Here is a 113877-nt window from a genome sequence, read left to right as displayed (position 1 = left end):
CACCTCTGAACATTACAAATATTCTCCTCAATTCAACCTGGAACCTCTCTCATACAATAATACAATACAAATGGTGTGTGTGTGTGTGTGTGTGTGTGTGTGTGTGTGTGTGTGTGTGTGTGTGTGTGTGTGTGTGTGTGTGTGTGTGTGTGTGTGTGTGTGTGTGTGTGTGTGTGTGTGTGTGTGTGTGTGTGTCTGTGTGTCTGTGTGTTCGTTGGAGCTATGTGCAACTCAAGGCATATGCTCGAACGGGAGCTGCCTGGACGCTGCAATCATGTTACGCGCACTATCCGTGCTGAGTGTGCTGACTTTTCGTACAATGTCCCACTGTCTGGCTTCCTGCATAAAGTCAAGTGCTCGGCGCAGTTGTCGGCGAAATGTCGCTCCTCTGTTTTCATTGAAACAGCTCCTTATATCCGTTAGCGCAGCTAGCTAGCACCGGATGCTAACAACAACAATGCACGTAAGGTCTCTCTCTCGCTCGCTCGGGCCACACATACACACTTCTCCCAGTCCTCCCGATGGCCAGTCGGTGCCTGCCGGTGAGCGTGGAAGTGTGGTCTGCCGCAAGTGGGCAGCAGGAGCGGGGCTGTCAGCATCAGCTTGTAGATGGTATTTTAAACTCGATGCGCTCTGAAAGTACGGGGCGGCCGAGGAAAAAAATACACATGCGTTAATCGCGTTAAAATAATTAGTGGCGTTAATTTTTTTAACGCGTTAACTTGACAGCCCTAATATGCATATAATAATATATGCATAATTGCATATAAACATTGTGAACACTTATTTTCAAGTGACTTTTTTACATTCATATGTTCACGATGGGGTTTGGAACTGCTTTTGAATGCTATTAGGCATTTTGTTATGGAAAATGTTGTGCATAATCAGTACTGTTTTAAGCTGTACTATGTCAACACATTTTAATATTTGAGTTTTTTTTAAATATGGGAGTTGTGTGTTCATATTTACCAACACCACAGACTATTCGTAATACTTTATTTTGGGATGTTATTATTTTTTGTAGATTTGTTGAGTACGTGTTTCCCCATATTTCGGAATAGTAGTAAAGGTAAGGGAGAAATAGACTGTTATAAAGAGTATATTTTCTTCAAGAATGTTCTTAGTATGATACAAAATACCTATTGTTTTTGACAGTTTAGTCTGTACATAATTTATATGGTGCTTCCAATTGAGTTTTTCGTCAACAAGCAGTCCTAAAAATGTACATACACAAACTTTTTCCATCTCGGTATTGCAAATCCGTATAATGCAGTCATTTATACTCTCAGACTTTGTATTGAATAACATGTCATTTTTTTTGGCCACATTAAGGGATAATGTATTAACTGCAAACCAGTTACATAGTATTTTTAATTCTGCATTCACAATTTTAACAAGATCGCCAAGATTATGATGGGAGCAGAGAATTCAAAGTTCAGGTTCAGCCTCAATATATTTGGGGAGAATTCAAATAAGCCGTCTTTATTTGCAGACAGCCGAGCCCCCTCCTGTGTTCGCTGAAGCATTATATGCTTACACATCCAATGTAGGATATAAACACGACTAAACTGCAATGATAGCAAAGCTGGGGCTTGTGTTTTTGGGGTAATAAAGTCCAAATCATCGTTGGGCTGTCAGCCAATGAGTGACGTCTGAGGAAGATGAAAAATGTAAATTAAACATTGTTGAGAAAATGCTGCATCTCTTGCATTTATTGACATAGAGGAGCCTTATTGTTTTCCTTTTTAATATCATTTTTTGTAATTTTCAATTGCTTGGTTTTCGTGAAATTAGCCTGTTTTCCTATTAAAGTGTAACAGATTGATGCATCTCCACAGATCATCTTAAAGGCTTCGGAATCCCCCCCATTGTAGTTAAAAAACTGTAAAAACTAGGGCCCCCAAACAGCATCTTGCATAGGGCCCCCAAAAAGCTAGAAACGGCCCTGCGTAGGCCTACCTAGAAAGATTAAAGTCTATAAAAATTAAATATAATAGTGGATTCCACCTGAATTAGACATAGACAGAGGAGAATTTGTTAGACATGAAATAACGAACTCACTGTAAGAAATATATATATATTATAAATGTTATTTGGGAGTAGTATGTATCATACAATGACTCTCATTTGATGGTTGTTTAAAGTAGAAAAACGCAAGCTATTGACCACAATTGTATTTTTAGGTTATGAATAAAACAAAAAGTAGTAAGTGATAAGCAGAAGGGTTTTTGAACGCTTGTCAGTCAGAAGGAATCTATTAATGTATGACAGGGGTGCTTATGCCCGCTTCGGTTTTCAATGTCCGCCATCACGTTAAAACAGAGGATTGGTGGCATTTTCAGTTCATTGCTTACTTCCACACGCCTTTTCCCCTCCTTGTCTCTTTCATCCATCCATCCATCTTCTCCCGCTTATCCGTGGTCGGGTCGCGGGGGTAGCAGTTCGAGCAGAGAGCCCCAAACTTTATTTTCCCTGGCGACATCAACCAGCTCTGACTGGGGGATCCCAAGGCGCTCCCAGGCCAGCAAAGAGATATAATCCCTCCACCTGGTCCTAGGTCTACCCCTTGGTCTCTTCCAGCTGGACGTGCCTGGAACACCTCCCTAGGGAGGCGCCCAGGTGGCATCCTAACTAGGTGCCCGAACCACCTCAACTGGCTCCTTTCGACGCAAAGGAGGAGCGGCTCAACTCCGAGTCCCTCCCTGATGACCGAACTTCTCACCTTATCCCTAAGGGAGACACCAGCCACCCTGCGGAGAAAACCCATCTCGGCCGCTTGTATCCGCGATCTCGTTCTTTGGGTCATGACCCATCCTTCATGACCATAGGTGAGGGTAGGAACGAAAATGGCCCGGTAGACAGAGAGCTTTGCCTTCTGGCTCAGCTCCCTTTTCGTCACAACGGTGCGGTAAAGCGACTGCAGTACCGCTCCCGCTGCTCCGATTCTCCGGCCCATCTCACGCTGCATTGTTCCCTCACTCGAGAACAAGACCCCGAGATACTTGAACTCCTTCACCTGGGGTAAGGACTCATTCCCTACTTGGAGTGGACAGTCCATCGGTTTCCTGCTGAGAACCATGGCCTCAGATTTGGAGGTGCTGATCCTCATCCCAGCCGCTTCACACTCGGTTGCGAACCGATCCAGTGAGTGCTGAAGGTCGCAGACCGATGAAGCCATTAGAACCACATCATCTGCAAAAAGCAGTGGTGCAATCCTTAGTCCACGGAACTGCAGACCCCCTCCCCCACGACTACGCCTCGAAATCCGATCCATGTATATTACAAACAGGATTGGTGACAAAGCGCAGCCCTGGCGGAGGCCAACCCTCACCGGAAATGGGTCCGACTTACTGCCGAGGACCCGGACACAGCTCTCGCTTTGGGAGTACAGAGATTAGATGGCCCTGAGTAGAGACCCCCTCACCCCATACTCCCGCAGCACCTCCCACAGTAACTCCCTGGGAACTCGGTCATACGCCTTCTCCAAGTCTACAAAACACATGTAGACCGGATAAGCGTACTCCCAGGCCCCCCCAGGATCCTTGCGAGAGTAAAAAGCTGATCCGTCGTTCCACGACCAGGACGGAATCCGCATTGTTCCTCCTCAATCTGAGGTTCGACAATCGGCCTGACCCTCCTTTCGAGTACCTTAAAGTAAACTTTCCCGGGGAGGCTGAGTAGTGTGATGCCTCTGTAATTGGCACACACCCTCTGATCCCCCTTTTTAAAAAGGGGAACCGCCACCCCGGTCTGCCACTCCTTCGGTATTGTTTCCGACTTCCACGCAACGTTGATGAGACGTGTCAACCATGACAGTCCCTCAACACCCAGAGCCTTCAGCATTTCCGGGCGGATCTCATCCACCCCCGGGGCTTTGCCACTGTGGAGTTGTCTCTTTCATGACTTTATTTAATGCATTAGAACGATTGCTATCGTAACTTTCCGTGTTTCTATAAGTCAAACTCACTGTTCATATTACGGAGTATATTTCCGGAACGGCCTTTCAAAATAAAAGCCACAGGCCGCTGTTCACCATTCACAATAAAACAGTAATTAGCTTAACAATATATTTAACTTATATTACTCGTTAAACATTGATTTTAATTCATTACAGTTTTCAAATACGGCGCGGATTGAATACAGTTATTTGTGTGTTCTGTTGCAACCTCACCATGCTTGTAACACAACTTAGATAAACAATTTGAAAATGAATAGAATAACCAAGTAGATAAAATGTTTTATCTATAGTGGTTAGGGAGAGTTTCCTTGTTTTGACTATTAACTTAGAACTGAATAATAAAGAATAGGCAGACTACTATCATTAGTTTGTTTTAACATTCACATGTTTCAGCATTCCTGACCTCAGCCGTTTTATTTTGTAACCCGTTGGGAGAGAGATTTAAATTGAGTTTTTCTCAGTAGCTGAATGTGATTACAGCAGCATTGGATAGTTGTGCACCACCTTTTGGGTTCTCTGAATCAGTGTGTTGGTGAAGAGTTGCTCACTGCAAACAGAAGAAGTGTGCAAAGAACGCATCTCTGAGGAAGATTGACATTTTGCTTGTGCCTCGTTGTTGCCAAGGCAACAGTGGTGTGAAGAGGTACTGCGGTTTGGGGGATTTCTGCTGTACAGAGGACAACGTGTGTCTGCCAAGTGATTCCTTCCCTCATCCCAATGCCAGGGAGAGTTTCCTTGAAGCCCACTGACCAGGGCCGGTCCTAGCTTTTTGGGGACCCTGCCACTGACTACAGCTGCATCACTGACTGTGCTCATTATGACAAGATCTTGAGACATGCTTGTCTCAGATGGTTCAGACTCTGAAGGAATGATGCAATGATTTTACAGCATAATTGTGCAAGAGTTTCCCAGGGGGGGTGTAGAAACCTTAATGCTTAGTGTTTAGATAAGAGGCTGCTTGTTTAAATGATGGTCTGGAATACTGAAAAGATTAAAGTTTAATATTCTTGGTTAGCAAACAAGACATCTGATTATTAGTCACACATAATAATCTTGACATAGAAACTAGCTATGTGTAAAACGTGTGGTTGTTATACCATTGTTATCATGAACAAAAGATAAATAAGGAAATAGTATCTGCTTAAAGATGAACGGATTTCATAGAGAGGATTAGTTATTGTGAATACTCCACAAGGTATCTACTAATGTATTTTAAAGAACCAAATTTAAAGAACTTGAATTGACTTGATAAATAAGTGAAGATAAGAAGATGTATTAACCATGAATTAATGAATTGGTAAATTAAAAATAGCGGTAAAGAGGAAAACTATTAAAGTGAAGTGAAAAATCATCCTAAAACACACTGATGGAAAAGGGAGGAGGCGTGATGGAAGTATGCACTAGACTTTAAGTAGTGGGTGTTTGGGAGTTAGGAGTACAGTGTAGATAGAACCATATTCTTCAATTTTCATCATATTTACAAATTATTCTTTTAGAGTTTTTATTCATGTGTGAATTTGGTAGTGTTTTAATTTGTTACAGTATTGATCAGTTCAAAGGGAGAGTTTTAGTAACATCTCTATAAGATCAGACAACTATTTATTTATATAGGTCATGTTGAAGAGAAAGCTAGTTCTAAACAAATATAGTATTTCAATTTGAGGTACTGGTTTCACATGCATTGTGCATTATATGCACAAGTTTCTGATCTATTAGACATTTTAATATAGATTAGGTGTTAATGAACTGCAGTAGTAGAACTATAAGGAAGTGAGTTTTGTACAAAGTTGCAGGAAATGTGGGAAACAGCTGTCCCAATGAAAAGTTAGAGATATCTGGAAAATTATAGTTGTAATCGTGAATTAATAAATGATGGCGCTCCATATATGACTGATTTTTGTAGACAAAGGATACTAGCCTAAGCTGAAATATCAAAGTCTCTGCAGCACGACACGTGGCCAAAAAGACTGAGACCAAATTACCTTTGACCCTGACTGACAGTGTAATTGAGAAGGCACTGTCAATGACTGACTCTGGGGTGAACCTGACCAAACTTGACTTTACAACCTGACAGTGTGAGTGTGAATGTGAGTGTATGTCTGCATGTGATCAGTGCAACTGCATGATTTAAAACAATGACTAATCAAGCATGCTTTTTGACTAACACATTATTCTGGGGCTCTGTGGGAAATGAGAGGTTTCCTAAAATGTGTGACCCGTTTCTAATCTACTTGATGATATTTCACTCCCACAGGCAGTGGCAGTTTGCAGAATGTGAAGCTCAAACTAAAACATGAAGATTCTGTTTCTTTTAGGACTGGGGGATGGAGAGAAACACTTCATTTCACTGAAGTGTTTACTGTGGAAAATGATGGATGTACATTTGGAATGATGTTTGGTATTTTCTTATAATCAATTATTACCTGAAGGTTTTCTTCCCATACAGGATTTTGTTACACATGATTTCATGTGTAAAAAAGGGGAGTGTAAACTCACAATCTACATTTTTCAATCTGACCATTGATTGACAGTTTTAGAATTGACCTGCTCCATATCTGGGGATAAGATACTGTTTGATGGATGTTGACATGTTTCTAATATTGATTGAGTTATAGCAGGTAACACAGATGCAGAATCAGTGGCCAAGGGGCTACTGTGAGAGATGTAATTCCAGAATGGAATACTGAAGAAGTTGACCTGTGATAATGAAACAATGTTGTAATATTTCAACAGGTATTAAAGTAACTGAGGTTTGAAATGTAGAAAGAACATATTACAGTTAAAGCTAAAACATAGTAATGTAATGAGACAGAATTTAATTTAGACAACATCATGTAACTAGCCTGGTAAAGAAGTAAAAGCCATAGACTTTATTGTTTAGGTCATTATGGGGATATACATTTCATCTAAATTCATAATAGAAAGACATTTGATGACAGTTTGTTGGAATTCTGTATTCATACGCAGTGGGGGGTCAAACAGCTGAGGGCCCCGGAGCCCTGAGCTTAGGCTTGAGGGATTTGTATCAGATTTCTCCACACAGGTTGGTGATGCCAAAAGGGGGACCTGAGGAGCAGAACGCCGACACAGCGGAGTTCGTCTGGCTGAAGGTCATCAGGACAAAGTGGCTCAACCCCAGGCTCTCCGGCCCGACCGAGTGACCCAGCGGATCTCTCATGCCGTCCGTCTAGGAGGAAAGGGGGACAGCTGGAGCCAGTGTGCGGCGGGGAAACCACCTGCTAGGACCAGGGGACGACATCAGGTCTCTCGTCAAGGAGGTCGACTCGGAAGCTGTCATCAGCGGACTGGAGGAGAAGGACCTCGAGGACATCCATGCAGCAGACGACTTGGAAGCTGCCATCAGCGGACCGGAGGAGGAGGATCGGGAGGACATCTCTACGGGCCGGAGAAGGAGGATCGGGAAGACATCTCTCTAGCAGGCAGCCCAGAAGCCGCCGTCAGCGGATCGGGGGGACAAAGACACGGCAAGCCAAGACGGCACAGGGGACTCCACTCTCCGCTGAAACAGGTTGATATAGCCGGTGTGGACTTTGTTCTAATATCCCATTTTTTGAGGAACTTTGTTCTAATATCCCATTTTTTGAGGAACTTTGTTCTAATATCCCATTTTTTGAGGAACTTTGTTTCAATATCCCATTTTTGAGGAACTTTGTTTAATAACTTTAAAGTAAACAGGTATTATCTTGAACTGTATTGAAGTGAACATGTATTATTTGGGACTGTTTTAAAGTAATCCTATATATATAAACCTTCTTACCTACACTCCATGAGCCAGACACCCTGACACACACACATACACCTCCTGTCTCCAGCACACACACATAAACTCCTTGACCCAGATATCACCAACACACACACACACACCTCCGCTCATCAGCACACACACACACACACACACACACACACACACACACACACACACACACACACACACACACACACACACACACACACACACACACACACACACACACACACACACACACACACACACACACACACACACACACACACACACACACACACACACACACACACACACACACACACACACACACACACACACACACACACATTCCCTCACTAGCACACACACATGTTCTTTTTCAAGGTTCTTTCTGGGGCCAATATAATCCCAAGCACCAATATATCTGTGTACAATGTTTGATTGTTTTAAAAGAATAGTTTGTGTGAAACCTTCCTTGGGAAATTAAAGGAGTGGAGTCCGGTGGAAGATAAGAAGTGACTCTCCGCCCCAAATATGTCCATATATACTGTTGTGTAGTCATGCAAAATGCTCCCTGTTTCTGACTGGCTGGTCCCGGTATCTGTATCGCACGGCAGTAGAGCGGGGAGCCCGGAGTGCTCTGTTTCAGGGCACTCTGTATTTCGTATTGTATTTTTTACTGTATTAAAATCAGATTATTGTTATAACTTTTATGCCGGTGTTTTGAACTCCTTCTTTTATTAAATCTGACCAGGCTCATCTAAAGGACGGCGCGGAGCAGAGGTGGGCTTTAAGCCACCACTACTGTGTTTGCTCCTACACTCTGCAGACCGTTTACATGCAGAAAAACCTTCATAACACAAGGGGACGGGTAATAACCAGAAAAGCATGACATGGGACCTTTAAGAGCTGTCATTTTATTTCCTACATTCACAAATCTTCACTTTTCAAATACATAAACATTAAACACTGAAGTAACTTGTTGAGAGTTCAAGATTTCCCTTATCAATATCTGAAGTCTATTTCTTTCAGTTTGCGTTTTTTGGATAACTTTGTTAAATTGGGATAATTGCTACTTCCCACTTGCAATAAAAGGTAAAGAGGAATCTGGTGAAATTACATGAGTGAAGACATATTACAACAATTAACAAAAATATCACATAATATTTAACAATGCATTTGGTGAAAGAAGGTAAACAGGATTGTTTTTACAATTTCAGATTTTGAAACTCCTGGTCTGTTGTGTTACTACAACCTTTAAAATTATAAATGAAACGAGTACAGAGAAAACGAAATGGTTCATTAAAATGTACATCAAGTCAAAGGCAAAGTCAACTTTATTGTCAATCTCAAAATATGTTTGTACACAGGAAGATCGAAATACTCTTTTCCAGGTATATAAAAAAACAACACATCGAAATGCAAGAACAATCAATATTTACAAAAACACAAAATAACCAATCCAATCAACAGGTTAACTGAAAATATAGTTCATAAACTGGTAAGTAATATCTACTTATCACATGCTTTTCAAACAGTGGACCTTATTATCCAATATATGAGTTCATATAATAGATTAGTGTTGGAAAAGTTACCACATAAATTGACTTAAGTACTATTAAGAGGTACTTGTACTTCACTTGAGTATTTTCATTTTATGCTATCATATATTTTATTCCACTAAAACTTGGGAGCAAATATTGTACTCTTTACTAATGTACATTTATTTGACAGTTACATATTTCTTTGCAGGTTAATATTGTTAAATAAGGTTAAAAATGTTAAATGAATTATAATGTACTATAATGGGAGACCTAAACTAAGATACTTCTAATACATTGGATTTGTATAGCACTTTTCCTAATGCTCAAAGACACTTTACATGAAATCTGAAACAGTACAAAGAGTATAAGTAATTAAAGTCAGCTTTACCAGTTAAAATATATAAGTGTCAGATTAATGGATCAATACCTGGAAGTGCTAAATGAGGAGGTTACGTGATATTTCATGATATATATCCACTGCATGACTTTATAGGTGCTGTTACGCCCGACTCATAGGCTGCAACAAAGATGGGAGACCACCAGACAAGTTAAGTGTAACAAAAAGCATATTTATTTACTACAACCAAAGGTCTTCAAAGAAACCTAATAAACACAGTCATCAGTAATGATTGCATGTCCGGGTGTGTGAAACTGTGCAGAAACAAAGACGCGGCCGAGAGGGCAGTATGGGTTGGTGTTGGCTTTTTATGTAGACGGCCCAGGAAGGTTTCTCATTTCTCTATTTCCCCTCCTCGACTCCTATCCTCGTGTCTTAGTCCCGCCCGCAGGAGATGCGAGCGGAGGAGTCGAGGAGGGGAAATTAGAGAAATGAGAAACCTTCCAGGTGTGGCTTATCAGGTTGATCACCTGAATGACAAACAAGAGCCAGCCAGCAGAACACAAAGGCAGAGACCCCTAGTGGAGTGGAGGGGGTCGTAACGGTGCCCAGTGGATTATGCTAGACTGAGGACTAGGGCTGGTGATGCATTGATACCATGAATGAATACAGATGTGTAGTAATGTAATTAATTGGAAGAGCTGGAGATTAATATATTGTTTTAAAAAAGTATAATATGTGCAGCCACTACAACAAAGAGCTTATATAATAACAGGGCATTGAGAGACACACAATTATAAAAAGTACATTATTCACTGCAACCTCAAAAGAGAGAAACTCAATGTAATTATGTGCATACATGTACAAAATATACAACATATAACCATGAAACTGTAATTCATTCATTGAAAAACAAAATCTGATTTGGTTACTTCTTCACTTTGACTCAAATAATAACATTTTAAATAATACAATCCAAAATGTTGAGCTTATTATTATGATGATACTATATTTCAGCCTGTGTCCTAACTAAGTCCTGCATGCCATGTTTTGTCTAAATTGGCATAACATGTAATATTACAATGATTCAACATTTAAAATTCTGTTTGCCTGATGTTTCACTGTTTAATGGTTTATACGATTATGTATTTTAAAACGTCACTTTTTAAAATGAAAGTGCACTTAGGTACATTATGGTCGCAGGTAGTAGCTGTTAACTGATTAGCATTCAGTTTGTTGTATACACAAAACGATTGTATTCATGATACACATATATATATATATATATAACCCACTCAAAGATAGAAAATCCTAATCTCTACTCTTTACCGTCGAGATTTAACAGCAATCACCTGGCAGTTTTTTCAATGCTTGATTTCTTGTGATTTCATTTTTTTATATATCAGAATTTTCCATGTCAGCAAAATGTTTTCTGTAAATTAAAATGTTCTCTTTTTTTCGACACCGCCGGCAACTGTCGTTTTTTTCACTCACTTTTTTATCACTTATTTGTACTGTTGTTTTTTGCACTTTTTTCGACAGCTCGACATCTTTTCATTGGTCCTCCTTGCTTTTAACGCTTAAGGGCTTCGCTCAGTAACGCCATGTTTTATCATCATACTGTTAGAAGTTGTGGGTAAATCCCTCGGGCAAAGTCTGCAAAAATGTTGACTTAGTAAATATCTGCATGAAGATGTGTCACAGCGAGTCACAGCACTGGACGACTTGAAAGTGCCCTCACAGGTTTTAGCAGGAAAACGCGCCTCAAAGTCAGGGGGTCTTGATATTGGGGCTTTGTTTCCAAATCTCACACAAAGACATTGACGACTTCTGCATGTCCATCCTTACCCTGAAGGCAGGGTGGAGCAGCTCGGTGAATGTGGTGTGGAAGGTGTGGATGTGGGTGACTTTGTCTGCAGAGATCCTGTAGAAGGACAGAGTGCCAGCAGGCCAGTCCAGGTACACCCCCACTGTGTTCGAGATGGGGACAGGGATCTGTTCTCTCTTGTTACTGTGCAGGATAGAGTAACCATCTTTTTCAGAGCAGCTCAGACTCCAGGAGTGGTCATTCCTTCCAAGGCAGCAGTACTCCCTGTCTCCTCTCCTTTTGATTCCTCTGTAAGTCACTCCTATATAAACATGTCCTGTCCATCCTACCTCAAAGTAACTGCGACCGTCCAGACCATCTGTACACAGAACCTGTTTCCAGTAGTCAAATCTCTCTGGATCATCAGGATATGGCTGCGTCTCTCTGCTCGCTGTCAACTTCCTGTTGTTGTCGGACAGAATGAGATTTTTGTTTGCCGTCTTTGGGTCCAGTGTCAGTTTACGGGCGTCTGATGGAGAGAATATTAGCATCGTTAATGTGAGCATTTCAGCATCTGAATGTTACCTTCTAGCTTGGATCACAGCTAGGCACGTGCATGACTGTAGATTCCAAGAGCCCTTTCAGGACTACCTCATTTGAACAGGATTTTAGACTTTTCAGTTCGGACCAGTGAAACCAGGTCCGGACCAAACAGCCCACAAAGTGAACCAGTGAATGGTAGGCTTTGGGCGCCATTGAAGATTTTCAATATTTTATCTCACAAGGAGGTTGCAGCAGTCCAGGCAGGACATGCGGATCTTTAAGCATTTGGGCTAGATCCTTATTTAGAAAGGGATGCATCCCTATGGTGTTGTTCAAGATACATTACAGCAAGGTTTTCTAAGAACAACAGTTTGTCATCCTGTGTTTCAACCTGTTCACTTTCTTTAATAAAAACACACTTACACTTCCTTAGACCCGGGTTTTCATTAACTGCTGTCCACCATGGTCCACCCTGGGGTGAAAACAAAGTCAGATCAGCACTTAATGACTTACTCTAAACTACTTTTTGAGCTACTTGAATAAACAAACTCAACCCATGTGTCCATACCTGAGAGATTCAAATCTTTCAGCAGAAAGAAGTTTCACTCCTTTGTTTCCTGGATTATTGAAGCTGACGTCCCAGCTCTCTCAGGACGGAGTTGGATCTCAGAGCAGAGGCCAGAGAAGAAAAGCCTTTCTTTGTTGATCAAACAGCCTGATAACCTGCACACACAATTAAGGGTTTTATTACAAGAATATAAAATGTGTTGAAGACCTTTTGTTAACAGGAGATTTTGTAAAGAACAAGGCCGTAAATCCAAGGCCATGCCAAGACCCCTTTCCCACTTACTCTGGTTGCATTATTTTTACACAGATTGTTGTGCACTGTAGTGCATATCAGACTTGGAGTACTCGAGTCCTGGACTCGGCCGATTTTCAGGACTGTAATGGATTTGAACCTTGCATTTTTGCGCATGAGGACTCGGACTCTAACTCGGACTCTAACTCGGACTCGCACATTGACGATCGGACTTGGACTCAAACAAGTTTTGTCTTAAAGTGGACCTATCATGATATTTGTAGGCAATAGCATAGGTCTCAGATATATACAAATATATTAAAAACATGTCTATGAAGTGTTTTGCTCAAAAATACCAAACAGATCACCCATTCTAGCCATGCCTCATATCCCTCTGTTTCACTTCCTGTTTCAAAAGTGCTGATTTGGGGTATAAAGCTTTAAAAAAAAAATGTGATAAAAAAAGGAGGGGGCTGAGCTTCATGGCGGACCCCGGGCAAGCTTACTGTCTAAACTAAATACTGCCGTGATGAAACGCCATATCATGGATTATCAAGGATTCTCTCTGAAAACAGTTTGGAGCTCAAAGGCTTTCTTTCTTGCCGGTTATACCACAAGGTTGAGTTCCTTTTTACTTCCTGCTTCTTCACACACATGCTCTCCAGTACAGGTTAGGCTGTAAGTACGTGTGCAGCGAAAAGTGTAGTGTGTGAAGAGACGAGAGAGGTGCAGTGGACGCATCCTACAACCCGGAAGTAAAACTGTGCATTGTTTCAAAGCAATGAGATTTCTCCATAGGATTTTAGAAAATAGCTCAAAATAAGATCTGTGGGAAACGTAACCTGTTAGATAAATGCACGTTTTGTTCAGCCGGATAATATCCACATGTCTACCCTACTTTTTATAATTTTCTAATCATAAATCTAATCGATTAGATTTATGATAGACTTTTGAAACTACAAGAAGATAAGGAGGACTTTTACAAAAAAGTAATAGAGATTTTTGTCCTGAAGGATTGGCAAATGGACTTCATCTTCAAGTCAAGACCGCAATTTTATTGAAAATGGGATCTTAGTAAGAGAGAACAATTCAATATTTAAATGATAACATTTAATTTTTGTGGGTATCCTTTTGTTGAACTGTCTGTTTAAAATTAATCGAAGCATCAGACTAAAGAGGCTTTTGAAAATAATATTATATTTTTGATTTAGGTCAAATATAATATTTGTAAACCTGAAGAGTCGGTGCCTCACTGCACGTCACTGCAGAAGCTTATGTATAGACATCTACGTTTTTTTTGTGCCCCACCACTTTTGTACATATAAAAACGCCACTGGACACACTACCCCGCATCGTGCTGTGTGCTTTTACAATAAGAGCAGGCAAAATGGCCCTTCTGTAAAGGATGATTGATGAAAAGACTGGGACAACGTCACATTTCATGAGCAAAGTTCTGTTACATTCTTTACTATCAGTATCTAGGCTCCTAAACCGTAGTTTGGATGCTCACCGGCAAGTTCTGACGCAGCTCGTCTTTTATTTATCACAGGCTTTTATTTTATCACGGAGAAAAGATGAACGGTCCGCTTCGGGTGCCGATGGAAACATCTGTTTATTGCTGGTTCTCCACAGTTAACAATAAACAGACACTGTAATACATCAAACTAAACTGGACACTTCTCTTTCTAAATACTTTGTCTATCTATTTGTATAGACCTTTCATACAACAATTGTTAAACAAATGAATGAATCCTGACCTGAGAGATTTCAGTTTACAGTGTGGATTCTGCAGTCCTTCACAGAGCAGCTTCGCTCCTGAATCCTGCAGGTCGTTGTTGCTCAGGTCCAGCTCTCTCAGACTGGAGGACTCAGAGCTCAGCACTGAAGACAGAGCTTTGCAGCTTTTCTCTGACAGATTACAGCAATTCAGCCCTGAAGAAGGATTGGGCCAACAAAAAACGTAAGATGTTTCTTTAATATTTCATATTCATTTTTTAGAATGGTTTAGATAATAAATAATGCTTCACAATAATTAAAGACTTAAATAGTAAGTAATAACACCCCAAAAAAATCCCCCTTGGAGCACCCTTCATTTTCAACCTACAGAGCTTTGGTGGAGGCTTTCACCACTGGGCATCAGCCTCAGAAGATCCTCCTCTGAATCTGAGTATGTCTTCAGGTCAACACCTCCAGATCGTTTTGTGAAGGACAATAGGATGAAGACCAAGCTGACCACTGAACAGGTGAACCACTTATCAGTGGACAGAGAAGTTGAATTCAGGCCTTTTCTGGATCTCATGAATTAGTTGAACTCTCGTTCAGTTCATTCAGGACAGTGGAAGAGATTGATGCTTTTCTCTGCAGAGAAATTATTTTCGATCTTCTTCTTGATGTATTTAACTGTCTCCTGGTTGGTCAGTGGGCGGCTTTTTGTCTGTGTCACCAGGCCTCGTAGAGTGTCTGATTGGTCTCCAATGAGGAGACCCATGAGGAAGCGGAGGAACAATGTCCAGGTGTCCGTTTGGACTCTGTAAGGCCTTGTCCACAGCCACTCTGATAGAAGTGTTCAGGTCTGACTCCGATCAATTTAGACCACAGTGAGGATCTTTGTTCTTCTGACAAACAGATTTGACACCAGAGTTGAAGAATGTCAGATGGACATGAAGAGCAGCCAGGGAAACTCCTGGACGCTTCAGATGGACGAAGCAGAACATCTTGTCCTGGTACATTCCTCTCTCCTCTTAAAGACCTCAGTGAACACTCCTGAGTACACTGAGGCTGCTCTGATATCGATTGTCACACTCCGTCAGGTCGGATTCATAGAAGATGATGTTGTTTTTATTCAGCTCCTGAAAGCCAGTTTCCCCAGAGACTCGACCGTCTTTCCTGGTCTCTGGGACTCCAGTGTGGATCTGTCTCAGCTCCTCATCATACTTGACTTTGTTCACTTTGGACTGAACCACCAGGAAGTGGATGTACAGCTCAGTGAGGGTCTTGGGCAGCTGTCCTCCCTCTCTGGTTTTCAACACATCCTGCAGAACTGAAGCAGAGATCCAGCAGAAGACTGGGATGTGGCACATGATGTGGAGGCTTCGTGAGGTCTTGATGTGGGAGATGATGGTGTCGGCCTTCTCCTTATCTTTAAATCTCTTCCTGAAGTAAACCTCCTTCTGTGGGTCAGTGAACCCTCGGACCTCTGTCACCATGTCCACACACTCAGGCAGGTGATTGGATTGGCCGCTGCAGGTCTTGTTGTTATCCAGAGGCGAGCAGAGGGAAGCAGCCCTTCCCCCTGATGAGGTTTTGTCAGCAGCACATCCATTGAGGTGGACTCTGTGACATCAGTCAGGATCTCAGTTTTGTGGAAGTCCAGAGGAAGTCGACATTCATCCAGACCGTCAAAGATCAAACAGGACTTGGGACTCTTCAAAGCCTCCAGACTCCTGCTTTTTCAATTCAGGAAAGAAGTAATGAACAAGATCCACCAAGCTGTACTTTCTTTCTTTCACCACATTCAGCTCTCTAAAGAGAAGGAAAATATGAACTGTATGTCCTGGTTGGCTTTGCCTTTCAGCCCAGTCCAGAGTGAACTTCTGTGTTAAGACTGTTTTCCCAATGCCAGCCCCACCCTTTGTTATCCACTGTTCTGATTGGTTTTATCTCTTCCAGGTGAGGCCTTAAAGACTTCTTCACATCTGATTGTTGTTTCTGGTGTGTCTGGTTTCCAGGATGCTTTCTCAATCTGTATGACCTCGTGGTCTTTATTGGCCTCTGCAGTCTCTCCCTCTGTGATGTACAGCTCTGTGTAGATCTGGTTCAGAACGGATGGATTTCCTGCTTTAGCAATCCCCTCAAACACAAATTCAAACTTCTTCTTCAGATTAGATTTGAGTTTAGGTTGGCCCATTGCAGCAAGAAATTCTACAAGACAAAAAAAAGGATTAGGGGCTGTACACTGGCCGTGTTTTACCCCTAGTTTCCACTGGGTCCGTCTGCGGCGTGTTACAGGCGCGTTGCGGCTGCGCCGCGGCGTCCGCAAGGATCGCGGGCCACTCTAGTCAATGGGTGCTATTCCACCAGACGCGCCGTGTTACGGCTCAGAAGCGTCCCAGAAGCGTCTCGCCGCTGGGCTCCGCTCGAAATAGGATTGAAGTCTATTTTTCGACGCGACGCAGCCGTAAGGTAATGTCGGGCAGGAAGTGGAACGGTGACAGCCATCCGGCCCACCCCCCAAAACCTGTTCCTTCTCCTCCCCCCATCCCTCCTCTGTAGTCTTTCCAGTAGGAGAATAAAGGCCAGCGTTCTCCTTCGGTTTACAGGCACTGTGTGTAAAATTATATAGAATAATTATGATGATGAATGCATTTTTTTTTACCGCTAAAATACAGCAACCCACCAAAAACCGCGCCGCAGCCGTAACACGCCGCAGACGGACCCAGTGGAAACTAGGGGTTAGGCTTGCATATTTTCATTATTGTCAACAAAGACACGGCTGGGAAATGAGGAAAGCAACGCCCCAGAGTTGAAAGTTAAACGTTGGGAAGGACTGCACTGCTTGTAATGTGAAAAGGAACAACCAATCACAGCCGAGAGATATCTTGACTTTTGTAAATATTGGTATGCCAGCCAATAGGCAGAAATTGTTTATTTTAGTGACATTACACTGACTTGAAGATCTGTCCAGTGTTTCACCTTTCTTCATTTTATAAGAACCACTGATCAAATTGTGACACGAACATTAATAATCTCTGCTCTTGTGTCTCTCAAGTGCTCGTGTCATGCACATACCCACACACACCAAGAGCAGAGCGAAGCGAAGCAAACTGCGTTTTCTAGGGAAAACAATGCTGTCCCATGGACAATATTTTAATAGAACTTTAAAAACCAACACCTGGAAGATAGGATGGCACTGTTCGCTGGTTATGGTCACTTAGCAACTAAAGGCGAAAGCTGCCTCAGCGCCCTTGAAAAGTCGACGCAAACAGTAGGCTCTTTTCTGCCCGCCCGCAGCTAGACAAACAGCCTTCGATGGTGTGTTAAGCCAGTATGTATAGATCTAATTGCAGATTTGAATATTGACAGTAAACTGTAGACGTGTGAATCTATGATTTTAACATTTATTTTAAACGTCTTACTGTTTCTCAGTGAGTCTGCCAGTTCCTCTTGCTTCATTGTTCTCAAGAAGTCCAGTGTGATCTTCAGAAATGCCTCCTCTCTTCTGCTCCTCCTCTGCTCTTCCTCTTCCCCATCAACCACTTCATTCAGGACTTACCTTGGCTCTCGAAGCATTCTGGCTTTATTAGTTCTCAAAACCTCCTGGAACTTCTTAAGCTCTTTCTTCAGATAAGCAAATATATTTTCCTCAAAGATGCTGCAATTCAATAAAATTGACATAGGTCCAAAAAATTCATTAATAATCATTTTTGTGTCACTGTTTGCAATTCACTTGCTAACACAAGAAAAACAAGCAAGGTCAATAAAAACGTACGTAGAGGTTCTGATCACTACTCTAGTGTCCTGCTCTGATTCTTGCACAAACATGTCGACGCCCGGCGATCCCCATCCCCACCCTGCCCCCCCGCCCAGAAAACCTTTTCCTCCCAGCGGTCCAAACCCCTGTCATTAGCCTGTGTGCTCATATTCAGATTGTTGCTAACTTGCGTTGGCAGCAGTTAACATTACCAGTAAATAGCTGATAGTTGAAGCGGAGTTTCTAGAGGACATCAGAGGAAACCCAAGGAAACATTTAATTCATTCAATATGATCCAATTTTACTAGGGCTGTCAGTCGATTAAAATAGTTAATCGCGATTAATCGCACATTTTTGATCCGTTCTAAATGTACCTTAGAGGAATATTTTTCAAGTTTTGAATACTCTTATCAACATATAAGTGGACAAATATGCTTTATACAAATGTTTATTATCATTTGAACAATGGCAAATATTCTCATGAATATTAAACACAACAACCTGTGTGTGTGTGTGTGTGTGTGTGTGTGTGTGTGTGTGTGTGTGTGTGTGTGTGTGTGTGTGTGTGTTGTGTGTGTGTGTGTGACTGGATCGTTGGAGCTATGTGCAACTCAAGGCATATGCTCGAACGGGAGCTGCCTGGACGCTGCAATCATGTTGCGCACTATCCGTGCTGACTTCTCGTACAATGTCCCACTGTCTGGCTTCCTGCATAAAGTCAAGTGCTCGGCGCAGTTGTTGGCGAAATGTCGCTCCCTCTGTTTTCAGTTAAACAGCTCCTTATATCCGTTAGCGCAGCTAGCTAGCACAGATGCTAACAACAACAATACACGTAAGGTCTCTCTTCTCGCTCGCTCGAGCCACACATACACACACCCTCCCGGTCCTCCCAACAGCCAGTCGGTGCCTGCCGGTGAGCGTGGAAGTGTGGTCTGTAGCAAGCGGGCGGCGGGGAGCGGGCTGTCAGCATCAGCTTGTAGATGGTATTTTAAACTCGATGCGCTCAAACTATGGGGCGGCCGAGGAAAAAAATACACGCGTTAATCGCGGGTGTAAAATAATTAGTGGCGTTAATTTTTTTTTGCGTTAACTTGACAGCCCTACATTTTACTAAAGTGAACTTAATGCCGATAATCTTACAATCTTTGCACAGGAGACGTCACGACTCGCACTTCAAGATTACATGCAACGTGGCAGGAACATGCGGTTTTGGCCGCAGAGTGGGACTGAGAGAGGCACCTTTCTCCCTATTACAAATCAGTGTAGCATCAACATAACTTTGTAGTTTCTCCAAACTGCATGATCTACTGCATGAATATAAGAACACTACCTCAAACAATTCAATATATTACATTAAAAGGCGAGCATGTTTACACACCATGAATATGGAGTCCAACTCTGTATGAACCTCTGAAGTTTCCTGTTGATCCCTGGGGAGAAAAAACTCATTAGTGTTTGATTTAAGTCAAACAAACACTGAAGAATGTAAGTGTTTGCAATACATGGAGAATTGACAAAAGACAGGCTAAGATGTTAGAAGCTCATTGCCTGAAGAAAGCAGGTGTTACAAGTTAGAACATGAACTAATCGTAGCCACCAGGTGTCAGACCGTAAGCAAGCATATATAGTGTTGTTGTATCCTTTCTAAGACAATATGAGCTCAAAAGGTCCGGTTAACTTACTGAGGAATTGAATGTTGCTGTTGGAAAGCTGTAGGGTAATCCATGGAGCGGTCGCTCTTCATGGACACACAGCTCGGTGTGCAGGAGAATCTCCCTGTTTTCGCTTCAGTCCTGAAAAAAGGTGATTTGATTAAAAGACAGGTAGAATTATCAGGAGCAGAGAGATGGTGTTACAACATTAACTAATCGTAGCCACCAGGTGTCAGACTGTATGCAAGCCCACATACAGTAGTTTTGTTGTATCTTTTCTAAGACTTTTTAAACTCAAAAGGTTCAGTTTACTTACTTGAAGGCTGTAGGGTAATCCATGGAGCAGGTCACTCCTCATGGACACACAGCTCGGTGCAGGAGAATTCTGCTCTTTTCTCCTCAGTCCTGAATGAAATAGAGAATTGACAAAAGGACAGACATAAGTATTAGGAGCTTGTAAAAGGTACATGGAAGAAGGTTTTACTCGTTTACAACATTAACTAATTGTAGTGACCAGGGGCCAGATTGTAGACACGAACATATAGTATTGTTGTATCTTTTCAAAGACAATATGAGCCTCAAAGGTCCGGTTAATTTACTTAGGAATTGCATCTTGCCGTTTGAAAGCCATAGGATAATCCATGGAGCGGTCGCTCTTCATGGGACCACACAGGCTTGATGAAGGAAAATCTACTCTTTTCTCCTCAGTCCTGAAGAAATGGAGAATTGACAAAAGACAGGCTAAGAAGTTAGTAACGTATTGCCTGAAGGAAGCAGGTGTCACAAGTTACAACATGGAACTAATTGTAGTGACCAGGTGGGCAGACTGTAGACAACACATATAGTATTGTTGTATATTTTCAAAGACAATATGAGCTCGAAAGGTCCGGTTAACTTACTTAGGAATTGAATGTTGCTGTTGGAAAGCTGTAGGGTAATCCATGGATGCGGTCACTCTTCATGGACACACAGCTCGGTGCAGGAGAATCTGCTCTTTTCTCCTCAGTCCTGAATGAATGGAGAATTGACAAAAGGACAGGCGAAAGTATTAGGAGCTTGTTAAAAGGTACATGGAAGGAAGGTTTTACTCGTTACAAACATTAACTAATTGTAGTGACCAGGGGCCAGATTGCAAGACAGGCATATATAGAATAGTTATATAGTAAGGGCCCGTGTCCACATGCCATATTTTTCTGAGTGCTGGTGAGTTTGTGACTTTTATTTCCGTCCTCCTTGCTCTGCAGCTGTCAGACTGAGCAGTGAAGCACTTTCATGCAAAGTGCAGCAAGATTATTCAGGTTGGTTGTAATGGTAAAAAAAACAATGTCTGACATTTGAAATTCCTTATAGGTAAATTTGAGCTCAGAAGGTTCTGTCAACTTACTTAGGACTTAAATCTGACTGATTGGAAAGCTGTGGGGTCCCCTGTGGACCGGTCACTCCTCATGGACACGGGGGATGGTTCAGGAGAATCAGCTCTTTCCTGCTCAGTCCTGAAAGAAATGGAGCGTTGAGAGAGAGGTGGAAGAATATGAAGCTCAATGACTGAAAAAAGATCAGTGTTATTTTTGGGTGATATAAATAAAATATCTTAAACGAACTTAAGGAAAAGCTGTCAACAAGGTTGTAGTGCACATAACACATAGCGTTGTCTTTAAAATAATGTTGAGGCTGCAAAATATTTATTTTATTGACGTGGTAAAACAATAAAACCATATAAAAATCCAACAGACGTTAATGGTGAACTTTGGTACACTTATCTGCTGGCCGAAGGTCATATCAAATATAAAGATAAAAAGTCACAAGGGCCTCCAAGGCCACATTTTATATTTCATAAGCAAACAAGAACAAAACCATTCCAGGTAAAGTGATCTTGATTATTGTAATCATGTGGGCGGGAAGAGAAACTGACACCATATTCTGCTGTAATGTATGCAAGTCACTTTTCTGAATCAGTCACATCTCAGAGATCTTCCTCTCACCTCTCATGTCCCTCAGACAGAGTGCTGCTGGAGGGCGGGACACCCCCCTCTTCATCCTCAGATTCACTCATGGTGCAAACAGGACTGAAACACACATCAAACATGTTGTGTTAGCAGGGAGTCATTACAAGAGTTATGATTAGGTTGGAATCAATCAGGACCTTCAATTCCCTTGAGAAAATAAAGACGTGTATAAAAACATATAATTAAATGCAAAGAAAGTATTCAGATCAGTTTCTACAATAGAAAACAAACAGATTTAAATACAAAATAAAAACCTTGCCTTCGCATTAAATTGTATTTATAAAACTATTCAGGTCGCTTTCTGAATACCTCAATAAGCCTATAAGCCTTAAGGGTTGTTGTCCTTCACCTGCATATTCTGTTATCAGAACTTTTTATGTGCTATTTGTAATAAATCAATAAAAACTAATCAGTTAAATAGTACCAAAAAATACAGATTAAAAATCCTGCCTAAAATATAAATTGTACTATTTCATTATTTGCGTGGGGCCACAAGTTGGCCAGAGGCCGCCCTGGGAGTGTGTGGTGTGTGGTGTGTGTGTGTGTGTGTGTGTGTGTGTGGTGTGTGTGTGTGTGTGTGTGTGTGTGTGTGTGTGTGTGTGTGTTGTGTGTGTGTGTGTGTGTGTGTGTGTGTGTGTGGTGTGTGTGTGTTGTGTGGTGTTGCATTGCATGCAGCAGCACCGTGTGTGTAAACTGCTCCGCGCTCTCGCACACAGACGGGGCAGAGAGATTGGAAAGATCGAAAATATACATCATATTTTGTAGTCTTATTGCATATCAGAACGGAGTTGGCGAAACTAAAACTGCAATATAATGTTTATGTAGCAATAATACAATAATACATATGACATATATTTTTCAAATGTCAGGAGTTTCCTGTAATTGGAAATAACACCTTACGTTAAGATCTCCTTATAAAACAAAATGTCCGACAAAGATAAACAACAACTTTTATAATAATATCACTAACTTAATTCAGCTGTGGTTGTGGTAACAATGTACCGCAACACAGAAAATCGCGACCAAACCGTCACATTAACGGTTTATAAAGCCGTAAAAAGTTTTCTAGAACAATGAGGGAAGTTTGTGCTAAGCTAACTGAGTCCTAGCTAGCATACACGGTTAAAGATATTTATAAACTAGATAGCATTCGAGGGTAAACGTTACAGCACGAGTAGTATTACATAATACATATTTATATGTAGTGAGACTGAATCAAAGGTTCAATAATATACGTTGTATATGTCGATGGGTTTTAATCCGCAGATTCAGCTTACCTTTAGTGCGCAGTTATTATTTGCCAAAGTGAAAGTGAAATTTAACATGACTAAAAACATAACAAGGAGGTGTGACACGTCAGTTTGGAGGTTGGTTGTATAGAAAACACACGGATTACAAGGAGTCAGGCATTAATAAAATGTGTTTCTGAAATCATTTTTTAATTAAAACCTCACTGTAAGAATATCAGTCTTCTTATGGACCATTCCGGCGGATATAATTGATTATCAGGCGGGGTATAAAAGTAACAAAAACAGGGGGTTATTTGACACGAGGAGATCTCAAAACTCTTTCCGCCTGGTCCCGCCCAGTACTGTGCTGTGATTGGCTCGTTGCGTCTATGCGCTGTTTTGATTGGATGCCTTTTTTTTACCAGTTTTGTGTGCAGATATAAGGACTTTGACACCATTCATTGTTGCTCTCGATATATTGTGTAACAGGTGACCAGGAGGGCTTCTTGAGTAAAATAAACAGAGTATTATAAGCAAACAACACATTCTTTACAATCTTCAATCGTAAATGAAGTATATAAAAGTGTATAAAAAGTTGTTTTTTACTAAATGTAAGAGATACCAGATAAATACACTTTTATAGCTTTTATGAGTTTTCCTGTCTTTCTATACATCTCTACTGAAAAAGTTGATATGTCTAGGTAATAATCCCTTGTAGCACAGGCTCCAAATATCTGCCTATAGAGAATGTTGTTTTTGTGTTGTGTTGTTGGTAAGGGATTTTATTTAACAGTTGGATAGTTATATATTATACAACATGATCATTATCCGCCCTTGTTATGTCCAGTTATGTGTATTTAGAGTGTATATAACTGACCTACTTTCTTTTATCTACAGGTGTAATTTCACAGTTTCACTTTTACTTGTGCCTGTGTGAAATATTCCAGTACTTTTCCATGATGTGTGAAGCCAGAAGAAGCTGTGTGGCTTAGGAATTCAGATGATAGACGAGACAGTTTTCTTTTCCAAAATAGAGAGCCTTCAGTAACATCAGTTCATATCATCAATCTATTCATTTGATTTAATATATGCTCACACTCACACTCCTCTCTACCATTGAAACTGTAACAACTTACAAGATATATGAAAAGCTTCCTGTTTTCAAGCATCATCCATCAAGTCCATCCATTCAGGTGTGTAAAGTGACTACAGATTTACTCAAGAAACTGTACTTCAGTACAATGTTGAGATAATTGTACTTTACTTGAGTATTTCCATGTTATATACTGTGTACTTTTCCTCCACTCCATGTATTTAATACCTTTAGTACTTCACAGATGTGGATGAATGATGTGAAATATAATCAACATTGTACTTTAACTTGAAGAACCATTTTGAAATGCAGGACTTTTACTGTAACAGAGTATTGCTACACTCTGGTACTTCTAGTTTGACTCAAGTACAAGATCTGAGTACTTCTACTTTTACTCAAGTACAATACCCGAGGTACTGATACTTTAACTCAAGTACAGCTATGAGTACTTTCTACTTTGACTCAAGTTACAAGACCCGAGTACTTCTACTTTGACTCAAGAACAAGATCTGAGTACTTCTACTTTACTCAAGTACAAGATCTGAGTACTTCTACTTTTACTCCAAGTACAAGTTCTGAGTACTTCTACTTTTACTCAAGTACAAGTTCTGAGTACTTCTACTTTTACTCAAGTACAAGCTCTGAGTACTTCTACTTTTGACTCAAGAACAAGATCTGAGTACTTCTACTTTTACTCAAGTACAAGTTCTGAGTACTTCTCCCTTTCCTGCAGTTATAGAAGTGTTAAAAAGCGCCACTAAGAAAAACTTGATACGAACAACAAAATGTTGCTTAAATAAATAATGTTTTAAAAACTGATTCAAATAAGTCGGTTTTATTTTAAACCCTTAAATTTATGGTTGATCTCTTATTTCCCCTGTTTTTTCTGTCCACTCTATTGAGTAGGATTAAAACAAAATGTTAGAAACCAATGCACGTGTTGTCGCTTTGTATGAAAGCATCAGCTGAGTTTATGAAACGTAATGTAAGGATTCAATAAGAGCCAGAAAGGGGTTTTATGAATGTCGTAATGTTCACCACACATAGGCACCAGAGGGTTATCAGACTGAGGTTACTTTATTGTTGCTAGTAGTTAAAATAAAAATATACGTAAGTTATGAATGTGAAAAAGTGACATTTTAACCGTGTTTGTACAATGATTAAAACTATTACAATAAAAAGAGTCCATGCTGGTTAATGAGAGGTTTCCCCGCTTACATATGTTCATGGTGACCTGGATGAACTGCCAGAGAGACATGATGAGAGGTTTCCCCGCTTCATATGTTCATGGTGACCTGGATGAACTGCAGAGAGACATGATGAGAGGTTTCCCCGCTTCATATGTTCATGGTGACCTGGATGAACTGCAGAGAGAGACATCCTTAATATCCAATACAACATTCACAGGAAACAGGCGGAGAAATACTTCATTCATCCCTCGGGGGAAAATACATTTTGTATCAGTTGTTTCATTTTGGAATAGTATAGAATACAAAATAATAAAATAAAATAGAATAAAGTAAAATAAAAAGAAATTAAATGTCATTATATGAACAAAAAAATAAATAATGAATATAAACATTGAAAAGTTAAAGTAAAATTGACAAAGAAAATATTTAATAAGATACATAAAATAATAACAAATGAAATGGTTGTCATACCTCGTCAAACTGAAACTCGGCTCTGCCCGTTCGGGTTGTGTCTCTCCTCTGGAACTGATCTGAAAAACACATTAGAGCACATTTTAATGAACTTCCTCATTACTCTCTCTGTTGACGATGAGCATTGTGTCTCCACACCCAGATAAAGGCCGTCTCAGGAAGAGAACTGCAGAGAAATGCTGCACATTTACTCCAAAAAATGAGATTCATCAAAAAAAATTGCTGAATTTTTAGTTTTTTCCACTTTTCCACATCTCTTTATTTATTGTCAACAAGCAAATCCAACAGATGATACCAAATTGAACTTGATTTATCAACTAAGGAAAACAAGTATAAATAAACTGAGGCACTATTACGCTTTTTTGGGGTTTTGGCGCTTTTCTTTGTCTTTTGCGGCCACTACACGGCCTCGCTCGGCCTAGCTCGGTATGGCTACCGAGCTAGGCGTTAGGAACAGGCTCACTTTATGACGCATTACCATTAACAGTTTAGGAAACGGGGCAGTAACTATAGTAACGCAGTGTAGGCAGGAGCCGTGACGTATCTTCAATGAGAAACCACAGAAAACCAACATCAGCCGTTAGCTCTTAGTAGCCACCGTTACAGTCGCTGGTTTATTTATGTCTGTATAGGCCGTTGCTGTGAGTGTGGACGGTCGGAGCATATAACGTTAGCTTAGCCGATCTCCATTCAGAAAACACGCATTTTAAAAGATTTTTCGCCTGCCGTCTGTCTGCAGACTTGTCAAAGCATTAATTCATGGTTTTTACTAACCGGTATCAGTATTTTGTTACTTCGGCATCATTTTGAAACGTGTATTACAATTAAAATCACGGTCAAATATGTTCATTTTGTTGAAGTTGTAGCCCCCTTGCCAGCGATTCTCTCTCTAGTTTAGCATACTCAGCCCGACTCAGCCTGGTTGTTGGGCCGGAAAGAACCTCAATTTTATGCGGCCAGAAAAACTGTGAAATAGTACCCGCTAGCCGGAACTACGCCAAGTCGAAACGCAACCAAAAACGGGCCGGGCAAGGCACGTTTAAAGCGAGCTCCGCGCTGTAGTGGAAATGCGCCATTAATGCGCTTATACAATTAATGTATTATTTAGGCGACAGGACTCTTTAAAAGTAGAGACACTACATACTGATATACACCTGAACATCAGCAGGAGAGGACTCTTTAAAGTAGAGACACTACATACTGATATACACCTGAACATCAGCAGGAGAGGACTCTTTAAAGTAGAGACACTACATACTGATATACACCTGAACATCAGCAGGAGAGGACTCTTTAAAGTAGAGACACTACATACTGATATACACCTGAACATCAGCAGGAGAGGACTCTTTAAGTAGAGACACTACATACTGATATACACCTGAACATCAGCAGGAGAGGACTCTTTAAAGTAGAGACACTACATACTGATATACACCTGAACATCAGCAGGAGAGGACTCTTTAAAGTAGAGACACTACATACTGATATACACCTGAACATCAGCAGGAGAGGACTCTTTAAAGTAGAGACACTACATACTGATATACACCTGAACATCAGCAGGAGAGGACTCTTTAAAGTAGAGACACTACATACTGATATACACCTGAACATCAGCAGGAGAGGACTCTTTAAAGTAGACACTACATACTGATATACACCTGAACATCAGCAGGAGAGGACTCTTTAAAGTAGAGACACTACATACTGATATACACCTGAACATCAGCAGGGAGGACTCTTTAAAGTAGAGACACTACATACTGATCTACACTACACTGAACATCAGCAGGAGAGGACTCTTTAAAGTAGAGACACTACATACTGATATACACCTGAACACTAGCAGGAGAGGACTCTTTAAAGTAGAGACACTACATACTGATATACACCTGAACATCAGCAGGAGAGGACTCTTTAAAGTAGAGACACTACATACTGATATACACCTGAACATCAGCAGGAGAGGACTCTTTAAAGTAGAGACACTACATACTGATATACACCTGAACATCAGCAGGAGGAGGACTCTTTAAAGTAGAGACACTACATACTGATATACACACTGAACATCAGCAGGAGAGGACTCTTTAAAGTAGAGACACTACATACTGATATACACCTGAACATCAGCAGGAGAGGACTCTTTAAAGTAGAGACACTACATACTGATATACACCTGAACATCAGCAGGAGAGGACTCTTTAAAGTAGAGACACTACATACTGATATACACCTGAACATCAGCAGGAGAGGACTCTTTAAAGTAGAGACACTACATACTGATATACACCTGAACATCAGCAGGAGAGGACTCTTTAAAGTAGAGAAACATATACTGATATACACCTGCATATCAGCAGGAGAGGACTCTTTAAAGTAGAGACACTACATACTGATATACACCTGAACATCAGCAGGAGAGGACTCTTTAAAGTAGAGACACTACATACTGATATACACCTGAACATCAGCAGGAGAGGACTCTTTAAAGTAGAGAACTACATACTGATATACACCTGCATCAGCAGGAGAGGACTCTTTAAAGTAGAGACACCAAATACTGATTACACCTGACCATCAGCAGGAGAGGACTCTTTAAAGTAGAGACACTACATACTGATATACACCTGAACATCAGCAGGAGAGGACTCTTTAAAGTAGAGACACTACATACTGATATACACCTGAACATCAGCAGGAGAGGACTCTTTAAAGTAGAGACAACTACATACTGATATACACCTGCATCAGCAGGAGAGGACTCTTTAAAGTAGAGACACTACATGATATACACCTGCATCAGCAGGAGAGGACTCTTTAAAGTAGAGACACTACATACTGATATACACCTGAACATCAGCAGGAGAGGACTCTTTTAAAGTAGAGACACTACATACTGATATACACCTGAACATCAGCAGAGAGGACTCTTTAAAGTAGAGACACTACATACTGATATACACCTGAACATCAGCAGGAGAGGACTCTTTAAAGTAGAGACACTACATACTGATATACACCTGAACATCAGCAGGAGAGGACTCTTTAAAGTAGAGGCACTACATACTGATATACACCTGAACATCAGCAGGAGAGGACTCTTTAAAGTAGACACTACATACTGATATACACCTGAACATCAGCAGGAGAGGACTCTTTAAAGTAGAGACACTACATACTGATATACACCTGAACATCAGCAGAGAGGACTCTTTAAAGTAGAGACACTACATACTGATATACACTGAACATCAGCAGGAGAGGACTCTTTAAAGTAGAGACACTACATACTGATATACACCTGAACATCAGCAGGAGAGGACTCTTTAAAGTAGACACTACAGACTGATATACACCTGAACATCAGCAGGAGAGGACTCTTTAAAGTAGAGACACTACATACTGATATACACCTGAACATCAGCAGGAGAGGACTCTTTAAAGTAGAGACACTACAGACTGATACACCAGAACAGCGATGTGCAGTCAGGGGAGGCAGAGCCTTACCTGTCATACTCCAATGTAACGGAAAAACAACTAAAGAAAAACTAAATAGTAATAATAAAATGTCTCCACTGATCTGTGTTGTAAGTGTGATTTCTGTTTGATTCCAATCGCTTTTTATAGTCAAAATCATTTTTCCAGAGCTCTGCTACAACTACGGGTAGCGATGAGAAGTGAGGACGAGCTCTGCCTCTCGTAAGCCCACAGTAACTGGCTGGAGCGCGGGCACTAATTTAACGCGGGCACTTATTTTGTGAGCGCGCTCCAGTCAGTTACTGTGTGGTGAGGTGAGGCACAGATGAGCTCTGCCTCACCTCAGAATGCGTCATCTCACAGAAACTGGCTGAAAAGCGGGCCCTAAGCGCATGCTGCACCATCTCACTGTATGTCACCAATGTAATGTTTGTAGATCCCTTTATTACATTATCCTCGCTATCCAGTCTCTAAATAACTTATTTCACGTATATATGATATTTAGGCTCGCTGGTCTCATCATACAACGGCAATGAAAAAAGCACCTGGAGAGGCAGCCATAACTCTGCCGCACTGCAGGGGGCGCAAGTGAGCCCACAGGTCCTTGTTGCTACTGTTATTCTACGCAGAGACGGTAGACCGAACAACAAGCTAGACTTTTGAAACTAGAGAAGATAAGGAGGACTTTTACAAAGAAGTAATAGAGATTGTTTCCGAAGGAAGCATGGACTTCATCTTCAAGTCAAGGTAAGAGCACCATTGTAATGAACATGGGATCTTACTAAGAAAGAACAATCCAATATTTAGATGTTGGGTATCCTTTTGTTGAACGGTCTGTTTTAAAATGAATCGAAGCATCAGACTAAAAAAGCTTTTGAAAATAACCGAACATTCGATTAAGGTCAAAATATAATATTTGTAAATCTGACTCTGAAAGAGTCAGTGCCTCACCAGCCATGAACCTCACCGCACGTCACTGCCTGAACATCAGCAGGCGAGGACTCTTTAAAGTAGAGACTACATACTGTATACACCTGAACATCAGCAGGAGAGGACTCTTTAAAGAGACACTACATACTGATATACACCTGAACATCAGCAGGAGAGGACTCTTTAAAGTAGAGACACTACATACTGATATACACCTGAACATCAGCAGGAGAGAACTCTTTAAAGTAGAGACACTACATACAATTAATTGATCATTTAGGCTCCAGAACCGCAGACCTCTGATTGGTGGACGCTCACACTGCCTGCTGGGGATCAGTAGTAATGTTTGGTATTTTATTAGAAAGCTATCTGCTCAGACTCACCGGTCAGCGCACGGAGTTTGATGCAGCAGCTCATGAAGTCGTCGAACCCGATTCTTCCCTGCCCGCTGTAGCGGTTCATGATGATGCTCATCGCCTGAGGGCTCAGATTATAACCTGCACGGGAACATCATAGAGGACATTCATCTCATATTCATTTCAACCTAATACAAATTCACTTTAACATAAAAAATTATAATTAGTTTGCACATTTCCGCACAATGCAAAAAGGTCCCCTATAAACTGTGTTCTTCATCAATATATCACAGGTCTCAGATATATCCAGAGCCTGTCTCTGATTGGCTGAAACACCAAACAGGTCATTGCAGCATTACCCATAACCCCTCTGTTTCAGCCCTGTTTCCAAAGTGCTGATTCTCTGTCTGTTACTTTAGATGAAAACAAGGAGCCCCTCCCCACGCCCCTCTGAGAGACATTTGGTTACAAAGAACTCAATGGAGCTCTAGGAGATTCAGGTGATAAGGGGGGGGGGGTTACCTTGGTTGCTGATTGGCTAATGGTTACACAAGACAAACACATCGTTATGACCAAAATCTGATCAGCTCATTTTCAGACAAGTTTTTATAGAAATGGATCAAAAAGAAGAAGAATCTTTGTTCCTGAAACTTTCAGAGTCTCTTTCCACTGAGGGGACACATGTTGATGTAGAAGAGACATGAAGAAGAGGGGACACATGTTGATGTAGAAGAGACATGAAGAAGAGGGGACACATGTTGATGTAGAAGAGACATGAAGAAGAGGGGACACATGTTGATGTAGAAGAGACATGAAGAAGAGGGGACACATGTTGATGTAGAAGAGACATGAAGAAGAGGGACACATGTTGATGTAGAAGAGACATGAGAAGAGGGGACACATGTTGATGTAGAAGAGACATGAAGAAGAGGGGACACATGTTGATGTAGAAGAGACATGAAGAAGAGGGGACACATGTTGATGTAGAAGAGACATGAAAGAGGGGACACATGTTGATGTAGAAGAGACATGAAGAAGAGGGGACACATGTTGATGTAGAAGAGACATGAAGAAGAGGGGACACATGTTGATGTAGAAGAGACATGAAGAGAGGGGACACAGTTGATGTAGAAGAGACATGAAGAAGAGGGGACACATGTTGATGTAGAAGAGACATGAAGAAGAGGGGACACATGTTGATGTAGAAGAGACATGAGAAGAGGGGACACATGTTGATGTAGAAGAGACATGAAGAGAGGGGACACATGTTGATGTAGAAGAGACATGAAGAAGAGGGGACACATGTTGATGTAGAAGAGACATGAAGAAGAGGGACACATGTTGATGTAGAAGAGACATGGAAGAGGGGACACATGTTGATGTAGAAGAGACATGAAGAAGAGGGGACACATGTTGATGTAGAAGAGACATGAAGAAGAGGGGACACATGTTGATGTAGAAGAGACATGAAGAAGAGGGGACACATGTTGATGTAGAAGAGACATGAAGAAGAGGGGACACATGTTGATGTAGAAGAGACATGAAGAAGAGGGGACACATGTTGATGTAGAAGAGACATGAAGAAGAGGGGACACATGTTGATGTAGAGAGACATGAAGAAGAGGGGACACATGTTGATGTAGAAGAGACATGAAGAAGAGGGGACACATGTTGATGTAGAAGAGACATGAAGAAGAGGGGACACATGTTGATGTAGAAGAGACATGAAGAAGAGGGGACACATGTTGATGTAGAGAGACATGAAGAAGGGGGACACATGTTGATGTAGAAGAGACATGAGAAGAGGGGACACATGTTGATGTAGAAGAGACATGAGAAGAGGGGACACATGTTGATGTAGAAGAGACATGGAGAAGAGGGGACACATGTTGATGTAGAAGAGACATGAAGAAGAGGGGACACATGTTGATGTAGAAGAGACATGAAGAAGAGGGGACACATGTTGATGTAGAAGAGACATGAGAAGAGGGGACACATGTTGATGTAAAGAGACATGAAGAAGAGGGGACACATGTTGATGTAGAAGAGACATGAGAAGAGGGGACACATGTTGATGTAGAAGAGACATGAGAAGAGGGGACACATGTTGATGTAGAAGAGACATGAAGAAGAGGGGACACATGTTGATGTAGAAGAGACATGAAGAAGAGGGGACACATGTTGATGTAGAAGAGACATGAAGAGAGGGGACACATGTTGATGTAGAAGAGACATGAAGAAGAGGGGACACATGTTGATGTAGAAGAGACATGAAGAAGAGGGGACACATGTTGATGTAGAAGAGACATGAAGAAGAGGAGACACATGTTGATGTAGAAGAGACATGAAGAAGAGGGGACACATGTTGATGTAGAAGAGACATGAGAAGAGGGGACACATGTTGATGTAGAAGAGACATGAAGAAGAGGGGACACATGTTGATGTAGAAGAGACATGAAGAGAGGGGACACATGTTGATGTAGAAGAGACATGAAGAAGAGGGGACACATGTTGATGTAGAAGAGACATGAAGAAGAGGGGACACATGTTGATGTAGAAGAGACATGAAGAAGAGGGACACATGTTGATGTAGAAGAGACATGAAGAAGAGGGGACACATGTTGATGTAGAAGAGACATGGAGAAGAGGGGACACATGTTGATGTAGAAGAGACATGAAGAAGAGGGGACACATGTTGATGTAGAAGAGACATGAAGAAGAGGGGACACATGTTGATGTAGAAGAGACATGAAGAAGAGGGGACACATGTTGATGTAGAAGAGACATGAAGAAGAGGGGACACATGTTGATGTAGAAGAGACATGAAGAAGAGGGACACATGTTGATGTAGAAGAGACATGAAGAAGAGGGACACATGTTGATGTAGAAGAGACATGAAGAAGAGGGACACATGTTGATGTAGAAGAGACATGAAGAAGAGGGGACACATGTTGATGTAGAAGAGACATGAAGAAGAGGGGACACATGTTGATGTAGAAGAGACATGAAGAAGAGGGGACACATGTTGATGTAGAAGAGACATGAAGAAGAGGGGACACATGTTGATGAGAAGAGACATGAAGAAGAGGGGACACATGTTGATGTAGAAGAGACATGAAGAAGAGGGGACACATGTTGATGTAGAAGAGACATGAAGAAGAGGGACACATGTTGATGTAGAAGAGACATGAAGAAGAGGGGACACATGTTGATGTAGAAGAGACATGAAGAAGAGGGGACACATGTTGATGTAGAAGAGACATGAAGAAGAGGGGACACATGTTGATGTAGAAGAGACATGAAGAAGAGGGGACACATGTTGATGTAGAAGAGACATGAAGAAGAGGGGACACATGTTGATGTAGAAGAGACATGAAGAAGAGGGGACACATGTTGATGTAGAAGAGACATGAAGAAGAGGGGAACACATGTTGATGTAGAAGAGACATGAAGAAGAGGGGACACATGTTGATGTAGAAGACATGAAGAAGAGGGGACACATGTTGATGTAGAAGAGACATGAAGAAGAGGGGACACATGTTGATGTAGAAGAGACATGAAGAAGAGGGGACACATGTTGATGTAGAAGAGACATGAAGAAGAGGGACACATGTTGATGTAGAAGAGACATGAGAAGAGGGGACACATGTTGATGTAGAAGAGACATGAAGAAGAGGGGACACATGTTGATGTAGAAGAGACATGAAGAAGAGGGGACACATGTTGATGTAGAAGAGACATGAAGAAGAGGGGACACATGTTGATGTAGAAGAGACATGAAGAAGAGGGGACACACGTTGATGTAGAAGAACATGAAGAAGAGGGGACACATGTTGATGTAGAAGAGACATGAAGAAGAGGGGACACATGTTGATGTAGAAGAGACATGAAGAAGAGGGGACACATGTTGATGTAGAAGAGACATGAAGAAGAGGGACACATGTGATGTAGAAGAGACATGAAGAAGAGGGGACACATGTTGATGTAGAAGAGACATGAAAAGAGGGACACATGTTGATGTAGAAGAGACATGAAGAAGAGGGGACACATGTTGATGAGAAGAGACATGAAGAAGAGGGACACATGTGATGTAGAAGAGACATGAAGAAGAGGGGACACATGTTGATGTAGAAGAGACATGAGAAGAGGGGACACGTGTTGATGTCGAAGAGACATGAAGAAGAGGGGACACATGTTGATGTAGAAGAGACATGAAAAGAGGGACACATGTTGATGTAGAAGAGACATGAAGAAGAGGGGACACATGTTGATGTAGAAGAGACATGAAGAAGAGGGGACACATGTTGATGTAAAGAGACATGAAGAAGAGGGACACATGTTGATGTAGAAGAGACATGAAGAAGAGGGGACACATGTTGATGTAGAAGAGACATGAAGAAGAGGGGACACATGTTGATGTAGAAGAGACATGAAGAAGAGGGGACACATGTTGATGTAGAAGAGACATGAAGAAGAGGGGACACATGTTGATGTAGAAGAGACATGAATAAGAGGGGACACATGGTGATGAAGAGACATGACGAAGAGGGGACATATGTTGATGTAGAAGAGACGTGTGCACATTATACACCAGAGCAAATTCCTTTAACGTCAATAATTCTGATTCTGATCCGAGACACTGTAAGCCCAGACGTCTCTGTACGTGTGGGTTTCTGAATCTTGATTATCTCACCAACTCTTGCACCGATCTGCTTCCTGTTTAGTGTGGGTGTTGCTAAGGACAACGGGCAGGTTAATGCCAAACGTGAAGTTATTCGGATCAGAGGTTCTTTGGGGAAACTAAGAAAACTCAGTCTGCCTGGCCGGACTTTGGTTAGCGCCTGTGTTAAACTGTAAATGTGCAAATCAACATGCAATAAGGAAACAGCTACGTTTGCAGCATTTCTGGCTTATTTCGTTAATCGTTACACAACATTTCCTGATCCTGGCAGTTTAAAAGCGTTTTGCAAACTAATTAAAAGATCTGATATATCTAAATATCAAAAGCTCACTTGTTCTATCGGCAGAGACACTCATTACAAGTGGAAACATATTGTTGTTATTTTCTTTAACTTGATTTTGGTGCAGCATTTCTTCCAGTGTCTTAGGAGCAGAGAAGGGAAGTAGTGGAGTACAAATACTTTGTTACTGTACTTAAGTACATTCTTCTGGCATCAGTACTTTACTCCACTACTTATTTTTACTTTCTACTTCTTACATGTTGAACCCAAATACCTGTACTTTCTACTTCTTACATGTTGAACCCAAATACCTGTACTTTCTACTTCTTACATGTTGAACACAAATACCTGTACTTTCTACTTCTTACATGTTGAACACAATACCTGTACTTTCTACTTCTTACATGTTGAAACCCAATACCTGTACTTTCTACTTCTTACATGTTGAACACAAATACCTGTACTTTCTACTTCTTACATGTTGAACCCCAAATACCTGTCTTTCTACTTCTTACATGTTGAACCAAATACCTGTACTTTCTACTTCTTACATGTTGAACACAAATACCTGTACTTTCTACTTCTCATGTTGAACCCAAATACCTGTATTTTCTACTTCTTACATGTTGAACCCAAATACCTGACTTTCTACTTCTTACATGTTGAACCCAAATACCTGTACTTTCTACTTCTTACATGTTGAACCAAATACCTGTACTTTCTACTTCTTACATGTTGAACCAATACCTGTACTTTCTACTTCTTACATGTTGAACACAAATACCTGTACTTTCTACTTCTTACATGTTGAACTCAAATACCTGTACTTTCTACTTCTCATGTTGAACTCAAATACCTACTTTCTACTTCTTACATGTTGAACTCAAATACCTGTACTTTCTACTTCTCACATGTTGAACACAAATACCTGTACTTTCTACTTCTTACATGTTGAACACAAATACCTGTACTTTCTACTTCTTACATGTTGAACTCAAATACCTGTACTTTCTACTTCTTACATGTTGAACCAAATACCTGTACTTCTACTTCTTACATGTTGAACTCAAATACCTGTACTTTCTACTTCTTACATGTTGAACACAAATACCTGTACTTTCTACTTCTTACATGTTGAACACAAATACCTGTACTTTCTACTTCTTACATGTTGAACTCAAATACCTGTACTTTCTACTTCTTACATGTTGAACACAAATACCTGTACTTTCTACTTCTTACATGTTGAACTCAAATACCTGTACTTTCTACTTCTTACATGTTGAACACAAATACCTGTACTTTCTACTTCTTACATGTTGAACCCAAATACCTGTACTTTCTACTTCTTACATGTTGAACTCAAATACCTGTACTTTCTACTTCTCTCATGTTGAACACAATACCTGTACTTTCTACTTCTTACATGTTGAACTCAAATACCTGTACTTTCTACTTCTTACATGTTGAACTCAAATACCTGTACTTTCTACTTCTTACATGTTGAACTCAAATACCTGTACTTTCTACTTCTACATGTTGAACCCAAATACCTGTACTTTCTACTTCTTACATGTTGAGCACAAATACCTGTACTTTCTACTTCTTCTTACATGTTGAACAAATACCTGTACTTTCTACTTCTTACATGTTGAACCCAAATACCTGTACTTTCTACTTCTTACATGTTGAACTCAAATACCTGTACTTTCTACTTCTTACATGTTGAACACAAATACCTGTACTTTCTACTTTACATGTTGAACACAAATACCTGTACTTTCTACTTCTTACATGTTGAACTCAAATACCTGTACTTTCTACTTCTACTTACATGTTGAACACAAATACCTGTACTTTCTACTTCTTACATGTTGAAACCCAAATACCTGTACTTTCTACTTCTACATGTTGCACCAAATACCTGTACTTTCTACTTTCTTACATGTTGAACTCAAATACCTGTACTTTCTACTTCTTACATGTTGAACACAAATACCTGTACTTTCTACTTCTTACATGTTGAACTCAAATACCTGTACTTTCTACTTCTTACATGTTGAACACAAATACCTGTACTTTCTACTTCTTACATGTTGAACACAAATACCTGTACTTTCTACTTCTACATGTTGAACCCAAATACCTGTACTTTCTACTTCTTACATGTTGAACCAAATACCTGTACTTTCTACTTCTTACATGTTGAACACAAATACCTGTACTTTCTACTTCTTACATGTTGAACAAAATACCTGTACTTTCTACTTCTTACATGTTGAACTCAAATACCTGTACTTTCTACTTCTCACATGTTGAACACAATACCTGTACTTTCTACTTCTTACATGTTGAACTCAAATACCTGTACTTTCTACTTCTTACATGTTGAACTCAAATACCTGTACTTTCTACTTCTTACATGTTGAACACAAATACCTGTACTTTCTACTTCTACATGTTGAACTCAATACCTGTACTTTCTACTTCTTACATGTTGAACTCAAATACCTGTACTTTCTACTTCTCATGTTGAACACAAATACCTGTACTTTCTACTTCTACATGTTGAACTCAAATACCTGTACTTTCTACTTCTTACATGTTGAACTCAAATACCTGTACTTTCTACTTCTTACATGTTGAACTCAAATACTGTACTTTCTACTTCTTACATCTTGAACCAAATACCTGTACTTTCTACTTCTTACATGTTGAACTCAAATACCTGTACTTTTTCTACTTCTTACATTTTGAACACTAATACCTGTACTTTCTACTTTCTTACATGTTGAACCAAATACCTGTACTTTCTACTTCTTACATGTTGAACTCAAATACCTGTACTTTCTCTTTTACTTCTACATGTTGAACTCAAATACCTGTACTTTCTACTTCTTACATGTTGAACTCAAATACCTGTACTTTCTACTTCTTACATCTTGAACACCAAATACCTGTACTTTCTACTTCTTACATGTTGAAACAAATACCTGTACTTTCTACTTCTTACATGTTGAACCAAATACCTGTACTTTCTACTTCTTACATGTTGAACCTCAAATACCTGTACTTTCTACTTCTTACATGTTGAACCAAATACCTGTACTTCTACTTCTCACATGTTGAACACAAATACCTGTACTTTCTACTTCTTACATGTTGAACCAAATACCTGTACTTTCTACTTCTTACATGTTGAACCAAATACCTGTACTTTCTACTTCTTACATGTAACCAAATACCTGTACTTTCTACTTCTTACATGTTGAACCAAATACCTGTACTTTCTACTTCTTACATGTTGAACCCAAATACCTGTACTTTCTACTTCTTACATGTTGAACCCAAATACCTGTACTTTCTACTTCTTACATGTTGAACCCAAATACCTGTACTTTCTACTTCTTACATGTTGAACACAAATACCTGTACTTTCTACTTCTTACATGTTGAACAAATACTGTACTTTCTACTTCTTACATGTTGAACACAAATACCTGTACTTTCTACTTCTTACATGTTGAACACAAATACCTGTACTTTCTACTTCTTACATGTTGAACAAAACCTGTACTTTCTACTTCTTACATGTTGAACTCAAATACCTGTACTTTCTACTTCTTACATGTTGAACACAAATACCTGTACTTCTACTTCTTACATGTTGAACCAATACCTGTACTTTCTACTTCTTACATGTTGAACTCAAATACCTGTACTTTACTTCTTACATGTTGAACAAATACCTGTACTTTCTACTTCTTACATGTTGAACAAAATACCTGTACTTTCTACTTCTTACATGTTGAACTCAAATACCTGTACTTTTCTACTTCTTACATGTTGAACTCAAATACCTGTACTTTAACTTCTTACATGTTGAACACAATACCTCTACTTTCTACTTCTTACATGTTGAACTCAAATACCTGTACTTTCTACTTCTTACATGTTGAACTCAAATACCTGTACTTTCTTCTACTTATTTCATGTTGAACTCAACACCTGTACTTTCTACTTCTTACATGTTGAACACAAATACCTGTACTTTCTACTTCTTACATGTTGAACACAAATACCTGTACCTACTTTCTACTTCTTACATGTTGAACTCAAATACCTGTACTTTCTACTTCTTACATGTTGAACACAATACCTGTACTTTCTACTTCTCATGTTAACTCAAATACCTGTACTTTCTACTTCTTACATGTTGAACTCAAATACCTGTACTTTCTACTTCTTACATGTTGAACTCAAATACCTGTACTTTCTACTTCTTACATGTTGAACACAAATACCTGTACTTCTACTTCTACTACATGTTGAACCCAAATACCTGTACTTTCTACTTCTTACATGTTGAACCAAATACCTGTACTTTCTACTTCTTACATTTTGAACACAAATACCTGTACTTTCTACTTCTTACATGTTGAACTCAAATACTGTACTTTCTACTTTCTCATGTTGAACACAAATACCTGTACTTTCTACTTCTTACATGTTGAACTCCTAAACCTGTACTTTCTACTTCTTACATGTTGAACTCACAAATACCTGTACTTTCTACTTCTTACATGTTGAACCAAATACCTGTACTTTCTACTTCTTACATGTTGAACCCAAATACCTGTACTTTCTACTTCTTACATGTTGAAGTCAAATACCTGTACTTTCTACTTCTTACATGTTGAACTCAAATACCTGTACTTTCTACTTCTTACATGTTGAACTCAATACCTGTACTTTCTACTTCTTACATGTTGAACACAAATACCTGTACTTTCTACTTCTTACATGTTGAACTCAAATACCTGTACTTTCTACTTCTTACATGTTGAACACAAATACCTGTACTTTCTACTTCTTACATGTTGAACCCAATACCTGTACTTTCTACTTCTCACATGTTGAACTCAAATACCTGTACTTTCTACTTCTTACATGTTGACACAAATACCTGTACTTTCTACTTCTTACATGTTGAACCAAATACCTGTACTTTCTACTTCTTACATGTTGAACAAATACCTGTACTTTCTACTTCTCACATGTTGAACTCAAATACCTGTACTTTCTACTTCTTCACATGTTGAACTCAAACCTGTACTTTCTACTTCTTACATGTTGAACACAAATACCTGTACTTTCTACTTCTTACATGTTGAACTCAAATACCTGTACTTTCTACTTCTCATGTTGAACTCAAATACCTGTACTTTCTACTTCTTACATGTTGAACTCAAATACCTGTACTTTCTACTTCTTACATGTTGAACCAAATACCTGTACTTTCTACTTCTTACATGTTGAACCCAAAAACCTGTACTTTCTACTTCTCACATGTTGAACTCAAATACCTGTACTTTCTACTTCTTACATGTTGAACTCAAATACCTGTACTTTCTACTTCTTACATGTTGAACTCAAATACCTGTACTTTCTACTTCTCTCATTTCCCAACAGCTGGTTCCTTTAGTCTGAATGTGTGTTTGATGCGTGATCATTATTCTTTAGAGTCATTGCGTGCCTATTGATTTGAACACGATCCGTGTATCCATCATTTCCTGGTCTTCTCTAAAGAAGAGGGACCAATGGAAACGTTGTCATGTTGCCGTTGTTCAGCATGGAAACATTCATTAGCTAACAATGACATTATTGTTCTATTAATATAAAGGGAGGTCAGGTACTCTTTAAAGCAGCTGCTAGTTATGGGTACTTTTTACTGAAGTACATTTCAAAGCCTCTTTACTTTGACTTGAGTGAAGAAGTTTAGTCAGTACTTCTACTTTCACCAGAGTATTTTTAAAACACGAGTATCTGTGCTTCTACTTGAGTAAAGGGTGTGTGTACTTCTACTTGAGTAAAGGGTGTGTGTACTTCTACTTGAGTAAAGGGTGTGTGTAGGGGGGGTTGTGTGAGTTTACCCATGGCGCTGAAGGCCTGCTGCAGCTCGTGTCCCTCCACCGTCCCGCTGCGGTCGCGGTCGTATGAGGCGAACGTGTTCTTCCAGCCGTTCACCGACTGCCACAGCTCCTTGAACTCAGAAAAGCCCATACTGTTGGACATGTCCCTCTGAGGAGACTGTCAAGGACACATCACGTACTCTTACTGGTGTGTTTTTACCATGCATTTTACTCAAAAAGATCGCTTTATCATCAGGACAAACGTCTGAAACCAGAAGATAGATCACTGTGTAGCCACAGTACGACTCAATAACAGATAATGCACAATATATACACTCAACTCCCTAGTCAACTATTACAGGTCGTCTAGTATTTCTGTTTTCACAGTTGGGGAAATATGCAACACGTGCACCAAATACTGAATCAAAAACGAGGTAATGGGGACGTTTATAGTCAGTTAAACTTAGAAGTGGATTTATTCCCATTATGCATGCACTGCATTGTGGGATAACGCTGTCCATTTGCTCAGAAATACAGCACATGTAATATGCAGATTCACACACGTGAGAGGTATGAAAGCTTGCATATGAAACACTGGAGATAAATATAATCTGTAAATGTAGCGTCTCTTTGAGTACCATGAAAAGCACTCTATAAGTAATTAAGTCATATTATTATAAATATCGCATTACTTTGTTTTCTTTCCACAGTGTTAAATCGATTGCCGTCGGGATGTAAAGATTTATTTGAATGAATATACAAATGATTTGAAAAGACATTCCTGACTAGCTTTTATGTTGTCCCTTTACTTGTGAAGCGTGAACAGCTAGATCAAAACCACATGTGTTTTCAAGTTTATTTCCGCTGTGAGTCTCAGTTTCCTGTTCCTGCTCCATAGAGGTGAGGAGGGGGAGGGGGGGGGGGGGGGTCTTCATGCTACAGATCAAATATTTTAGACAAAAGCTTCCAGCCTGCAGCATGTTGTGTTTGGCTCTTTGCTGTTTCTAACATAACAATGCAAAAAGACCAAGCCCATTTTCCCACACCAACATTTAAAAAAACCAAGCCCGCCGGACTCTGAGGAAAATATTCGTTGTGTCCAAACGGCGGTACAACAACCTCCATATCAGTCCGTGACATCACTGGGCCCAGAAAGACTTTCCCCATTGACTAACATGGAGAAAGAGCCGTCTGTAAATCAGAGGATACTTTTTTAACTAAATAAACTACCCAGTAAGAACTATCTTTTAGCCCTTATTGGAATCATTCGGTCCTTAAAGTTGTAAAATGCACTAAAAGCCGAATCTAGATTTATTTTCTCTCTCCATTCATTCTACTGAGCCGAGAGTGGGAGCTCAGGGGGCGGGGCTTAAGGGGCGCATGCTCTGTGAGCTACATAAGGGCACTTCTGCTCTGACAGCCAGGCATGATGGGTAATCCGTGACGTTTCGCTCTCTCAAAAGTTGGGCCATTTTTGTCCTCATGCGCCAATAGAGAGGCGAAGTCCCTCCCTTTCCTCCATGGGACCTTATTTCAGAAAAACTATGTATTGAAGTCAATGGAGAGAGAAAGATTATCTTTCTCTCCCGTTTGAATTGTGCCACGAATTACACATATGATGTTTGTCAATTTAAAAGATCATTTTGCAAGTCAAGAAAATTAAAATGTGTCGTAACACTTTTTTTGTGTGAAAGCGAATTAACTACATCTCCCGTCTCGCACCCAGACGGCCGTCACGTTGAACATTTCACTTCTTCCTTTCAGAATGAGGCGGAAAGTATTAAAAGAGGTGAAAATCACTCCAAGTCTGGGCGTGTTGAGAGCTGCAAATACACACAAGGGGAGTTAGTCGGTTCCGTGAGAGCCAGCATGCGGGACCGGCTTTACAAGGTTTCTGTGAGTAACACGAGTGTAATGTGTAACGTTAATGACATCACTTACTCTGGGATTTGTAGTCTTTCTAGTGGCGTATTTTCTTATATTTCAAGCAGTTTTACGAAAAACTGTGACTTTTTTGACATGGAGATGATATTGTGAGATTGACAAACATCATATGTGTAATTCCTCTCTCCATTGACTTCAATACATACTTTTTCTGAAATAAGGTCCCATGGAGCGGAAGCAGAAGGGCGGGACTTCGCCTCCCACGCTGTATCCCAGTTCTTATTAAACATCCATGGGGAAACCTTCAGTAAATACTCTACATTTCTCTACTTCCTGTTTATTTCCCACAGCCCTGAAAGATGCAGGCATTAAGCCACTGTTTTAAACAATCTGAACGTGGAATTATCAACCAAAACAAGCTAATTTTAAAACCTCCACATCTTAAGTTAACTAAATGAACCACCAGACTCAGAGACAGTTTTCATCCCACAGGCCATGAGACTTAAACCCCTGCACGTTTGAAACAACATGCACAACATTCATCTGGCTGCTACTTAGTATTATTTATGTAATATATCATATTCCAATTACTTGTATGACTCTTATTGCACTATTTCACTATTCTTCTGTTTTATTTACTTGCACAATTGTTTCTATTTTTATTGTGTTGCCTGTGACCTAAGATTTTCATTGACATATCTACACTGTAGCTATGTAAGAATGACGCCTCATCACTAAGACTTGCTACCCTGTTGTTCAAATGTTACAGAGTGAGCATGCAAGCGCAATACCAGATCAATCTCAGCAGCTCCATGGATAGTAAACCAAATGGATTGCATGATGGGCTTTTTCCTATTGAGGGAAAGTGTGTGGTGTGAGAAAGGCCTGAGGAAGGATACATCCAGCATGGTGATCATCAGTCTGCACGTCTCCAGGGAGAAGGCTGCAGAAAGAAAAGTCAGAACTCAGAATGTAAAAATATGATCCAAAATGCAGTGGGGAAAGTGCATCGATGCCCAACACTGAGACAATGTAAAAGGGTTAGCTTAGTAGGCAGCGAGAACTTTGATAAGATCACTTTTCAAACATGACATCTCTCCATAAGGATCATTTCAAAGATAAAGAGATTGTATATTTAGGTATAAAAGAAAAAGAAACGCATTCATTCATTTAACTCTGCCTTTAAAATATTAGTCTTAATTGAAAGAAAACACACTATGCCATTAAAGTGCAATTGTCTGAAAACAGAAACATATATTAATGTCAGTGACAGATGTCGGCTCTGTTGTGATTGGTCAACCGCTTAGAGATGTCCCGCCCCTTAGCCTATCAGGTGCAATGTGTTGAAGCGCCAGCCAATAGGAGCGCGAGTGTTCCAAACTGAATGTTTTATAATGCTCATGCCTTCAAACCTTTTATTAATTGAATTTACAGATCGTTGTAAAAACCATAGCCACGATATTCTATTATATAAAACATGATAAGATTTTCAGCCACAGAGAAGAGCCCTAACGTTCAGGAAGGTGGATTCGTCTTTTATGTTAATATACTGTTCTTAAAATAGTTCTGTGTTTTTAATTCTTGTTTTACTTTCATGTACGCGCCACGACACCAAGTCAAATTCCTCGTACGTGTCAACCTACCTGCTGATAAACCTGTTTCTGATTGATGCCTTCAATGCCACATGTGGGCAACTGTAAACAAGCATTATGATGAAATGTCCCGCATGGATATAATCATTATTAAAGAATAGATGTTCTTACGTTTGTAGGAGCCAGCGATGCCGGACTGTGTGAGGCAGCGCTGCAGCTCGTCTGCTGAGATCTGTCCATCCTGTCGCAGATTCATAAGGAAAAGAAATACAGAGAATAACAATCCACAGAGATAAGAGAAACAACAATGATTGCTATTCTTTCACACATACGGGTATTGGGCCGAGGGCGACACCGTACTTCCGGTATCCGCCGTTTTACGCGAGGTGCAAGCAGGCCAAGGGTTTAGCCGTACACCGTCTAGGTGTTGCTAAGCTTCCTGTACTCATAGTCTATTGCCTTAATCAATATCTAGTCAACTCTAAAATACCACATATATGCAATGGCATGATAATATTATTGTGACAAGTGGGGTATTCACCTGGTGTTTCCAGAAGATAGACGTAGATGCATACATCTGCAGGCAGTCTGTAAGGGCAATCCGACAACCCACACAGCTCTAGTTTACGCTGGTAACGATCTAGAGCACACCCCTCAAGTCCAGAGATGTAATCCGAAGACATGCAGCGATTTCTTCGGTCGTTAATTCAGAAAAAAAAACTAGTGCGCTCTGCCTGGTTACGTTAGCTAGCTGTTTATATTAGCACCTCCAGGATATTTGCACCTCCATGAAAATGGCGTATTTATATATATATATATATATGGCGCGTGTTGCATTGTGGGTAGCTCGTGACGTCACTGTGTGAAAGAATGATACCAATAATGTTCAGAGGCACTGTGGGGGGGGGGGGGGGGGTTACCTGTCCAGCTACAGCTGTGAAGTATCCGTAGATTGGATCCTGCTGGCAGAGACGAAGACACAGAGAGAAGAAAGTGTTGGGGATCAGGAAGCACTTCATTGGTTTCTTATTATCTCATTAGCTCTGAAGTGGACACCCTGAAGGCACATTATAGCATACAGACCTCCATGTTTCTCTCCTTTTAAGCTGAATAAAGTCTTTGAAAAGCGTCTTGAATCAGCTGGAACAAGCATCGTCACACAGAGGAATAAACGGGCCAGTTTTTCTTTCAAAAAAAAGTTTGAAAATGACATGAATTGTTTCTGGGTTTTACGTGAACAGCATATTGGGGAATACGTTAATAATGTCCAAAAAGGAATGTATATACTTGTAGAGTTTGGTATTAGTGCTTTTACTGAAGAAAGGGATCTTGTTCCACGGGGGGTTAACGAGAAACTTTTCGAGACTCACAATGCCTCAAAGAAAGAGTGCTTGAACATCTGACTGTTGAATAAGCAACTTTAAATGAGGAAACAACGTGCAGGAAGTTCATCGTTCTTCTGTAATCATGATTTTAAATCTTTCCTGTTGACTCATTTGCCAGTTTGTGCAGCCTTATATGTATATTATATATATAACCATATTCAATGATTTCATATTTACTGCTTATCCTTTGAATAATGTTAATAATCTCGAGGTTTAGACATAGTAAAACTTAGACTTCAGTAAAAGTACTCAGGTCTTGTACTTGAGTAAAAGTAGAAGTACTCAGGTCTTGTACTTGAGTAAAAGTAGAAGTACTCAGGTCTTGTGCTTGAGTAAAAGTAGAAGTACTCAGATCTTGTGCTTGAGTAAAAGTAGAAGTACTCAGATCTTGTACTTGAGTAAAAGTAGAAGTACTCAGATCTTGTATTTGAGAAAAGTAGAAGTACTCAGATCTTGTACTTGAGTAAAAGTAGAAGTACTCAGATCTTGTACTTGAGTAAAAGTAGAAGTACTCAGGTCTTGTTACTTGAGTAAAGTAGAAGTACTCAGATCTTGTACTTGAGTAAAAGTAGAAGTACTCAGATCTTGTATTTGAGTAAAAGTAGAAGTACTCAGATCTTGTACTTGAGTAAAAGTAGAAGTACTCAGATCTTGTACTTGAGTAAAAGTAGAAGTACTCAAAGGTCTTGTACTTGAGTAAAAGTAGAAGTACTCAGGTCTTGTACTTGAGCACAAGTAGAAGTACTCAGGTCTTGTACTTGAGTAAAAGTAGAAGTACTCAGGTCTTGTACTTGAGTAAAAGTAGAAGTACTCAGATCTTGTACTTGAGTAAAAGTAGAAGTACTCAGATCTTGTATTTGAGTAAAAGTAGAAGTACTCAGATCTTGTACTTGAGTAAAAGTAGAAGTACTCAGATCTTGTACTTGAGTAAAAGTAGAAGTACTCAGGTCTTGTACTTGAGTAAAAGTAGAAGTACTCAGGTCTTGTACTTGAGCACAAGTAGAAGTACTCAGGTCTTGTACTTGAGTAAAAGTAGAAGTACTCAGGTCTTGTACTTGAGTAAAAGTAGAAGTACTCAGATCTTGTACTTGAGTAAAAGTAGAAGTACTCAGATCTTGTATTGAGTAAAAGTAGAAGTACTCAGATCTTGTACTTGAGTAAAAGTAGAAGTACTCAGATCTTGTACTTGAGTAAAAGTAGAAGTACTCAGGTCTTGTACTTGAGTAAAAGTAGAAGTACTCAGGTCTTGTACTTGAGCACAAGTAGAAGTACTCAGGTCTTGTACTTGAGTAAAAGTAGAAGTACTCAGGTCTTGTACTTGAGTAAAAGTAGAAGTACTCCGGTCTTGTACTTGAGTAAAAGTAGAAGTACTCAGGTCTTGTACTTGAGTAAAAGTAGAAGTACTCAGGTCTTGTACTTGAGTAAAAGTAGAAGTACTACGGTCTTGTACTTGAGTAAAAGTAAAATAAAATACATATTAATTTTAATAATAGGAATTTTGTTTTTGATTGCATGACTTTTAGTGATAAAGGAGCAATTTTTTAAACATGGAAGCAATTAAAGAGCACTTAATGTAGTATTTTAATATCCTTGTAGTATATAAAATAATAATAATAATATAAATGTAAACAAATATTTGATTGCATGACTTTTAGTAGTATTTCTTCCACCATTGCGAACATGTGGAAGCAATTAAAAAAACGCCTTTTATTTTAAGTGTAGGCTACTCAACAGCATATTCTATATACACTATATATATATATATGTATGCACTTTCCCCCCACCGTTAACTGATACCAGGTATAACCTTTAAACAGGTGGAGCATCATCAACAGATTTAATGTCAGATAAACCGGTATAATCAGTCAACTCGAGCCACTTCCGGGCTGTCCCGGACAGCGGGCACATATTCTGCTTTAATCCCGATAACACATCACATTGTAACGCTTTCTCACCGCCATGCCTCCGGGGGCTGCTCCGTATCCTTGGAAAGCCATACTTCAATATGGAGTAAAAAAACAGATAACAGGAAAAAAACAGTGAGAAAATGCTCGGTTTCTCCTCCTTCACTTCAGAGGGTGTGTCTGCAGAAACACACACACCCAAAAAACTGAGAGTATTCCGAAGAGGCGTGGAGCATTAAAAGCGTGGTTTTTCAGCAAATATATGGCGTAAACCGATAAGTAATCCAACCGGGCGAGGTGAGACAGAAAGAATGTGAAGATGTTTGGTGATTAAATGTCCTCATCGCTGGAAGCCGATTGGCTGTGGATGACCATGTGACCTCTGGACGACCAATCAGAGCACAGTGCTGGCTACAAAAGCGTTTTACAACAATGAAAACACTGATCAGCAGTATGCAGACACAATAGGCTATTCAGATACTTTAGTTCAATACAAGTACTATTGCCACATTGGACTTTGATTAAAGGAGATGTCTTATATTACAAATGTTAGATCTGTAAAGTATGTGTTGACAGTTCTGCTGTGTAAGTGGCCGTGTCATACCTGACCTTTGCTTCACCTACCTCTAGGTGCATTCACTAGTGATGGCGAGATGAAGCCTTATGAAGCTTTGAAGCTTTCCAGCCAATTGGTTCGCAAAAGGGTTCATCTCATGAGGCTTCATCATGGGCTTCATTTGAACACAAACCCCCTGTTGGTCAAAGTGTGTACAACAGGCAGATTGGACATCTCAACAGTGTGCTCTCTCATACCGAGTTCCCAATGAGTAAAGCCTTAGAATAACTCTAAACAACCAACATTAAATCATATCTTCATGTTAACAATATTGTTTTTATTCCAGTTGAATGATTGTGATTGAAAAGCCTAAGGAGGCTGGTAAACATTGCAAAGAGGGATTTGTATTCCTTAATAATATTCATAAACATAACCATGTTGTAGCCGGAGAAAGGCTAAACCATATCAAAGAATACATTTATTAACTACATTATCTCATTTAGCTGTAGCTTTTATAAACAACAAAAAGTACGTATTGTTCAGTCGTTGAACCAGAGACCCTGCGGTCGTGAGTCAACTGCTTTCCAGCTGAGCCACAGCACACACACTACAGCTCTCTGAAAACACTGGAACATATGTAGTCCTGTATTTATGATGTTTTATTCCTACATTTTATTTATGCTTGTATCTATTTATACGTTATGACATGTTCCGACCTCTATATAAGTGAGGGTCTGAGCTCTCTTGATTCCATCGTGTCACCGGGCCCGGGTACAGGAAGGGTAACATCGTTCTTATTATACATCCATGCGTTGTGAAAATAGTTGTCCTCCGTGGAAGTGCAGCACACGAAGGCCCTGCCGATGTGTCCATCATCATCGAGGGAAGTGAGGTTCTTGATGACTGCAGATGTGTGTCAAAGGCTTGCCTTGTGCTCACGGGCTTCATATATGCAATGAACTTAAGTTATCCACCGAAGATGGACAACATCAGGAGGATACGTCCCCAGCTGACACAGAAAGCGACGCAGGTTCTGGTCCAGGCTCTCGTCATCTCACGCCTAGACTACTGCAACTCCCTCCTGGCTGGTCTACCTGCATGTGCCATCCGACCTCTGCAGGTCATCCAGAATGCAGCGGCTCGTCTGGTCTTCAACCTTCCTATTCTCCCACACCACTCCCGCTCCTTCCGCTCCCTTCACTGGCTTCCGGTAACTGCTAGAATCCACTTCAAGACACTGGTACTTGCTTACCATGCTGCGAATGGATCTGGCCCTTCCTAGCATCCAGGACATGGTTAAAACCGTACACCCCAGCGCGTGCACTACGCTCTGCATCAGCCCAAACAGCTCGCTGCACCCGCACTGCGAGGGGGACCCAAGTTCCCATCGGCAAAAAACACGTGGGTTTGCTATCCTGGCTCCAAGATGGTGGAATGAGCTCCCCATTGACATCAGGACAGCAGAAACTTACACACCTTCCAGACTGAAAACTCATCTCGTTCGACTCCACTTCGAGCGATAGAACTATATAACAAAGCACTTTATATACCAATAAAGGACTGGCTTACCTAAAGCCAGTTGAGTAGCACTTGAAATGTTTGGCTCTATGAAACCTGATGTACTTAATATGATTCTGGTTTTCTTCAAGTTTGTATTTTGTTGGTGGAACGCACTTATTGTAAGTCCGCTTTGGATAAAAGCGTCAGCTAAATGTAATGTAATGTAATGAAGATGAAATACACTTTTGAAGTATTTCAGAAGCTCTTTCTTGAGCTGAATGTCCTGAAGATGTCTCCAAAAGTCCATGCATTGTGCAACAAACTTGTAGCCTAAGTGTATACAAAGGTGTTTCTTCAACTTGCAGTTCAGAGGAAATACTTGGTAGTTATGGTGTCTATAGCAACAGTGACCTTTTTCATATGTTTTGCCTGAGCCCACTTTGTACAACTACATGTTTTGTATATTGTTAAGATAAATGTTTCAAAACCTTGACTGAGGGGGGTTCTTGACACGGCACTTTTAGTTGCCCCTGGAAGCAGTTTCATTTGTTGTGCTTTGAGTATTTGCAGCTCAATGCGGCACATGTCAAATTGGTGAAGATTTTTTTCTTCATTTGATTGTGTTTTGTATGTTTTCTTGAGTGACACTGTAGCAACTACATATTGTGTAATTATTCTCTATAACACTAAAAGCAAGGGACGTCAGGGGATGAGTGATTGCACTTAGTTTCTTGTGCTGAATATGATGAGGGCCACATGTGATTTTTTATTTTAAGTCAGATTCTACCAGTGTTTCAAAACATAAAGTTGTTGTTTTAAAGAGTACATTGTTTCATGTTTTGTATGCCCATATTTAAACAGGGTAGTGCTGTTAAAGGTAGAATACATATTATGTAAAATATTACTTGTATATTTAAGTAAAAAATACAATGCAATAGTGAGTACAATTAAATAGAAGAAGAAATATTAGTAAATATTACTTATATATTTAAGTAAAAAATACTATGCAATAGTGAGTACAATTAAATAAGAAAAATAAATATTATGTAAATATACTTATATATTTAAGTAAAAAATACTATGCAATAGTGAGGACAATTAAATAGAAGAAGAAATATTATGTAAATATTACGTATATATTTAAGTAAAAAATACTATGCAATAGTGAGTACAATTAAATAGAAGAAGAAATATTATGTAAATATTACTTATATATTTAAGTAAAAAATACTATTCAATAGTGAGTACAATTAAATAAGAAAAACTGAAAGCACAGTAAAGTGTACTTGTGTACCTGTTGTTAGAGACACTTCTGAACTCTAAGTAGAATTTACTTGAATTGTAGGTTGTTAAATTTACTTAGAATTTCTGCGTGGAATATTGTTTACCGAGGTTTTTCTAAGTAAATGTCACACTTTTTTTCAGTGTTCTTTGTTGTTTCAGGCATGTGAAACTAGATAGAACATTCTGAACTTTTTTTTGTTCACACATTCTAGATGGTGCAATATACAAGCGCAAAAGTTCCAGCTAGCGTGCAGAGAAAGCGCTTGTGGTTTTTGACACCTTGAGACAGGGGCGGACTGGGACTACAAATCAGCCCGGGACTCTCGACCGCCCACCGCAAGTACCGCTAGTAAATTGTCAACGGGGGGGGGGGGGGGGGGGTAGACAATTTACTAGCGGTAGACATTAAGGGTAAATAATGTCTATCTCCGGGCCGGTGGACTTGTATTGTCACTGGCCCCACCATTGTAACCACTGGCCCGGAACATTCGTCCAAAAGAGAATCGACTAATAATGAAGAAAATTAACACATTTGTTGCAATAGTCATTTATGCTCTAACTACATTACTACTTGTACTACAACATTTTAATCATCAGTTCTTCCTCATTTTCCTCAATTGTTCATATTTGGTTTATTAAAATAATGATATTATGAGTAGCCTATTATTATTTGTATAATGCACTTTCTGCCTTCCTGTCATTCGGAGTTAGACATGTAATGGCTATGTAATTGATTTGATTAGAACCTTCTTTATCCTAAACTGCTGGGACATTTCGCCAATACCTTTATTGTCTACTCTTCACTCACTTGTCAGCATAGGTCGGCATTGATGTACAGAGCCGACAGAAGACCTTGTTTATATTGGCATCATATTGAGAGGTGCAGTGACGCGTCCTAAAACCAGGAAGTAAGCTGCTGGTACCCTCGACAGAAAGCAATGGGATTTCTCCACAGGGTTTTGGAAAATAGCTGGAAATAAGGTCTGTGGAAAACAAACCGGTTTGATAAATGCACGTTTTGTTCATCCGGATAATCTCCGCATGTCTCCTACTTTTATAATTTTCGAATCATAAATCTAATCGATAGATTATAAAAGGGGTTTTAGGATGCGTCACTGCACCACTGAGAAGCCACGCCATCGATCAAGCTGAAACTTTTCTCTCCCTCTTCTTCTCATACTCCTGTCACTCTCCTTTAACTCCCTCCGTGACTTTCTTTTTTTGGAAGATAGTTTTTGCCCGGCGCTATGGCCGGCTACCGCTGGTATTAAAAACAGTTTGGCGAATGGTTAGGGTGGCGCGATAGTCCTGGTAGTGAAGGAGCGCGCTCCCGCTCACGGGAGCCTGCTCGCGCTGCGCTCCGTAGCAAACAGCTGTTTGCTTTTCACCCAACAACGACAACCGACTCACGGAAGGCTATGTTGTAGCGTTGATAAACGAAACAATTTAACTAAATTGCTAGTCAAAAATACCAATACCACAGGACAATTTTAATTTTAAAGCAATATTTTTAGTGGTCCGAGCGGGCAAGTGGAAAGTAGCCTACGTTATGCTGGCCCGGGGTGTCTAAATAGTGCTTCCGGGCCAGCGGGCCATTTAATGTCGAGCGCTGCCGGTTACAGGCCGGCCCACATCGTCCGACCGGCCCACTTCAGTACCGGCACATCGGGATTCGTCCCGAACGTCCCGATGGCCAGTCCGCCCCTGCCTTGAGAGCGCTTACAGCGGGTATGAAGACAATGAGGCACAGGATGCAGGCGACCTGCGTACAGATTCAAATCAACTTCCTGGGCCAGCGAATCAAGCTGTCCTTATTTGTCTCTGTTAATAAATGAAGTCTCTGTTAATGAATTAAAATATAAAGTTTGCATATTGAAATGTTTAAAGAAAATAACTTGATTCTGAAACATGACATTGACAATGTGTTCTGCTTTCATGGAAAATGTTCATATTCCATCTCTTTAAAATTACATATCATTACTATAAGTTTAATTTTTAAACCTCACATTTGTTAATGTTCAATAATTAGAAGTTGAACCGTTGTGACCTCGTTCTGACTCAAAGAGAGAAAAGGGGATGACATGATGAAGAGAGGGAGGAGGAAGAAGATTATAAAGAAGAATGGAGAAGAAGAAACGAGAGGTCTTGAGAGAGCTTGAGAGGTCTTGAGAGAGCTTGAGAGGTCTTGAGAGAGCTTGAGAAGTCTTGAGAGGTCTTGAGAGAGCTTGAGAGAGCTTGAGAGAGCTTGGAGGCTTCTTGGAGGAAGTTTTCGGAGGCCCAAGCCCTGGGCCCTGGGCTTGAGGACTTGAAACCTGTTGTTGTGCTAATGGGGATCCTAATAAAGACATTGCTATTGTATTTTGACTTGTTGTCTTTATTATTTTTTAAGGATTCTTTTTAATCCTCAATTTTTGTTGAAACCTTAATAAATCCGGTTTGTACTTTGTATACTTCGACCCAAAACTCCTGGTCTCTCTCTCGTGGTATCTGAAGGTATCTGCTTGGTCTTAGAGTGAGGTAAGAACAACCTTCCTTGAAAAAGGGTGACATTCGTTGATCATTTGGATTTAAAATGGTTTAAGGGGAATATGACATTATGCTCTGCTGATGTGGTAATGACACTGCTGTGATATTGACTGGCTGTGTTTGAAATTACATTTGCCTTGTTTTGATTGATATATTCGGGGATCAAGAGAGGGTGGGGTTAGGGACTGTGAGTTCTGAAGCTGCCCTAATTACCAGGGAGTCTCCCATTAACAGGGTTTCTCCTCCAGGGGCAGTTTAGATACTGCTCTGGGGTTCTACCAGCCCACCAACCCCTACTACACCACACACACCGTTTTGCTATCCTAAAGCGGTCGGACATCCGGGGCCGAAGTGCCTAAAATAGGGATACGACGGGCAGCGTGGTGTTAGAGGCCACGTTGTAAACTCCCCCCTAAGCAGATTATGTTGATCTTGCGTGTAGATTCTGGGGGGTTTTGAAGTCCTAAAAAGATTGGACGGCCGTTCACCGGAGCCTTATCAGCACCGGAGTTCGGTATCGGAGACGGCCTAGGTATTAACAATTTAGTTGTATCGAAGTTAGATTCCTTTTCAATGTAATCAGGAAACGGTTGTAAAGTATGAAAAATTAATCCCAGGCTGTGACTGTTTCAAATTATTATTTGTTATGTACCTAATTTAATAATGTAAAAGCAGGATTTTAGAAGACAGTTCTTATTAAATGTCCTGTTTCCTCAATGGAAGCTGACCGACCAATCAGAGCACAGCGCTGGCTACAAAAGCGTTTTACAACAATGTAAAAACACAACAAAAAACTATTTAGGGTTAGGGGTAGGGTTAGGGTAATGTTGTGAATCGAGTGGCCCATGGTGGTGGTGGGGTTATGGTATGGGCAGGCGTATGTTATGGACGACGAACACAGGCCACTCGATTCACAACATTACCCTAACCTAACGGTAAGGTATCTAATTACTTATTTATCTAGTATTCCATAGAGATGGTCAAACTGAAGTGGAGACATGGCAGAAATCCTACAATGAAGCGGGCAGTGAAGTGTTCACCGTGAGAGAGCGAGGGTGAGGGAGTTTACAGATGGAAAGACACAGAAAGACAGAAGCACAATAACAAGTATATTTAGGTGTTTTTTGTAAATAGCGACGGTGTCAAGAGGAAGTAAAGGTGTGTCCCCTACTAACTGCCATGAGAAAACTCAAAATCTATTTTCCAAAATCCTGCACTAGGTGCTCTTAAAAGCATATTTAAAAACGGGGACATTTCCGGGGACAGATTGAACAGGTGTTGTGTCAAATGATGCACCCCCGTCGTGAAATGCACCCCCCCAAAAAGATGCTTCTATTAATCCCACCCTCAAGCACTTTGGAGGGTATAGTTGTAGGACTAGTACCAATAAATGGAGCATGTTTCATGTATGTGACACGTGTATTGTGAGAGATAGCAAGCGGTGCATATCGTGGCAACCAGGCTGTTCATAAAAAGCACCCCCAAAATAAAAATGTTTCTATTAATCCCACCCTCAAGCACTTGATGTCAAAATAAACAATACATTGTAAAGCACAAGCACAAGTATACAGACAGGACGTCACAATGAAATAAAAACATATATTAAATACAAAATGAACTGAAAAATAAGTGAGGAATGAATGCAAAATCCAGGATTCGACAACCCAACCATCAAAAAGACAACATAGCGGACGATACGTTCAAATGCGCGTTCCCGTGACGAGGGGCATCATTTGACACAACACCGAGGATTGGGCACCAAAGCCAGGCAGGCCTTTGGTTTGATCACCATAGCTATATGAGGCCGGACTCGGAGCGCTTTCCTTTTTGGTAAATTCTGCCATGTTCATATATATAAATAAAAACACACATGACATCATAAGCAGAGAGAATGTGTCCAATCAGCTTGTTGCTCTGCCTGTGACTCGTTCAGAAGCTCCCGCTGCGTCCAGAGAGTAAACACCATCTGTGCCTCTGAGTTTGGAGTCAGAGGAAATACTGAAGACTCATTTGAAGTCCTCTTGAATATGTCCGGGCTGAATCCTGACTTCTGGGAGTTGTTGCCTCGACCTCCTCTCTGTGTCCTTCCTCCACACTCAACCATGATGAACCACCATGAAGATGAGGAAGAGGAGGGAGAGGAGGAAGATCATCCTGCTGTTTGCTGCTACACTACAGGTAAGGCAAGTTTATTTATACTGCACCTTTCAACACAAGGCAATTCAAAGTGCTTTAAGACATTAAGAGCATTAAGAAACAAGTTATGAATATCATTTAAAAGCAAAGATATAAGGTAGGTAAAACAAACGTTAAAATATTCACTTTTTGCAGTTACAGTGTTTGTTGAGTCCAGACCCTTAACATCTTTACTAAGACAGGAATGATTTTAACATGAAGAATTATTATTATTTTACAATTAGGCCGATTTTCGGTCAATTGACAGACAGGTGCATCGGTGATACTTACAGATTTGTATCATTTACTCAGTGCTAAAGTCCTATTGAGACTGCCTTAGACCCTCTGCATTGAGTGGGATAATCTCATCTCATTTAATTTGAATCCTTCTGAGAGATGTGTGGTTGTTTCTGATCCTGTTCGTGTGTGTGATGACTGTGTGTTCGTCGTTCTTAAAAAAAGAGATATCCTGATTTTTATTTGATCAGAATCAGAAAACCTTTATTCGTTCCACAGAGGGGAAATGTACATTGTTACAGCAGAAAGAGCCGAAGACAGCTTAATGTTAACTAGAAGCATGCATACAAAAAATATTAACAAATTACAATTTCCAAAATACACATCCTGTAACACAGGGGTGCCAAACTCAAGGCCCGTGGGCCAAACTCAAGGCCCATGGGCCAAACTCAAGGCCCGTGGGCCAAACTCAAGGCCCATGGGCCAAACTCAAGGCCCGTGACTTCATTTCCTGTGGTCCCACAAGAGCTTGCAAAGAATATAATGTGTTTATACGGGTACAGGCCGATTTACAGAAGCACGTTGCCCATAAACTACATGTCCCACAATGCATCTGAAATTTGACTTTTTTCTCAGAATTTGACTTTGCCCTAAACTTCTGCTTTCAGACGTAGTTAATTATGAAGCTACTTCCCTATCCGATAATAATCCAATGCAGAAGCAATCATGTAATATTTTACATTATTTTATATATATTAAATATTTATATATGTATATTTATATAGTCTTAAAGTCACAACCGGCCCTTTGAGTGCAGCCATAATGCTGATGGCACGCGAGGAAATTGAGTTTGACCCCCCTGCTGTAACAGATCTGAAGATTTAGCAGCCATATATATTACACAGTTATTAATGACATATATATATATATATATATATATATATATATATATATATATATATATATATTGCACATATTGCACATCGTTGGTATTTAACAACAAGGGGTGTTATAAGATTGGTTATTAAAACCTTGTTGATCCTGCTGCTGCGTACATGTCTGTGCATGACCCCCCCCCCGCTCTGTGTGCATCAGGGCCAGTTTACTCAGATGGTGCAGACCCAGCAGGAGCAGGAAACAGACGCTCAGACATCTGAGTGCACCTCCACCTGCAGCCCTGCTTCAGCCAGCCATGCATGTTTGATGTGGGAAGGAAATGCTTTTTATAGTAAATGATGCCTTTCTACATTTTGAAGATATAAAACAAATGCATGTTGATAGTGAGTCCAGCAATGACTCCACACTCCAAAGAGGAGAATAGCTGCTGCTACTTTCACATGTTCACTTAATCACTCTTAATTAGTAACTACCAACTAAACCTGTAAAATAATTATAGTAAATTCAAAAGTGCCATATTTACCATGAAATTGAAGTATTGGGGTAAAGGAAAGAAAGAAAATGCAAAGTACAAGTACCTCAAAGTTGTACTTAAGTAAGAACTTTAGTGAATGTACTTAATATCCAGTATTTAATTTCACCGCACAGCATTCATTCATTCTATTTATATATGTAACTTCTCCTGCATTACTTGCACATCAGTCTTGGAACATTTTCTTTCTGTTTCTTCTTGCACTATTTATATAGTTTTGTATTCGTTTGATGTCTCGTATATATTTATGTTGCATTGTTGGAGGAGCGTGTGACTTAAGTGTGTCATGTGCATATCTACACTACTTTGAATATGACAGTAAAGCCTTTTGAACCTATCTCCCCCTTAACTCGTCCCCTGTGTCTGCAGGATGTGATGGGATCCTCCGTCAGAGAGGTGAAGCTCGTTGCTCTGCAGCTCCTCCTTCCTCCCTGCCGTCGTGGAGAGGGGGGGGACAGCAGCTTCTCCCTGGTGGGGGGGGGGACCAGCAGCTTCTCCCTGGGGGTCAGCAGAGGGGGGGGGTCCGGGGATGGAGACCCAGGGGTGTGTGTGTGTTTATGGGCAGAGGGACCCAGAAAGTCTACACTGGCCTGGATCTTCACACGTCTACTACGGAGGTGAGTTTTTACCTGACGCATAACTTTAAAGGGGACCTATCATGCAAAATGCACTTTGTGATGTCTTCTTCTGCTCCTCAATTCTGGTCCTCACCTACAAAGCACTTCTTCTGCTCCTCAATTCTGGTCCTCACCTACAAAGCACTCCACCATCTGGCCCCCCCTTATCTCACAAACCTTCTCACTCCTTATCAACCCCCACGGTCCCTCAGATCCACCGCAGCCGGACTCCTATCCATTCCCACATCCACACTCTGCAGCTTTGGGGACAGAGCCTTCTCAGTGGCAGCTCCTAGGCTCTGGAATCCCCTCCCCCAAGATCTCCGTGACTCTGAGTCCCTCACAGTCTTTCAGTCCCGCCTCAAAACACATCTTTTCAACTCTGTCTACCCATAAGCCCCCCCCCCTCTCAATCAACTTCCTCTTGACTGCCTTTTTATTTTTTACTTACTTGTGTGCCTGTCCTTGTTTGTCTACCCTCCCTCATACTGTAAAGCGTCTTTGAGTTGTGAAAAGCACTATATAAATAAAATGCATTATTATTATTATTCTATACATCACAATGTGTCCCCGGTGTGTCAGGGAACTCACAATGCGTCACAAATAAATCTCTCTCTTTTCCTCCGTACCCAAATCTCTAAAAACGGAGCTGATCCAGATTTACGGCCGATATGACGTAATATCTGAAATGTGGGCGGGCTTTACACCCACGGACCAATCAGAAACAATGAGACGTGTTTTGGAAGTAATATGGTCTTTGTTTACATTAGCAAGCATCGCTAACACTCAGAGCTAACCTGTACCGGAGAGAGTTTTCTCTTTTGTTAAACCTACTGACCCAGAATCTGCTCTTTAGCAACAGCTGAAAGGGATTTGAGGCTAGAATGGATGGTCTGTTTGGTATTTTGAGCAAAACACTTCATTGACATATTTTTTATTTATCTGAGACCTATAATATATGCCTAAAAATAATATAATAGGAGACCTTTAAATTCATATTTTAATAAAAATAAAGTGCAGCTACTGCACACTTTTGTAATGTGTATGTGTTTTGCAGTAGATTTATATTCTTTTTCTGCATATTTTATATTGTTTACTCTATAGATAATCTATTGATCGTTTTTTACTATTGATATATTAACCTTTTGTTTATTTTTTACTTTATTCTATGTTTCATGTGTAATGCCTGTTAATATACAGTGTTCTAAAGTAATTTACTCAAGTACTCCACTTTAGTAACAAGGTACTTGAACTCTACTTGAGTAGTTATAATACCGGCCCCTTTGTGTAATTTCTCAAGTGGCTCGTTGGTCTAGGGGTATGATTCTCGCTTCGGGTGCGGGAGGTCCCGGGTTCAAATCCCGGACGAGCCCTTACTTTGAAAATCTCTACTTCATTAAAACACATATTTCTACGAATACGTCTGTGTTACCTAAACTGCCGAAGTGTCGCGAAAAGTCACGCAACACCCAAACTGACGGGGATGTGTACATTTAATATGTACTTCTGATCTACTCTGAAGTACACAAGTGTCCAAGCTTGATTAGTTATTATAGTATTCTGATTTATAAACCAACACTTTTAAACGAGACAGAAATGATTACTTTTAGTTCTACTAATTATTTCGAGAACTCAACTAAAGTTAGTTCAAAGTGAGATTTATGATTAATTAAAAAGACAGAATTCTATGATTAAAAAAACACTTGAGAAATATGTAGCCTATTGTTTCTCACTATTTACTCAAGTGAAGAGACAAAAGTATAAGCATTAAAATATACTTAAAGTACCAAAAGTAAAAAAGTACTTATTCTGCACAAGCGCCACAAAGCAACCAAAGTTATTTCACTAGAGTAAAAAGTACAATTTGTCCCTCTGAAACGTAGTGGAAGTAAATTACAAGTACACCAAAATTGTACTTAAAAACAGTACTTGAATTAATGTACTTAGTTAAATGTTACCACTAATTGACAGCAGTACTGTGTTGTGCTTCCTGCAGTGAGGAGGATGGTGGTTGGAGTGCAGGTGGTGGAGGAGGTCGCTGTTGAAGACACAATCGAAGTGATGTAAGTATTATTCATATATGTATTAAGTTATGCTAATCGGACCACTAAGGCAGTTGTTTTCATAACACATGTACCATCAATTCAATCACAGCTGATTTATATACAGCCCAATATCACAAAACATGTTGGTCTCAGTGGGCTTTACAGATTAACAAACAGATGAAGAAAAAAAAGATAAATACAATTACAGACAATTAATGGAAAGGCAAGATATAACGTGACATACAAATAACATGAGGTGAAATACAACAGAAAGACAATAAAAATACAATGAAAACATTAATAAAATACCCTCAAATGTAGAAATCAGGAGGGCAGACATGGGTAATCTAAAACCAGATGTAATGATAGGCTTTGGTAAAAAGGACTGCACTTATAAATCTCTCTATCAGGTCTCTTCGACCCCTCAAAGCTCTTCACATACTACGAGTCATTCACCCATTCACACCTCATGCATGCAGAGCAGCACCACTTGCTCACACACACACTTCCTCCATCCCCAAATAGTATTCATATCCAATAGGAAGCTCCTGATTTAACGTAGTCCCCTTTAACATGTCCTTTCATCTGCACACACACACACTCACACACACACACACACACACACACACACACACACACACACACACACACACACACATCACACACACACACACACACACACACACACACACACACACACACACACACACACACACACACACACACCGTTGGCCATCGGGAGCAACTCAGGGTTCAGTGTCTTGCCCAAGGACACATCGACATGTTGACTGCAGCACTGTTTCCCTCTCTGATCAAAACAGGAAGCTGGTTCCAGAGAAAGGGAACTAGATCAAAACAGACACAATGCAAAGAGCAACTCTAGCAGGAAGCGCTCATCACAGTAACTGAACATATTGTAACATTCTTGGGGTTTCGGTGCATGTTTGGTTGAAAAAGATGTTTTCTCCCCTCAGAACGGAGGACGTATACACGGATGATCTGCTGGACCCCGAGCTGCTGCAGGACGCCCCGCTCTACCCCACATGAAGCCCACATGGATCAGAATCCCTTTATTTGTCCTGCAACGGGACATTTACATTATTACAATAGAGAGTATAGACTTACATGTGCCTCAGTGTGCACACTTTATTCATAATAAGGGAACTCAATAAGTAAATGGAGGACATCATAAATACAAATTGGCTCATCTATACTCTCCCCAATGTGTCAAATTTGTTGACTGTTTTTTACAACAGTCGATATTAGGTTATCTTATGTATGATTTCATTTTTAATAGAAAAATATAATGTAGCCTAATATGATATGATGTAATAAAATTATCAAACATTGAGTGAACTTTCATTAATTCAAGTTAAAGGTGACATGTCATGCTTTTCCGGTGATTCCCCGTCCCCTTGTGTGTTATGAAGGTTTGTATGCATGTAAACGGTGTGCAGAGTCAAACCCCTCAAAGTGACGTAGGGATACCCAGTAGCCGCGCCCAGAGCTATCCCGCACTCTCTGCCAGCCGAACATATACTGTTGGAAGCTCAGGTTCAGTTCAAAACTGTATCCAGTCATGCCAACGAGGGTCTGTTTCCTGTCTTGTGAGGGGAAATCTTCAATGTGCTTTACCGAGGGCAGAACCACGACGAAGTCAGTGGTTGACATTTCTTGTTAACACTGTTCCCTCAGATGTTCGAGCCGGTATTGTACTGTGTGCGCGGCATTTCACGGACCAAAGCTTCGCAAACATCATAGGTGGAGTTTGACATTTGCGCTTGGGGGGGCAAACCTTTTTTACTGACGTCAGTACACAGTCCCAACTATTGCGTGGGGTGCTACGGATACAGAAGCAATACAACCAGTGTTCACCGCACTGAGTATGACTTTTCCACATACGAACACAACTCGTCCCGTTTTGCACGCCTCATGCCCGCCGTACACACACACTCATATGGAAGGGTCGGTCTCTCCCCCCAACAACAGTGCATTGCATCTGTAAAACTTATAACTGTGCACATCTTATACTTATTTGATAACTACTATATCCCTTGGTTACTTGAACACGCTACAATATTATTAACCAGTGTCCAACTTAGTGCAGAAGTAGACGCCTTAAACGTCCCAGAAATTGGACGTTTTAAAAATCGCCGCATATCTTATTGTAATACAATAGCTGAATCACTTGTATGTAAAAAAAAAAAAAGCGAGGGAACTTGTGTCCTTAACCTCACACGTCACACACACACACATCACACCGCCTATGGCAAACATTGCAGCGATTCATGCCGGATATGCACAGCGTAGGACACTGAAGGACGATGCTGTTCCCACTTTGTTTGGACCAGCGGGAGATGCGGGTACACAACCTGTAAGTACGCATTGTTGTTTGTGTATTTATGATGTTTAAAACAAACAAGGTATCTACCACGACTGTTTAAATGGGTAAACGTGTTTGGGGCTGCTCATTGACACAAAGGTAGGGTAGAATGGAGAAACCTGCTCGAGTGCGCTAGAATTTTAAAGTACGCTGCCGAAATCTGCCCCTTCCTTCAGACTTCCTTACAGAGCCCCTCCTCCAACACACACGGACCAATGACCTCATGACCAATGAGGGCACGAGAGAAGTTTGTGCCCAGATGGAAGGCTGACAGGCAGGTAGGCCATCCAGTTACTTTAGCCGGCTCAGATGATTGGTCGTGCTTTTTACAGAACTACGGCTTCCACTGATGACATTTATTATGTATTTATTGTCAAAGGCAGCATTTAATATATTAATTGCTGCTATCGGGATGTTCCTCCTCCTCCTCCTCCTCCTCCTCCTCCTCCCCCTCCTCCTCCCCCTCCTCCTCCTCCTCCTCCTCCTCCTCCTCCTCCTCCTCCTCCTCCTCCTCCTCCTCCTCCTCCTCCTCCTCCTCCTCCTCCTCCTCCTCCTCCTCCTCCTCCTCCTCCTCCTCCTCCTCCTCCTCCTCCTCCTCCTCCTCCTCCTCCTCCTCCTCCTCCTCCTCCTCCTCCTCCTCCTCCTCCTCCTCCTCCTCCTCCTCCTCCTCCTCCTCCTCCTCCTCCTCCTCCTCCTCCTCCTCCTCCTCAGGACCAGAGAGAAGAAGAGAAGAAGAAGAGGCCTCACGCAGATCGCTATGTGAAGCTCCTCTCTTTCCAGAGGATTGACAAACTGAAGGACATGAACCTGATTCAGAACGTCTGGATATGATGATTGTAGAGCAGGGGCAGTGGCGGCGGGTCATTAGGGGCAGGTGGGGCACAGCCCCACCTAGTGTCAGAAGAAAGTATTACAAATAATGATTACAAAAAAAATACAAAAAAATAAATAAAAAAACATATAAAATATATTTTAAGGTCATGTTTAATAATCTGATTCGTCTGTACATTTCTGTTTTAGTCTGTGTTCTTCTAATTAGTGTCTAGAGTGCCGTTTTGAGCTGTTTAGAGCCATGTGGGACAAAACCCGATTCTGCCCCTCCCTCCCACAGTCTACGTGAACGGTGATTGTAAAAACTACACTGCGCATGCTCAGAGTATTTTTCTATTTAATGTGTGTGGCAAAAAAATAATGACCGTAGGGGCATAGTGCTCCCATCCCCACCATACGTCATCTCACATAATTCAGAATTGATTGGCTGTAAGTACTCACGTGTGCAGTGCTGCGAAACGTCACGTGTAGTTTGAAGAGGAGACGAGAGAGCAGCATATAGCTAACATCACCAGCGATTAAAAGAAGTAAAAAACTGAAAGAAAATGAATGAAGTTGACCATTTACTGGAGCACACATTTGAGACACTTAGTCTCGGAGAGAAACTGGAGGTAAAGCGCCTCGGTGCCCACCATCCACCGGATTTCCAAATGGTCCAGACTGCGGGCAAAGTTAAACGTGGGTTTAACGCTGAGTGGTTTGCTAAAAAGAAATGGCTAACGGCGAGCATCCAGAAGAATTCCCTCTTTTGCTTTCCTTGCCTGCTTTTTGGTGAAGATCAAGGTACTTGGTCGAGGACAGGTTACAAGGACTTCAAGCATCTTTCGGAGAGGACAATGAAGCATGAGAGCAGCAACAGTCATTTGGAAAATGCCGTAAAATTGGGATTACTTGGAAGGGTGAATGTTGCAGCTCAGATTGACAGCGCCTACAGACGCGGCATTGATTCTCATAATAGGAAGGTGGAAGAAAACAGGTACGTGCTTGGTCGGATCATCACCTGTATTAAACTGTGTGGGAAATGTGAGACAGCACTGCGGGGCCACAACGAGTCGGCGGACTCTCTGAATCCAGGGATATTCAGGTCAATTTTCGAGACAATGTGTGAGGGCGATTCCAGGCTTCAACGGCACTACGAAGCTCAGCTTGTTTTCAAAGGGACATCAAGCACCATACAGAATGAACTCTTGGACTGCATGTATGATGTGTACAGGGAGGAAATAGCCAAGCAAGTGGACAACACATCATTTGTTGCCGTTCAGGCCGACGAGACAACCGATGTCTCCTGTAAATCGCAAATGGTGATTGTGCTGCGATACATTATGCCTGACCTCACAGTTACAAAGCGTTTTTTGGAGTTTGTGGAAGTAAAGGACAAAACTGGTGTAGGTCTCTCTAACAGCATCAAGGCTGTTCTGGAACCCCTGAAGCTGAAAGAAAAGCTAATCGCTCAGACCTATGACGGGGCGGCCGTCATGAGCGGTAACGTGCGCGGGGTACAGACGGTGATGAAGGAGACGTACCCAAACGCTCAGTTTGTTCACTGCTACGCCCACCAACTGAACCTGACCCTGCAGCAACTGTGTTCAGCAAGGATGAGCATCCTGAAGGTGTTTTTTCTCCGGTGCTCCAAAACGTGTTGCAGCTCTTGCAGAGGCAACACAGAGACGCATCCCACGGCCACCGGCTGTGAGATGGAACTTTAAAAGCAGAACTGTGAACGCGGTTTGGGAGACCCGAGATGCACTACTTCAGTGTATGAAGCATATACGCGCACAACCAGGATGGGATGCGGTCACCATAAGTGAGGCATACGGCCTGTCAAAGAAACTGCGGGACCGAGCATTTATGCAGCTCCTGGAGTTTTTTTCGTTGCTTATGCCAGAAGTGGATGTTCTATACAACACTCTGTAAAAACGAAACATCGATGCACCTGGGATCAACAGCGCGCTCTGCCGTTTCAAGGAAAATGTTCAGAAAATGAGGCAGAAAACTGATGCATTGGCCGCCACTGCTCATGATGGAACAGACGAGCCAGGCCGACGAGTCAGCAGCACAGCGCCGGTGATGAAGGAGGCTTGTGACACAGTCATCTCACAGGTGGAACAGAGGTTCTCACAGAGTGACCATTTGATCGCTGCAAAGCTTGTTGACAGCTCATTCTTCCCACAGCATGTCCTGTCATTTCCTACACCTGAGCTTGACTGCGCCGTGAAACTGTGGCCTGCGTTGGGAAACCAGGAGAAGTTGAAGTCTGAGCTGACCACGCTCTACCGCCACAGTGAGCTTCACACTGGAAACACTGCCCTGTCTCTGTTGAAATCCATTCACGAGAACAACTTGGAGGAAACGTTTGCTGAGACTGTTATTTTGGTCAAAAATAATAGTGACAACTCCGATGACGACATCCGAGTCAGAGAGGAACTTTTCCACCCTCAAAAGGATAAAGACTTTCACTCGCAACACCATGGGACAGCCGCGACTTAACGCATTGGCCATGCTTTCAATTGAAAGCCAGTTGATCCAGCAACTACAGGACTTCATCCCCAAAGTGATAGACACATTCTGTCAGAGGAAGGACCGCCGTGCCGCTTTTCTTTTCAAGTGAGCCTTCAGCTTTGGTAAGTTCATTTATGTCATATATTTTGTTGATCTTCTGTGTTTTGCCTCTGCTGGATCGATTGATATTGTGACCTCGATGATGAGTGTCTGTGTTTTCCTTATATTTACAGTCTATGGTGTTTTAATGCTAAAGCATTACGGTTGTTGTTATTGTTAAGAATTACTTTGTGATGGTGACCTTTACTCCATGTATGAAGGTGCATTACTATGACATCCCCACGCTGTGTACGTAAATGTATGCGCTCACAGTGTTGCTCCTGTGGTCTTCAGTATGTAATTTGACACTCCCCCTCTCTCTCTCCTCCCCCCCTCTCTCTGTCCCCCCTCTCTCTCTCCTCCCTCTCTCTGTCCCCCCCCTCTCTCTCTCTCTCTCTCCCCCGACCTCTTTCTGCCCCCCCAGTTTTGTACACCTAGAAACGCCACTGAGCAGGGGTGGAACCTTTTTCCTCTCAAGGGCCGTTTCAATTTTTTCAACATCCTCCAAGGGCCGTACAAATTATTGAACTCAACATCTGCTTAAAAATACTAAAATCACCGCCCATTCATTTCGCCTTTCTTTCATGCTCTGCAAAGAAAAAGCAACTTCTTGATCCAGATATCTCACCATGACTCGCATATGCATGCACGTGCACGGTTGTGGCATGGCCACCAAAACAGAAAGATATGGACACATGATGTGTGCAAATGTATTTAGTATCCTATCCATGTGGACATTATTTAAGTGGGGGGGGAACCTAACCTCCTCTAGGGGGGTCCGGGGGGCATGCGGAAGTTAAAAGCATCAATCTGGTGCACTTTGAGAGCAACATTAGGAGATCTATGGATACATCTCTCAACATCAAAATAAAAATCTGCTTACAGTTCTGTTTCATATGGATATGAAGCAGAACTGTAAGCAGATTTTATTTTTATTTAAAAAAAAACGGTATTCTTGTTTATTAATAACAACTTTTTTTACAGTCATATAGTATTTTATACCTGTTTACTTTATTCTCTTATTTTTTTATAACTATTATGATCATATAAAGATGTGCCTTCACCTCACTGATTGAAGAAAAAGCTTCTTATATTCGTTAGCATAGCGAGCTAACCTGATGCTAATAACAACAAAGTTATTGACAGTATGATCAGTATGACAGATGAACAGATCGCCACTGGGCTTTCAACTAAAGACACAGCCACGCAGAAACTGCGTCATGTGTACGGCTCCTTATGCGCAGCGCCACATTCTATCTATATGGCGCTGCTTATCGGTACCGCCATTTTTGGAAGTGACGGAGTAGCGTTCTGGTGCTCTCCGTCAGAACTGCACCCGTCAGACGAGACATATCCCACGTGATGACACGTTAGGCTCGTGTTGTGTTCAAGGACCCTGACCTTGCCCAGGAAAAATAGGCACTCCCTTGTTTAATTTTTTTGCAGTCTAGATTTCTTACATTTTTGCGTGTGTTTATAAATTACCTCGCGGGCCGTACCAAATGGTCTCGCGGGTCGTATGCGGCCCGGGGGCCGGAGGTTCCCCACCCCTGTTGTAGAGGCTAAGCCAACGCTTTAAGCCTCCGCTTGGTGGGTGTAATTGACGCACACAAGTTTGCTGCCGAATAAAGGTCAGAAACAAAGTTTCCAGTTTGAAACAGTCCATTTATTTCCATTTGACTGGTTTCCATTTACTTGCTTCTTTCCATATTCACCACGATATTACCGTTTACACAATACCTTTGCTTTGCTTGTAATCCCGTGTTTGTGTGTTCTCCGTGTGTGGTCAAAGACTGTATGGGCCTTCCAGCGGCCTTTTCAGGGCGTTTTAGTAGAGCCAAATAGGTCAACCTGTGCGCATGAGGGCACCGTGTGTGTGCGTCTGTATTTCTCACTATCCCTCCCTTGGGCCAGTGATACCACACCCTATTGTAGATCAGGCCGGGGTTAGGACTCCGTTCTTCTCACGTAACGCACAAATCTAATCTTAAATAAGTCAATGTAAGATATGCAAATGGTACTCTGGAATCATCTGATGCTGGGAAATAATTTAGTGATTAATCTAGCAGTACATTTAACTAGATGTCATGCCTGGTCTGTTCAGAGAAAAGATATACATGTTGAACACCACTGTCTCAAAGTGACTGAAGTGAGTAATAGCATCTGTGCGAAAACATTTGATTGAACTGAGCAAGTGAATACATCCAACCCATCATAGGTCATGTTAGGCAGGTAGGTCATGTTTAACAGTGTATTTATTGACGAGAGGAAAGCATAGGTTCAGGTTCAGTCAAACAACTTTATTTACTTGACATTAATAAAACAGCATGGATCAATAAAGCGGACTGTCTGCCTTTCTAATACTCCTCTCCTTCCTCATCATCATCTCCCTGACTATCAGCTCCAACCTCCTCGTAATCTTTCTCCAGAGCGGCCATGTCCTCTCTGGCCTCAGAGAACTCTCCCTCCTCCATACCCTCACCCACATACCAGTGCACAAAGGCACGCTTAGCGTACATCAGATCAAACTTGTGGTCCAGCCGAGCCCAGGCCTCTGCAATAGCAGTGGTGTTGCTCAGCATGCACAAAGCCCTCTGCACCTTGGCCAGGTCTCCACCAGGAACCACAGTGGGCGGCTGGTAGTTGATGCCCACCTTGAAACCAGTGGGGCACCAGTCCACAAACTGGATGGAGCGCTTGGTTTTGATGTTGGCAATGGCAGCGTTCACGTCTTTGGGAACGACGTCACCACGGTACAAAAGGCAGCAGGCCATGTACTTACCGTGGCGTGGGTCGCATTTCACAAACTGATTGGCTGGCTCGAAGCAGGAGTTAGTGATTTCTGCCACCGAGAGCTGCTCGTGGTAAGCTTTCTCTGCAGAGATAACAGGGGCATAGGTGGCCAGAGGGAAGTGGATACGGGGGTAGGGCACCAAGTTGGTCTGGAACTCTGTCAGATCAACATTGAGGGCCCCATCAAAGCGAAGGGAGGCAGTGATGGAGGACACAATCTGACTCATTAACCTGTTCAGGTTGTTGTAAGAGGGACGCTCGATATCGAGGTTTCTACGGCAGATATCAAAAATAGCCTCATTATCAACCATGAAGGCACAGTCAGAGTGCTCCAGGGTGGTGTGTGTGGTCAGGATGGCGTTGTAGGGCTCCACCACAGCGGTGGACACCTGGGGAGCCGGGTAGACGGAGAACTCCAGCTTGGACTTCTTGCCGTAGTCGACGGACAGACGCTCCATCAGCAGGGAGGTGAAGCCAGAGCCGGTGCCCCCTCCGAAGCTGTGGAACACCAGGAAACCCTGAAGACCGGTGCACTGGTCGGACTGAAAGAAAAAGAGACAATCAAATAATAAATGTATTTATATAATACAAAGACAGCAGTGCCACGGGTTCACAGCTAATGATAACAAAGCGTATCAGTGCACAGCATGTAAACATATAGATGAAAACAGATCAGAGGGGGCCATACCATGGAGGGCTTTGAATGCGATCAGGAGGCTCTTAAACTGAGTTGTGCAGGGCGGAGGAAGCCGATGCAAGTGGGCCAGAATCGGGGAAATATGCTCACTTTCAAAGAGTGATACCAGATTGTTATGTTTTGTGTTTAAAACACTGTACGCTCTACATTTTAAAACATATACATCACATATTTATTATGATACTTTTGCAATACTTCTTTGTGCCATTCACCACAATATGATTGCATACGCTTTGCATGTGAAACCCTACTTAGCAATAAACTGATTTAATGCTCTTCAGCAAAACTGACTTCTGTTCTAAATGTACTGACCAGCTTTCGGATTCTGTCCATCACTAGGTCGATAACCTCCTTGCCGATGGTGTAGTGTCCTCGGGCGTAGTTGTTGGCAGCATCCTCCTTGCCAGTGATCAGCTGCTCAGGGTGGAACAGCTGGCGGTAAGTCCCAGTGCGCACCTCATCTAAGGGCAACGAGCATTAGATTGTTGAAGCTTTTGAATGACAGAGGGGGGAAAGGCATTTATGATACTTTTATCATTTAGAATTTACCGATGACAGTGGGCTCCAGGTCAACAAACACAGCTCTGGGGACGTGCTTTCCAGTTCCAGTCTCCATGAAGAAGGTGTTGAAGGAATCGTCGCCTCCTCCTCCTCCTCCTCCTCCTCCTCCTCCTCCTCCTCCTCCTCCTCCTCCTGAGGTGTTCTGGTCATCAGGCTTCCTGCCGTCCGGCTGGATCCCATGTTCCAGGCAGTAAAGCTCCCAGCATGAATTGCCAATCTGCACACCAGCCTGACCAACGTGGATTGAGAGGCACTCACGCTGTCAAAGGAAAAAAAGGTTGTTAAGAAACATCATAAAAGGAAGCCTAGTTGATTCTTGTGCAAAAACAGTGTACCTTACATTCTAGTGGCATATCACCACATGTGGGAGGACGGCTCTAGAGAAAAAGACTATTTTAATAAGAACCAAACATCATATCATGATTTAAGTCACCTGAACAGAACGACAGTTATAGTTAAAAACATAAAGAGGCTAAATACTGTTTATATGTCTAATACCGAAAGCACAATGACGCAGTTGTTGGAAGTAGTGATGGGAATTCCGGCTCTTCTTGGTGAGCCGGATCATTTGGCTCGGCTCACCAAGAAGAGCCGGCTCTTTCGGCTCCCAAACAGCTCTTCAGTTTACCACATAATACCTTTTAATTCAATCAAATGTAGCCCTGTTTTGACCAATGAATGATTTATATGTGTGTACACATATATCACTTAAATTATTCAATACATTCTTTGATCTCTTGCTTATCTTTCTTACAGTGCAGACGCTTTTCTGCTTGCTCTTGCCTCTGCTTACTTTTTATGCTGATTTTCCTATTCTTATTCTCTGAAAACTTCGAGCAGCGGCTCCTGGACATTAACTTATCACTGGGACAGTTCATCTTCGTAAATAGACGGAGGGTTTCAGCCATATTTCAACATTTTTACGACGACGTCAGTCTTACAATAGCGTGGCCTAGCAACAGCTAAAGCCTGGTAGGCTACTGCTATTTAGCTTAAGCTAGTTGGTAGCAAAATGCCTCCGTTCTCTACAGATGACTTCCAGAAACTTATACAGAAGATGGCTGTGTTGGAAATGAAAATGCAACGGTTGGAAGTTAACGTGGAAGTGAATGGACTATGTCGTGGGAATGACACAACTTTACCAGTGTTGCTAAGTAATGGAGAAGGGTATGCTAACTCACAGCTAGTTAGCAGCTACAAGGATTCCAAGGAACAGGAGAGCTGTGTACCGGGTAATAAATCTACAAGTGATAGTCCTCCCTGGAACTCTCTGGGTGCAAAGCCTAAGAGTAAATCACTTCCATGGGATTTGGGAGGACGGATAACAGGCAGAGCCCAGAGCTCCGAAATCTGTGATGCGACCGGCTGGCCTGCATTGTTATCACCCAGGAAGAGCGCCTCTTCAACCCCTATTCATACTAGGAAACAGCCGTGGACAGCTGCTAAAGGGAGAATTACAAACAATCCTCCTAAACCACCAAGTGTGCCAATCCAGAACAGATACGCTCCGCTGACCGAGAACCGGAGATCTGATGACCTGGATAACCTGTCCTCTTCACGCAGCAGGGTAAGGACCAATAGCTACTCTAAAAGTAAAAGGCTAGAGGGAAAGCTAACGACTGGGCCTGAAACTCTGATTGTGGGTGACTCTGCTGTAAGAGATGTAAAAGGTCTGTGTAATAAGAACAACACCAAAGTACTCTGTTTTCCCAAGGATGTGGTCTCTGACTTGGCTGAGAAGATCCTGCATATTGGGGCTGAACATCCGACTGTGAAGAATGTGGTACTGCACATTGGAACAAATGATGTTGTGAAACAACAGTCAGAAGTGCTGAAAGAAGACTTTAAATGTTTGTTGGAAACTGCCAGCTCTCTAAATGCAGAGGTGTTCATCAGTGGCCCTCTACCGCCAGTCAGAAGAGGAGTGGAGAGATTCAGCAGATTGTTTGCACTGAACACGTGGCTTTCAACGGCCTGTACTGACCATTCTGTTCATTTTATTGACAATTTTAACTTTTTCTGGGATCGCAGACATCTTTTCAAGGCAAATGGAGTTTGCCTGAACAAGTCAGGAGTGAAATTGTTTATCTCTAACATATTCAACTGCCTGCGTCATCAATCTGTTCCCTCTGCCAAGGACAAGCGGCAGGAGGAATCAAAACACGAGAAAGACACAACACATCACGCAGAAAACCCTGAAGAATTATCACTGCACCCGCCTGAGGAATGTTCTGATTATGGGAGACATATGAGACACATGGAGGAGTCTCCACTGCCCCCCCCCCCTGTCAACGCCTTTGAGGATACTCCGTTCACCCTTTCACCCCTCGCCCACCCTCCTGGAGATCGATGAACACACAAAGGAGATACAGAGGGTTGGCACCGATTCCTTCCTGGAGTTCAAAGACCAAACGAAGGCGATACGCAGGGCTGGCACCATGTCCTTTACCCCCGCTCCTCAACGACGCCCACCAAAATCACCGCGGAGACGCGCACCATCTCCCCCGTCCTCATCACCGCGCCTACGTCAACCACCTCCCCCCCCTGGCAGCATGTCCTCTACCCCCGCACCATCTAGCCCGTCTCCATCACCGTGCCTACGTCGACCACCTCCCCTCCCTTCGAGGGGGCTTCTGCAGTCTCCGAAGCCTGATAAGGATGTGTGTGTACAAAACACAACAAACTCTTACTGATATGTGATGGGTCCAGGCTCAAGGGCGTATGGCACTCTCAACTCTTTCAAGGACATGTCGGGGCCCTGCCTGCCAGTAGCTTTGCCGATATCTGTGTTGATAGGTAATAGATTAAGAGCGGTGAATCATAGAAACAGGAAGCGCTCAAACGTTTGTGTGAGTGTATCTAATTTAGCAGTGATTGCATGTCAGCCACAGCTTGTTACAAAAAACATGACTGATAGTGTGTTTAACAAACTTAAACTAGCTTTATTAAATGTCAGGTCTTTAGCAGGAAAAACATTTTTAATCAATGATTTTATCACTGAGCACAATCTCGATTTTATGTTTTTAACAGAAACTTGGATTGAACAAAATAACAGTGCAGCTGTTCTTATCGAATCAACCCCTCCCAACTTCAGTTTTATGAGTCAGGAAAGAATGCATAAGAAAGGGGGTGGAGTAGCTATTCTGTTCAATGATGCCCTTCAATGCAGGAAGACATCTTATGGAAACTTTGATTCTTTTGAATATGTGGCCCTCCGGCTGAAATGCTCCTCTCGAGCTCTGTTCCTAAATATCTATAGACCACCCAATACTGTGCAAGCTTTTTTGATGACTTTACTGAAACTGCTGTCTATAGTGTGTATTGACTTTGACCGTCTAGTCATTGTTGGTGATTTTAACATCCATGTTGACAACCCCCAGGACAGAGGGGCTAAAGAACTGTTTTGTGTTCTTGATAGCTATGGACTGACTCAGCATGTGACGGAGCCCACGCACAATAAGGGGCACACTCTGGACTTAATTATCTCAAAGGGTCTGAATATCTCTAAGGTTGTGGTGACTGATGTTGCACTCTCTGACCATTCCTGTGTTTTCTTTGAGGGCTCTATTTCTGTTCACAAAAATGTTCAAAAAGAGGTAACCACAAAGCGATATTTAACTGAAAACACTAGGGAAATGTTTACTCAGAATTTCTCTTCCACACTTGCCCCTGCCAACATCTCAGTAAATGAGCTAGTAGATCATTTTAATTCAAAAATTAAAAATGTTATAGATTCCATTGCTCCAACTAAGGTAAAGGAAGTGTCTGGCAAGAAAATATCTCCATGGAGAAAGGCCATGACCGTGAAAACAGAAAAAAGAGAATGTCGAAAAGCTGAACGCAGGTGGCGAAAAACAAATCTCCAGGTTCACTTTGAAATCTATAAAGAGAGACTTGGCCTCTATAATTTGGAATTGAAAAACGCACGACAATCGTTCTTCTCTGACATCATTACCAAAAACAAAAACAACGCACGTGCCTTGTTTGCTACCGTCGACAGACTAACTAACCCCCCAGTGTCAGTAGCCTCTGAATTTCTATCCACCAGGGCGTGCAATGATTTTGCCTCCTTTTTCACTGACAAAATTCAGAAAATCAGACAAGCAGTCAGTGCCTCTGCATCAGGAACAGTAAATGTGTTGTCCCTATCTCCACTTAACATCAATTCAGACATCATGACACAATTCCATCAGATTAATGATAAAAACCTAGAGGACATTATTCAACTTCTGAAATCCTCCTCCTGCTGCCTTGATATTATTCCAACAGGATTTTTCAAAGATGTTTTGCCTTGCATGGCCTCAGATCTACTTCATATAGTAAACAAATCTCTTCACTCAGGTATTTTTCCACAGGCCCTGAAAACTGCAGTCATTAAACCGCTCTTAAAAAAGAATAATCTAGATGCTTCAGTAATGAACAATTACAGGCCCATATCAAACCTCCCATTTCTAGGTAAAATCATTGAAAAAGTTGTTTTTCAACAGTTGAGTAATTTCTTGCATTTAAATGACTGTTTTGATGTGTTCCAGTCAGGCTTTCGTCCAAACCACAGCACTGAGACTGCTCTTGTAAAGGTCTTTAATGACATCCACTTAAACACAGACAGTGGCAGAACTTCAGTGTTAGTATTATTAGATCTCAGTGCTGCGTTTGACACTGTTGACCACAGCATATTACTAGACCGACTGGAGAACTGGGTGGGACTTTCGGAAACAGTTCTGAATTGGTTTGAATCCTACTTAAAGGACAGAAACAACTTTGTTTCTATAGGTAAATACACATCTGAGTTGACAAATATGACATGTGGGGTTCCTCAAGGCTCCATCTTGGGGCCTCTTCTCTTTAACATCTACATGCTACCACTGGCTCAGATAATGAAGAACAACAAAATAAGTTACCATAGCTATGCAGATGACACACAAATTTACGTAACAATTTCACCAGGAGACTATGCTCCAATTCAAACACTGAGTAAGTGCATTGAACAAATCAATGACTGGATGTGTCAGAACTTTCTCCAATTAAACAAAGATAAAACTGAGGTAATGGTTTTTGGAGCCAAGGCAGAACGTATAAAGTTAGCGCTGAGCTTCAGTGTGCAATGTTCAAAACAACAGATAAAGCCAGAAATCTAGGTGTAGTCATGGACTCTGACCTGAGTTTCAACAGTCACATTAAAACTGTTACTAAATCAGCCTACTATCACCTAAAGAATATATCTAGGATTAAAAGACTAATGTCACAGCAGGATTTGGAAAAACTTGTCCATGCTTTTATCTTCAGTAGACTGGACTACTGCAATGGTGTCTTCACAGGTCTCACTAAAAAATCTATTAGGAAGCTGCAGCTAATTCAGAACGCTGCTGCTCGAGTCCTCACTAACACTAAGAAAGTGGATCACATCACTCCTGTTCTGAAGTCTTTACACTGGCTTCCTGTGTGTCAAAGAATAGATTTCAAAATACTGCTGCTGGTTTATAAAGCACTGAATGGTTTAGGCCCAAAATACATTTCTGACCTCCTGCTAAATTATGAACCATCCAGATCTCTCAGGTCTTCAGGGACTGGTCAGCTTTCTGTCCCCAGAGTCAGAACTAAACATGGAGAAGCAGCGTTCAGTTATTATGCTCCAAATATCTGGAACAAACTCCCAGAAACCTGCAGGTCCGCTGCAACTCTGACTACTTTTAAATCCAGGCTGAAGACTTTTCTTTTTGTCGCTGCTTTTAATTGAACTATTCATATCTTAGACTGCACTGTAACTTTTATCCATGTACTTTTTTCTTTTAATGTTTAATTGACAGCACTGTAACTTGTATCCATGTATTTTTTCTTTTAATGTTTATTTTATTAGCTTTTCTTTTTAATGACTGATTTTAAATGCCATTTTCTTAATCTCTTTCATTTTTTGTAAAGCACTTTGAATTGCCTTGTGTTGAAAAGTGCTATATAAATAAACTTGCCTTGCCTTGCCCTTGCCTTTGTACTGAAGTATTCAAAAGTAAAAATGACATGTTTAATATAAATGATTTGCTGTGGCCAAATGTTTTCATTGCATTTACAGACCTGTGTAACTCTCTGATACCACCCAATGAATGCACTGACTTGCTTGTAGAACCACGCTACACAAAACAGATAGCAACACCTATAAAACTATTTTAAAAAAGGGGGCTACTGTATCGACATTTTAAAATTATATTTAAAGAAAAGGCCCTGACAAAACAGCAGGGCTCTATTTCAGTAACTATTAGCTATAGAAAAAAAGACAGCAACAGCTGACATAACATCTTTGCTGAGCCTAAGGATAATCATAAATAAATAACATAGTGAAAATAAATATATTGCAATGCTCAAAACAGCAGCATCCAACCGTCTCTAATCCTTGGATATTACATGTCACTGCATGCATGCACGGAGCCAGCGCGGAGATCATCATCATCATTCTGTCTTGTATTACTTAAAGTGGACCTATCATGCTATATTTGAACAATATATTGTAGGGCCATATCTATATAAAGTATATATATGATTCTGTGAGCTGCAGCAGACCACGCCCCCCTGCAGGAGAGGGCAGTGTGCTCTGAGATCAGCTGCTGGGCTCTCAGAAGAGGGGGAGAAAAAGTGATCTCCCTCCTCCGTGTTTTATTCTTATAGAAGTAAGAAGAGAAGTAATGGGGCAGAAACCCTCCTTTTTATGCAGCGGTCCAGACATAGACATCAAACGGCGACACATATTCAGTGTGCAGTTACTTTGGCATCAGGGCAGGGATATCTAGATACTTTCCAAGGTTTGACATAATGAATTGTGCTACTTTTAAAGCAAGAAAAGATGTTTTCAAAACTGTAATCAAAAAGCTCCTCAAAAACACTCTCGAAGCAGTTCCTGCCGTTGCTACGTTAGTTCAAACAGTAACAACGGACTATTTTTCTTAGCGAGAGCATGTCAATTTAAATACAACTATTTTTTAAATCAATAAAATAATTTTCTAAATCCATAAAAGCATTTAAATTAATATTGGGAGTCATGTCGTTAATTTGTTGAGAATGTGGCAATGTAATAAGCGGGATAATGTACACATTGCATAATGTGCCTTCATGCCGATCTAGATCCCTCAGCAAAAAGAAAAAAAACCCCGGCTCGTTCGCGGGCGCGAGCCGGCTCCCGTCGTTCAATTAAAAGAGCCGCATTTACATTTTCTGCAACCCCTTTAGGAGACTAGTGGCGTGGCAGGCCAGAACGTAAACACATAATAATTATTATCTAATTCGACCTAAATAAAGTAAAAATTGGAACCATGTCTCTCATCTCTCTAATGTGAAGACATTAGAGAAAACACGTGGGTTTGCTATCCTGGCTCCAAGATGGTGGAATGAGCTCCCCATTGACATGAGGGCAGCAGAAAGCTTACACATCTTCCGACTCAGACTCAAAACTCATCTCTTTCGACTCCACTTCGAGCAATACAATTACTAACAAAGCACTTATATACTAATAAAGGACTGGCTTACCTAAAGCCAGTTGAGTAGCACTTGAAATGTTTTGGCTCTATGAAACCTGATGTACTTATATGATTCAGTTTTCTTTTAGTTTGTATCTTGTTGGTCGAATGCACTTATTGTAAGTCGCTTTGGATAAAAGCGTCAGCTAAATGCAATGTAATGTAAAGACACTAAACCGAGGTCGACAAAAATCCGTCGCAGGAAAAATAACTAGCGAGATTTGGGGAGACAGAGCGTCCATTTTATTTAAATATCTGCAGCCAGTAATCATTTCAAACGTACGTTTGAAAAACGTCCTGGTTCACTGAAATTTGGAAACAAATGTGTTATCTGTGTTAATATCATGTTTTAAATATGAAACCATTAAACCCGGCCACTAATGAGACAGGAAGTATATTTCCAACAATTCGCGCCTATTGTAAATGAGTCACTTCAACATCTTGACTGTGCCGTCGAGTTACACTTAATTTACCAACACCAGTTAAAACGACTTATTAATGACGAAGCTTGATTTACCAGCTTATACCGCAACATCTTAGTTTCACTATCAAAATAATGCGTCGAGAGTAAGCGCTTAAAAAACTTTAAGCTGGTTACATTTTCGCATGATGACACACGTTCAGAGCGCTGCCTTTGGTTAAATACACATCCTCTAAGTGGAGAAAAACTGTACTCACCATTTTTCTGAAGATGTGAAGATAAAGAAGAGGAAAAGGCAAAGTTATCTCTCACAACAGAGCTTTTATGAGTCCAGGCCTCCAGGGTAAGAAGTAACAGGTGTATTTCTTCTAGGCGGGGCTATTTATATATCTTACGCGGCACAATTGCTGCGGAATCTGATTGGATGAAAACACAAGTGGGTCCACTTCTGATTGGTTGAATTCTTTTTTTAAAGAAACTTTATTGAGCACATGGAAAACAAGAATACTGGCTAACACAATTCCTGTTCAAAGCGGAATCACCCCACCTAAGAACGTCAGTCCCATGGATGTACTGGGAAAACGTGGTTATTGCTGAACATTAATAAATAGACGTAGTAGAATAATACAACACATGCATATTACTAAACAAGAACGTTTAGCAAATAAGATAATATTCCGACTTTTGACGTTCATATTTGAATTACGATAAATATAAATATATATTTAAGTCATTTTCAAACATATCTTTGTCTGATATGAGTAATATTGTCATTCTTTATTGTTAAATATCATTCATTGTATCAACTGCAGGAAATAGTAAGCCCTCCTTATATTCTTTATAACTGACTCTGACAATAGCTTGTTTGTTTTAAATTATGCCATTTTTTCTCTTTTGTATCTTTATGCGTAGTTATAAAGAACTTAACTATTTATTTCAATGTAAGATTTTGTATTAAATCTCAATTGGTATTATGCATTATGCAATTTGTGTTGCTGCACTGCAGGTCCAGAGGGCACCACTGCACTACTTCATCACAACATTGCATATTTACCTTTGCCCTCTTGCTCCATAAAGTATTGTGGGTCAGAATATCCATATACATATGCTGGCTTCCATACTGCAATATGCAGGAGTAGGGCATACTTGTAGGTTTTGCTTAATGACTTAATCTGTTTCTGGCATACCAAATAGTTGTAAGGGAGCCCACAGTAATCTCATTGTTCTGCATTGTATTCTGTCCAGTTTTTTTTGTAGTACTTTTAACTGCTGCTTAATAAACCATGTAATCATAATCCATCCTCATCAAAGCCCGGTATATGTGTAATGTGTTTTTGAAAGCTTACCATTCAAAACAAACGAAAACCCTTACAAAATAAAGCACATTTAATGTCAATATTATATATATATATATATACTGTATATATATAATATAATTTCTCCTGTACATCAACCAACCAATATATTTAAATAGGATTATTCGATCCATGGACTTGGTTTGTGGTGATAACCCCTGGCAATGACCTTATATTTCATTTTAGTGACCAGCACATATTATGATTTTCCTCTACTGACATTTTGAATCCACAACTCTATATTGATGATTGCTTTCTGTTTACATTTGAATACACAGGGGCAATCCATCATCTGCGTTTACACATACATGTTCCTGTTTTATTTTAATCAAAAAGTAGTTTTGGAGCATGTTCAGGGCAAGCAGCACTACGTCACATCCTGCCCAAAAGGACGGCCCCGCCCACTGAAGAGTGACAACAAAGCATCAGCGCATCATGTCTAAACGCTGATATGCACTTAGAAAAAGAGGACAGTAAAAGAGACTAGAGAATGCAATTCCTGAAGAAATTGCTAGTGGGAATGCTTTATGCTGAAAAGCTGACGCTGAATTGCTATGCTGAAATGTAATGTGTAAGAAGAAAGTGAAGAATTTAGATTGAAATGATACATGAACACTGGGGGCTTGAATGTGTGATGAGAGAAGAAAAGAAAGTAAAAAGGCCTGGAAAAGCAGCAGAATATTTGAACTGCAAACTTTTGAACTAACTTGGTGGGAATGATCTGTCGCCATGGCAACGACATGTGATGACACCCCATAATACACTTAGACGTGTTGATGGCTGCATCGTTACCAAACCTGTGAAGTTTTGGGCCATTTCGAGCATTTGAACTGAAGTTGTGAGAAAACCGTGTTTCATATTGAGCATTGTGTTGCCAAGGCAACGGCATTTGAAGAAATCTCAATACTGTGAAATAGATGTCTTCACGGCTGGACTGTTAGCACACATGTGAAGTTTGAGCACAATTTTCATAGGAGTTATAGCAATATCGTGTTTTAAGGCGAGGGATGCGTTGCCATGGCAACAGCTTTTGAGGAAAACTCACTAATGGCACATAGACATGTTGAAGGCTGGACCATTAACCATTATCTGAAGTCTGCTGCTCTGAGCATGTCAATTGACCTAACCCTAATTGTCAAAAAGCCAAAAAAAATGTATGACCGTTTTATTGTTGAAATGAAAATATGAGATGAAACATAATGTGATATAATATATAAAATCATAATAAAAAATAATAACATATAACACAATATAATATAATAATATAATACATTGAATTTATATATTTTAATATATATATATATATATATAGAAAAAACAATTTTAATATAGTATTTGTCATATTTTTTGTCACATTTGTTTGTCTTGACAAATAGTTTATAAAAGTTAAATGATTTGATCCTTTCTTAAAAGAAAAAGCGTATTCTTCCTTCTGTGTCTCTGTATGCAACATTTACATAAAAAGCTAATTCTTCATTTGTGTAAACCCGATTGGTAATAACATAAATAGTGGTATAAAAAATATAATACAACATATTATCATTATATAATTTATAAAAATATAGTAAATATATAATTATATATATCCCAAAGGTCATAATAATGCTATCTCCTGAGCTTGCACTCTTTTTTTTAAATCTATGGTCACTGCAGCTGCGAATGTGACATTAAAACCTTTGAACCTTTGAAACGTGAACTAACAAGAAAAGGACTTCATGTACCAGCATGCATCGCTTCTCTCTTCCCTCCAACGCCCCGCCCGGAACTCGTCATATTGTCACGCAGAACATGGCTGCCGCGAGTGAGGCAAAAACAAAACACCGATGATTTTGGGGCTAATTCTCATCTATTTGGACTAAAAACCTCAACATGTCGGAGTCTGTAGAAACCACAACTATGGAGGAGCGACAGGAGCGGCTGCGGGAGCTGACGGAGTTCACAGAGAACTGTAAAGACAAACTGAACCATATATTAGAGAGGCTGGGATGGTCGCTGGACTACAAACAGGTACAATATGCTATAGCTAGTGTAATGAAGATACGGGAAGTAACTAAGTACATGTACCCAAGAACTGTACTTAAGTACCATTTTGAGTCACTTGTATTTCCATGTTATGCTACTTTCTACTTCTACTCCTCTACAGTTCAGAGGTACATGGTGTACTTTTACTCCACTACATGTATTTAATCCCTTTAGTTACTTCACAGATGTGGATGAATGATGTGAAATATAATCAAGTGTTAAATCAGACTTTAGTTCCACCTGGAGTAAATCCACCAGCTACCCTGCAGTATACAAAGTACTTCAGACTAGCTGCACCTTCACCAGCTTTGAGAACACTTTCATGATCAATCATTATAAAACATATCATATATATTATTCTGAAATGGACCAATCTGCACAACGACTACTTTTACTGTCGCTACTCTCACTATATTTGATGAGAATACTTTTCTACTTTCACTTGAGGAACATTTTGAATGTAGGACTTTTACTGTAACAGAGTATTCCTACACTCTGGTACTTCTACTTCTACTCAAGTACAAGATCTGAGTACTTCTACTTTGACTCAAGAACAAGATCTGAGTACTTCTACTTTGACTCAAGAACAAGATCTGAGTACTTCTACTTTGACTCAAGTACAAGATCTGAGTACTTCTACTTTTACTCAAGTACACGATCTGAGTACTTCTACTTTGACTCAAGTACAGGATCTGAGTACTTCTACTTTTACTCGAGTACAAGATCTGAGTACTTCTACTTTGACTCAAGTACAGGATCTGAGTACTTCTACTTTTACTCAAGTACAAGATCTGAGTACTTCTACTTTGACTCAAGTACAAGATCTGAGTACTTCTACTTTGACTCAAGAACAAGATCTGAGTACTTCTACTTTTACTCAAGTACAGGATCTGAGTACTTCTACTTTGACTCAAGAACAAGATCTGAGTATTTCTACTTTTACTCAAGTACAAGATCTGAGTACTTTTACTTTTACTCAAGTACAAGATCTGAGTACTTTTACTCTTACTCAAGTACAAGATCTGAGTACTTTTACTTGAGTATAATATCTGAGTACCCCCCCCCCCCCCCTCAAGTACAAGATCTGAGTACTTTCCCCACCTCTGGTGAAACGTCTGAAACACAGAGCAAGGGGTGTGTAAGTGTGTCTTCTGAAAGTCAATTTAAGTTGAATTAGTTTCATTATGTTGGTGTCCTCTCAGGAGCTGATGGAGCAGTGCCCGTACGACTCCCACCACAGAGTCCCAGCGAGGAGCCTGGAGAAACACAAAGCCTCCTGCAGCCTCCGGAAGATGGGCTACTCCGCAGAGGAAGAGGTAACGTGTGTGTGTGTGTGTGTGTGTGTGTGTGTGTGTGTGTGTGTGTGTGTGTGTGTGTGTGTGTGTGTGTGTGTGTGTGTGTGTGTGTGTGTGTGTGTGTGTGTGTGTGTGTGTGTGTGTGTGTGTGTGTGTGTGTGTGTGTGTGTGTGTGTGTGTGTGTGTGTGTGATGTGTGTGTGTGTGTGTGTGTGTGTGTGTGTGTGTGTGTGTGTGTGTGTGTGTGTGTGTGTGTGTGTGTGTGTGTGTGTGTGTGTGTGTGTGTGTGTGTGTGTTGTGTGTGTGTGTGTGTGTGTGTGTGTGTGTGTGTGTGTGTGTGTGTGTGTGTGTGTGTGTGTGTGTGTGTGTGTGTGTGTGTGTGTGTGTGTGTGTGTGTGTGTGTGTGTGTGTGTGTGTGACGAGCTTGGCTCTAGATAGTTATGTTGCCTGAGTACCTGTAGTATCATCAATCATATTCTTTATCTGCCACACACACACAGCAATTTCCCAGAGAACATAATTCAAGATTCAAAGGCTTTATTGTCATATATAGCAATACAATCTTCAATAAAAATACATAAAACAATAAAACACAAAAACAGTAAAAGTTGTGCAAGAAGAAGCTGAGTGGAATAGAGTAGAATACTATAGTGCAGATTATAGGGATGTAACGATACAAAAAATGGTCGAGACGGTACGATATTTATCGCGATATTGAAAAATAAAGAAAAAAAAAGTGATTTTTTTTTTCTTTATTAAATAATAAATCTGATTTGTACAGCATTTTAGTAGATAGTATTATTTTAAAGTGTCAACAATATAGTAATCAGACCCTGCAATAGAATAAATCAAGTTTTACTTTAGTTTTTCAAGTAACTCAACTCTAACTCACTCACTCACACATCAAGGTGATCTTTTAGGAATATGAGCATGTCCACATTTCCAGGTAGAAGCTGGGATGTTTGGGCGTTTACAAAATCCCCTGCTGTGGAAACAACTCTCTTGCTTGGTACTGATGTTGCTGGGACAGAGAGGTATGCTTTGGCCATGGGTGACAGCAGTGGGTCAAACTGTGCATTGTCTCTCCACCACTTCAAAAACAATACAGTTTGAAGGTGAGGCTTATTGACAGGGCGAGATATAAATATACTGTTGGTACTTGTCCATGTCTCTAGGTGTGTACATGTAGCCCTGTAAATACCATGTCCTTTTGTGTTATCTGTTGTTGTATGTTCATGTTGTAACCTACTTGCTGCCATGCTGGACAGGTCTCCCTTGAAAAAGAGATTGATGATCTCAATGGGACCATCTGGTTCAATACAGGTTTAAAACAAAATTAATAATGGCGGTAGATTTTGTCAGTCTCACGACGGTATTGAGACATTTATTTACCGCGATATTCGATATATCGTTACATCCCTAGCAGATTATGTTGCGAGATCAATGTGCAAGTAAAAGTGAGTATAAACTATATACAGATCTCAATAAATTAGAATACCGTGGAAAAGTTAATTTATTGCATTAATTCAATTCAAAAAGTGAAACTCATATACTTTATGGATCATTACACAAAGTGAAATATTTCAAGGCTTTATTTGTTTTAATCTTGATGATTACGGCTTACAGCTAAAGAAAACGCCCAAATCAGTATCTCAGAAAATCAGACCAATAAAAAAGACTTTGTGTAATGAATCCATATAATATGAGTTTCACTTTTTGAATTGAATTAATTCACTTTTCCACGATATTCTATTTTTTTTAGATGCACCTGTACATGTCAAAATAAATCAAATACAATAAGCTAAATGTAGCAGAGAATGTTGTAAGCGGCCGAGTGAAAGCAGGAGTCGATACACACGTCAATAGAATAAGATAAACATATGTTCAGCTGTTAATCTGAAGGAGAGCAATAAAAGGTTCTCTCTTGCAGGCGGAGATGTTGGACCCTTCTGTGTGTTATGAGAACTCCACGGTCAGAAGCTTCACCATGGGTGAGTCTTTACCTGTGTGTGTGTTTACTTATTGTTAGGAAACATTTCAGTTTCTCAAAAGTGAAGATTTGATGCTTTTATTTTGAAATATTTTAGGATTTTATTTTGAAATATTTTAAGATTTTATTTTGAAATATTTTAGGATTTTATTTTGAAAGATTTTATGTGATTTCTTTCTTTATTTTAATTGCTATTAATAAGAGTGTTTTACGAATAAAAAAGGCAAGAAAACAAGTCTGAACGTCTGCAATCTGAGGCCTTGAGACTGCTAAACTCCTGAGCTTGCACTATTTTTTAATTTTTTATACGTGTTCTATATATTTATATTGCATTGTTTGAGGGACCTTTGATCCCACTTTTTCATTGCACAACTTCACTGAGGCTGTGTGTATGACATTCAAACCTTTGAACCATTCGTTAATGAACCACTTACCTCCACCATGCTCTTTTAAGACACATGTATCTGAGGTTCAGGTAAAGGAGCAATGTGATGTTAAATCATGTGTATTTAAAGATGGAGGTTGAATATATAACACAAAAAACTGACTTCTCACTTCTCATGATGTCATGTCCTCCATGCAGACAAATCTTCCCAGCAGCAGGTGATCCTGCAGGCCAGGTCTGCTGCTCCGCTCATGAGGATGGAAGGAGTCTTCTGGCAAGGTGTGAGAGTTATTTAAAACCGTCAGCATAGATAACATCGAGTAATAATACCAGGAAGCTTTATAAAGTTACACACTCGACGAACCACAAGATGTCGCCAGAGGATTATCTGAGAACTAGTTACTCAGCTGTTCGGTTCCTTTAACCACCTTTATAAAATAAGACATTATTTACAACCTACAACTTCCTCCATCCCCAAATAGTATTCATATCCAATAGGAAGCTCCTGATTTAACGTAGTCCCCTTTAACATGTCCTTTCATCTGCACACACACACACACACACACACACACACACACACACACACACACACACACACACACACACACACACACACACACACACACACACACACACACACACACACACACACACACACACACACACACACACACACACACACACACACACACACACACACACACACACTTTTCCTTTCCTGTGTTGGGGAAAGTCTTCTTACATTTAGATTTGTCAGTAAGCATTATTGTACTTAGTTTTGTGTACAAAATATGTACTTGTAACAGAGTATTCCTACACTCTGGTACTTCTACTTTTACTCAAGAACAAGATCTGAGTACTTCTACTTTTACTCAAGTACAATACCTGAGTACTTCTACTTTTACTCAAGTACAAGATCTGAGTACTTCTACTTTTACTTGAGTATAATATCTGAGTACCCCCCCCCCCCCCCCCACAGGTCAGTACTCCGGGCAGCCTGTGGACGTTCCTCAGAATCACAAGCGTGCGGTGTGCGACCTCACGGTGGCCGACAGGCTGGCTCTGTACGATCACGTGGTGCTGAGCCAGCAGAAGGAAGACGCCTCCAACAACGAGGACCTCTACGTAGACCTGGTGTCCAAACTCCAGAAGGGTAGGACTCCATGTCTCTTCTACATCAACATGTGTCCTCTCTTCTCCATGTCTCTTCTACATCAACATGTGTCCCCTCTTCTTCATGTCTCTTCTACATCAACATGTGTCCCCTCTTCTTCATGTCTCTTCTACATCACCATGTGTCCCCTCTTCTTCATGTCTCTTCTACATCAACATGTGTCCCCTCTTCTTCATGTCTCTTCTACATCAACACGTGTCCCCTCTTCTCCATGTCTCTTCTACATCAACATGTGTCCCCTCTTCTTCATGTCTCTTCTACATCAACATGTGTCCCCTCTTCTTCATGTCTCTCTACATCAACATGTGTCCCCTCTTCTTCATGTCTCTTCTACATCAACATGTGTCCCCTCTTCTCCATGTCTCTTTCTACATCAACATGTGTCCCCTCTTCTTCATGTCTCTCCTACATCAACATGTGTCCCCTCTTCTTCATGGTCTCTTCTACATCAACATGTGTCCCCTCTTCTTCATGTCTCTCTACATCAACATGTGTCCCCTCTTCTTCATGTCTCTTCTACATAACATGTGTCCCCTCTCTGTATGTCTCCTCTACATTCAACATGTGTCCCCTCTTCTTCATGTCTCCTCTACATCAACATGTGTCCCCTCTTCTTCATGTCTCCTTCTACATCAACATGTGTCCCCTCTTCTTCATGTCTCTTCTACATCAACATGTGTCCCCTCTTCTTCATGTCTCTTCTACATCAACATGTGTCCCCTCTTCTTCATGTCTCTTCTACATCAACATGTGTCCCCTCTTCTTCATGTCTCTTCTACAATCAACATGTGTCCCCTCTTCTTCATGTCTCTTCTACATCAACATGTGTCCCCCTCTTCTTCATGTCTCTTCTACATCAACACTGTGTCCCCTCTTCTTCATGTCTCTTCTACATCAACACGTGTCCCCTCTTCTTCATGTCTCTTTCTACATCAACACTGTGTCCCCTCTTCTTCATGTCTCTTCTACATCAACATGTGTCCCCTCTTCTTCATGTCTCTTCTACATCAACATGTGTCCCCTCTTCTTCATGACTCTTCTACATCAACATGTGTCCCTCTCTTCTGTCTCTTCTAATCAACATGTGTCCCTCTTCTTCATGACTCTTCTACATCAACATGTGTCCCCTCTTCTTCATGTCTCTCTACATCAACATGTGTCCCCTCTTCTTCATGTCTCTTCTACATCAACATGTGTCCCCTCTTCTTCATGTCTCTTCTACATCAACATGTGTCCCCTCTTCTTCATGTCTCTTCTACATCAACATGTGTCCCCTCTTCTTCATGTCTCTTCTACATCAACATGTGTCCCCTCTTCTTCATGACTCTTCTACATCAACATGTGTCCCCTCTTCTTCATGTCTCTTCTACATCAACATGTGTCCCCTCTTCTTCATGTCTCTCTACATCAACATGTGTCCCCTCTTCTTCATGTCTCTTCTACATCAACATGTGTCCCCTCTTCTTCATGTCTCTTCTACATCAACGTGTGTCCCCTCTTCTTCATGTCTCTACATCAACATGTGTCCCCTCTTCTTCATGTCTCTTCTACATCAACATGTGTCCCCTCTTCTTCATGTCTCTTCTACATCAACATGTGTCCCCTCTTCTACATGTCTCTTCTACATCAACATGTGTCCCCTCTTCTTCATGTCTCTTCTTCATCAACATGTGTCCCCTCTTCTTCATGTCTCTTCTACATCACCATGTGTCCCCTCTTCTTCATGTCTCTTCTACATCAACATGTGTCCCCTCTTCTTCATGTCTCTTCTACATCAACATGTGTCCCCTCTTCTTCATGTCTCTTCTACATCAACATGTGTCCCCTCTTCTCCATGTCTCTTCTACATCAACATGTGTCCCCTCTTCTTCATGTGTCCTCTACATCAACATGTGTCCCCTCTTCTCCATGTCTCTTCTACATCAACATGTGTCCCCTCTTCTTCATGTCTCTTCTACATCAACATGTGTCCCCTCTTCTTCATGTCTCTTCTACATCAACATGTGTCCCCTCTTCTCCATGTCTCTTCTACATCAACATGTGTCCCTCTTCTTCATGTGTCCTCTACATCAACATGTGTCCCCTCTTCTCCATGTCTCTTCTACATCAACATGTGTCCCCTCTTCTTCATGTCTCTTCTACATCAACATGTGTCCCCTCTTCTTCATGTCTCTTCTACATCACCATGTGTCCCCTCTTCTCCATGTCTCTCTACATCAACATGTGTCCCCTCTTCTTCATGTCTCTTCTACATCAACATGTGTCCCCTCTTCTCCATGTCTCTTCTACATCAACATGTGTCCCCTCTTCTTCATGTCTCTTCTACATCAACATGTGTCCCCTCTTCTTCATGTCTCTTCTACATCAACATGTGTCCCCTCTTCTTCATGTCTCTCTACATCAACATGTGTCCCCTCTTCTTCATGTCTCTTCTACATCAACATGTGTCCCCTCTTCTTCATGTCTCTTCTACATCAACATGTGTCCCCTCTTCTTCATGTCTCTTCTACATCAACATGTGTCCCCTCTTCTTCATGTCTCTCTACATCAACATGTGTCCCCTCTTCTTCATGTCTCTTCTACATCAACATGTGTCCCCTCTTCTTCATGTCTCTTCTACATCAACACGTGTCCCCTCTTCTTCATGTCTCTTCTACATCAACATGTGTCCCCCTCTTCTTCATGTCTCTTTCTACATCACCATGTGTCCCCTCTTCTTCATGTCTCTTCTACATCAAACATGTGTCCCCTCTTCTTCATGTCTCTTCTACATCAACATGTGTCCCCCCCTTCTTCATGTCTCTTCTACATCAACATGTGTCCCCTCTTCTTCATGACTCTTCTACATCAACATGTGTCCCCTCTTCTTCATGTCTCTTCTACATCAACATGTGTCCCCTCTTCTTCATGTCTCTCTACATCAACATGTGTCCCCTCTTCTTCATGTCTCTTCTACATCAACGTGTGTCCCCTCTTCTTCATGTCTCTTCTACATCAACGTGTGTCCCCTCTTCTTCATGTCTCTACATCAACATGTGTCCCCTCTTCTTCATGTCTCTTCTACATCAACATGTGTCCCCTCTTCTTCATGTCTCTTCTACATCAACATGTGTCCCCTCTTCTACATGTCTCTTCTACATCAACATGTGTCCCCTCTTCTTCATGTCTCTTCTTCATCAACATGTGTCCCCCTCTTCTTCATGTCTCTTCTACATCACCATGTGTCCCCTCTTCTTCATGTCTCTTCTACATCAACATGTGTCCCCTCTTCTTCATGTCTCTTCTACATCAACATGTGTCCCCTCTTCTTCATGTCTCTTCTACATCAACATGTGTCCCCTCTTCTTCATGTCTCTTCTACATCAACATGTGTCCCCTCTTCTTCATGTCTCTTCTACATCAACATGTGTCCCCCTCTTCTTCATGTCTCTTCTACATCAACATGTGTCCCCTCTTCTTCATGTCTCTTCTACATCAACATGTGTCCCCTCTTCTTCATGTCTCTTCTACATCAACATGTGTCCCCTCTTCTTCATGTGTCTTCTACATCAACATGTGTCCCCTCTTCTTCGTGTCTCTTCTACATCAACATGTGTCCCTCTTCTTCGTGTCTCTTCTACATCAACATGTGTCCCCTCTTCTTCGTGTCTCTTCTACATCAACATGTGTCCCCTCTTCTTCGTGTCTCTTCTACATCAACATGTGTCCCCTCTTCTTCGTGTCTCTTCTACATCAACATGTGTCCCCTCTTCTTCATGTCTCTTCTACATCAACATGTGTCCCCTCTTCTTCATGTCTCTTCTACATCAACATGTGTCCCCTCTTCTTCATGTCTCTTCTACATCAACATGTGTCCCCTCTTCTCCATGTCTCTTCTACATCAACATGTGTCCCCTCTTCTCCATGTCTCTTCTACATCAACATGTGTCCCCTCTTCTCCATGTCTCTTCTACATCAACATGTGTCCCCTCTTCTTCACTGTCTCTTCTACATCAACATGTGTCCCCCTCTTCTTCACGTCTCTTCTACATCAACATGTGTCCCCTCTTCTTCATGTCTCTCCTACATCAACATGTGTCCCCTCTTCTTCATGTCTCTTCTACATCAACATGTGTCCCCCTCTTCTTCATGTCTCTTCTACATCAACATGTGTCCCCCTCTTCTTCATGTCTCTTCTACATCAACATGTGTCCCCTCTTCTTCATGTCTCTTCTACATCAACATGTGTCCCCTCTTCTTCATGTCTCTTCTACATCAACATGTGTCCCCTCTTCTTCATGTCTCTTCTACATCAACATGTGTCCCCTCTTCTTCATGTCTCTTCTACATCAACATGTGTCCCCTCTTCTTCATGTCTCTTCTACATCAACATGTGTCCCCTCTTCTTCATGTCTCTTCTACATCAACATGTGTCCCCTCTTCTTCATGTCTCTTCTACATCAACATGTGTCCCCTCTTCTTCATGTCTCTTCTACATCAACATGTGTCCCCCTCTTCTCCATGTCTCTTCTACATCAACATGTGTCCCCTCTTCTCCATGTCTCTTCTACATCAACATGTGTCCCCTCTTCTTCATGTCTCTTCTATATCAACATGTGTCCCCTCTTCTTCATGTCTCTTCTACATCAACATGTGTCCCCTCTTCTTCATGTCTCTTCTATATCAACATGTGTCCCCTCTTCTTCGTGTCTCTCCTACATCAACATGTGTCCCCTCTTCTTCGTGTCTCTTCTATATCAACATGTGTCCCCTCTTCTTCGTGTCTCTTCTACATCAACATGTGTCCCCTCTTCTTCATGTCTCTTCTACATCAACATGTGTCCCCTCTTCTTCATGTCTCTTCTACATCAACATGTGTCCCCTCTTCTTCATGTCTCTTCTACATCAACATGTGTCCCCTCTTCTTCATGTCTCTTCTACATCAACATGTGTCCCCTCTTCTTCATGTCTCTCTTCTACATCAACATGTGTCCCCTCTTCTTCATGTCTCTTCTACATCAACATGTGTCCCCTCTTCTTCATGTCTCTTCTACATCAACATGTGTCCCTTCTTCTTCATGTCTCTTCTACATCAACATGTGTCCCCTCTTCTTCATGTCAATCCTACATCAACATGTGTCCCCTCTTCTTCATGTCTCTTCTACATCAACATGTGTCCCCTCTTCTTCATGTCTCTTCTACATCACCATGTGTCCCCTCTTCTTCATGTCTCTTCTACATCAACATGTGTCCCCTCTTCTTCATGTCTCTTCTACATCAACATGTGTCCCCTCTTCTTCATGTCTCTTCTACATCAACATGTGTCCCCTCTTCTTCATGTCTCTTCTACATCAACATGTGTCCCCTCTTCTTCATGTCTCTTCTACATCAACATGTGTCCCCTCTTCTTCATGTCTCTTCTTCATCAACATGTGTCCCCTCTTCTTCATGTCTCTTCTACATCAACATGTGTCCCCTCTTCTTCATGTCCTCTTCTTCATCAACATGTGTCCCCTCTTCTTCATGTCTCTTCTTCATCAACATGTGTCCCCTCTTCTTCATGTCTCTTCTACATCAACATGTGTCCCCTCTTCTTCATGTCTCTTCTACATCAACATGTGTCCCCTCTGTGGAAAGAGACTCTGAAAGTTTCAGGAACAAAGATTTTCTCTCTTTTTGATCCATTTCTATAAAAACCTGTCTGAAAATGAGCTGATCAGATGTTTGTTACTTTATGATGTCATAACGATTTGTTGTCTTGTGTAACCATTAGCCAATCAGCAACCAAGGTAACCCCCCCCCCCCCCCCCCCCCCCCTTATCACCTGAATCTCCTCCTAGAGCTCCATTGAGTTCTTTGTAACCAAATGTCTCTCAGAGGGGCGTGGGGAGGGGCTCCTTGTTTCCATCTGAAGTCACAGACAGAGAATCAGCGCTTTGGAAACAGGGCTGAAACAGAGGGGGTTGTCCTCTGAGCGGGCTCTTCCAGTAAAACATGCGTCTGTGTTTAGATGACGATCAGAATGAACCAAAGACTCACCTGGAGCTGATGGCAGAGATGAGAGACTACAAGAGGCGGCGTCAGTCTTACCGAGCCAAGAACGTCCACATCACCAAGAAGTCCTACACCGAGGTACGAGCACCGCCACAAAGTTTACCCATAATCCCTCCTGTCTGTCGTCTCACATTTCCAGGTGCCTGTGGGCCGGTACTTGTGTGTCTCTGATGTCTGAAAGGCGTTGTTTTTGGCTAAAATTGATTCAAATCCACCTTTTGTTCACAGTAATTCTACAGCTTGAAAGCAACACATGGCCAGACCTTCTGAGGAAGTTGAGAGCGTAAAGTGTTTTGTCGAGTAAGAAGATGTAACACCTGCCATGCCACTTCTTTCTGCAGATGTGAGCGTCCTTAACAACGGTCAATAAGTTCTTGACAGCGGTCTGTACTACTTGTAAGGGAAACTTCTGTGTAGCAATGCAGTGGGAGTCACCGACTCAGGAAGGAGATATGGTAGAGCAGGAGCTTTGATGTCAAACACTGGAGGTTGATTTGGAGTTTCGGCCGGAGAGTTCACATCACAAGTCACAGCAGTCACGGTCTGACTGCACGGGTGGGTTGCCACGTCAATTCTGGAGCGCCTCTCTCTCGTTAGCCCATTTAACTGGTTTCACAGAGTCATCAACATGTTTTGATAAGATAGCTTAAACAGTTGGGCACACTGAGTCACTTGCGTCCGTCACTTATGGCCTCGAAGATGTCATACCTTGGAGTCCATAAGCAACAGAGAAGGAAGTGTCCCAGTGCACCCACAACAACAGACCATCTGTGACCTAGTGTTGCCCGGTCACAGAATGGGATCAATAACATTATGGCTGAAGCAGCCTATGTCCTTAAAGGAGATAAACAGACGTCAGGGTTGGTCCTGTACGTCATATCTAGGAGTCTAGGACAATTATTTCCCTAACACTACTGGATTAACAACGTGTCACGTGTTCTGAATTGACCAATCAGAATCGAGTATTTAACTAAACCATGTATCATAGACAAATCTACAGTTCGTTTGCATTTATTATTTATTACATTAAAGAAACCTGTTTACCTCTAATAATAAACAAAGAAGGAGAATACAAAGAAATACACACAGGCCTACTTTAAAATCAATCCTCACAGCACTTGGAGAGTCCTCTAAACGTTTGAAGAAAATGAATATAATTAAAATGGGTCCGCTTTGAAATAAATAAAACGTATAGCTGCACCTTAAAAAGAGTTAGGTGATTGAATTATGACTGCAGATCGTCAGCTGTCTTCCTCTTCCATGCAGAATTAAACCCTCTGTGTTCCTCCGATACTTTCTTTTCTTTGATGTATCCATAGTTCGCTCATCGAGTCGGGGGTCAGGTTATCCGTTGCAGGATGTGACGCATATCTTAGTTGACCTAATTAAACCGTTTAGTTGTGTATTTATGTGTCACAGTATCACCTCAAAATACAAGATACGGAACATTTTCAACTGTGCCACAAAATATAAATAGTCCTACTAATACTTATTTTTGTCTAAGCTCAAGGGAGCCAGAGCCGCGGGTTGCCGACCCCTGCTCTACATGAAGAGTTAGAAACGTATTGATAACGGCTGTGTTTCCCCCGCAGGTGATCAGAGAGGTGATCAGCGTCCACTCACAGGAGCTCACCAGACAGTGGAGAGAAGAGGAAGGCGAGTCGGCCAGATCTGAACCCGCCTCCCACAGGTACAACAAGAACTCTCTCCTGTTACGATGTTAGATAAAATAGAATATCTATCCGAGAAGCCGAAGAGCTAACGGATATTATCACACGGCTAATGTGGAGTCCTCTTCTTCTTTACTGGCTTGTAAGGCGCTTTGAGCACCAGGGAAAGCGCTTTAATGCATTATTATTATTAAACACTTCAGAGCAGTTCTGCAGTGTTCAAGGACTTGTTGGTGGAAACTGTGAACAGACTTGGACAGTCAGTTAGCAGCGGTTTGTTATCGAGTATTAATAACCTCTGAAGTGTCCGAATTGACCAATCAGATTCGAGTATTCAACTGAGCCGTGTTACTCGATAACACACCGCTGCTAAGCAAAATAATGACTGTTGCTGATGAGGATCGATGGAGAGAAGGAAAGAGGTTAAAGACAGAGCGTTGGACGTCAGATTAATCTGCAGAAGAAGACAGACGGGAAGTAAACACTTAAGGGAACAGTAGAAGAAGACAGACAGGAAGTAAACACTTAAGGGAACAGTAGAAGAAGACAGACAGGAAGTAAACACTTAAGGGAACATTAGAAGACAGACAGGAAGTAAACACTTAAGGGAACAGTAGTAGAAGAAGACAGACAGAAAATAAACACTTAAGGGAACAGTAGAAGAAGACAGACAGGAAGTAAACACTTAAGGGAACAGTAGAAGACAGACAGGAAGTAAACACTTAAGGGAACAGTAGAAGAAGACAGACAGGAAGTAAACACTTAAGGGACCATTAGAAGACAGACAGGAAGTAAACACTTAAGGGAACAGTAGAAGAAGACAGACAGGAAGTAAACACTTAAGGGAACAGTAGTAGAAGACAGACAGGAAGTAAACACTTAAGGGAACAGTAGAAGACAGACAGACAGGAAGTAAACACTTAAGGGACCATTAGAAGACAGACAGGAAGTAAACACTTAAGGGAACAGTAGAAGAAGACAGACAGGAAGTAAACACTTAAGGGAACAGTAGTAGAAGACAGACAGGAAGTAAACACTTAAGGGAACAGTAGTAGAAGACAGACAGGAAGTAAACACGTATGGGAACATTAGAAGAAGACAGACAGGAAGTAAACACTTAAGGGAACAGTAGTAGAAGACAGACAGGAAGTAAACACTTAAGGGAACAGTAGTAGAAGACAGACAGGAAGTAAACACTTAAGGGAACAGTAGTAGAAGACAGACAGGAAGTAAACACTTAAGGGAACAGTAGTAGAAGAAGACAGACAGGAAGTAAACACTTAAGGGAACATTAGAAGACAGACAGGAAGTAAACACTTAAGGGAACAGTAGAAGAAGACAGACAGGAAGTAAACACTTAAGGGACAGTAGTAGAAGACAGACAGGAAGTATAAACACTGTATGGGAACATTAGAAGAAGACAGACAGGAAGTAAACACTTAAGGGAACAGTAGTAGAAGACAGACAGGAAGTAAACACTTAATGGGAACAGTAGTAGAAGACAGACAGGGAAACGTACCAACACTTTAAGGGACCAGTAGTAGAAGACAGACAGGAAGTAACAATCTTAAGGGAACAGTAGTAGAAGACAGACAGGAAGTAAACAACTTAAGGGAACAGTAGTAGAAGAAGACAGACAGGAAGTAAAACACTTAAGGTGAACATTAGAAGACAAGACAGGAAGTAAAAACTTAAGGAGAACAGTAGTAGGAAGAAGACAGACATGAAGTTAACACGTAAGGGATAACATTAGAAGACAGACAGGGAAGTAAACACTTAAGGGAACAGTAGAAGAAGACAGGACAGGAAGTACAGACAACTTAAAGGGAGAACAGTATGAAAGAAGACAGGACATGGTAGTACAGTAACATACTTAAGGGACCAGTAGTAGAAGAAGACAGGACAGGCATAGGAAACACTTAAGGGAACAGTAGTAGAAGAAGACAGACAGGAAGTAAACACTTAAGGGAACAGTAGTAGTAGAAGAAGACAGACAGGAAGTAAACACTTAAGGGAACATTAGAAGAAGACAGACAGGAAGTAAACACTAAGAGGAACATAATATGGGCTCTGTAGTGTTTAAGGACTGTTTAATCGAAAAGAAACTGAACAGACTTGGACAGTCACAGAAAACATAAATCAGAGCTGACGTTCATTTTAAATGAAGTTATTGTCGATGCGCCAAAGAACGGAGTTATTTATCTCAGCGAAAGGAAAACGATAATTTTCAAGTCAACAAAATAATAGTCAAGTGGGTAGTTTGTTTACTACGAGGTCGTGTTATAAGCGGGGATAACATGCTGCCCATTGATATGGTTAATCTATTTGGAGAATGGTAACTGTTTGTGGATGTGCTTTTATTGTATTTTAGTTAAATGTGTTAATTTGCAAATGTAAGGCAAGGCAAGGCAAGGCAAGGCAAGTTTATTTATATAGCACTTTTCAACACAAGGCAATTCAAAGTGCTTTACAAAAAATGAAAGAGATTAAGAAAATGGCAGTCATTAAAAAGAAAAGCTAATAAAATAAACATTAAAAGAAAAAATACATGGATACAAGTTACAGTGCTGTCAATTAACATTAAAAGAAAAAAGTACATGGATAAAAGTTACAGTGCAGTCTAAGATATGAATAGTTCAATTAAAAGCAGCGACAAAAAGAAAAGTCTTCAGCCTGGATTTAAAAGTAGTCAGAGTTGCAGCGGACCTGCAGGTTTCTGGGAGTTTGTTCCAGATATTTGGAGCATAATAACTGAACGCTGCTTTACCATGTTTAGTTCTGACTCTGGGGACAGAAAGCTGACCAGTCCCTGAAGACCTGAGAGATCTGGATGGTTCATAATTTAGCAGGAGGTCAGAAATGTATTTTGGGCCTAAACCATTCAGTGCTTTATAAACCAGCAGCAGTATTTAGAAATCTATTCTGTGACACACAGGAAGCCAGTGTAAAGACTTCAGAACAGGAGTGATGTGATCCACTTTCTTAGTGTTAGTGAGGACTCGAGCAGCAGCGTTCTGAATTGTAATGATATTCTTGGTCTGCACTTCAAACTGATTTCTAGTATCTAAACACTATTTTGTAATCTGCCATATGTCTAATGTTGGGGAATGTTCGGTTGCGTTTGTGTAATGTGATACATGTAAAAAATCTATAAATATTCCTTTTCCCTCTTTGTCTGCCAGGCGTCGGCCGGATGAAAAACGTTCGGCTTCATCGGAGTCTCGGCTCAGCAGACGCCATCGCAGCCGAGAGCGAAGCCACGACAGAGAGAGCAAGAAGAAGAGGAAGAAGAGGGAGAGGTGAGGAAGGATCAATATAACTTCAGTTTTTCAAGGTTTAGTTCCTTTTGATTTAATGCTGCATGTTTGACAAAAGTATGGCAACGTATCAGGGCCATTGCAGGTATTTCAAAAAAGAATTAGAGCGCCGATAGTAATGTATGAAAATCACATTGATGTACAATAGTAGAGACTAAGGCCCCGTCCACACAGAGACGAAAACAAACCTTAGTCGATTTCAAAAAAGTCTTCCGTCCAAACGAGAACGCTCGACCCGCTGGAGACGCTGTAGTGCATATGCCGGGCCTGTAAGTGGCGCTGTACTTCCGCCACAAAATACACCATATTATTACCATATAGCGAAGAAGACCGATGGCGATTATTATTATTATTATTATTATTATTATTATATGTTATGATATTATTATTGTTGCTGATGGTTGTGGTCGAGGAGCTGTAGATTTTGCACTAAAATCTGTATCATGGTCAGTAGCGTCACGAACGCAACCCTCTGATCCGCCATTGTTGTTGTTGTTGTTGGCGAAGCACATGAGCAAAGACGCGGGTGAGCAGGAGAGGTGGGGAGAGGCGGGGCTATGGCGTCATTGGTTCAGGAAATGATCGTATAGGGCGTACACACGGAGCCGCAAGCGTTTCGTCTCCAGACTTACCCACTTTGGGAGCCGTTATCAAAGTGTATCCCGAAGCCGCGTGTGGACGAACCGCCAATACGATAGAGAACGTTAGCGGATTCAACTGATGTCGTCTCCGTGTGAACGGGGCCTCAGCTGTAACTGAGGTTCCTTTCAATGTACAAAATGTATTTTCTATGTGTCTTCAATACAAATGTTTTTTAAATCAATCCCTATCAAAGGTCCCTATCGAGTTTAACAACAGTTGAATGATTACAGGAAATTAATCAACATTATTTAGCCACACATTTATTAAAGAGGCCTGGGGGGAGGTTTCTGTAAAGGAACCATATCGCTTTACTCTACAAGGCTTGATCACCATAATCAGAAAAACATTGGGTACCACCTGACAATAAGACTACCCTTATAAAGGGTTTACGAATAGTTTGTAATTAATTTATTAGTTAGGTTGTGAACACTTTATAAATCCTTAATAAGCTTTTATAAGGCATGAGATAAACAGGGCGACTGTGACCGGTGGCTTGCCAAATAGTGAGCCCACATTTATCTGTACTGCTAATCCTTATATTGGCTACCTACCTTCGTCTCCTTCATCAGCCAGCATCCTTGGGCCGTTTCTCAATTGCGAGGATGCTGGCTTGGTAGTCGTGTACTTCCAAGTCACTTCCTTCAGAAACGAAGCCAGTATGCTTTCAAGCCACGTCTTCGGAAAAAGAAGAAGAATGGAACAGGCTAACAAGTGTGCCACTCTCTCTAACGTTTTCAACATAAACTGTACCGAAAATAAATACCTCACGATGTCTATCTAATTATGAACTTGCTTTACTTTCACGGAACACATTTTTGGTGATAACAAAGTAACATATTTACCAACACATGTTCTACGCCACTACATACTTGCATTTAAATGTGTGCTGTGTCGGTTCAGCCATTCTCCGCAAGGGTTTTTGAAATTGGTCCGTGCGCAAAGCATTGTGGGGATTTTAAGGACGCGAAGTCTACCCATGTGCAGCCTCGAAATTTCCCCCAAACCAAGGACGCGGCCTCGTGGAATTCCAAGTATGCTGGAGATTGGAACAGTCCTTCGGCGGCACTCGATGACGTAGCATCCTTGAAATATTGGCTTGGAAGCCAGTTTCCTCGAGGTTGAGAAACGGCCTTGGTATCTGTTGTTCACTTGAGTTGATTCTCGCTGAGTAGCCAATATAAGGCTTAGTCATCTTGCCAAATAGTGAGCCTGTGTTGATGTATGCAAACTATGTTAGAACTGGTTTATAAATGGTTCTTAATGATTAATAAAGTGTTTACAACCTAATTAATAACCTAATTATAAACCCTTTATCAATCCTTTGGGTAGTCTTATTGTAAAGTGGTACCAAACATTCACTATTTCTCGCACATTTGCCCCGATAATATTACCCCCCCTTTCCTCGATCCATAAATCGTCTCTAATACCCTGTGTGACATAGAGCAGTGGTTCCCAACCTTTTTTCCCAAGAGCCCCCCCAAATGACTCCTGTTGTAAGTTGCGCCCCCCCCCCCCACACACACACAAACTAGATGAATGTGAAGTATTTTGTTAAAGGAGGATGAAAGCATAATTAAGGAGCACTATTGGAGTGACTTTGATGGTTATTGGACTTAGGATTAATTCATTTGGATTCCCGCTGTATGAAGAAATGAAAGGACGGCGCAAGTGGAAACACAAAGGGATTAAACTGTTTAAAACACATGCTCAAAGTAAGCCGGATTTTGCCGATGTGTTTATGTGGATTCAAAAGTCGTAAATAATCTACAAAATGGAGGAGACCGATCTGATCGGAGCAACTGTGACAAATAATCCAACTGAAACCGGCATGGACAATGACTATGTTTTAAAATGGGCTTATCCAGAAAAGCCCGGTTTGGACACTTTACGGGCAGAAGAAACATTTCTATTAAAGAAAGAATTATACATTTCGGTCTTTTTATGCCTTTAGCTACTAACTTGAATTGTTATTCAAATTAATTAATCAATTATTTTTAATATTTGATTGTAATGTAGAGACAAGGCTTTTAGTGACAATCATGTATTGCTTTAAAATTATATGTAAAAAAAACCACAAAAAATCAAGGCTAAATATGATATTTGGCCTCAAATCATCTGAGGCCTGGCGCCCCCCCTACGATATTTGGCGCCCCCCCAGGTTGAGAACCACTGACATAGATGATTAAACGATTTCTTTGTATTTCCCTGAGAGCAGATATTTAAAAACACATACGGCAACAGTCATTGATCTGTAAACGCGGCTTTTCTTTCTGAAGTGAAAACAGCTTCTCTTAATCTTTTTCATGTCTCGTTCCCAAAGGGATTCCCGCTCCCCCGACGGCCACCACCACGACCGAAAGAAGAAGAAAAAGAAGAAGAAAGACGAGAAGGAGAAGTGATAGTGCAGGGTCAGGAGTCAAAGGTCAACGTAGCGTACAGGTCGAACAGGTCGCGTGGTTTAAAGAGGCCCTATTCTGCATTTCCAGGTTCATATCAGTATGTAGCGTCTCTACTGGGACATGTTTAAATGCTTTAATGTTCAAAAAGCTCTTTTCACCCTCCGTCTGAAACCAGAGCCCAGTCTGCTCTGATTGGTCAGCTGGCCGGCTCTGTACTTCAGAAGTAAACAAGAGACCAATTGAGTGTTGCAGAAACAAGTCCTTACACCCTAAATTAACTTTTTACTACTTCCTGTTCCCTCGTCTCGAACCAATGTTTGTTTGAACGTGTTTTTGTTCAGATCCCTGGAAATAAGGTCTGTGGGTAACACACCTGAAGAGATTTCACTTTGTTCTACGACATTAAATACCCCACTCATGAAAGTCAGCAGCTTCTATGTGTGATCAAATAACAAGGGACTGAAAGTCACTAGAAAACTTAATTTTGTCGACATGAGTCCGCCTTTAGTTTGTTTATAGCCTAACGTTAGCTTTGTACTTCTGGCCGTTGCATCTAGGCTTCTGAAAGCACAAAGTACCGCCCATGTGAGGACGTTATCCTGCTGAGTATATACGCTGTTAAGTATCATGAATGTGTGTTAACCACAGAGCTTATGTTCCAATGTGGAAACCCATTGATTTTGGTCGAGGAACCCCTTTGTGATGCTACCTTTAGGGTCAGCATACAAAGTCATCGGGGGGGGGACGGGACACATAGATTTACATGCAGAGAAATGTATATACCACACTACAGGGAAGAGAAACCCCCCAAAAAAGAAGAAAATGCGGCCCCTTTAACTTTTGAAATTCAATACGAGGATTTTGGGAATAATAAAGTTTTCGGGACATCAACGTTTTGAGCTTTTTATCCGCTAACAAACAGAATCCATCTTGTTTTAATACTTGCTCCTCAATTCCAGTGTTCACAGAGTTATTACATGAACACCAACAGGCCCCGCCCTCCTCTCTTTTGATTGGATGAGAGTACCACTGCAGACGAGAGGAATTTAGGACTTGGGTGTCATAGCTGACACACGTCTAACCCGGGGTCAAAGGTCACGCTTCGTTTGTGCTTCGAGCGTTGACTCAAGGTTTCACCGAGGAGAGTCTTTGAATCAGAAATTTGGGTTTCAGAGGTTTTGAAAATATGAATGTTTTAATAATACATGATGTTTGATTCCTTTATGGTATGCTGAAGTTCCTCGCTATTCTCTTCTGTACAGTTTGTGAACGTATGTGAGTTTTGTTTTTCAGTTTTCACGTGCAGTCCTCTCAAAAATTAGCTCGGTAACTGATGGTTATTTTTATAATTTATTTTTTGGGAGAAATCATCAAAGATATTCTGTTTACAGGTTTGTTATGAACAGTAAAAGCTGCAGATGTTATCATTTTAGGAGTTTGAACCATCAAATGTTATTCGTTTAAGCTTCAAAAATCACTTTAAAGTTATTCAAAAAAGCTCCTATTTAAATGTGTGTCTATCTATCGATGTGTTTAAGCGTCTTCAAATAACAAGCTGGTTGCATTATCATGATTCTAAATGGGTTTCTGATGTGTAGAAATTGCAACCAGTGAGAAAAGGCAAAGGAATCGATGTACTAATACTAAGTAAGAGTACTGCATTGAGAATGATATGTTGCAGTATACAAGTCTTGGCATCAAGTTATACTTAAATGACCAAAAGTGGAAGCACTAGTTGTCCCTCAGACCCATTTCAGAACGGTATATATGGAGTTACTGGATGAGAGGTGGAAGAAGTACTCGGCTTATAGTCTTTTAATAACGCCAATATTTTCATTTTCAGTCTTTATTTCGAACAGATTAAAAAATAACAAATGTGAAAAACAGAATACCGTATTGTTATAATAAAGTATTTATCCACATTCATGGTCATATTTGTAATAAATCATATGTGTCCGAAAGGGAGGAAGCAAATGCTTATTAATTCCCACCCCTTACTTGATCAATGATTGTCCTTTAAATCATTATGCAAGTTATTCCTACATACATTTATACAAACATATACAATCATTTCTCATCTTCAATCATCTTCTTCATTCTCATAGTTTTCCCAAAAAGTGTTTCTGTGCATCCTTTTAAACTGAATGATGCTTTGTTTGAACTCCTGCAACTCATACTTCTCAGAGTTGTTCTGACCTCGAGTTTCAAATGTAGATTTCCTCTCAGATTATACCCTCTGTCTACGAACAATGTTTTTAATTTCCTATAGAACTATTTCCAATAGAACACGTACCAAATGGCGTGGTGAGAGTTCTTGAAGTAAAGATGGAATAATTAGATAACAGAGATCTTGTGTTTCGCTGGGGAAACTTATGTTGAACTATATTTGACCAGAATCAGGAATTTGTAGCAACAAAAGCCAGAAATGCTCAGATTCTGTTTCCTGATGTCAGTGGAGGTGTTCCTCTAAAACAGGGGGGGCAAACTCAGTTTCATCGCGGGCCACATCAGCGTTATGGTTGCACTCAAAGGGCCGGTGTAATTTACATAAATATGAATATGTAAATATATAATGCATATTAAATAATGTATTATATTACATTGTTGGCCCCGCATTGGGTTATTATCAGATCTGGTAATATCCTCCTAAATACGTCTGAAAGAAGAAGTCTAGGGCAAATCATTGAAAGTAAATATTCAACAATTACACCAATTGTATTGATAATAATAATAATAATTCATTTATTTTATATAGGCGCCTTTCAAGGCTCTCAAGGTCGCCGTACAACACATAAAAAACAAGATACACAATACCTAACACCCGCATAAGAAACATAAACAAGACAATGCAACAAATCAAATCAATAAAACAGAGGATGTGTGAAGGATCATGATCAGGGTGGATATGCGAGTGTGAAGAGATATGTTTTGAGGCGTGATTTGAAAATGGAGAGAGAGTCAGTGTTGCGGATGTATTGTATATTATATTCTTTGCGGGCCACATAAAATTAGGTCGCGGGCCGGATTTGGCCCCCGGGCCTTGGGTTTGACACCCCTGCTCTAAAATAAGATGTTTTTAAGAGACTTTGACTTCAAACGATGCCTTAGTAACAAGACTTAACTTATTAGGTTTCATATCAAGTGTAACGACGTATTCCGACTAGAAAATAGACAGATATACTTGGCAAGGTTTGACATGTTTGCTGTGGGCTCACTGCAAACAATGCTGCTCCAAAAACAAGGTAAACAATAATGAAAACAAGCTGTTCTCACTTGACATAAGTGCAAAAGTCGAAGTGGAAATGTGCTTGGTAAGATGTCTTGAAATAAGAAGATAGATAAATCAGATCTTGTAATTATCAGAACTCATTTTGAACCATATGTTACCAGAATCAGGACATGTTACATTATGAGCCGCCAACGCTCAAAAGGTCTTCTGATGCGAGCTGGTGATTGAGAGATACAACTCAAAATACGATGTTTTGGCTTAACAAGTTGATGCATTGTCTAAAAACAAGACCTGTATCTCACTGCAGTGTCACTTTGAAGTGATTGTGTCTCATATCAGAGACGAATTCTGACTTGATATCAGACACACATACTGGGCAAGACTTAGGTTGTGAGCAAAGGATGTTGTCTCTTGTTCTCCCGTCCTGCTCTCTCCCTGCGCTCCTGGATTGTGCCTCAGGTATTTCTCACCCCGTTGAGACGCAGAGATGGAGGACGAGGAGGGTCCCGTCAGAGCCTGGGAACCCGAGGGCTCCTGAGACAGAGCGACGACTCTGAGGAGAGCTCATCTGGGGAACGCTAAGCCACCTCTTTTTCTGTCCTCGTCTGAATCCTGGAAGCCTGCGGAGGATCTGCTCATTCTGCTGCACCATGGGGCCCTCCAGCAACCAGGTGAGGCTGCGGGCGGAGAAGGACTCTCATCGTGTACTTGAGTGGAAGTAGAAGGACTCTCATCGTGTAGCAACAGGAGAAGGACTCTCATCGTGTAGCAACAGGAGAAGGACTCTCATTGTGTAGCAACAGGAGAAGGACTCTCATCGTGTACTTGAGTGGAAGTAGAAGTACTCAGATCTTGTACTTGAGTAAAAGTAGAAGTACTCAGATCTTGTACTTGAGTAAAAGCAGAAGTACTCAGATCTTGTACTTGAGTAAAAGTAGAAGTACTCAGATCTGTATTCTTGAGTAAAAGAGCAGAAGTAGCTCAGATACTTGTACTTGAGTAAAAAGTAGAAGTACTCAGTCTTGTTCTTGAGTAAAAGTAGAAGTAGCTCAGATCTTGTACTTGAGTGAAAGTAGAAGTACTCAGATCTTGTACTTGAGTGAAAGTAGAAGTACTCAGATCTTGTACTTGAGTAAAAGTAGAAGTACTCAGATCTTGTTCTTGAGTAAAAGTAGAAGTACTCAGATCTTGTACTTAGTAAAAGTAGAAGTACTTCTACTTTGACTCAAGTACAAGGTCTAAGTACTCAGATCTTGTACTTGAGTAAAAGTAGAAGTACTCAGATCTTGTTCTTGAGTAAAAGTAGAAATACTCAAATCTTGTACTTGAGTAAAAGTAGAAGTACTCTGATCTTGTACTCGAGTAAAAGAAGAAGTACTCAGATCTTGTAGTAAAAGTAGAAGTACTCAGATCATGTACTTGAGTAAAAGTAGAAGTACTCAGATCTTGTACTTGAGTAAAAGTAGAAGTACTCAGATCTTGTACTTGAGTCAAAGTAGAAGTACTCAGATCTTGTACTTGAGTAAAAGTAGAAGTACTCAGATCTTATTCTTGAGTAAAAGTAGAAGTACCAGAGTGTAGGAATACTCTGTTTCAGTAAAAGTGCTGCATTCAAAATGTTACTCAAGTGAAAGTAGAAAAGTATTCTCATCAAAATATAGTGAAAGTATTGACAGTAAAAGTAGTCGTTGTGCAGATTGGTCCATTTCAGAATAATATATATGATATGTTTTATAATGATTGATCATGAAAGTGTTCTCAAAGCTGGTGGAGAGGACAACGTGTTTACAAATATCAGCGGTTTGCTTTTGGGAAGATGAAGGTGATTAAACGCCCTGAGTGAAATCAGGAGAGGAAACGTCAAAAAGGGTGAAAAGAATAAAAATTGTAAGTAAAATGAAATAAATTGAACTTAGAAGTGGAAACACGACATTAATTGGGATTGAAATGCAACACCTTGTGCAGAAAGATGATAACCATGTCATCGTGTAGATAAATCCGTCTCCTCCCGTTATGCTGAAAGTCTTCCTCTCCACGTACATCTTTATTCAGAAAGCTATTATGTTGACCAAATGAAAGAAAGCGAACAAAGAAGAAAGTTTCAGGATGAATTTGACTCTTATCTTTTCAACAGTTCTTATCCGTGTGGTGGATTCCTCCATCAGTGTGATATCAGCCGGAGACATGTTGAGGCTCAGAGTCTCGCTTTAGCTGCTCTCTGAGCTGGACATGTTTCTGAGTGTCCCCAGGCTGTCAGCTGGTCCTCAGTGTGGACATACCAGCTGTTATTGTTGTCTAATAATATGAGTTCTTTATTTAGATGTTATTTGATGGCTCTCTTCTCCAGCTCTCTTTTCTTTACTTGTGTTTTCCCGTTACTTTGAGGAAAGGACAGTTTTCACTGCTTTCCAATATGTTCACTGCAACGGGTATTTCTCCACAATTTGGTCTTGAAATAATGTGTGAGTATAAGTTTAGCGACCTGCTCACAGACAGGAGTGATAACGTTTCTAAAGACCACCAGAGGAATTCCCTCTGCGTCCGAACAGAGAGCCTTTCTGTGCTTCCTTCTCCTTTGTGGTCATTAATGACTTCATTTCATCTCTCGGCTGTTCGGGCTCTTTCTCTTGAAGGATTCATATCTTATTTTAACAGGACATTAGTTTGGAAAAGTAAAAGATTCATTTTACCGGATGATGTTTACTCAATGTAGGCAGTATAGTAGTAGGAAGAATGTCAATATTAAGCCCCGTAAGAAACGAAACACCCTCAAATGTTAGAACGTTGAATGCCACGAAGCGTTTGACTCTGATGTTCGAAGTGAGCGTGGAGCGTCTCTCCTCTCGGGCCCGGAGGTCCTGCTGCCTTCACTGTGTTCTCTGCGGCTTTTCAGCCGACGCTCCTCTTTCAGCACACACTGAAGGCCAGAGTACTTTTAACTCACAGTCCTGAACTTGAGGGAACTTTAGTAGAAAGTAGAAGTACTCAGATCTTGTACTTTAGTAAAGTGAAGTACTCAGATCTTGTTCTTGAGATAAAAAGTAGAAGTACTCAGATCTTGTACTTGAGTAAAAGTAGAAGTACTCAGATCTTGTACTTGAAGTAAAAGTAGAAGTACTCAGATCTTGTTCTTGAGTAAAAGTAGAAGTACTCAGATCTTGTACTTGAGTAAAAGTAGAAGTACTCAGATCTTGTTCTTGAGTAAAAGTAGAAGTACTCAGATCTTGTTCTTGAGTAAAAGTAGAAGTACTCATATCCTTGATACCTTGAGTAAAAGTAGAAGTACTCAGATCTTGTTCTTGAGATAAAAAGTAGAAGTACTCAGATCTTGTACTTGAGTAAAAGTAGAAGTACTCAGATCTTGTTCTTGAGTAAAAGTAGAATACTCAGATCTTGTACTTGGAGAGGTAAAAATTAGATGTAGAAGTACTCAGATCTGGTACTTGAGTAAAAGTAGAAGTACTTCAGATCTTGTACTTGAGTAAAAGTAGAAGTACTCAGATCTTGTACTGTGAGTAAAAGTAGAAGTACTCAGATCTTGTACTTGAGTAAAAGTAGAAGTACTCAGATCTTTGTACTTTGGAGGAAAAGTAGAAAGTTACTCAGATCTTGTATTTGAGTAAAAGTAGAATTACTCAGATCTTGTAGCTTGAGTAAAAGTAAGAATTACTCAGATCTTGTACTTGAGGTAAAAGTAGTAAAAGTACTCAGATCTTGTACTTGAGTAAAAGTAGAAGTACTCAGATCTCTGTATTTGAGTAAAAAGTAGAATTACTCAGATCTTGGTACTTGAGTAAAAGTAGAATTACTCAGATCATGTACTTGAGTAAAAGTAGAAGTACTCAGATCTTGTACTTGAGTAAAGTAGAAGTACTCAGATCATTGTACTTGAGTAAAAGTAGAAGTACTCAGATCTTGTACTTGAGTAAAAGTAGAAGTACTCAGATCTTGTACTTGAGTAAAAGTAGAAGTACTCAGATCTTGTACTTGAGTAAAAGTAGAAGTACTCAGATCTTGTACTTGAGTAAAAGTAGAAGTAATCAGATCTTGTACTTGAGTAAAAGTAGAAGTACTCAGATCTTGTACTTGAGTAAAAGTAGAAGTACTCAGATCTTGTATTTGAGTAAAATTAGAATTACTCAGATCTTGTACTTGAGTAAAAGTACTCAGATCTTGTACTTGAGTAAAAGTAGAAGTACTCAGATCTTGTACTTGAGTAAAAGTAGAAGTACTCAGATCTGTACTTGAGTCAAAGTAGAAGTACTCAGATCTTGTACTTGAGTAGAAGTACTCAGATCTTGTACTTGAGTAAAAGTACTCAGATATTGTACTTGAGTAAAAGTAGAAGTACTCAGATCTTGTTCTTGAGTAAAAGTAGAAGTACTCAGATATTGTACTTGAGTAAAAGTAGAAGTACTCAGATCTTGTACTTGAGTAAAAGTAGAAGTACTCATATATTGTACTTGAGTAAAAGTAGAAGTACTCAGATCTTGTACTTGAGTAAAAGTAGAAGTACTCAGATCTTGTACTTGAGTAAAAGTAGAAGTACTCAGATCTTGTACTTGAGTAAAAGTAGAAGTACTCAGATCTTGTTCTTGAGTAAAAGTAGAGTACTCAGATCTTGTTCTTGAGTAAAAGTAGAAGTACTCAGATCTTGTACTTGAGTAAAAGTAGAAGTAATCAGATCTTGTTCTTGAGTAAAAGTAGAAGTACTCAGATCTTGTACTTGAGTAAAAGTAGAAGTAATCAGATCTTGTACTTGAGTAAAAGTAGAAGTACTCAGATCTTGTACTTGAGTAAAAAGTAGAAGTACTCCAGATCTTGTACTTGAGTAAAAGTAGAAGTACTCAGATCTTGTACTTGAGTAAAAGTAGAAGTACTCAGATCTTGTACTTGAGTTAAAAGTAGAAGTACTCAGATCTTGTACTTGAGTAAAAGTAGAAGTACTCAGATCTTGTTCTTGAGTAAAAGTAGAAGTACTCATATCTTGTACTTGAGTAAAAGAAGTACTCAGATCTTGTACTTGAGTAAAAGTAGAAGTACTCAGATCTTGTACTTGAGTAAAAGTAGAAGTACTCAGATCTTGTACTTGAGTAAAAGTAGAAGTACTCAGATCTTGTACTTGAGTAAAAGTAGAAGTACTCAGATCTTGTACTTGAGTAAAAGTAGAAGTAATCAGATCTTGTACTTGAGTAAAAGTAGAAGTACTCAGATCTTGTACTTGAGTAAAAGTAGAAGTACTCAGATCTTGTACTTGAGTAAAAGTAGAAGTACTCAGATCTTGTACTTGAGTAAAAGTAGAAGTAATCAGATCTTGTACTTGAGTAAAAGTAGAAGTACTCAGATCTTGTACTTGAGTAAAAGTAGAAGTACTCAGATCTTGTACTTGAGTAAAAGTAGAATACTCAGATCTTGTCTTGAGTAAAAGTAGAAGTATTTGAGTAAAGTACTCAGATCTTGTTCTTGACGTAAAAGTAGAAGTACTCAGATCTTGTACTTGAGTAAAAGTAGAAGTAATCAGATCTTGTACTTGAGTAAAAGTAGAAGTACTCAGATCTTGTACTTGAGTAAAAGTAGAATTACTCAGATCTTGTACTTGAGTAAAAGTAGAATTACTCAGATCTTGTACTTGAGTAAAAGTAGAAGTACTCAGATCTTGTACTTGAGTAAAAGTAGAAGTACTCAGATCTTGTATTTGAGTAAAAGTAGTAGAATTACTCAGATCTTGTACTTGAGTAAAAGTAGAATTACTCAGATCTTGTACTTGAGTAAAAGTAGAAGTACTCAGATCTTGTACTTGAGTAAAAGTAGAAGGTACTCAGATCATGTACTGGAGTAAAAGTAGAAGGTACTCAGATCTTGTACTTGAGTAAAAGTAGAAGTACTCAGATCTTGTACTTGAGTAAAAGTAGAAGTAATCAGATCTTGTACTTGAGTAAAAGTAGAAGTACTCAGATCTTGTACTTGAGTAAAAGTAGAAGTACTCAGATCTTGTATTTGAGTAAAATTAGAATTACTCAGATCTTGTACTTGAGTAAAAGTAGAAGTACTCAGATCTTGTTCTTGAGTAAAAGTAGAATTACTCAGATCTTGTACTTGAGTAAAAGTAGAAGTACTCAGATCTTGTACTTGAGTAAAAGTAGAAGTACTCAGATCATGTACTTGAGTAAAAGTAGAAGTACTCAGATCTTGTACTTGAGTAGAAGTACTCAGATCTTGTACTTGAGTAAAAGTACTCAGATATTGTACTTGAGTAAAAGTAGAGGTACTCAGATCTTGTTCTTAAGTAAAAGTAGAAGTACTCAGATATTGTACTTGAGTAAAAGTAGAAGTACTCAGATCTTGTACTTGAGTAAAAGTAGAAGTACTCATATATTGTACTTGAGTAAAAGTAGAAGTACTCAGATCTTGTACTTAGTAAAAGTAGAAGTACTCAGATATTGTACTTGAGTAAAAGTAGTAGTACTCAGATATTGTCCTTGAGTAAAAGTAGAAGTACTCAGATCTTGTACTTGAGTAAAAGTAGAAGTACTCAGATCTTGTACTTGAGTAAAAGTAGAAGTACTCAGATCTTGTTCTTGAGTAAAAGAAGAAGTACTCAGATCTTGTACTTGAGTAAAAGTAGAAGTACTCGGATGTTGTACTTGAGTAAAAGTAGAAGTACTCAGATCTTGTACTTGAGTAAAAGAAGAAGTACTCAGATCTTGTACTCGAGTAAAAGTAGAAGTACTCGGATGTTGTACTTGAGTAAAAGTAGAAGTACTCAGATCTTGTACTTGAGTAAAAGTAGAAGTACTCAGATCTTGTACTTGAGTAAAAGTAGAAGTACCAGAGTGTAGGAATACTCTGTTTCAGTAAAAGTCCTGCATTCAAAATGTTCCTCAAGTGTGAAAGTAGAAAAGTATTCTCATCAAATATATGTGAAAGTATTGACAGTAAAAGTAGTCGTTGTGCAGATTGGTCCAGTTCAGAATAATATATATGATATGTTTTATAATGATTGATCATGAAATGTTCCAAAGCTGGTGGACTGAGGACAACGTGTTTACAAATATCAGCGGTTTGCTTTTTGGGAAGATGAAGTGATTAAACGCCCTGAGTGAAATCAGGAGCGGAGGAAACGTCAAAAGGGTGAAAAGAATAAAAATTGTAAGTAAAGAAATAATTGAACTTAGAAGTGGAAACATGACATTAATTGGAATTGAAATGCAACACCTTGTGCAGAAAGATGATCACCATGTCATCGTGTAGATAAATCCGTCTCCTCCCGTTATGCTGAAAGTCTTCCTCTCCACGTACATCTTTATTCAGAAAGCTATTATGTTGACCAAATGAAAGAAAGCGAACAAAGAAGAAAGTTTAAGGATGAATTTGACTCTTATCTTTTCAACAGTTCTTATCCGTGTGGTGGATTCCTCTCTCAGTGTGATATCAGCCGGAGACATGTTGAGGCTCAGAGTCTCGCTTTAGCTGCTCTCTGAGCTGGACATGTTTCTGAGTGTCCCCAGGCTGTCAGCTGGTCCTCAGTGTGGACATACCAGCTGTTATTGTTGTCTAATAATATGAGTTCTTTATTTAGATGTTATTTGATGGCTCTCTTCTCCAGCTCTCTTTTCTTTACTTGTGTTTTCCCGTTACTTTGAGGAAAGGACAGTTTTCACTGCTTTCCAATATGTTCACTGCAACGGGTATTTCTCCACAATTTGGTCTTGAAATAATGTGTGAGTATAAGTTTAGCGACCTGCTCACAGACAGGAGTGATAAAGTTTCTAAAGACCACCAGAGGAATTCCCTCTGCGTCCGAACAGAGAGCCTTTCTGTGCTTCCTTCTCCTTTGTGGTCATTAATGACTTCATTTCATCTCTCGGCTGTTCGGGCTCTTTCTCTTGAAGGATTCATATCTTATTTTAACAGGACATTAGTTTGGAAAAGTAAAAGATTCATTTTACCGGATGATGTTTACTCAATGTAGGCATTAATAATGTAGTTAGGTGAAGAATGTCAATATTAAGCCCCGTAAGAAACGAAACACCCTCAAATGTTAGAACGTTGAATGCCACGAAGCGTTTGACTCTGATGTTCGAAGTGAGCGTGGAGCGTCTCTCCTCTCGGGCCCGGAGGTCCTGCTGCCTTCACTGTGTTCTCTGCGGCTTTTCAGCCGACGCTCCTCTTTCAGCACACACTGAAGGCCAGAGTACTTTTACTCACGTCCTGAACTTTGAGGGAACTTTAGTAGAAAGTAGAAGTACTCAGATCTTGTACTTGAGTAAAAGTAGAAGTACTCAGATCTTGTTCTTGAGTAAAAGTAGAAGTACTCAGATCTTGTACTTGAGTAAAAGTAGAAGTACTCAGATCTTGTACTTGAGTAAGAGTAGAAGTACTCAGATCTTGTTCTTGAGTAAAAGTAGAAGTACTCAGATCTTGTACTTGAGTAAAAGTAGAAGTACTCAGATCTTGTACTTGAGTAAGAGTAGAAGTACTCAGATCTTGTTTTCTGAGTAAAGTAGAAGTACTCAGATCTTGTACTTGAGTAAAAGTAGAAGTACTCAGATCTTGTTCTTGAGTAAAGTAGAAGTACTCAGATCTTGTTTCTTGAGTAAAAGTAGAAGTACTCAGATCTTGTACTTGAGTAAAAGTAGAAGTACTCAGATCTTGTTCTTGAGTAAAAGTAGAAGTACTCAGATCTTGTTCTTGAGTAAAAGTAGAAGTACTCAGATCTTGTACTTGAGTAAAAGTAGAAGTAATCAGATCTTGTACTTGAGTAAAAGTAGAAGTACTCAGATCTTGTACTTGAGTAAAAGTAGAAGTACTCAGATCTTGTACTTGAGTAAAAGTAAAGTACTCAGATCTTGTACTTGAGTAAAAGTAGAAGTACTCAGATCTTGTATTTGAGTAAAAGTAGAATTACTCAGATCTTGTACTTGAGTAAAAGTAGAATTACTCAGATCTTGTACTTGAGTAAAAGTAGAATTACTCAGATCTTGTACTTGAGTAAAAGTAGAAGTACTCAGATCTTGTACTTGAGTAAGTAGAAGTACTCAGATCATGTACTTGAGTAAAAGTAGAAGTACTCAGATCTTGTACTTGAGTAAAAGTAAAAGTACTCAGATCTTGTACTTGAGTAAAAGTAGAAGTACTCAGATCTTGTACTTGAGTAAAAGTAGAAGTACTCAGATCTTGTACTTGAGTAAAAGTAGAAGTACTCAGATCTTGTTCTTGAGTAAAAGTAGAAGTACTCAGATCTTGTTCTTGAGTAAAAGTAGAAGTACTCAGATCTTGTACTTGAGTAAAAGTAGAAGTAATCAGATCTTGTACTGAGTAAAAGTAGAAGTACTCAGATCTTGTACTTGAGTAAAAGTAGAAGTACTCAGATCTTGTACTTGAGTAAAAGTAGAAGTACTCAGATCTTGTACTTGAGTAAAAGTAGAAGTACTCAGATCTTGTATTTGAGTAAAAGTAGAATTACTCAGATCTTGTACTTGAGTAAAAGTAGAATTACTCAGATCTTGTACTTGAGTAAAAGTAAAAGTACTCAGATCTTGTACTTGAGTAAAAGTAGAAGTACTCAGATCTTGTATTTGAGTAAAAGTAGAATTACTCAGATCTTGTACTTGAGTAAAAGTAGAATTACTCAGATCTTGTACTTGAGTAAAAGTAGAAGTACTCAGATCTTGTACTTGAGTAAAAGTAGAAGTACTCAGATCATGTACTTGAGTAAAAGTAGAAGTACTCAGATCTTGTACTTGAGTAAAAGTAGAAGTACTCAGATCTTGTACTTGAGTAAAAGTAGAAGTACTCAGATCTTGTACTTGAGTAAAAGTAGAAGTACTCAGATCTTGTATTTGAGTAAAATTAGAATTACTCAGATCTTGTACTTGAGTAAAAGTAGAATTACTCAGATCTTGTACTTGAGTAAAAGTAGAAGTACTCAGATCTTGTACTTGAGTAAAAGTAGAAG

The 113877-nt window shown here is 40.5% G+C and overlaps 3 protein-coding genes, 1 non-coding gene and 1 pseudogene across 4 annotated transcripts; 2 read left to right on the top strand and 3 right to left on the bottom strand.

The window, feature by feature from the left end:
* Nucleotides 1–25438: 25438 nt before the first annotated feature.
* On the bottom strand, nt 25439–48423 carry LOC117543004 (sorcin-like). The gene is made up of 8 exons (XM_034211011.1): nt 48306–48423; nt 45886–45927; nt 45137–45206; nt 44273–44316; nt 41511–41658; nt 30644–30757; nt 25848–25906; nt 25439–25550 (listed from the first exon to the last, which is right to left on the bottom strand). The coding sequence occupies exons 1-8, from the start codon at nt 48345–48347 to the stop codon at nt 25524–25526; spliced, it is 546 nt and encodes a 181-aa protein (XP_034066902.1). The 5' UTR covers nt 48348–48423; the 3' UTR covers nt 25439–25523.
* An 11456-nt stretch (nt 48424–59879) lies between these two features.
* trnap-cgg lies at nt 59880–59951 on the top strand. Its single transcript has one exon. It is a non-coding gene; the product is annotated as a tRNA-Pro (tRNA).
* An 8841-nt stretch (nt 59952–68792) lies between these two features.
* Nucleotides 68793–69209, bottom strand: LOC117542859 (tubulin alpha chain-like). The gene has a single exon (XM_034210765.1). The coding sequence runs from the start codon at nt 69207–69209 to the stop codon at nt 68793–68795; it is 417 nt and encodes a 138-aa protein (XP_034066656.1).
* LOC117542706 lies at nt 68950–70591 on the bottom strand (annotated as a pseudogene).
* A 10959-nt stretch (nt 70592–81550) lies between these two features.
* On the top strand, nt 81551–102612 carry snrnp48 (small nuclear ribonucleoprotein 48 (U11/U12)). The gene is made up of 9 exons (XM_034210449.1): nt 81551–81771; nt 82989–83102; nt 85011–85071; nt 85654–85734; nt 86435–86608; nt 92619–92740; nt 94255–94352; nt 97515–97631; nt 100612–102612. The coding sequence occupies exons 1-9, from the start codon at nt 81634–81636 to the stop codon at nt 100688–100690; spliced, it is 984 nt and encodes a 327-aa protein (XP_034066340.1). The 5' UTR covers nt 81551–81633; the 3' UTR covers nt 100691–102612.
* The last annotated feature ends 11265 nt before the right edge of the window (nt 102613–113877 follow it).

Source organism: Gymnodraco acuticeps, unplaced genomic scaffold (assembly GCF_902827175.1).
Source record: "Gymnodraco acuticeps unplaced genomic scaffold, fGymAcu1.1, whole genome shotgun sequence".
Classification (NCBI taxonomy): domain Eukaryota; kingdom Metazoa; phylum Chordata; class Actinopteri; order Perciformes; family Bathydraconidae; genus Gymnodraco; species Gymnodraco acuticeps.
The sequence above is the reverse complement of the archived record's forward strand: the minus strand, read 5'-3'. Positions and strand labels throughout refer to the sequence as shown.

Excerpts from the sequence above, each read along its gene's own strand:
- LOC117542859 (XM_034210765.1), bottom strand. The coding sequence starts at position 69,209 with ATGGCCTGCTGCCTTTTGTACCGTGGTGACGTCGTTCCCAAAGACGTG.
- LOC117543004 (XM_034211011.1), bottom strand. The coding sequence starts at position 48,347 with ATGGCTTTCCAAGGATACGGAGCAGCCCCCGGAGGCATGGCG. Across the intron at positions 45,207-45,885 it reads TCACAGCTGTAGCTGGACAG|GATGGACAGATCTCAGCAGA; the intron begins GTAACCCCCCCC and ends AATCTGCGACAG. Across the intron at positions 25,551-25,847 it reads CCGAGTTTCAGTTTGACGAG|TTCATCCAGGTCACCATGAA; the intron begins GTATGACAACCA and ends CTCTCTCTGCAG.
- snrnp48 (XM_034210449.1), top strand. The coding sequence starts at position 81,634 with ATGTCGGAGTCTGTAGAAACCACAACTATGGAGGAGCGACAGGAGCGG. Across the intron at positions 85,735-86,434 it reads GGAAGGAGTCTTCTGGCAAG|GTCAGTACTCCGGGCAGCCT; the intron begins GTGTGAGAGTTA and ends CCCCCCCCACAG. Across the intron at positions 86,609-92,618 it reads GGTGTCCAAACTCCAGAAGG|ATGACGATCAGAATGAACCA; the intron begins GTAGGACTCCAT and ends GTCTGTGTTTAG.